At 39.0% G+C, this 121,896-nt stretch overlaps 4 protein-coding genes across 9 annotated transcripts; 2 read left to right on the top strand and 2 right to left on the bottom strand.

Moving 5' to 3' along the window:
• Positions 1–1,390: 1,390 nt before the first annotated feature.
• On the bottom strand, positions 1,391–13,634 carry sephs1 (selenophosphate synthetase 1). Of its 2 annotated transcripts, none has more exons than XM_036134894.1 (10): positions 13,513–13,634; positions 7,569–7,691; positions 7,388–7,484; positions 7,036–7,139; positions 5,871–5,978; positions 5,341–5,495; positions 5,139–5,229; positions 4,933–5,032; positions 4,126–4,338; positions 1,391–2,696 (listed from the first exon to the last, which is right to left on the bottom strand). In XM_036134894.1, exons 2-10 carry the CDS (start codon positions 7,662–7,664, stop codon positions 2,482–2,484), a joined length of 1,179 nt encoding a protein of 392 aa, XP_035990787.1. In that variant the 5' UTR covers positions 7,665–7,691; positions 13,513–13,634; the 3' UTR covers positions 1,391–2,481. The 2 variants fall into 2 exon arrangements, with proteins under 2 accessions (XP_035990787.1, XP_035990788.1); XM_036134895.1 differs by lacking the exon at positions 13,513–13,634 and adding an exon at positions 12,948–13,289.
• Positions 13,635–16,832: 3,198 nt separating this feature from the next.
• On the bottom strand, positions 16,833–27,553 carry bend7 (BEN domain containing 7). Of its 4 annotated transcripts, none has more exons than XR_004930625.1 (10): positions 27,162–27,553; positions 26,553–26,630; positions 23,331–23,681; positions 21,607–21,726; positions 21,192–21,526; positions 20,801–20,908; positions 19,635–19,752; positions 19,366–19,492; positions 17,437–17,541; positions 16,833–17,040 (listed from the first exon to the last, which is right to left on the bottom strand). XR_004930625.1 is itself a non-coding variant. In XM_036134900.1 (10 exons), exons 1-9 carry the CDS (start codon positions 27,223–27,225, stop codon positions 17,483–17,485), a joined length of 1,344 nt encoding a protein of 447 aa, XP_035990793.1. In that variant the 5' UTR covers positions 27,226–27,552; the 3' UTR covers positions 16,833–17,040; positions 17,437–17,482. The 4 variants fall into 4 exon arrangements, 3 of the variants coding, with proteins under 3 accessions (XP_035990793.1, XP_035990792.1, XP_035990794.1); XM_036134900.1 differs by having other exon boundaries at positions 19,379–19,492; positions 21,607–21,723; positions 27,162–27,552; XM_036134899.1 differs by having other exon boundaries at positions 19,379–19,492; positions 27,162–27,551.
• Positions 27,554–29,393: 1,840 nt separating this feature from the next.
• On the top strand, positions 29,394–45,493 carry prpf18 (PRP18 pre-mRNA processing factor 18 homolog (yeast)). 2 transcript variants are annotated; one of them, XM_036134888.1, is made up of 11 exons: positions 29,394–29,543; positions 30,615–30,692; positions 30,916–30,942; positions 33,773–33,874; positions 33,971–34,084; positions 34,214–34,360; positions 34,559–34,627; positions 38,943–39,083; positions 39,164–39,235; positions 39,312–39,467; positions 44,089–45,493. In XM_036134888.1, the coding sequence occupies exons 1-11, from the start codon at positions 29,478–29,480 to the stop codon at positions 44,167–44,169; spliced, it is 1,053 nt and encodes a 350-aa protein (XP_035990781.1). In that variant the 5' UTR covers positions 29,394–29,477; the 3' UTR covers positions 44,170–45,493. The 2 variants fall into 2 exon arrangements, with proteins under 2 accessions (XP_035990781.1, XP_035990782.1); XM_036134889.1 differs by lacking the exon at positions 30,916–30,942.
• A 4,731-nt stretch (positions 45,494–50,224) lies between these two features.
• On the top strand, positions 50,225–63,580 carry si:dkey-234i14.6. The gene is made up of 5 exons (XM_012879865.3): positions 50,225–50,906; positions 55,982–56,158; positions 59,201–59,410; positions 61,374–61,587; positions 62,597–63,580. The coding sequence occupies exons 1-5, from the start codon at positions 50,421–50,423 to the stop codon at positions 62,773–62,775; spliced, it is 1,266 nt and encodes a 421-aa protein (XP_012735319.2). The 5' UTR covers positions 50,225–50,420; the 3' UTR covers positions 62,776–63,580.
• Positions 63,581–121,896: the final 58,316 nt, after the last annotated feature.

Here is a 121,896-nt window from a genome sequence, read left to right as displayed (position 1 = left end):
CCTGAACATCTCAGCAGAGCAACAGGCCAATCGCCTTACTTCCCCGTTACATTGATGTAATAATTCATGCAAAAAGAGCCCCAACCAGGCATTGAGTACACATAGTAGTATGTTGATATATACTTTTTAGTATAGACATTTCTGAATTAAAGGGCCTATTTACTTGTTTTATGCAGTATTCTGTTTTCAGTAGTGAACCTATAGGAGTGTTAGTATTTGAATTTACTAAAATAAGCTTCTCACTTATAGTCTAAATTATTGAGTTGCACCGGCATATTGAGGTAATTATCCACGCAGGGTTGCAGGGGGCTCCAGCGGTCATTGGGCAATAGGCGGGGTACACCCTGGACAGGTCGCCGGTACATTCCAGGGCTTGATGTAATCAGTTCTAATAAATTGGCAACAGACATGGAGTGCCAGCCTGTTCCCTATCTCTTCTAATTTACAAGCTATATTTTAGCTTGTGAATTATTGACTAACTTTAACTTGTGTCCTACTGCTGTTGGATGGGTCTGAGACTTTCTTGTTGACAGATCACAGTGTGTTAGGGCAAACGGTTCTGTCATTTGAGTTGTTTTCTTCTACTGGTTCCCCTCAGGCCTGTGTTCTTTCTCCCCTGCTGTATGTCTTGTACACTAATGATTGCAGGAGGAAGTAGATAGATAGACACACCCTGAAATTTGCAGATGACACTGTTATCAGCCTGTCACAGATAAGGTTAGTTAGACTCCACTTCCCACGTAAATTAAATAAGTTTGGAGTGTGTAAAAAGTCGATGACCATTTTCTATAATTCTGATTCAATCTGCGCTCACTTTCGCTCTTATCACCCGGTTTGTCAGTCTGTCAGCTGGAGACAAGAACAGGATCAAGCAAATTGTAAGAATTGCTGGCAAAATGATTGGAGTGAGATTACCCAATTCAAAAGCTTTTTTTTTGGTTTTGTTTAAGAAAGAGTCCTACAAAAGGCAGAACACAATTCATTCTTCAAATCAGCCACCCCATAGTGAATTCGAGCTACTACCATCAGGGAGGAGATTCAGGCGTCCTAAATCAAGAACAAACACATGGAAACACCTTTTTGCTAGCCATACCGTCAATCGGAAAAATCTTAAAGGTAATCGGGCTTGACTTGTTTAGCCTCTCTCAATTGATAATTGTACATGGATGTTTACTGATTTTATTGTTGCTAAATTCATTATTGTTTCTGTGTGCGTGGGTATTTGCCTGTTTTCTTCTCCCACCTTATTTCCCTAAGGGGACACAAGAAAGGGATTCTGACTGAACCTGACTCTAGGCTCTGTACCCGTGTAAAAATAGCAAATACTACACTTTTTAAACACGCTAACTTTTGCGTTAATATTTTCAGATTAAAAAGAGAGCAGAAGAGCAAAGTTTTATAAAATGTTTATTGTAAGAGGTGGGATAGAGATTACATCTTGTTCCTAGCATTGTACGACGTCGTCCGGATTCTTCTCATGAATCAGGAGAAAGAAAATCTTCAACCAGCTTCATTGTCAGTTTGCTTTTAGCACGTCACCTGGTATCAACAATGTACCATGCACCATCTACCAAAAATAAACCGTTAAGAGCTCATTTCGTGGATAATTCAAGACACTTATTCGTTTTAAGGTGATTTTCTTAAATTTACAATGGAAAAAAAAAAAGTTCTCATCTTCCTGTAAATATGTTGCTGCACTTGGAATGAAGAATTTTCTCGTCTTAAAAAAATAACCTATAACATATGGAGAAAGCACAGCGGTGCAGCTACAACTCAAACGGCTTGATTTATTGCAGTCGTATGACTGCAGCTCCCGAGTAGCAGAAATCAACAATTATCTGTTCAAGTGTTAATGAGCATACATGGGGATGATCCAAAAGACAAAATACTAAAAAATTAAAATTAAAAAAAAAAACACGTCATTCTGATCGAGCTGTGTTTTCGGAGGCATCAGGTACAGCGATGAACTAAAAACTAGGCTTTTAAACTGTACAAAGCGAATGAACAACAAAAAACAAACAAACAAAAAAAAACACAGTGTGCTTGTTTGATGAGAGCAGTTCTGAGAGACAAAAGAGGCAACGGACTCCAGAACTCCCCAGATTCAAAATGAATCAACAGTATCACATTATTGTCTTCATTATCGCTCTCCTGTCAGAAGCTGCCAGCCAATCAAGCACATTTAACGATACAAAACACAAATGGATTATGAGTACGCTCTAGTTCTTGCCAATTTCTTTTCATGGGGAAGCTGCAGCTTGAGTCCACTGGGTGGCGACATACCCTTGAGAGGCCACTGTGTGGGGCTGTTTCCACGTCGACGCACCAACCCAGTCTTTGTTGGGTGTCTTTTTTTTTTTTTCTTTTACTATCGTGTGTAAATTTGTCAACACTCTACGATGGTTTTGTAGTTTAGAAGTCTAAAAAAAACTCTCAACAGAGGTTTTGGGGGTTCAGGTCTATGAGGCAACAAAACGAGGATTAAGAGGTTGCGCCGGGCGTTGGGTTGACATTCTGCGTGGCCGCTTGCGGTGCCACCTCGATGATCCGAGGCTTGTCGATGATGCGGGCCGTGCGGTTTCCTTTCTCTACGATCCCGATGATCCAAGCTTGGTGGCCCTCGCCGTATTTCGGGGATTTGATCTCGGCGCAGAAGCGGGCGGCCTGCTCCCGGGGCAGACAGATCAGCAGGCCTCCTTAGAGCGGGAAGAACAGCGATCGGTCAGTGTGTTGTCAGAAATGCCTGACTTATTGAGCATGTGATGATACTGGTCCACATCTCTGATCACCACTATGATGATGATGATGAATTTACTCCACTGTCCATAATATATTATATTAAGAATTAACAAACACTTTTCAATATATGAAAAATATATTAAAAACTGGGCGAAAAACATCTGTTGATAGTCTCCCATTACCATTAGAGTGCAACATACATTATGATGAGTGCAAAAATTAAACTACAGAAAGCAACATATCAACTAAAGAGGTTTTTAAAGGCACTACTTTCCTAAAACATGGTTTCTCTCATTTTAAGTTGTTTACTTTATAACAAAGCTGAGCAAAGTTTAACAACCACCAACAACGTTTAGAGCAAAACTTTATCCAAAAAAGGTTAAAAAAATAAAACAACTGGACTTCTATTCTGAAGACGTACTGAAATGTTACACCAGACATTTTGAATGGAGAAAGCTTCCTGGATGGGAAGCGATATTCAATTCAATTAAATTTTATTTATATAGCGCCAATTCATGAAACATGTCATCTCAAGGCACTTTACAAAGTCAAGTTCAATCATATTATACAGATTGGTCAAAAGTTTCATATATAAGGGAACCAGTTGATTGCATCAAAGTCCCAACAAGCAGCATTCACTCCTGGAGAAGCGTAGAGCTACAGGGAGAGTCGTCTGCATTGTACATGGCTTTGCTGCAATCCCTCATACTGAGCAAGCATGAAGCGACAGTGGAAAGAAAAACCACCCATTAGCGGGAAGGAAAAACCTCCAGCAGAATCGGGCTCAGTATGAACGGTCATCCGCCTCGACCGACTGGGGTTACAGTAGACAGAGCAGAGACGCAATAAGACAGACAAAAAAGCACAGAAGCACACATTGATCCAGTAATCTGTTCTATATTAGATGATAATAAAAAGGTCTTCAGCTTCAGAACAGAGTTCCAGTTGTTTCACGTTTTAACTTTTTTTGGATTGATCGTGACCTGGATGACTGAGAATCTTCACCGACATACGGCAAAAATGGCAAATCCAGCATCTGTTTAAATAAATGAAATAACTCGACATGGACGGTTTATTGGTTCCAACGTTTACAAATATATTTTAAAAAATCCTTTTTAAAATTGTAAAAACATTCCCGTATAATGTTCCTGAGGTCTAAAGTTCTTTAAATGAGATGTCAATTTCCTTCTCTAGGGAGCATAATGCAACACAGAGCAGCCCCTAACACACCTGTTGCTGTGCACTGTAGGCCACATGGCTGAAAGAGGACCACTACACTTGCTTTAGCTTATAAGAGGGTGACAAATATTCCCATTTATATTCCAGAAACTTAAAATCTTAACACTAGACAGTGGAAGCCAATGTCAGAACCACATGAACACAGACCTGATGTTTCGGGGCACGTGCCATGCATAAGCCCAAACATGTTCCCACAGGCTTTGGACACGGCGGCCATCTTGGCGAGCACTGGGAGGTTGTGGATGACGAACGAAACCTCGCTCCTCTGCTGCCGCGCCAGAGTCTGAGCGTGGCCGAGGATGCCGAACCCCGTGATGTCAGTGGCTGCGTGTGCGTTGAAGGTGTGCATGAGGCCGGCAGCTGCAGAGGAGGACAGAAAGGAAGCTTGAATATGACTTCTGCTTCTGGGTGAATAATTCTCTGATTGGGAATCATTTATACGCCGGGTTACCTACAACTTTTAGAAGCATCCCTGGACTAACAGAATCGGCTGAATCGAGTGGCCTAATTACCTCTAACATGCAATCAAGTTCTTCAGCGTCCCACTAATGACCAAAGTGTTTGATTCAGGGATGGTTAAGCAGAGATGCATCTAAAAGGCTGCTGTGGACCGCAGTTTGAGCCCCTCTCCTTTATGCTCTCTTGGGTTCATGGTAGACTAGACTAGACTAGGATGTGATATTAAATGCTAATAATTAGGCAAGAAAAATTCTCAATTAATGTGAGTTTTTCTTCTTTCTTTTAACTTATTGTCAACATATTCAGTACAGTATAATTTTCCAACAGATGTATGGTACAACTGAGCCTCAGCAGAGGGCGCTGTTTCCCTATTTGATACTTCTCCACAATAAAATACACAGAAGCAGTGATAAAATCAAATCTAAATTCAAATTTAATGAAAAAAAAACAACAACACTGAATGAAATCCAGCAAACACACGAGTGACGGGTTTACCTGTCCGGTTTAGCCGGGCCATGTTCAGCATAGCTTCATGGTAGGCCAGCTCTACGTCTTCCTGGGTCACCACCAGCTTGATCTTGTTCCACTTCTCGGGCTGAAAGGTGAACAAAACGAAACAAATCCATATTCAATGTGTGTCATAGAATAACACACAGCTTCCTAAATGCATCTTACAATATTTAATAATAAAAAAGACTTACAATATCTAGCCACTGGTGCACTGCGACAGCCACTTGTGTCCCCAACGGTTTGGTCAACACCAACACGTCCCCTGGCACTGCGTTATCTGGCCTAGGAGGCAGCGGACATGAGATTGTTGTGTTTTTTTTTTTTTATATTTTTTTCTCTAATGGTGACAGAAAAGCCAATGAGAATGAACAAGCAGCAGGAGCTTCTACCTACATGATGAACTCATTAGGCTGACACACGGTCGTAGCGACTCCTCCCATCACCACCCAGGGGTTGACCACCGTTTGGCCCCCTGTGACAGACGTGCCGGCCTCCTCCGAAGCGTCCTTGAATCCCTGAATGATCAGTGGCATGACTTTGTCTCTTTCCTGCAAACACGCACGTTTCAGCAAGTGTTTAAAAAAAAAAAACACTCCGTATAGACTGGATGTGTCAAATCACCCAGTTCCATCACATTATCTCCCTTAAAGATCCACAGAGTAGCAGTGCTGAACTTGTAGGGAATAAACTCTTATGTGACTACCGTGACTCATGCAGTCAGCATATACACTTTGTTAACAGATATTCTATGGTTCTTGTAAACGCAGGCACTCACTGTAACGGATTTTATTTCCATCACACACGCCGCGTATCAGAGGAGCAAAATACTCGAACCCATTTACAAAAGCGCTCAAATGTTTATTTTTCTGTATAGTCAGTTATGCTGACAGCCCAAGAAATCCATTAAACGCGACGCATCTTACTTTTTCTGACATCTTGTTGCTGACTCCCAGAAGCATCAACATGTTGTCACACTCCGTCACTCCCATGGCGTACAGGTCACTTAGAACATTGGCACAAGCAATTCGTCCCTACAGAGCAGAAACACTTCAAATTAACCATAGAAGCTGTTTGTTGCGACACAGAGGCTCACGGCGCCTTACAAAAGTATTCACACCCTTTGAAAGTTACAAACGCAAATCTTGATGTGTTTTATGTCACGTGATTTTCTTCATAAATAAAAATATGAAGTCACCAAAATAAGTAGATAGAATCCATCTGGGTATCTTCTAATCTCATCATGATTACAGCTGTCTGTGAAGGTGTTAGAGCGTGGGGGGTGGGTCCAAACTTTTTGTCACGTGGGCCAAGAGAAAATTATTCTTTAACTGAAAGATTTTTTTTACAATAAACTATTCATTAATTATCCTTTAAGCATTCACTATTTGAATTAAACAAATAAAATAGTCAGATTTTATTTTTGTTGGATGTTTAAATCATTGCAGTTCCCAGGTTTACGTAAAAGGTTGCAAATTATTTTGGCCTCGATTGAAAAATATAATTTTATTGTCTATTTGCAGCAATATGAGTAAAAGTCACTGGATAGATGTGGTCCCATCTATGATAAAATTAAAGAAAATGCAAAATATGTGGTTATTATTACAACAACAAAAGAAACTTGGTTTTGTGCCTAACATTTTACTTTGTAGGAAAATTGTATTTTGTTGGGAATATTTTTATTTGGAATAAAAAAAAAAAAAAAACTTCTGTCCTTTTCTTATCTTTACAATTATGCACTACTTTGTTTTAGTCCACCTCAACATCCCTAAGAAAATCCACATAAGTTTGTTCCAATTAGTTATAATACTCTTCAAGGCAACCCAAGAACATAAACAAAAAAAGAAATGTAATGTTTGGATTTCTGCTAATGAAAGGGTTCCCACGCATTGATCATGTCAAATTTGCACAGTTGTCCATCATAATACACACATACAAAAGCTCAACATGTATTTATGGCAGATATTTCTTCTGCGATCATCAGGACAGACAATGGGACAGGGGAAGAAATAGAAATATTTTTCTGCGTAGGAACCCTGTATTAACCACTGCAGACCGAACAGAAAGTCAAGTAAAAAGAAGCACCGTTACCATCATGTAGGGGTCGTCAACGATAGGATAGATGTAATCTGTTGTCTGGACGAGAGAAAGTCCACCATGTCTGAGAGGGATGACGCATGTGTCCATGCCGATGCCTTTAAGACAAACAAAACTCTTAAAGAGCAGAAGCACGCGGGTGCTTCAAATAATGACAAGCAATTGTAAAACATCCAATTCATTGTAAATTGTAAAACAGTAAATTCATTTCACTTGTTAAGTGAGGTATAATACATTCAGCTTATGCTTAAATAAGGATCTTAGCTGTTTGAGCATATTTGTATAATGAGAGACACCCAAAGAACACACTGAAGCTACCGGTGACATGAATGATGATCAGCATTACCTAATCGAGGCATAACGGCCCCCAGGAACTGTTCATCCTCCTGATAGTGGTTCTCCTGTAAGGCCTCGAGCAGCTTCTGTAAAACATCTTGAGGAACCTAAGATCGGGGGGTGAGAGTGGGATTATTGATCAACAATATTTTTAAATCAGAGCATACCAAATTTGGATTTGGACAGCCAACCTTGCAGCCTGTCCCCTTCAGCTCAGCAAAGCGTGTGAGCCTGAAGTTCTTGTCCAGCTCATAGCTTTCGGGGTTAAAAGACTCCCTCACAGACATTTCTGATGGAACTCCGGGTCCTCACCACTGAAACAGAGAGCAAGAAAGAAAAAAAAAAAAAAAGCATGTCACCTGGGTACAAGAACACCAGTCTAAATAATAATCAAAGACGCTGCAATGCTAAAGAGACACACGAGGGTGATCAAACGTAAATGTCAAGATACACTGCATTTGCATCCCCTCTGATATATTAAAGAATTATTTTTGTTCTTTGACAATGTATTTTTGGAAAAACTGGTTAGTTTTAAACTAAGAGCAACATATATGCTCGTGCCTGTTATGTTGCTAACAACATGTGTTATTTTGCTATAACTTGTTTTAACTTGTGGTGGGAACCTATGACAACGTGTTGTGGGAAAGACTGATTCTGCATTCCTTATTTTGTTTGATTTGCTGTATTCTGAGTTTGCAATGTTATTTTGCTTCACACACTGCTGAGATGCTAGGGACGTTTTTTGTTTTGGAAACATGTTTTGGAAACGGGACGAACAGATCAGCTGAGAGAGAGAACTGGCCACTCTCGCTCCCATCTGATACTACCGTGGGTCCGAGTTGGACGCCCGGCCGCATGGATTCTGCTCTTACCGGACTGACCGACTTCCCAGTTCTGTGCCAGGGTAAGGGATGGAACATCACGCTTGTCTTAAAGCAATGTTGCTTTAAGTGTTTGCTACTTTGCGTGTGTGAAGTGCTTGCTGTTTGTTTGCTGTATTCTGTGGGGAATAATAAATATGGGCACTATTATCCTTGTCTGTTTATTTGTGTGTTGCCAATCTCTTCCGAATCTGAATAAAACTTTCATAAAACACCCTCACTGGCTGCTTTTATTGGGCACACATGTTGAATTGGTTAACACTACTAGAGTGAGAAAATAAGATGCTATCGACTCAAGGCATTTCGCTTCTAAATGTGGCGAAGACAACCTGCTGGTGATCAAACTGAGTATCGGAACGGGGAACAAAGCGCATTTAAGTGACGTTGAACATGAATGGGTGTGTTGGTACCAGATGGACTACAGAAACTCCCGGTTTAGTGGATTTTCAAACACAACCACCATTGCGAATGGCTAAACGAGAATGGCTCAAAACGAGACATTATCCATTAAGTGGCAGGGTTTTGGCCTGAATTAAGAGGGCAGACTGGTTTGAGATGATAGAAGGGCAACAGCAGCTCAAACAACCAACTCATTACAACCAAGGCGTGCAGTCTACCACCTCTTAACGCACAACGCGTCGATCCTTGGAGCAGACGGGCCACTGCAAAGGAAGGCCGTGCCAGGTGTTGCCCATCTCAGCGAAGAACAGGAAACAGAGGCAATAAAGGGCCCCTGGGCGCAAGCCGAGCGTTGTTCAAACAACACAGCCTACCTCTGAATTATTATAGCTAGCTGACCATGTGCTTCCCTTCCTGATCACAGAGTTCACATCTTTTAAAGCTAATTCTATCACTCTGAGGAACTACACCAAAAGGCTCAGTTAATCTCACACTAGGGTTAACACAACGCTAAAATTTCAGACTAAATAACAATACGAAGAAAAAAAAAAAAAAAAAAAATTGCAATAAAAATCTAATTATATTATGAGAGTCTTATCTTAGGCTTCCTTTATTAGGGGAAACCCAATCAGAACGGGACAATTCAGCCATCATTTAGAGAAAAATATAATTTACATGTGGTTTCCCGGTTTGGTAACACGGTAGACAACACTAATGGTATAACTGTTAAAGGGGACATATCATGCACTTTAAATTCCTCCTTTTCACATTTATCTCATTCAGACTTGTGGTCAATATAAAGTGGAATTGAAATGCTTTGGCGTTATTGTTGCCCCACAGCCCCTCTTTTGCTCCTGTTCTGAGGCGCGTCTGAGAGCAACTCGTTTTGGTGACGCCTCTTTAAATGCAGATGAGGCACTTTCAGACCCCACCCCTTTTCAACCATTGTTGTAGTACGCTGGGGGACAGTGTCATGAATTGTGTGGGTTAACAAACCCAACACCTGAACATTTTCACTTCAGCTTCCTTGAGCTTGGACTACAAGATTGCAGCGAGGAATAAAAATGGGGGAATTGTGAATTTAGTAACCTGGAAGTCCATGACCTTGTTTAGCAGTTCCACAGCTAATATTTTGATGTAATTGTAGAAAAAAACGTAACAGAGAAAACCGAACAGCTTGAAAAAAATTAAGCATCCACGCAGCATCTGGACAAACTACATTCAACTTTTCGGCACTCTGAGACTTCAAGTACATAACAAAATGCATTTAAGGGCTAAAAAAAAGGAAGATTTTGCATATGTCCAATCTTTATGGAAGTGTGTACTTTTGATTCAGTCAGGCAATTATTTGATTTGATTATATTTGCTTATCTCATTGCATACTTGTATTTGCCTGTCAATTTGATGTTGATACAATTCAATGTGACTACTGAGGAACAAATAAGGGATAATAATAGGGCTGGACGATAATTCAATGATATGTATCAATATACGTATATCAATGAAAAAGGTCAATAAAATAAGTTTTCCTTCCTTATGCATTCTAGCCATGTAGGTTAACATTAGACCATTACATCCTCCCAACCAATCACAAACACAGAGCCAGCAAAACACTCCATTACTAAGCTCCGTCCCCTCTTTTTTTTTTAAACTTGTAGTTTTGGGAAAAAGTTGGTTGAATAAAGGGTTTGTGTGTTCTGTATCTAAAAATAGGTAGCTAAGAAACAGGATAAAATGGCCAGGGCTGCACTTAAAATCTATGTTTTGAACTTGTTGATAATTTATGATATCGATCAATACGATTTCTATTTTATCAATATGTTTTTTTTTCTATATCACCCAGCCCTTGATCATTCTATACCAAAATGAATTGTGTTTCAAACGAACCTGGATCTGGCGCATACAAGGCATATTTGTTTACAGCGTAAACAATGACCTGGTCCATGTACGATTTCTGTTTTTCTGATCATTTTTCATCATCATTTCTTCATCAAATACAGCAGCAGGGAAGGTGGCAAATGGTTTCCGCTCTTTTCAGCTCAGCTTCAGTCTGGCTCCCCCATACACCGTTTCTACTAGCCCACTGGGAAGTCGGCGGATTAATGTATTCCTATTTAGATTCGGACCACAGCACGTAACGGAGAAGCACATCTCGACGGGGGAGCTCAGACTGACACAACCCCATCATTGGGCTGTCTGTGTCCAGGAAGCTAATATTTACAAAGATGACGACAGCATATGTCAGTCTTTCAGGTTTACTGCTCCACTGCTGCAGACACAGGAGCTTTACTGACCTTTTCAAATTCACCTCAATCATCAGTGTCTTAGTGTTAGCTTGTAAGAATAACTTAGCGTGTGGCATTGTTCAGCCCTTTGTTTTTTCATGTCCGTCTGCCATAGGAAACGTTCCTCCCAAGGCTTTTGTGTTTGTCTTGTCGATAAAGGGGGTCGCATATATTCTTCTGGCTGTACTCCACACGTTAGCAGAGGTTAAACTTCCAGCAGCAGATCATTGTTCAGATGAACAAATCAGTTTATATCGACTTTGAAGCAAATGAGTGTCTTTGAATTAGGGATGCACGATATACCAACATCAACATCGGCCAAGGGTAGTCTTTTTTTTTTTACGTATCGGTATCAGTCCAATAAGAAAAATTGGCTGGTTATTAACAACCAATGTTTATTTCCATCTACTGGCCCTCTTGAAACATCTGTTTGAAGAGGGGCAGGGGAGGGGCTGGTCATGCATTCTTGTTTTTTTGGCTATGTGATAGTGACAAAAACGCATAGCAGCCAGGATTCTGGGGGTTTTAAACGAAGCAGAGATGCAAAGTCGGCAGTGTGGTCTTTTCACGTTGTCGAAAGCAGGCATACAAACAATGAGGGACAATAAAGGTTCTTGATTCTTGAAAAGCAGCGTGTAAATCTAGACTTTAACCCACATTCAAAAATTCCATTAGGATAGTTTTCAGCCAGGACAAAATTGTGCAAAATTTGATCATCCCAGAAATATAAATGTGTGTGTTTATGTATATACACACACATTGGTAAATATTGGTTATTGGACATAACAGCAATATTAATATCAGCCCAAATTTTGGTATCGGTGCATCCCTACTTTGAAAAAGTATTTTTTTGTTTTGATTACATGGAAATAATGATGATCTTGACAACCCTGACTGCCGCTATTTCTTTAACCTGACAATAAGTTCACTTCAGTCCATCAGCCTCCAGAACTCAATACACTGGAGTACCATAATGCATGGTGAAACAGCAGATTGGCGTCATGAACTACTGGACGCTATTAAGTCAATAATGACCCAAAATCTCAGAAGGATGTTTGGCAACTTTTCAAATCTATTCAATAAAAAAAAATTTAAGCAGTCCCTCAGGATGTTGCAGTTTTTTTTGCAATTGTTGTCGCCTAAAATGACTGATTCTGCTGCACCCTTATAAAAAAAAAAATGCATTAAAGCTGCAATTTATTTCAAGCTTTATATTTACCATAATATGATCTTTGTTGTACCTTCTTGAAACAGCACCCTAAAAAAAGGCAGTATGCCTAATGAATTGTGCATAAGAAAAAAAAAAAGTTACTTTTACTTAGGAAAGGAGAGAGTGAGTGAGGGGTGTGGTCAAGTGGGAGTAGGGGGGTGGAAAGTATGTGAGACTGGGATGGTATGAAGGGAATTTATTTTACAGCTTCTTCTTAAAGCTACACTTGCGCTTTGTAAACATTATGTGCAATGTTGGAGGGCAACCCGCTGTGTTCCGTCTATCTTGCATGCATCTCCTCTCCACACGCCCCCCACCCCACACACACACACACTTCTTCACCGTCAGATTTATGTCCCTTGACATAAACAAGAACCTCACGATTCTGCCGCTATAACTTCACGTTGACAAGATTTCATCTTAACACATTTTGAACCTCTGCGTTTGCCAAAACAAAACAAAAAACACTCAAATCTTGTAGACCATGTGAATTAGTAGGTAGCCAAACGAAACGCCCCCCCCCCCCCTCATTCCCCAGGTCTTAGCGCGCATCCAATCAAAACAACCCAAAATGACCGTGCGTCTGTATATGCCTCGATTAAAACGGCACAACCTGACACAATCCCAGTTTGTTGCGCAAACTGGAGTTGTGTAGCGCAAGGAGGGGCCACGACAGATTCAATGGAGTAGTGGTCAAGGCACAAAATGATTCCACGTTCATTCAACCCCCCCCCTGAGGCACTGGCAACCGATATATCAGCGCAGTCCTACATAAAAAAAAAACCCTCCATTTACCGCGATGTAAGACACGTGGTAGCCCGTGATCGGCCTTGAAGACACCGGCTGCAGAGGCAACCACAGCCCCAACATCGGCCAGCTTAGCTGAACAAAAAATTTTTAGTTTTGGGGTTTTCTGCTGCTAGCTGTGGCTAGCCGATCCATGCGTGCGGCGATGAGCAGAGGCAGCCCTCCGCAACAAAGAGCCGCTGGAGAGCCGACATGCGAGCCGCGCCGCCACCGGAGACCAACGCCGTTGCACACTTCTGCCCAAATCTGATTCACCGCGGAGAACCATCGCTCCGGCTGCTTGCACATGCGAGTTAAAAAGTTGCGGCAGAGCGCCTAACAAAAATGTCGGCGGCGGAAAAAATTAACCCTTTCCTCTCCCTCGCCATGCGATGTGTGCAACATCTGAGTTAGTATTAGCACTAAATCGCTGAACGGGCTGCTAGTGCAAGCGCCGTGGTGACATTGCGCAATGAAGGCGCACAGAATGAGACTAGGAGCTAGTTTGAGAGCTAAACTGGATAATATTCTAGCTACATTTCCCCTTTAATTGCTCTGAGCAGTTTATCCTTACCAGCTTCAGGTTAGCGGTGGATCCCGACACAAGAGCGGGGACTGCAACAGAACGCATCAGGGCTACAAGCAGGCGCCCTCTGAGAATGCCTGACTAAAAATCACCGATGATTGTCCTTTTACCATTGAATAGATGACGAAATAATTTATATAAATTTTAAATGACCGCAAAAGGATAATGATTACCTAAATTATTTTTGTGCTGATGATTTTAAGTTAAAACTTGCGTATAAATGAAGGTGGAAACTAACTAGATAACAAAGGGTCCTCTGTTTGCACGGCGGCGTCTTTAACATCCCCTTTAATGATCCCAAATGTCTGCCAACAAAATTGTTACAATGGAGTGTACCTTTAATTTGTGTTTTTCCCTCCTTTTACCCCCAACAACACATTTTCTTTAAAAACATCAATTTACATCACAAAAGTAGAGCTCTGTTGACGGCAAATGTCCTTCATGTTTTAGTGAATATATTAGGAATAGATTTGAATTTGTCTAAAAAGGCAGTGCCTTGAAAAATTATTAATATCCTATTATTTTATTCTTTCAGGTTAGTCATTTACTACTGTAGGTATGCTTCAATTATTGGGGGGATTTCATGAGATAGAATTTTTACCAAGTAATGCATAATTGTTAAATTGAAGGAAATAATAAAGGCTTTCCCACTGTCTCGCAAGGGAGAATCTTAGAAGTGTGGAATCCATTTGTATTTATAGAACCACCTTTTGCAACAGTAGAATAACATATGCCAATTCTACTTTGCAAAAAAAAACTTAAGGTCAGTTAGAATGGGTGGTGTCGGTGAAAATTAATGATCAAGTCTTGCCATATCGGCTCTCAGTTGAGGTAGGTCTGGACTTTGGACTTTCATCCAACTCATTTTGTTCTAGGCAGCTATATGTTTAGAGTTGTTCTCTGTGAAGGTGAATTTTCTCCTAGAGCTTTTTCCTGGGTTACTTGCAGTTCATCCCTCCTCTCATCAACTCTGACCACCTTGCATAATTCTGCCAAAGAAAAATAATCACATAGCATTGTGCTGCCAAAAGAATACAAATAAAACATGGTTCAGCATGGGGTGGTGTGTTCAAGGTGTTGATAACAGGTCTCTTGTAAATGAGAACTCATGTCTCAATAATTGAGTCTCAGTTAGACTACACGTATAAAGGTTTAATAACGATAATATTGTGCAGTATTACTTTTCCATAAAACACAGCATCTTGTGTGTAGGCAAACAAACCCTTGGACCCTTCTCAGTAGAGCATCCTTTTCCACGGTTTTGGTCTTAGGAAGTCTCCAGTCCAGAGACTATACAGTAAATGTTGCCAAAGCAACTTAATGAAATAAGGTTTGCTTTTTGAGGTTGATGAACTTTTGTTTTTTCAATCCGTGACTTCCTGTGGCAGATCTGTGTTGAGCTTTATAAATCAGGAAATGGCTACAAGAAACTTTTTTTCAGTTTGCCTGTAGTATCTTTTCAGAGAAAGTTAAAAATCTGTAAAGCTCACTGTTAAAGAACTGCAGCATTTTTTCAGTGGGATACTATTTTACATCAATAGAAATGTATACATTATGATGGATTTATTTTAAGGCTATTTAAAAGCATATGTACTCATATTTAATTGTGAAGGGTGCTGTAAATTGTGTAATTGCATACAATGTAAGTTGATATCATTCAAAATTGAACGACATAACTAAGTTGTTTACTAACTACATCGCCTCACTGCAGGTGAAAGTTTAAATCGATCGTGTCCAGGAAGTGTGTGAGGTCTGCAAGAGATGTAAGTGACCAATTTCCTGACTTGTAGTCCTGGGTGGAGGGAAGGTCAAGATTTACCTTTAGGCCTTTATGATTCAACACCAGTCGCTTAAAGGATTTCATGGATTCAAGGATCTTAATTTGAGATGGTGGGTTTCGACCACGATGACAATGGAGGATTGAACCAGGAGTGAACCTCACACTGTTCAAGAGACTTATTAAAGATTTGAGTGAAGATGAGAGCCAGTTGGTTAGCACAGGATCTCAGGCAGGAGGGGAAACACCATCAGGTCATGGAGCTATCCTGATATTACCTGGCAGAGCCTAGACACTACTGTACCTCTCACAGAGGTCAAAGGGGAGAGAGATGGCTGCTGAAGGCAATGGGAGCTTTACAGCAAATGGAGCTCATTCCTTGGTCTGGCGCAGCTTTCTCAGGTGTGGAGTGTACCATGATTTGTTTTTAATGTGCGAAAAGTGCTGGTCTGCACACAAATGTGACAAAATTGCATGCATGATTTTAGGTTGCATACAGTATTTAAGCATTTCAACCCTCCTGATGGTTCTTTTGGCCTTTTTTGGTGGCGTTCAAGTCCTGATTTAAACATCCCTTTCCCCCTGTAATTTCAACTATTCTGATTACCATAATGAAAGACAAAAAGATAATTTGAGAAAAATGTGTATACTTGTGAGCTGTACATTGCTGCAGCTGGTAGCGCTGATCCCTTGCAACAAGAAGGTCCTGGGTTTGAACCCCGATCTTTGGTCTTTCTGCGTGTTCTCCCCTTGCATATGTGTCCAAAGACATGATTGGTCTCTAAACGGCTCTAAATTGACTGTGCATGGTCGCTTGTCCTGTGTGTTTCTGTGTTGCCCTGTCATCTGTGCAGGGTGTACCCTGCCTCTCGCCCAACGACTGCTGGAGAGTGGCACCAGCCTCCCCGCAACACTGCAAGGATAAGCGGTTATAGATAATGGATGAATGTATTTATTGGCAGATACAGCAATAACCTTCAAATGTACAGTGAAACCTATGTAAAGGAAAAAAAAACAACTTAAGTTCATTACAATATTGAAAAGAGCAGCTTTAATATGCATTACTCAAGGTTAACAGCATTCTGCAATAATAAAATACATAAACAGACCGGGATATATTTTTATTCCTTTAAACAGATCAAGTCCCATTAGTCTATTATTAATTACAAAAAATTACCAAAAATTCATCACTTTTAAATACAATGTTTTCAACACAAGGTGGATGGTGTACTACACATTACACCCACTGAAGTATTGGTCACTTAGAAGGCACAATCCACAATAGAGAATGTCTTGAAACGCCTAAATAAATCCTCCTTTATGCAAACTTTTTCTTTTTAGTGTTTATGCTTTACAGTGCCATCATAAAGACATATGAGAATGCTTTTAATATCTATGGTACCGACCACAAGTTGTTTTTTTATCCTTAAAAATCTCTTCTGCCCAAAGACACACTATACCCGCTCTCGGTGGTTTAGTCTGTGCCCAGATATAAATCTCAGTGGACACGTATGTACAATGCGTAATTTAATGTTAGAAGCAGGTAATTCATTTGGACTTTCTGTTCCCTTTTGGTGTGCAGTTCAAATTGTCGATCACAGATGCAAAGGAAATACAACAAAGTCAGAGAAATAATAGCATAACCAATCTGCTGCAAGGCAATTGTGGCAGCTGATGAAATCAATCAGTCACGTTCAGCAATTTCTGTTCCTCACGTTCAAACCGCTTAAAATCAAAGCCTGTAAAGAAAAGGGGAAAAGAATGTTAATTTACATTATATTACTGAAAAGAAAGCACAGCTAGCAGTTTTAAGTCATTATTAGGACAGCTATGGGTATAATACAGAGGAGAAAAGAGAAAATTAGGCATATTGGGAAGATAATTAGCTGACATTTTAGAAAGCTGCATGAAAATGTCAAATATCATTCGTGGCATAGCATAGCATAGGATAGCATAGCAGGAGACTCCACAATACATGAGCCAATGAAGGCATACTAATTTGTGGGTGTGTTATGTCAATGAATGAGATAAAAGTTAAAGGCATTCTGGGTTGAGAGTGTGTCTGAGCAAACAAATCATGTACATTTATTTAACAATGTTAACACGTATACAGTGGTTGAAATTAGTGACATCACCTGCTGTGATTGTGTGTGTGAAAGCCATGCAGTCATGTGAACAGATTCATGCGAGGTTAGTACTGTTGGATGGTCCATTTGCGCTTTCCTCAGCATCTGCAGCATCTGATGAGACAAAAATGGGAGCTACTGGTAAAGACTATTCCTTGACTTGAATATCGGATTTGGGAACCTGCCATAAATATAATTTTCCTTAAAGCACTGATGAAACAAAAATATTAAATAATCTTCAATATGAATGTGCATTGAGAGTACTATGAAAAAATGTATTTACCCTTACATATTTCAGACGATAACACTAACTTTAAAGCAAAACGCTATCCAAACCAATTTGGCCCTATGTGAGATGTATTTGACCCTTTCTTAAATAAATTCACAGTCTTTTTTTCAGTTGCTGCATTCGTCTCGTGTGTACAGAGCAACATGCTGGATAGGTCCTTTACAGTTTGTGCACCTCATCCTGGGCAGCTTTTCATGGTAGCAACATTGTCCATAAAGTTTGCTTCTCTTTCAGAAGTGCAGTCTGTAATCCACATCAAATGAAGGAATAACATTTTACTACCTAGTCAAACAAGGCTCCTTGGACTATCCTGGTTTAAAAATGGCCTAAGGCTTTGTCTTTCAGCGAACCACAGTAAGTGCCAATTTCAACAAATGAAAAAAACAAGTTCTGAATTTTCCCAGGAGTGGCCAGCACCAGCCTACTAAAGTTACTTTAAAAACACATTAAGGACAAGTCCATGAGGTCATAAAAGAAGCCAGAACACTATTTAAGGCAATGCAGGCTTTGCCTGTCTCAGTTAAGGTAATTGTTAATGATTCAACAATAAGAAAGAAATTGGGCATTAATGGCATTAAAAACAGAAATTCAAGGCAAAAACCACAGCAGACAAAAAAAAAAAAAAAAACATTTTCCAAACACATTGTGATGATCCTCCAAACTTTAGCTGAAAATATTCTTTGGACCGATGAGACAAAAGGAAGGTTTTGGGTCCCATTTGGCATAAAACTAACAACATTTGAGAAAGATAAAATTGAATCGACATTCAAACATCGCAGTTTACTGGATGACTTGGTGTAATTGATGCAGACAGGAACTCTGTTTTTACCAGAAAATCAAGAAAGAGAGCGTCTGACTTTAGGATATTTTTTTAGGATATGCAGAAATACAATGATCCCAACAAGAAGCAAGTTTATCTCTGAATGCCTCAAAATAACCAAACCGAAGCTTTTATAGTTTATTTTTTGTTATAGTTGTTGATGCCCTGCCATGATCACAAACTCTCATGATGTGTTGGAAGTTGTGTAGTGGTTAGCAGTTTGATTTGTGGACTTTTCTGTCCCTCTCAGTCTTCCATATGTTTGGGTCCTTGTCCAGCTGCACTGCATTTCCTGAATTAGTTTCAGATGGTTCCCACGTCACCTATCACCTTCCCATCAGTTTCAATCCAGTCCCTCTGTTGTACCCCCACGCTTCCAGTTCTTCTGAATTTTTCCCTCTGTGTTTTTTCTGCTGCACCGGTATGTTTTTTTAAAACCTTTTTTCATTGAAAACTCCTGTTTGTTAATATTCTACCCGCCTGACTATCTATATTTGGGCCCATAACCTACACAATCTTGACATAAAAATGGGATTCATGCACAAAAACCGTCCAATTTGGCTGAATTAAACAATTCTGTAAAAAACAAACTGAATCAACAAACCTGGACAGCAATGAAAAAAAAACTCAAAAACATGATGGCAATTGCAAACGAATAAATGATAAAATCATCTTTTGCAAACCAAAAGTGTTTTTATTTACTCAGGTTATCTTTGTCTGATACTATCTTTTGTTTTGATCAGAAACCTCCAAGTGTCACAAAAAACTAAATGGGGGTGGGGGGTAAATTTCATGATACTATATTTGAATAAAAAAAGAGATTAAGCACTTAAGCAGAAAACCTCGTTTCAGTCTTCTTCTGGCAAGTTTGATCTGATCTTGAAGGATCTGCACCCAGTCTCGTGGTCCGGGCAGCTTCTCTATTCTGTGTTCAGCGCAGTATTTCTCTGTAAACACTAGACACATATCACACAACAATTTAGGAATTCAATTCAGAAATACTTTATTAATACCAAAGGTAAATTAAAAGTATATTGTCTGTACTGTGGTAAACCCCTAAAACATGGTTTTGGCCCTTTGTATATCGTTGTTCCTCACCTTTAATAGCACCCACGATGTTCTGATCCAAGCCCTTACGGTTATCGTTCAGCCCTCGCTTCCTTTTACCATTTGGCAGCGAGTTAGCCAAAGTAGCATCGTCAAAGAAGGCACACACCTAAAAATACAGCACAAATCTTGGGTAATTAGAATGTTATCACAATAGCTTTTATTCTGTTACATATCATGTTACTCTAATTATGTTATTTCGGGTAATGTACACCAAATCAAAGGGTGTTTTCTTGTATAAATATGATTAATGACCGTACATTTTTATGTTCTGATCATTTATTTGCATGTAAGTAATTGTGTTGGACCTCAGTGAAAAAACAATTCCTTAAACCAATATTTCTAACGTACAGCAAAAATGCAGCGCCCCTCTGAAATAACTTGTCAGTCTCTCTATATATGGCATCCTTACATGTAAAACAAATGTTTTCTAACAATTTTGGAGTAATATAATTGTTTGATATTGATTTTATGACGGGGGAAAATTGCAACTGTTCATCTGTTCATTAAGCTTGACTCACTGGCTGAAATTTGTGCCATTACCTCAACTACTATAGCAGCAGTAAAGGTTTTTGCAGAAAATACTTTTTGTGTATTGGACTAGAAGTTTTTGTAACCAAAACACAATTGTTTTGCTGATTATTTCAATGGTTTGAGTTTGAGTTAATGCATCTTTATGTTGAGGATGAAGAGCAGTGAATGACATAAAGTGCAAGAGATAAAGCAGTGCTACTAATATCTGAGTCAAATGTAATGATGATGCTGGTAACGACCTCTATGAATGTCTCTCAGAAAACAGTGAGACTGAAGCATAAATAGAGAAGAGTCTACAAAAAAATTAGATAAAGTGTTAGCTATTTTCATTACACTGAAAATGAATAGAAAATGGTCATTTAAGTGGTCCCATCAGGTCGATAATGGTATTTTTAATGATTTTCACTTAGTAAAGTTTATTAATTTGCCATGTACATGTTTCAATGTCTAAACACATGTTGTCCACCCCAGAGGAAAACTGCGGTTAGAGTTACAATTAAAAACCAACCAGGATGTTATTTTCACGTTCAAAGATGATTGAAAACACTGTGTTATGTTCTCATAATTCATGAAATGGCTAATATTAAGTTTCTGAATGTTTGTGAGGAACTACAGATGCATACCAGTTTCCGAAAAAGCAGGCTGCCGGAACGTGTATAGTTGACTAAAATTGAGTCCAGCTGGGCCTTTGAGATGAACACATCATAATCCTCCGCGAGACGAACATCCGACTGTGAGAGAGATGGCAACAAAATGTAAATGCATTAATAAATATATCTGTAGCTGAAAATGTCATGGAGATCTTTTAATAGAAAAACATGAGGATGGTATCACTTAAGTAGTTTCATGGCATGCTATACAAGAATATAATATGATGCATTCTCCACTCCTGTAGCTTATAAACAACTTCAAAAACATCTGAGGCTTTAATTTTAGGTTGCATGGAATCAAAGTCAGCAACACGTTTAGAGCAGTAAACACAGAGGAACACATGTTGCTATGTGTGAGTATTACCTCTAACGCCTGATGTCCTCTTAGCTGATTCAGAAGAGGACTGTGTGTGCCAGAGTCTACCGCTGGACCCTTCTGAGGTGGCAGCTCAGAGACATCACAGGAGATCTTAGACGAGTCTAGTTTCTCATGTTCCTCTTTCTTTGCAGCTTCAGTGGGTTTAGCCTTCAGGGGTGAAGCCCCCAGGGAAGATAGCCCAGTTCTTCTAGTGCCGCAGACACTCAGTGGAGCCACCTTATAAATGGGTCTCCTCTTTTGGGACATGCGGCATGGTGCAGAACCCACAGCGATGTGAGGCTGGCATAATGACTTAACATGTTCCCGTCTTTCAAAAGTTCCTAAAACAACAATAACACGTTATGTTTTTTTTTTTTCTTTGTCTTTCTGTCCTGGTCCATTTGTATTCTTATGTTCTGACCTTTCTGGGTCTGCATCAGCCTCCTCATTGCACGCAGCTCATGCAATATTGCCTGCAAGGTTCCCTTACAGTTACACATGCAGCAGGGGATTTCTGACACAGTGGGATGGAGCCCATCTGCTGGAAAATCAAGAGTGCTTTCAGTACATTTGTTATTTTTCACTTGAACACACACACTTTAACACAATTTGCTTCCATGCATCTGTAACTACAAAGAGTTAAGAAAAAGTTAGATTTCTATTGGATCTTGAAGTGTCTGATTATGTTGGACCGTTTACGTTTCTTTTAAATAAAGTTGCATGGCTTTGAAAAAGCTTCATGACTTAAGGTCTCTACTTTTGTGACATTACAACCATAGATTTTGTATTTGATGTGTTTGTCTAACATAAATTGTACATAAAAGTGAGGTGAAGGGTGGACAATACCTATACAGTAGTTTTTACGTGGTGCGAGTGCGCCCCACTTTCTAATACGGCCCTGTGCAACTGCCCATTTGGCGGCATAAGAAATACCACCTCATTGTTTTCAATAGTTTTTCCAAACTAAATAAATGAAAAGTGTGGAATGTGTTTGTATTCAGTTCCCTTTACTCTGATATCCCTTAATGTAATACAATAGACAGTGTGGCAGTCTGTGTGAATGGAACATTGGAACCTGCAGCCTCTCAAGGATGCAAGCACCCTGCTCTATCTACTAGGCCTGTGGTTCTCAATCCTGGTCCCCGGGACCAACTGTCCTACATGTTTTAGATGTGTTTCTTCTCCACCATATCTGAATCAAATGATTGCATTACCTCCGCAGGAGCCACCAAGAGCTGCAGAGCTCTCTTCCTCACCAATTGAAGTCAGGTGTGTGGTGGACAGTGGGTCCTGAGGACCAGGAATGAAAACCCCTGTGCTAGGCTACCACCCACATGCTAGTGTCAACTGGCTGTAATTTAATGTTATTATAGCAACATCTGTTGTTTCAAAATGGTTTGTTATCAGATATTGGTGAACAAACAGCATCAAGAAACACAGCACACAGGTTTTTGAAGAACTCAAGAGCAGGGGTGGATTACAAAGAACAATATCTTAAGCTTTGGACACTTTATGGAGTGGTGGTCAATCCATCATCAAGAAATGGAAAGAGTATGGCTTAAATGCAAACCTGACAAAACATAGGCATCCGCCTAAAACGAGTTAAGAAAGGAAAGCATTATTCAGAGATTAAACAAAACAACGCTAAAGGGTAAACTGAATTTATATGGCACTTTTCCAGTAATCCGGAGCGCTCTAAGTACTTTATACTATAGCCTCATTCACCCAGTGGCACTCCTATTCATACCCCGATAGGTAGGAAACTGGGCACATCGACATGTGACACGAGGGATAATCTGTGAAATTTATGCTGCACTCTGCAAATATGGCCTTTATGGAAAGTAGCAAGAAATAAACCATTGTTGAAAGAAAGGCATAAAAATTGGAGAATTGCCCTCCAGAAACCTTCAGCTGTAATAGCAGCAATGGTTGGTGCTAGTGTTGACTTAGGGTTTCTGAATACAAATGCATGCCACACTTTTCATCCTTTTTCTTTTCACTTCACAATTATGAGCTACTTTCCGTTGTTCTGTCACACCATACCAATAAGCAACATTGAAGTTTGTGGTTTCAATATAAATCGATGTGAAAAAGTGCGAATACCTTTTTTTAAAGCATGACATGTTCAGTGGTTTGGTGCCATACCTTTTGTTTCACTGTTTTGTGCTGAATCCTTTGTACTGTTGACAGTCCTGAGCACTCTGGAGCGTGTACTGTACTGGCCACAGCCTGGACCATTAGAGACTGATGTTGATGCAGACGAGGGTGGAGGCTCTGGGTCTCTGGAACTCCAGCTTTGGAAATGGGGGTCTTCTGACTCAAGAGATAAAACTGGAGGCGTGTGCAAACAGTTCATTAGCCCCTCCTGGTGTTCTTTTGTTGAGCTGCTCTGCTCTGCCCCCAGACGCTGATAGACGCTGCCAGTCTTATCACTCAGGAGCCTCATCATTCCAGTGATTTGCTTCTTGATTTCCATGCTCTCGTCACCCATCCAAACTAAATAAAGAGAATATGGGGATGATTAATGATATCTGCCAGGACCAGGTTACTTACCTAGAAATTTTCCATTTCAAAATTCTGTACTTAATTTAGTAAATTTGGATGAAAATAGAATAATCAGAATCATATTTGGAATCTACAATTCAATGAAATATAGAGCAATATCTACAATATACTGCCACCTATTGGAGAGAAGAGGGATATAAACCTCATATGTGATATTGAAATGGGAGAGGGAGCTGGGCTGAAGTTTTTCTGTTGATGATTGGTCACATACACTGCCTGGCCAAAAAAAAAAAAAAAGTCAACACCTGGATTTTACTAAGCAAAGGTACGAGCCCCCCATTGGAGTATTACTGCATGGGTGATCATGTTTCAGCTAGCTACAAGTTATTTAACACTAACTGATGCAACAAGCTGCTTCTCATTTCTTAAACAACCATGTTGAACGACACGTCTCGTGATCGTGAAAAAAATGTCAGTCTGTTTCAGAAGGGTCAAAATCATTGGCAAGCATCAAGCAGAGAAAACATCTGAGGAGATTGCAGAAACTACCAGAAATGGGTTAAGAACTGTCCAACGCATTATTAAAAACTGGAAGGATAGAGGCCAGGAAAAAAATCCTGAATGATCATGATTAGCAATCACTTAAACGTTTGTTGAAATCAAATCGCAGAAAAACATCAGTAGAACTCTGGGCTATGTTTAATAGTGAAAGTAAGAGCATTTCCCCGTGCACAATGTGAAGGGAACTCAAGGAATTGGGACTGAACAGCTGTGTAGCCTTAAGAAAACCACTAATCAGTGAGGCTAACTGGTGAAAAAGGCTTCAGTTTGCTAGGAAGCATACAGATTGGACTCTGGAGCAACGAAAGAAGGTCATGTGGTCTGATGAGTCCAGATTTACCCTGTTGCAGAGTGATGGGCACATCAGGGTAAGAAGAGAGGCAGGTGAAGAGATGCACCCATCATGCCTAGTGCCTACTGTACAAGCCTGTGGAGGCAGTGCTATGATCTGGGGTTGCTGCGGTTGGTCAGGTCTAGCTTCAGCAACAGTATGAAGCTCAAAGAATGAGGTCAGCTGACTACCTGAAGATACTGAATGACCAGATTATTCCATCAATGGATTTTTTCTTCCCTGATGGCACGGGCATATTCCAAGATGACAATGCCAGGGTTCATCGGGGTCTAATTGTGAAAGAGTGGTTCAGGGAGCATGAAACATGATTTTCACACATGGATTGGCCACCACAGAGTCCACACCTTAACCCCGTTAAGAATCTTTGGGATGTGCTGGAGAAGGCTTTGCGCAGAGGGAAGACTCTCCAGCTTCAATGCAAGATCTTGGTGAAACATTAATGCAACACTGGGTGGAAATAAATTTTGTGACATTGCAGAAGCCTATGGAAACAATGCCACAGCGAATGGGTGCCATAATCAGTGTGTGGCCTTTTTTTTTGGCCAGGTGGTGTATTTGGAGAATGCTGCAGTCAACCTAATGTTTGGAGATTACACTGTTGGAAGAATTTAGTTTGATTCTTTGTCACTCCCAAAATTAGGAGTAAATACTTATCTGTACCACAGACATGCTGGAGAAAATGTGGAGCCTTAAATGTTGACCAGCCTCATGTTTTTTTTTGGCTTTGCCTCAACATTAGAAAATTTTGGGAAGATGTTCACCTTTCTATTGTCAGAATTCTGGGCTATGATAGATCCAAGTCATGTATGCTTCTGTATTTTGAATACAAGAAATAAGTAATTGTGCCAAAACAAAACGGATATTTACTGAAAAAGTTTTTGGCAGCTTGTAAAGAAGTAATCAGAAGAAAATTGAATAAGTCAGATTCACCAACACAAGACCACTGGCTGAAGATAGTGAACAAAATATATTTGATAGAACTGTTGACTCCTAAGTTAAGGACTCATGAAGACAAGTGCCGAACAAAGTGGGAGAAGCTGATTAACTACTCATCAATGACAGGCAAAGGAATACTGTACTCATAAACTATAAACAATTTTGAGATGCATGGCAATCCAACATGTTTGTTTTTGTTCTTTGTAGATATTTTTTCCATCTATTTCTCTGAGAGACATTTGTTATTCTATCCAAAATAAAGAAAAAGTATTTTTTTATTCTGTGCTTTTCCAGAATCTGTTTTTCCATAAATAACCAGGTTATTTATGGTCCCTTCAGCTCAAAATATTCTCCCAGTAGGGTTTTTATCTTCTTTTTCCCCCCACAAATCATGAAACGGTAAGATACTAAGGTGAGGGTCTATTCACCTTTTTTTTCTTGACTGAGAAAATTCTCCGCTGGATTGTCCAAGGTTGAATACAGAACCTTTAAAAGGTAAATTTTGATCAGCGACACCTTTATTGGCCAAACTCTATTTCAATTCCTTGTTTGGTATTTTAACTGAAATCAGTTATAGAACCTTGAGTCCAATTTTACTCAGCAGTAATAGGATGCTAAAAATAGAGCTGCACCAATCAGGCCTTTCCTGAGGAATACCAATTTCTCGTTTTCTTTTAAGTCTGAAGCGTAGCCTTTAATAAAAATGGGAAAACGGTGATTGAGGAAAAACAGGCCTGATCTCTGACTGGTTGTTTGGTGCATGGCATACAGTGAATTAAACGTGGTGGAACAGCCCGTTCCTTTATTTTTGAATGGCTGTGTTTATCAGTAACTGAAATGCTGGAAGCAGTCCCCATTTTCAGATTTTATCTTTTACATGATTGAATCTGAACCAAAGTCTGGAGACTTATTGTCCACTTATTTTTCATACTTAAATGATATAATCAAATTTCCTACTTTTGCAGGCTTTTTAATTATTACATTATGTCAAGAGCCCTCAGAATGACCCAAACCTTGAGGCACAGCAGAGTCCTTACTTTGACCATTGACATCTCTGCAGCTAGAATTTGTCCCATATGAAGAGTCCGAACCTATAGACATGACAAAAAAGAGAATGTTGGTATAAAAAGCCAGTTATTGGGGGGGAAATGCAAGGAAAAAAAATACATAATAGTAGTTTAATTAATACAATAAAGCTCTGCAGATTGATGGGATCTGAGGAGCAGAACACTCCCCCCTCCCATCCCATGCAGGAACCACCACCTGTGGGAAGCATAAAGTAGTTCTCCATTGAGATGTTCTGGAGCTTACATCTTCAACAAAAAGTGAACGGTTTAAGCTGCTTTTTACAAAATTCTCCTGTGCAACAGATAATCATATTTTGTAGGTATTTGATGTAAAATTCTTTAAACCACAGTGACGGTAAGGTGTTTTTTTTTTTTAACTAGTTTTCCTTAAATCTCAATTGATTAGATATTAACGCTCGGGTGCGTGTGGAAACCGAGCGACAGACGCCGCATTGTCGTCGTGGCCATCGCTTTTGTCTGCGGATGGTCTCTGCTGGCACTCGGCGCCAGACGAGCAGCCAGACACGCCGCACAGGAGCGCGTCTCGCAGCCTACCTTCATCCGTGACCAGTTTGAAGCTCTGCGACTTTCTTCTCCTCTTCCTTTCTCCAAACTCCATCTTCAAGAAAATGATTCAGAAACTCGAGCGGTGGGGGAAAAAAATCGCTCGCCAGAACGCCGAATCAGCGACTCCAGCCTATAGGACGCACTCAGCGTAAAATCACTGTCCGTCTGCTTTATTAATCAATTATTTTTCCTCCTCTGGCTGCGCTTCGGATCTTGACATCGGATGATTCTCGCCGTTTTCGACTCAAATTCACCCGAAAAACGCTATTGTCGAAAGTGATCTCCTTTCCCAGCATGACGCTGCCCTTTTCCTTTCGCCATGTAAATACATTAATGACTTTAATATTAAAAATTCGTCACATATCCCTTTGCGCCACCTGATGGTATGTTTCATTTAAGGTCGAGAAACACGTTCCCCATTTATAGTGTGGTGACTGCAGACTGGGATTTAAACAACAGACAGCTATAACAACAACAACTTTGGTATTATTTGATGATGATGATGATAATAATAATAATAATAATAATAATAATAATAATAATAATAATAATAATAATAATAATAATAATAATAATAATAATAATAATAATAACTAAATTGGGTAGTGCATAAACTGAGGAGTTGAACAATAAATAAAGTGTGTATTACATCTTTCTGTGCACCTGAGTTCACTTTTAAAACGTGTTTTTTTTTACTCAAATTGTATCATGTCCAATCTAATAGGATAACAACAAGCTGACAATAAATTGAAAATCTAATAGAAAGCAGCCCCTACAGAAAGAATGCATCCCAACACCAATGTTAGGATGCCATTTTTGGACTTCAGCTCAGCCTTCCAGACATGCTGGCCCCGAAGCTCTAGAACCTGGGGTAATCTACACAGTTCTGCTCCTGGATCAGTTACTTCCTCACCAACAGGCCCCAGGTGGTGAGGATCTGCCCTGCTTATCCTCAACACTGGCACGCCGCAAGGCTGTGTCCTCAGCCCTGTTCTCTTCACCCTCTTCACCCACGGCTGCTCTGCTATCCATCCCACAAACATCCCATAGTGGATGCAAGTACCCGGTTCGATCCCCAGTGCTGGTACTCTGGGTCCCTGAGCAAGACCCTTGACCCCAGATTGCTCCCCAGGCGCCGCACATGGCAGCCCACTGCTCCCCAAGGATGATGGGTTAAAAGCAGAGAACAAATTTTGTTTGCAATGTATGTTTCAATGACAATAAAGATGATATTACTATTACTAACATGGTTGTGAAGTTTGAAGACAGCACCACTCATATCCGACAATGACAAGACCCGCTACAGCGAGGAGATCAACAATCTGACACCGTGGTGCTCCAGGAACAACCTGTGACTACTTTCCAGGACGAGATGTCTTTGTGTACAAACGAAACTTAAATGCAAAGAAAAGATTGAATCCAGCTGTAAGTATGTCATTACAATCAAACAATGGAGATAAGTACTTTTATAAGATCAATTTACCAGTTTTTTTCAAATTGTAAATAGTAAATAATTCATAATATTGTAATTATTCCGTGCTAAAATTGTCGATTACATTTTAATTGTATTCTCCTTCTCGATAAACAAATATAAACATTTCAGATCTATGGTCACTGTTCATAGTATCAAGCATTTATGGTAAAGCCCTGATGATTTGGGGGCCCCAAGCAGTGACTCAGTTTTGCTTTGGGTCAGCTCTGCTCTGGCTGTATGTCCTGCTGAAAAGTGAACTTCCACACCAGTCTCACATGTTCTGAAACCTCCAAAAGGTTTTCTTCCAGACTGCCTTGGATTTAGTATCACCACAGCATGATACTGCTTCCACCATTTTTCACAGCGGGGATGTTAATGTGCAAGGTGAAGTGCAGTGCCTTTTGCCACTTAGCATCCGAGGTAAAAAGGTTTTGGTCCAACTTGGACAGAGCAGCTTCGACCACATTTGCTATGTCTCACAACCTCTTATGATTTTTTTTAGGAGTCACAAGTGAAACATTTTAAAATTTAAAAAAAAAATAGTAAAACAACATATCCTTTTAATTCAGCTTCACATTTGCGAACTACTTTGTGCTTGAGTACGTAATAAAATCCTAATAAAATATATTAAAGGGTGTGACTGTAATGTGAAAAAAATGTGAAGTTACTCACGCAGCGTTTTTTTTAAAACATTTTATTTTGAAATAATCAGATAAACCGACGCTGACTCTTATGTCGAAAAGGTCAGGTTAACTTCCGGTTCAGCCCGTCGACAGCTCCAGTTTAGCTCTCCATAACAGAAAAGCCATAACAGACAACATCTTTACGAAATGGATATACTAAAAGCCGAGATTGCAAGGAAAAGGAAACTTATCGAAGAAAAAGAGCTGGTTAACGTGAGTATTTGAAGATAGTACTATTTTCTAAGCCTAATTTTGCTTTAGTTTAGCTCAGTTAGCTATACCGCGGTCCAAGCTAGTTGTTTTCTAGAAAGATCTTTTTTGTCACGTAACTCCTATTGAAAGATATACATACAGCAGAACTTATACGTTTAAAGAAAATCACTCTAAAGGTATATGTTTGAACATAAACCTGTGACCGAGTTCTGTCACTGTTTTCGTAACTTTATAATATTGAAACAAAACCACATCCGGTGGAGATACGACGATCAGCTTAACGTTTATGCCATATTTGCTATTCTACTAAAATTACAAATAACATTTGATGATTTTTGTGGAAATAAACAGTTATGGGAGCTATAAACTGAACATTGTTTGGTGACAGTATGTCACTATTATAGTTTTTGCAGGTGTCCGCTACGCCAGTGACAGAAATCCATTTTATTCTGTGGAATTTTATTGTAAAGGTGCTGCGTCTGTGATTTATTTATTTTTGTATTATTTATTGGCTGCTCTTATATCTGCTCTATTGTGGATTTAATTTTCTTATTGGGCTCCTGTTATTTTTCTTGTCACGGTGTATATCGCATGCTGTTTAGTCCATTGTATTGTTGTCTTTCTGATTTGTCTGTTGCATTTATCTAGAGTCTGCACAAAGCAACATGGTGTGTAATAATAATAATAATAATAATAATAATAATAATAATAATAATAATAATAGAATAATTGAACTTTATTGATCTCACAATGGAGAGACTCAGCTATGTTGTAAAGACAACAAGGCTGAGTTGAGATGCATTGTGGTGGGATATTTTCATCATGACCTATATAGGGTCCACTTAATAATAATAATAATAATAATAATAATAATAATAATAATTGTTATTTGGCATTGCAACTTTGTACATTCCAATGAAATGTGCCCTCTGGATTTAAGCCATCTAGTAGCAAACTGTGCGCTGCCTGGGAGCATTCTGGAGCAGGGGTCTTTCTCTTGGTAGTCTCTGGGATTCGACCACTTGGTGACCACTCCCCCAGTAACACTTCCAATGATCTGTCTCTTTCCAGGAATCCAAAAAATGCTTTAAAAGGTCTGATCTTGCACGCAAGGAAAAAGAAGAATACTTTAAACGATGCGGATACAAGGTAAACACGTCACTTTTCTCCCCCCACTGTTTTACTTCTTATCTAACACATGCTGACATGTCTGAATAATTTAATTTTGTCTCTAGCTTTTTAGTAAGATACCACATCATTTACATTCTCTAGAAAACAACATAAGGCCAGGAACCTATGTTAAGGTCTACATAAGTGTCTGTGTTTACTGTGCTGTTTTTGTGCAAACTACCTCTGCTGCCTGCACCTGTAGGTTCAGACAGAGACTCCTAAGAACCAGGTATGGGATTGCTCAATGAAAGTAGCAAACACAAGATGCATGATGAAAGGATAAAAGCACTGTGTCCCAAAAGCTTTTACTTCCTTGGCATCTTCTCTGGTTGCTCTAGAAATGGTTTATTCGTAAATGTTGACTGGATGTTTAATTCAAGACATGGAATTGCGTCTTAAATTTTTAAAACCAACCTCTGTTCTGCTAGTTGAAGCCCTAAAGTTACTTGTTTGAAGGCAAGTAGATAAGTGAGGGAAGAAACAAAGCTTAAATGGGACACAGCTGGATTTTGAATCTGAATTTTGCATATTAATTAAAAAAAACAAAAACAAAGAATGTATTTGTGAAGCCTAATTGTGCAAATTAATTTCTGAAATAAAAGGAAGAATTTTTAGACCAACTACAAGTGGCCTATGAATTTTCAATATATTTATTTATTTATTGTTATTATTATATATTGTTGCAATTCAGTCAAAGTTCTTTTGCCAAACTTTAAAACTCAAATCTCATATGTTTTTTTTATTATTGTATCCCTAAATTATGCTTAGATAGTTGTTGTTTTTTCGGTAAAGCTTCTTGTTACCATTTTATAGTTGGTCTTTTAGAGTGTGCACCTGAAACCAAAATCTGAAAGGCTGCGATGCATGTGTACATTATCGCATGATTTGGTATGTTTTTTTTTTTTTAATTATTATTATTTTGGTTGCCTTTTTTCCCCAATTTATAATTAATACGCTTTATCTTTAATTCAGCTTTTGAGTGTGCAAACAATGTTGATAAACAGTGCCTTGCAAAAGTTTTCATAGCTCTTGAACTTTTTTTCATTAGAAGAACCACAAGTTTCAATGTGTCTTTCTTGGATTTTATGTGATGCTCAACACAAAATAGAATTATTACTGGAGAGTTTTTCTTCCCACTGTCGCTTCATGCTTGCTCAGTATGAGGGATTGCTGCAAAGCCATGGACAATGCAGACAACTCTCCCTGTAGCTCTACGCTTCTCCAGGAGTGAATGCTGCTTGTCAAGATTTTGATGCAATCAACTGGGTTCCCTTATATAGGACATTTTTGACCAATCTGTATAATCTGACCGAATTTGTATAATATGATTGAATTTGAGTTTTTAAAGTGCCTTGAGATGACATGTTTCATGAATTGGCGCTATATAAATAAAATTGAATTGAATTGAATTGGTGGAAAAGGAAGAAAGTTTTTCAGAAATAAAAATCTGAAAGATTTGGCATCTCCACTCCCAGTATTAAATCTTTTCTAGCTTCTAAAACAGGACCCGGGAACCTTTTCTCTCCCAGGGGCTGTTTAAATTTTTAGAAAGTCCACTGAGGGCCACACTCAGTTTGTAAAACCTTATGATAAAAAATGATAAATTCGTAAAACCACGGTGGCGTCACTTGTTGCATATTTATGCTTGTAAACATCTGTATCTTTCTGTCTCTAGTTTTGTTTTAATTTGGTGTGTTTCAAAACACAAAGCGGTGTAGCAAACTAAAACTGTATCAGGCATGTAACGTTGATTGCACATAATGCAAATACATTTTTTTCAGTTTTACATTATTATTTGGGACTCAAGAAGTAAATCTTTTTCTTTTGAATATGAACAGTTGAGGTATTTTCAAAGCAATAAAATAAATATAATCGTCTTTACACCAATTTCAGCTAATGTGATGGTTGGAGCGGCTTCTCCGCTCATGCGCTGTTCATTGACCCTGATCCTGGCTCGGATATATGCATTTCTAATAATTTAATTGCAGAAATACCTTGTGTATCTTTTTGTTTCCCACCAAGCTTTTATTTATTTTCTTTAAATTGCATGGCTGACCGGACAAAAGGGCTACGAGGGTCTTATACATGCCGGAGGCCATCAACTCTGACCAGCTTCCCCGGCCCTGCTGATGAACAACATCCCCATAGCAAGACGCTGCCACCGCCATGTTTCTCCATGGGGATGGTGTGTTCTTAGTAGGGTTGTCAAAAATAATCAATATCTTGATAGATTTCATAAAAAAAAAAAAAAAAAAGTAAATTAATTTGTGTCAAAATCGATATAAACCGAGCACAGCTCTGGAATAACAGACACTCTGCTTGTCCCCTCGCCTGTTTGCTGTTGCGATGACACGGATAACTGAGAATTTTCTCAGGCATATGGATGTAACGATTTATAGTTTCATTCAAAAGTGGCTTTGTTGAGGTCACTCTTGGAAAAAGGTCGGTTTAGCTGATGGCTAACTGTCGTGTTGTCAGATTTTCCCACCTGAGCTGTGGATCTCTACAGCTTCCACTAAGCTATCTCGGCTGCTTCTCTCATCAGTGCTCTCCTTGGCTGTCCTGATGACACTTCATAGCATTTGATTTATTTAGGGCTATCAGGATAAAAAGGAGTTAAAAAAATGGTACAAATACCACACTTTTCAGATTTTTTTGTTTTTGTACAGAATTTATATAATTTTACTTTCTCTTCATAATCACGCTCTACCTTGTGTTGGTCTATGACATAAAATCTCACTAAAACACATTGAACTTTGCAAGTGTCATGTGACTGTTATGAAACGCTCTGGAGTACTTCTGCAAGGACCTGTGTTTACTGTGGTGTGAAGTTAAGAAACAGATGGGAATCTGAATTTATTTTAGGACATCCTCATTTGAGTTGACTGCTGACATAAAAAAAAACAAAAAACACTTTTTGCACATATTTTCCGATTATTATTTTTTAATTTGCATCTGTTGCAAGAGAATAATCTTTCCACGTGATCGATCTGTCCTAGTTTTTCCCAGCGTTCATTCAGTAATCAGTACGTTTTCTGTTCATCCACGCTGTCTGGTAGATTGATAATACCGAGGAAAATGAGCCGTCCACGTCAGCCAATCCGGTGTTGGAGCTTGAATTAACGGAGGAGAAGCTGCCAATGACTCTGTCACGACAGGAGGTCAGTCAGTGTACAGCATCATTTACCGCCTGCCTCTCAGTACTTGTTCCTTTGCATGCAGCCATATAAATTCTGTTCATTGCTCTCTTTGTGCAGGTAATCCGACGGCTTCGAGAGCGAGGGGAACCGATCAGATTGTTTGGAGAATCTGATTACGACGCCTTCCAGAGACTCAGAAAAATTGAGATCTTGACCCCAGAAGTAAACAAGGTAAAATGAATCTAGGAGCTGGTATGACTCTGAGGATCTAGAAGGCTCTAAAACATCCCCACTCAGGGCCGAGTATTGCATTTAATTTAGATTTGGTCTCCACTCTAACATGTTTTTTGCCACATCCAGGGTTTGAGGAATGACCTGAAAGCAGCCATGGACAAGATCGACCAGCAGTACCTGAATGAGATCGTTGGAGGAACAGAGGCAGGGGAACCTGACACGCAGCACGACCTGAAAGTTCACGAAGAGAACACCACCATAGAAGAGCTCGAGGTATAATTCTCAGTAAAGTAGCAGGGAGGGATAGAATCGCCCCGGTTTCTACTAGTTTTCTTTCAGTTAGATTGTATTTTATGAAAGCTTTTCTATTGATGTGTTCTTATTTATGCATCAATAAAGTTTTTCATTTTAGATAGCTTTATTGATCAAACTTGTAAATATTTGTATGCTATTTTCCAAAATTTTCCCTAGGCTCTCGGAAAAACCTTGGGTACAGGGGATGATAGTGGAGATCAGGATGTCATCGCCAAATTTCTAAAGGTATAACAAAACGACTCCCCTCTTTGTCTAGAGGGAGCTGTTGGATAACATTTCCACAGTTTTATTCACGGCTATTAATATCTTTTTCATCCACTTCCTTTGTTCATACCGGGATTGATATCAGACTTTTTGGACTCTGTACGAGTCTTATCAGACCCTAAAGACTGTTTGCATGGTCTAAGCCTCTCAGGAAGTGTGTTTGATCACTGCAATCACGTTTTTCTTTTAATCAGAGAAGTTTTCAATTGTACTTTACTCAAAAGGCCATATTAGGTGTGATTCTATGCTTATTCATTTAAAGCTGCAGAACCATTATTATCTCAGTTCTCCAGTTTCTTACAAGGAAACATATTTTCCTTAGTTTTGCTTTGAGTTATACAAGGCCATGATTTTTATTGTGAAGTTTTATCTTGGAATTTTTTTTTTTTTTTTTTTACTACTACCACTTAGCTAAATCTCAGTATTTTCTCATTGCATATCCATTTGAGAAATCTTGTTTCTGTTTTACATTACCCATGTCGTATTAAAATCTAACAGCTAATACTGCCTTGATGAGAAGCGGTAACCCTTGCCAGGGTGGCCGCGGGTCCTTAGAAAGTCTTAAAAAGTCGTAAATCAATTTTCCTCAAAATAAGGCCTTGAAAAGTATTAAATTGTCTTAAATTAATTTTGCATGGGTCTTAAATATTGGTGTGTCACGTCACCGTGAAAATACGGGCAATCTGTTCTGCTAGGTCGAATATTTTTCTCTGGTAGCCTATGCGCTGCGTTGTCGATGGCCGTTTCTCAATATGCGTTCTTGAGCAGGCTCGTGTACTCGTGACACGTCATCAGCCACAGACCGAGCACTGTTGGCGCGGTACGCACGTGACGTCACCATCTTATGAGCAACGCTCCTTATGGCAAGCCGTTTTAACATAAATTCGGTTTTACCGCCCTTACGTTCGAGATATCTCAAATTGTTTTATGACTAGACGTTTTAGCAATTTAAGATATCTCTAATTGTATTTTGACTAGTCAAAATACCTATTCGAGATATCTCTAATTACATTCTGACTAGTCGAAATGACATCAGATTTTCCATTGAGTTGTATGGAGACGTCAATTCAAGATATCTCGAATGAATTACTGACTATCTGAAATACCCATTTCAGATATCTACAATTAAATTACGACTAGTCAAAATTACAATTCAAGATATCTTAAATTGAGTTTTGACTAGTCATAATTCTAATTAAAGATATCTCAAATGCCACCATAATTCAAGATATCTTAAATGTATTTTTGGATAGGCGAAATGCAGTTTTGACTAGTAAAAAATAAATTTAAGATATCTTGAATTGTAATTTTGACTAGTCAAAATTACAATTCAAGATATCTTGAATTGTAATTTTGACTAGTCAAAATTCCTTTTAAGATATCTCTAAATGAATTAGAGATATCTTGAATTATTCAGCTTTTCCATTTAAGATATCTTAAATTGACATTCTGACTAGTCAAAATGACGTTACTGATATCTTGAATTACGAAACGGCTTGCCATATGTCATCACACAGGAACCGGAGGCGTGCGCTTTTGTTTTCAGAGAAGCTAAAGGAGGGTGCTGTAATGCTTTGTGCCGTCTCGCATGTGAAAATCAAGAGCTAGCTGGCTTTACCATAATTCCCAAGAGGCAGATGCTTTACCACAGTATAAAAACTGCATCTGGTTATTAACAGAACTGGTCCGGGCTGAGGAATATTCCTTATTTCCAGCTTGGACATGAGTCGACAGTAGCGCTTTCAGCTAGCCGTTTTTCAGTGCATTGTGTGCGTCGGCAGCAAGTAAATCCGAAATTCTTTGCAAATTTCTTAAGCATTCTTCAAGTATACTATTTTCGCCCTCTCTGCATATCCCATACTTAAAAAGCTCTTTCTATATTGTGGCATTTTCTTACAATTTTGTCGAAAACAGCCAGCGCCATTGAATGTTCAGGCAGCTTTGGGCAGCTTACAGCCAATAAGGGGCTTACACGCAATGTCTTATTTCAGATATCTTAAATTGTAATTCTGACTAGTCATAATTACGTTCGAGATATCTTAAATTACGTCTACGGATGTGTGACGCTTTCAATGACGAATCCGGTGACGTAATTTGAGATATCTTGAAAGGGATTTTGACTAGTCAAAATGTAATTGAAGATATCTTGAATTATTATTCTTCCTAGTCAGAATGTAAATAAAGATATCTTAAATTACCATTCCGGATAGTCAAAATGTAGTTTTGTCTAGTCAAAATGCATTTTAAGATATCTGTAATTTATTACGGATAGTCAGACGAAACCGAATTTATGTTAAAACGGCTTGCCATACGCTCCTTGCCTCTAAGGTAGGACAAGTGGTGTGAGAGCGCACGTAGCAACCAGCCGTTACACATGCAACAGAAACAACGATATGACCGACTTTTCAGCTGTTAAACTATCGCAAGAGGATGTCCAGGCGCCCATTTTACTGGTAGAACTGTGGAACAACATACGCCAAACGCGTTTGTGTGAATCGCCCGGTGGACGGGCCGGGAAAATGGGTGACATCAACCGCAGCGGTGCGCGAACCCCGCCGGCCGGCCGGCGTCGCGGGAGCGCGCCTCGCTCTATACAGCTGAATATCGACGAAGAAAACGTATTAAAATGTGACCAACGGAGTTAGTTGTTCTTATATTAGTGATATCAAAACGTTTGAATATACCTCTTGTGTGAAAAAAACGGTGTTTATTTGGCAGATTCGTTTACAAAAGTACGGGTTTAATGAACACCATTAAATCCAAAGTTTTTATCTGAGGTACGGCTGATTTATTTGTTGTGGTCTCTCGTCATTCACATACAACAATAAACCGTGAGAGCCGACGTGAGTTTTGAAACTGCAAAGCTTTGTCTTAAGCGGAAGATCAGACTGCATCTACAGTAAACAGCACAGCGTTCATAGACCAGTTTGATGCATTCGCTACTGTTAGAAAGCTATGGTGCTTTCAGGGGCATGGGACATTTCAAACTTACAAAGAAAGAGACATAAAACGGAAAAGAACTTAACTCATACAATAATGTATTTTTCCAGAAAATAGCGTGACCTTTCTAACAATACTTAATGCTCTATACTTGTATTTATTAAATTGTTTTTGATTCTGCACATCTGCTAGGTTTTTATTCTGAAAATTCTATAATATTACAACAGCAAATTATCAAAGTTCTTCAAAAGCCTGTTTAAAAGTTCCAAATGGGGCTGCAGATCAAACAGCAACAATTGCCCTGTCATTGTTTTAACGGGCAGAATATGCATTTGCTGACCCTTATCCTTTAACTACAGATGGATATACAGGAATAAAGTCATACAAGTGCCAACCCCTCATAGATAGCAGGGGGTGCATTTTTTGGCAAATGGCTGCCGAAAAATGCACCCCCTATGTTTTTAATCTAAAAATTGTCCCAGACTCATGAAATTCATACTGGTAGCTTAGAACACATTTGTAAACATGTAGGAAATGTTTAATCAGCTACAACTGTATATTTCAGTAAAATAGCAGGGGTGCGTTTTTTGGCAAATGTACATGTAAATGTATAACACCGGCACCGCAGCGGTGGCCTATAGGGTAGTTCATTGTTATTGTTTTGATGCGGGTTTTTCGCGCATGCAAGCCGGACTGGTTGGCAAAAGGCGAACACAATGGCGGATGCAAACAGAGAAACTGACGAGTTCTCCACGTATTTTTCTTCTTCAGATAACGTATCACAAGATCGTTTTAAGAGTAAGTTGATGGTTGATGGTATCAGATTGCCAGATCCACACGGCAAAAGCCTGAAGGGACGGAGGGAGTCTGGGAAATGCTGACAAGTGTTCCGTACCGCAACATACAGCTGCCTTATAAACACGGCAGGCCAGTACAGACGAGAGAGCACGAAAGCCCCTGAAACCACTGGACGGCTACAATTATTTTATATCGGGAAAAAGGCTCCAGCAACCCCTGTTTTATTTATTTTTGTTCTGAAGGAACAGTATTTTATATATTTACTTGATTTTATAAGCATTTGTTCATGGGACTGTAATGACATGTTTGTCTTTTCGCATTACACACATTTAGTCGATGTTCTTAAACTCAACAGTCATTTTGATTTGTATTTCCATCGTACGTTTGGTCTTAAATTTCATTTAGAAGTGGTATTAAAAGGTCTTAAAAAGTATTAAATTTAACTTGTTTATACTTGTAGACACCCTGCTTGCGTTCTTAGCAATGTTTGCAGGTTGTTTGCAGGTTGTCAAAGCCATTAATCTGCTTGGTTTCGTAGTTCCTTCTGGGCGTTTGGGCCAAAGATCTGAACAGCCGAGAGGACCACGTGAAGCGCAGCGTTCAGGGAAAGGTAGCCAGTGCAACGCATAAGCAGACGGAGTCTTACCTTGAGCCCCTCTTTAAAAAGCTCAGGAAGAAGGTAACGCTTTTTAAAACAGAACATTAAAAGCTGACTCTTACATGCGCCTATATCACTGCATTATTTTCTTTATATTTCAGAATTTACCACCTGACATCAAAGAGTCAATCACAGACATCATTAAATTCATGTTGGAGAGGGAATATGTTCAGGTATGTTATTCGTGGACAGCTCCTTTGACTCCTGCGATGCACCGCCACATGATTTAACGACCGGTTTCCATTCCAGGCAAATGACGCGTACCTACAGATGGCTATCGGCAATGCTCCCTGGCCCATCGGTGTCACCATGGTGGGCATCCACGCTCGTACTGGACGTGAAAAGATCTTCTCCAAACACGTGGCCCACGTTCTTAATGACGAGACACAGAGAAAGTATATTCAGGTAAGTCACCTCTTATTTGGATGCTATCCTCCTAACAAGGTCCTGTCAAAACAAGGCACAGAAAACCGATCCACGCCTTTATTTACAGTAGGTTAGATTACAGCGGTAGTGTCTTTACTGGCCTCTGTTAAAAAAAAAAATGCAGCTGTAGTTCATCCAAAATGCTGCTGCCAGAGTCCTGACCAACACCAGAAAAATAGCTCAAACCACTCCAGTTCTTAAATTACTGCACTAAATGTTATTGTGGAAAAGGCAATAAAGATTCTTGATGGGCTCGGGCTGAAACACGTTTCTGAGTTGCTTCAGGTCGTCAGAAACCTGTTTACTCTCCATCCCCAAGACCAGAACAAGCAAGGTGAGGCTGCTTTTACTGTCCGTGTTCCTCAGCTCTGGAACAAACAACCTGAAAACCTGAGATGTGCAGAAACTGATGGTTCCTTTCAACTCAGCACTGAGAACGTTTGTTTACAGCCGCTTTTCATCAAGGAATCTCGCTGTTTATGCTTTTTAACATTTAAATTTGAACATCTTTTTCTTTTATGCAACATTTTATGCTTATGCTTTGTGTTTTTGTCCATTTTTCCTTTGATGTGCCGTAAAGCTCTTCGGATTGCCTCGTGTTTGAACGGTGCTATATAAATAAACTTGCCTCGCCTGTCAATCTCTAAATACAGGCTCTTCAGAAAAGAAAAACAACTACTGTACCAGAAATTCATTCTTTATAATAATCAATGATTCAGCAATGATTTTTTTTTCTTCACGTTATCAACGTGATAGCTCAAACTGTGGTAAAGAACACACAGCATGTATTGAACATGTTTTTCTCAGTTGATATATTTCTATTTGTCCACAACTACCAAAGTGATCCGCACATAAAAAAAATCAAAAGAAGATTTGTCCACAACTGAAGTTAAAAGAATTAAACACGCTTACAGAATTGCATTAAATACTTTGTTAAAAAGCCTTTCTTGGTAATGACAACTTCAAGACAATTATATAAAGTTTATCAGTACCATATGCTGTAGGACTGCAGGGCGTTTTCAGGGTGATGTCCAGAACCGCCCTTCCATCAAACATGGTGTGTGTTATGATGACCAAAGAGTTCATCGTTGGCCTTTTCTGACCTGACTCTATGTTCCTAGTATTTCACAGTTTTTTCTGCAGCAAAAACATGTTTTCTTTGTAGTAAGTGTCTGTAGAGGCCATTACTTATTTCATTGGTTTCATGGGAATAACCGTAGCTGCTACTTGCAGGTCTTTCTGAAGCTCTCAGCTCAGAAGGTCCTTGGCTCTTGGACAACTCTTTTGATTATTTTGATTCTTTTTAGATGAATTTTATAAAAAGCACCTAGCTGTGGTGAGCCTCGTGAGACCATCCTGATCTCGCGAGCTTTCAAGGTTTCACTCGCAGATCAGTCTGGCTACTCTCCGTTAAAGAAAATTTGGAGCCGTTCACCAAACGAAAGTCCAATCAGCGTTGGCTTTGAGGCGGGTTGAGGTGTGGCGCAACGGGAAGCGCGTCAGTTCAGTCTAAACAACATGGCGGTTTCAGCCGATGAAACTAGCGTTAGCGTGGCTATCGAGCAAGTTTTATCGGAATTACAGAGTATTTCTTTGCTGAGCTAACAAGCCTTTACCTGCAGCAGCAAGAGTAGCTTGGCTTGTGGTTGTGTTTTCGTCGTCGCTCGTAACAGACGAATCTGATTGGTTTATTTGGCCCGTCTATCACCAACATAGGCCAATCAGCTAACCAGTATTTTCGCCCCTTCCCAAAATTACTTCAACGGAAGGTTTCCAGATGGATATGCGGAGCAAATCTATCTGGCGGAGTCAGGTAAAGCTGTGGTTGCTTCATAGTGAAATTATGTTCTTTTCCTCTTTAGTGAATAGCTGCAACAACTATGGAACAAGCAAAAGTTTGTAAATGTAGCCATAACCGTTTTACCTTTTAGACTAAAGCCCTATTTGCACGGGATTAGCATTATCTGTGGAGTCCATGTAATAAATAAGGTACCAACACCCCCCCCCCCAACCCCCCACCCCCACCCCCCTCCTCTATACACCCGAAGCCTGGGATATGATGAAATTTACGGACATCCCTGCTGTGTGTCGTATGTGAGCGGCTGTGTAACAGGCAGTGCTTGCAACTCCGCTCATACGTGACTTTGGGCTTGCTTTTCTTTTTTCTAAAGTTGTTTGTAAATTTCGTAAGTCGCGGGTTTACAGCTTGTTTTTGAACGTGCAGTCGCTTATTTTTCAAACAGAAGACTTTCTACCGTCTATCGCACTGTGCAACCTGGCGCTCCTGCTGCGTACAGACCGTGCAAGCTGGTCAAAATATCTGTCGGCTCACACACACGCACCCAACAATTTCACTGATAGAAAGGAAATCTCAGTGGGTAGAAATGCAACACTAAATGCACGCGTTTACACCGCATTGAAGCGGCCTCTGTATTACAGTGTGGTGGTGCGGCTTGCTGGGCTTCTTTTGGGCTGGTTTTCCAATAGGGTTCTGCTGGCCCGGGACCCAAGTTTTCTAAACACGATGATGCATCCTCCATTATTCACCAAAAGCAAATAAAAACACTCCCAGGACAAAGAATCCACGCATCTGATCCCACCCATTCCTGTCCAAATCACAGAGATACCTATTTGCATTGGATTAGTATTATCACAGGACTTCAGTGTTAAGCAAAATATAGTAGGTAATTTGTGGGGGAATTTTTACTTTACAAATTACTGACATGGCCGATTCGTACAGGATTAACAACACAGAGAATCCCTGCAATTATTACAAGTCGCCTAGGTAAAACTAATCCTGTCAGAATAGGGCTTATGTAACGTATTCTTATAGCTAATATACTCACCTAATACATAAAGTAAGAATCTAAGAGGATATTGGCAATTTAAGATCTGTTGATATCTTTATGAAACATCTCAGATGTCTTTTTATCAGACGTGAATTCATGGCTCACTTAAAAGCAGTAAGTGAGCAATGTGAGCAACTCCACTCTTACTCTCCATATGGTCTAACTCAAAGCACTCAACACTTTGTGTGCTTTATTTCTGTGTGCAGGAGCATAAAGTAAAGAGCAGGAATCAAACTGATTGTTTAACCGACAGTATTAGTCCCAGAAAGATACTTGCACACCTCTGCAAGGTTACCCTGAGGTCAAACGTTTTGGTCAGACAGGTTTTGAAACACTTAAATCTACATTTCAGATCATTAAAACTCTTCAAGGGCACCAGGTAGTAGTTAACATGCTAAACATTAATATTATTACCTGTGGTGAGAAATGCGAGGATTCGGTGATTGATCCCAACAAGGTGACATTTAAAAGATTGTTGCTGCTAAAGGTGATTTAAGGGCTCCTGAATCAATGGGTTACTCACAGCAGCTACGTTTTAGCTTAGGGTTTTGTTAAATAATTCAGAATAGTATGAATATGAATAGAAACAGTTTTTTGTAGGAATCTCCTTCAGTGATTGCTTTTCAGTGTGCCTGAAGTTGAATTCCCAATACCTGTTGGTGGCTACTGCCTTTTAGCATTTATAGTCAGATTTATTTTTTATGAATCTTAATTTTCCTCTCACAGTCCAAGTGTTTTCCCCTTTTAACAATGAACGATCACAGTGAAAACAGCGACTGCTTCAGCTCCTTGTAGTTCTGTGTCATGTGACCTGTTCACTCTGTTGCAACAGACAACTCTCAGTGCAAGAGGGAGGGCTGTGAAGAGGCGTTTCCAACAGTCAAAGCAAAGCTGAAAGTTTTAAAAGCTGGAGAGCTATTATGAGCCAATTTATCACTGAGTCTTATCAAACCTAAAACTAAAACTTGTTGTTAGCCTCTTTAGCTGAATTAGCCCCATATTTTAGCAGCATATTTAGCCACAAGGTCTCCAAGCGTAAATACCGCAGTCCTTTTATCACCTTTTAATGTGGTGTCACATAGTGACCCTGTACTGGCAAAATAACTCAGATCTGCATCAGAGGAAAATATAAAATCTAGATTGAGACATCCCTCGCTGTGATTGTGTTTAATTAAAGGTGACAGTTTGCTGTTATCAGCAAAGAAAAACACATTAGCAACACCATTTGACTTCCTGGTTACAGGGTACTCGACTGGAGCACGAGTCTAAACTGGCTTCAGGCGTGGATAAAGATGAATAAATCCGACCTTCAGCAAACCTGAAGGGCCGAGTGTACAACGTGTTTTTTAGTGCAAGGCTTCAGCAACCAAGGTGTGAAGTGGCAATGCCTTCAGATATTAAAATAAATCTTCTGAAGCTCAGGAGTGATTTATTTTAAAATATGTCTTGCTTTATAATAAAATGCAATCAGCTGCTTACTGCATGCTCATACATGATGGGGGATTGCTGTAAAGTCGGTCACTCGATGCACTCTGCTGAGTTTCCTTAGATATAACCATTTACCTATTAACATAATCAACTAAACATGACAGTATTGTTTTATAACTAGGATTGATTCTGAATGTAAGTAACTGAACTGACTATATTTTAGTATGCAAACTTGAACTACTTGTGTTGTTAGACTGCATTTGCTCTTAGTCGGTGATACATAAATAAACAGAGTTGTATATCTTTCTATTTCTTTTCTACAGGGTCTGAAGAGGCTAATGACTATCTGCCAGAAACACTTCACAACGGTTCCTTCTAAGTGTGTGGAGTACAACGCTCTTTAACGTGGAAATTTTCTCTGGCCCACTCGGCCAAACATTTTGAGTTCTTTTCACAGCAGCTCGTTCGTTTTTGTCATGACTGAATATCAGTGGATTCAGGAAATTTTTCTGAAACATGTTTCCTACTTTTATGGAAAATACACCAGTTAAAACATGATTTGAGCGAGAAGAGGTCAACAATATATGGGCAAAATTTATACGTTTTGAAATGTAACACACAACACATTTTGACTTTTGCATTTTTTTTTTCTTTTGGAATGGGAAGATAACATTTGAATTTAGTGCAGCATATGTTTTCAGTGAGTTATGTTGATTTGGTGTTACAGGAAAAGTACATTTGTAAAGCTTAGTGGGAGTAGTGTAAGTTTTATTACACTTGAGATATTAAATGAATGTGTAACATTTTCTACTGGTTAATCTCTATGTACATTTTGAACAAATACAAAATCTCGCCAGTGTATAACGACCTTCTCAATTAGAGAATAAAGTTTAGTTATTTGACATCATCCATCAGTGCTTTATTTCCTTTTTGAGATAAATTCTGAGAGAAAAGACTCAGTTGTCTTCTACAGCAGAGCTGCTGAATGGGATTATTTTTAGCCACGAACATGTGTTTAGTCAATATGAATCATGTGACTGTAAACACAACCAAAGACTCCACCTCAAGTTGCTCTACTACCTGGGAATTTAGGAGTAATACTTTTAACCAGATTTGATTAAAGTAAAGAAAATCAGTATTCTTTTGTTTTGTTTTCAGGATGACTCGATAAAAATTCTAAGACTCATTCAGGCAGAAAGTAACAATTTGCAACGACTGATTGCTAATAGAAGGCCTTTTAGTAGTTTTTGTTCAGACGGTAGCATCCAACGTCATACGCTGACCTTATTACTCTGTAACCATGGCGATGTGATCTGCTCCTTGTGGTGATAGTATGTTCTTGGCTGCCTCAGACCACGTCATCGCAGTTACAGTCTGTCGGCTCTGGACACGTAACCAGAGGCTCATCTGGGCAGGTTGACAGCTGGCATTGCAGATATAAGAAGCTGGTGTTGGATTTTTCTCTCAACTCCCCCTCCCTTTCTTCCAGTCAAACCACAACTGGGACCGCATTTCCTCTTTTGCAGTCACAGTGGATGGGCATTTGACGTAAATAAACTGCCTTATCTGAGGTCAGCTCATTGAGCTGTGAAGGCTTTCACCCACCTGTCCTTGGGTTAGCGTAAGCTGAATATTTTGGCTTCTTTCCAGTGTAATCTGATGTGTCAGTGTTTATTCATGATGTTTGTTAATGCCTTGAAATGTCCAATAAAAAGTTGTTCACTGGAACGTAGAGGCCATCTTTATTTCCTTTCTTATCTTGGGCAAAGTTGTACATTGCAGACTTGTGTAACAAACAGTGAAGGTGCTTTATCCCAGTAGGACGCTAGAAAAAAACAAAATACATCAAACGAGGAAATCCAAATGTCTAGATGGGTAAAACCACCACTACAACTTACAATTTATGTGTGGAGATTAACACAAAAGTTGCAAAAGTTTTCACCCCCTTTGCTTTGTATCTGTTTTGTTACATTCCAACATGTAAGTGGAAGTGTTTTAAAACCATGTTTTGGATCTGCACAAAATAGTTTTAAGGTGGTGAGGTGAAATGAGACAATATATTTAAAAAACGAAAATTGGCAGGTGCATACATATCTGAATCCCTCTTGCATAAAGCCTCCTAAAAGTTCTGGTGCAACCTCCTACCGTCAAAAATCGCATAGTGAAATGAAGTCCACCTTTATGAAATCTTAAGTGTCATGAGATCTGTCAGTGTAAACGCCTTTTCTGAAAGTCCCCAGTGGGGAAAGTCACCACCAAGCAAGAGGCATCACACCATGAAGACCAAGGAGCTCTCTAAACAAGTCAGGGACAGAGTTGGTGAGAAGTACAAGTCAGGGTGGATTCTTAAAAAAACATATTTGATGCGTAGAAGCAACAGCTCTTGTCAGATGAGGATAGAACTTAACTTTTTAGAAACCAGGTAAAACGTCTGGAGCAAACCTAACACATCCCATCCCCCCAAGAGCACCATCTCCACAGTGAAATATGGTGGTGGCAGCATCATGCTGTGGGGATGTTTTTCAGCCGAAGACAACTAGGAAACTGGTCTGAGTCGAGGGCAAGATGGATGGTGATAAATACAGTCAGTCTGCCTGTGATCTGACACTGAGACGGATGTTTGCCTTCCAGCAGGACAATGACCTGAAGCATACTGCTGAAGCAGCAGTTTAAGGAGGAAACATTAGAAGGTTGGAATGGCCTAGTCAAAGTCCAGACCTCAACCAAATAGAAAATCTGTGCTTAGATTTGAAGATCGCTGTTTGCAAGAAAAAAACACCCAACATGAAGGAGGTGGAACAGTTTTTGTCTTGATGTATGGACAAAAATCCCAGTGGCAACATGTGGCGAGCTCATGGAGAGACTGATCCATAACAACTTGCTCTACAATTTACTGACTTTAGGGGGAGGAAACAGTTATGCTCAGTGATGTTTTTTTCTTATTTTCTCCTATTTGTTTTTTGCTTCAGAATGGGAAAAAAATTATTCTTCAAAGTTGTGGGCATGTTCTGTAAATGAAATGGTGTAAACTCTCAAACAATTTTAATATCAGGTTGTAAGGCAACAAAACATGAAAAAGGCCAAGGAGGGGGAATACTTTTGCAAGGCACTAAATAACGCCATAGATTTTTATTTAATTTTTTATACCGTTGCACAATTACATTTTGTCTGTTGTAACCTCTTTGCAAGCTATGGTTTTAGCAAAAGGATACAAATCATCAAATCTCATAAATATCCTACTAGGACAGCCGAAGTTTGTTTGGATTAATCGGATTTACTGTATTTGACAGCAGGCGTGATCTCTAGAAGACTGAATTCTCAAACTGATTCAAAAGATTTTCAACAAAGTGTTTGTTTAGGGAGTGTGCACCTGTATGCACCCAGGTTATGGAAGCATTTGTCTTTTTGTTTTATCAAAGTTTAATTCTTTCACATCAGATACAAACTGGGTTGTGCACAGTTTTTAAAGTGACTGTGATAGGCATAGGGGGGATTTTTATAATAAAAATGTCATTTTTCTAAATGTATTTAGAGTATCTCCACATTCATTCTCTGGATTTCATTGTTTTGCCTCCCTGTCTTTATGACCATGATCTTGATTTTAGTTAAATTATTGAAACATAAAAATAAAAAACCTGCTAAACTAATTGGTCACCTCACCCTAGTCTGTTGCCTATGACCTCAGGCCTATACTGAACCCCATTACTGGCCAAGGGATGTGGGCATTTATGATTTTTTTTTTTATTTATTTAATTTTTTTTATTTTTTGAGGATCTTCTCAGTGCACTTAATAAATTCAGCTTGTGGAGTTATCACCATGATTCCTGTGCATATATTATAATAACTGTGAGAATCAGAGCAGAAACTGTTTTTTTTTTTGGTCTGTCATGTAGTTTGCGCACGGCGTCACGGAAAATCAATGAGATGCTGTACAGCTTTAATCTACTTGCTCTTAATGTGTGTTATCTCTCGTGCTGCGTGTTAAATTAAGTAAACATCCGTCTGATTTGTTTTTTTCTGTTTGTCTGAACTGAAAACAGTTTATGTAAATGAGGGGGTCATCAGTAGTGTTAATAAATCCTTTAACAATATTTTACATTGTGATTTCATTTATCACAATTTTCTGAAAAAAAAAAAAAAACCTTTAGTCTGTCTGCTTGCAGAGGTTTTCTTTTTTTTTTTTAACTGCATTTACAGCTTCGCTGCTCTTTTCACGTCAAATGACCAGACAGTGTGATAGTTGCCAGGCATCTGAGTGGAGGTGAAAAGCAATTACTGGTGGAGGTGTAGTGTGTCACACCAGCATGCCTCCCTCCCTCCCTCCCCCCTCTTTGTTTGTCTATCTCCACCTTGCTTCCTATTCAGATTATTGAATTTGTAAAAACAAGCCCTTTATACTCAGAAATAAATACACTTGTAAAAAAAAAAATGCTTTGACTTGTATTCAGGCCCCTGGCCACCTTGAAAATTTTCAATTTATTAGCAGGACCTAAATGTCAGGGAAATAGTTAAAATGCCAAAATCTATAAAAGTCACTGAGAAAAGGAAAGATTAATTGAAATGACAGCCAGACTTTATATTTTCACATGTTAATTTGGGTCATTTTTCCTAAAGAGGCCCCCACAAAAAGGATTATGGTCATCCACGTGGATGGTCTTTTGCATGAAGACAAAAATAAAGAAAGTAAAGTAAAAAATGACATTGATCACACCGGAAATGCAGTGTGTCACTATCCTCCTACATAACAGCCACACCTCAAGGAAAAATATATTTGGCCTTGTCTTTTGAGGGGCTATCACCATGGTGACATGTCTTCATTGTTGCAGCTTCCTGAAAGAAGAGGAGATGAAAGTGAAGGTAAATGAAGAGGGAAAACAGGGCTAGGGCTGTTAGCTGCTGACAATGATTAACAGAGATCAAATAAAATGGAAATATATATGAAGCAGATGGATCTAGAAGAAATGAAAGGAGAGTGAGATGGTTGTTCAACCATGTGACTATAATAATCGAAATCTCCTTTTTTATTCTTCCAGTGATGTCAGACAGAATCAGAGAAAGTAAAAAATTCATAAATGCACAAATACTGTAATATGGCTGGGTACTCATTGTGATACCAATTGTGTTATTGTATTAAATTAACAGAGGATATCAGAAGTTTACACACTCCCGTTAAGATACAAGGTATTGTTGACAACAAGGAGAAATAAGACAGATAAAACATTTAAAAGCTTAACAAGAAAGATATCCTGCACAATACAGCTGGAAAATAAACAAAGACTTGAGTATGAGACGACTTGAGAATGAGTACACCCTTAAACTATAATTTGACTGATTAAACATTTGATTCACTTTCAGCATTTAGTCCCGTTGGGTTCAGCTATCCAAGCTGGATGTTCCTGACATTTGTTTAATTGTATGCTTTAGCCAAAGCCATTGTTGAAGGAAGTTGATCTAAATTATTGTAAGATAAAAAACTATTGGTCAGGTGCCTCCATATATCTGAGCTGAGAGCAAGGGTTGCAAGACAGAATCTATTTCCTCCAAAGAAAACGTCCAGTCCCGGGTAAACTCTCCCAGGAACTGTGTGGGAGAATGTATTATGTTGTGACAGAACCAACAATTTGTGGGGCCACATTTTCAAAAGGTATGTCTGCCACTAAAACAACTGTAAAAAAAAAAAAAAAAAAACTTGTCCAGAGTAAAAATTTGGTGGTGACAACTTTATGTTCTGGGATTGGATTTCTTCAGATGGAGCTGGGTTAAGAGTTTGACATAATAGTGTATCAGGTGAGACCAAGCATGCACCTAAAGGTTTTGGAATGGCCTACATGCATGTCCTTAACTAAAACAAGAGATGTTCCTCACAATCCGATAGATTTCAAGAACTTTCACAAGATAGAGAGGGCAGATGTTCACTGTTATCTGTCACGTGATCTACAACAAATGCTGGAATAATATTAAAAGGTGCTTCAACAACCAAATAGTTTAAGGGTATACAAACGTACACCGCAGCTTGCTTTTATTAGGATATTACTTCTAGAATATATTTTTGCTGTTTTGTGTAACTCCACACAGGTTATATGTATCATTACAGATGGAAAAGATTTGGAAATCATATGTGGTCTCATTGTGTAAGGCAAACGTTTAAGGTACTTAACTTTTTTTTTTTTTTACGTCTACTGTAAGAGCTTGGATCTGTTTTGAAAGAAAGAAAGAAAGAAAGAAAGAAAGAAAGAAAGAAAGAAAGAAAGAAAGAAAGAAAGAAAGAAAGAAAGAAAGAAAGAAAGACTGTCAATAGTTTCCCACATAGTAAAATCAGAGCACACTGTTATGTACATGTACGTTATGTACACGCCTAAGGCTATAGGTTTAAACTGCCTTCCTGAAGTCAGGGCACCTTCAGGGAAAAAAAGAGGACATTTTCTGCTGACGCTCCCTGGACACACACCTTACTGCCTGGGAGAGAGAGAGGCGGACGGAGGGAGTCATGCTGCACAGCTGAGGGAGCCGAGAGGACGCCTGCTGCTCGGGCGGTGTGTGCACGGATGCAAAGTCACCTCCTCCCTTGCGATGAATGCTTTAGCGTGGACGGCTGGTTAGTCATCTGAGAATACCTGGAAACCCCTCCGGGCTCCCGTTCCTCCCTCCCTGCGGTATGGAGGGGTTGCAGCCAGATAACGCCGGAGTTGGCGGAACCGGGGAATCCGCCGAGGAAAAGTACGGAGCTCTCGCCTTCGACACGGCTCTCAGCACTTTGGTGGTAGTGGCCCTGTACGTGATGGTGAAAGTCAGCCTGGACGGCTTCAGGCAATGGCGTGCCAGGATCTCGGTGCTCGTCGTGGGCTCGGGTCCCGTGGGGCTGACGGCGGCTCTGGTCGCTGTCCGCTCCGGGAAGGTGCTGAAGCTGACCGTGCTGGACGAGAGGTACCGGACCGCGCTGCTCTGCCGGCCCCAGCAGATCGCCCTGGATCCTCGCAGTGTGAAGTTTCTACTGGGACTCGGGGTGGACTTTGACAACATGGAAGGCTGCTGGCACAACGAGCACTTCTTCACCAGAATCGGCGTGTTTCAGGAGTATCTGCTCAGCATCCTGGAGCAGAAGAAGCAGAGGGTGGAGGTCAAGGTACAGCTGGGAACTAAGGTAGTATTTTGTTTTTAAGTTGGACTGTAAGAATGCGCAAGTCAGTGTGACTAAAAATGCGTCTTGAGAAAACTTCTCAAGCATGTTCGTTTGTTCATTTATTGTTATTTTCTAAGAAAATGCTTTATTATGGTCCATATTCTACCTAAAGATACAGATTCATGGCTATCCTCATTCATCATCAGTGGCTTCCAGAATATATATATATATATATATATATATATATATATATATATATATATATATATATATATATATATATATATATATATATATATATGCTTATTTCCTGCTGGACTTTTTTGATACAGTGCAAATTTAAATTTTTAACTAGTTTATCGACAGCACTACTGCTGAGGCTGTTTTTTTCCCAGTAAAGTTTTATGGTAAAATCAGAAGCTAATTATTCTTATTATTTTTTGCTTCTTTTTCTCATGGCAAGACAAATCAGTTGAGCAACATTATAATTAAAATTTAAGTAAAGTAATTACATTCAATTAGTTGGAATTTAACTAATGGGGTCTTACACTGTCAAACATGCAATAAATAATACACCTACATATTGAATAAAAGGGAACCAAAATAAAATGTAAACAAAGACATCAGTTTCACTGACTAAATTCTACATAATGCAATATTTTAGCAGCGTGTTAGTGTATATTAAAACTTACCAATATAGTTCTCCGGTAAATATGCACTAATGCAACTGTGATTTACTCTGTGGGTAACAAAGTAGAGGTCTCAAAACCTGAGCGGTGAAGTGAACTTCTCCCTCCAGAAGGGCTCTCTCTATGGAAACAGCATCCTTCAGGCTCTTGGTCCAGTCAGGACTAAACGGATATTGACCTAAATCCTTCTACAACTCTGGCAATTTTTCCCCACCAAAAACTCCTTTATAGTTGTTTGCGAGTTATCAGCTTACTCTTTATTATCCTATTGATCAATTTGCTAAATTCACATTGAAAGAACTAAGCCCTGTGTAAATCTCTTTCTTGCTCTGCACTGTAATCCTAAACTTGAAAGAATCTACTGAGCTGAAATCACATGTTACATAAACTGACCTAGAAGCACCTCTTTTCAACAGTTTTTAGGTCAGGAGAAGGTAAATGACAGCATTAGCGTGAACAAATGCCCACCCAGACACTTTACAGCATCAAAAAAGTGGATTTTGAATGTAATCCCATTTTGCTGCCAAAGGATTTATTTATCTACAGCCGGTTATTTTCTCACGGATACCCAAACCAAATAGCCTTGCATATGCTGGCTCCTGATTTTACAACACATTAACCCTGCTGAAGGTTTCAATACAGTATAATGACAAAATAGCAAACCACTTACTGCTACAGCTCAGGTAGCAGCCAACTGAGATGGAAAAACTGTTAGAGAAGCTGTTAGGTCTCAAAGTCTGCAACAAATGTTACATGCTCAGTGACTATTTTTGTCATGGCTTAAAATAACCTACACTTATTACAGTGTACAAAAAAAGTATGCAAACCCTTTGAATGTTTCCACATAAGTCTTACACCAGATGTATGGTAGGCACTGTAATCTTAGGATGAATACAGATGTTTTGCGAATATCTCAGAAGTTTGTTGGAGAAACTTAAAAACAGCATCATAAAAAAAAGGATACACCAGATATTATGTTCTAGAACAATGGACTATTGTTCTAGAACATCTGAACATTACACAGAGTATAATTAAGAAAATTAACCTTCTAAGATATGGCCATTCGCCTGTGCTGACTGGCCAAGGAAGGAAAGCACTGTTCCGAGACCCTGGTAACGCTGATAGAGCTGCAGAGATAATTGACAGAACATTTATTAGGTGTGCTCTCCATAAGTCAGCCTTGCCACAAGTCATGTGTGACATGTGGAAGAAGGTGCTCTGACCACACGAGACATTTATGGCCAGAATCCAGAACTGACTCTGCACATTACTCTGAACACATCATCCCCACCATCATGTAACAAGAAGGTGGCAGCATCATGCTGTGGATATGCTTTTCAATGGGAAAGTAGTAAATACAGTAGTAAATACAGGACAATCCTGCACCAAAACCTGTCAACAGCTGCCAAATATCTGGGACTGTGAGCGGAGGTTCACCTTCCAGCAGAACGTGCGGTCTGAGCTACACATAAATACTTTAGATCAAATCATATTGTTGTGTTAGACTGGCCCAGTTAAAGTCTTGACCTAAATCCAGATTCTGTAGCAAGACTTGAAAATTCATATTCAGAAGCTCACTCCTTCCATTCTCACTTAGCTTAAGCTATTTTTCAAAGAGAATTGGACCATAAAAATAGTCTTGAGCTGTACAAGGCTGGTAGAGCCACACTTTTAAATAACATGCAGATGTAATGGCAATGAAGCGTCACTCTAGAGATTACTTCAAGCCATATATTATTTTCCTTCACCTTCACAGTTATCCATTACTCTTTGCTGGTCTCACATATTCCAACAAGCAACACTGCAGTTTGTGGTTTTAACATGACTAAACGTGAAAAGGCTGAAGGGGTATGAATACTTTGGCAGGCATTGTGTTTGTGCATTAAATTTATGTAATTCATTCTGCTCCTTGTTTTAACTTTACTTTTACTACTTTTTCTTTTACCTTCTTAACTTTCGATGCAACAGAAAAAGCATTATTCAGCCAACCATCTTTGTTTTGTCTCTGTCGTTGGCCTGTAGACTTTCTTTTTTTTCTTTCAGCTGTTGCTCTTTTCCCTTGCTAGTGACTCAGTAACCTTTGGAAGATGGAAGACGAGGTCAGCGGGGCTTTTGGTCACAGCGATCTGCTGCTTCTTTCAGAGCCGATGCCAACCCAGCCATTTCGTCTTGATTTGACAAGACAGTGGGCTTGATGACAGATACTTTTGTCCTTCCAACCAGCCAGTGCTTCAAAGATCTGAGATGAGAAAGGGGTGGAAGGGGGGGGGGGGGTCTTTTAAATTACCTGTTCAATGTGGTTTAATTAGATTAGACATGGATCTCTTTGGATGTAGGCCATCAAAGCCCCTCCACAACATTTTCGTTCTCTCTCCCAGCCTTCCTGGCTGTCCTCCAACTTGATTTGTCCGCTTCCTTTTCCTCCTTAACGCAGGCAAGGAGCTGGTGAGAGGCTGCAAACATTGACCAGAGAAAAGTAATAAAACTCGCCGTCCAGAGGATGTTCTGTTTTTAGGACAAGCTCCGCCAATATATCTCATATAAATAGCTCACGTTGATATATTAAATTAAAATCCACTTGCTTCCTCCTGCGGATGAACAGATAGTGGAAGTCATATCCGTTAGACAAGCTGCAGGAGAGAAAATGTAAACAAAATGCTCGGTAAAGTATAAATACCAAACGTAATTAATAGAAATGAGAATAAAAGAGTAATTTTAGTCAGTGAAATATTGACTCTCCATATATAATTTTGACATGTTGAATAAAAAACTGTAGATTTTTCTCAGTGTAACTTAATATTTTCCCACAAATAGCTGACATCATCTAGCATTTTGGGATTAGTAGCTTATCATCTAACTGGTTTCTGTCTGAGAAAACAAGCACTTCCTTTTTATTTTTTTGTTATACTTACGTTTTAATATCATCAAAGAAATGTCAATAAAAGACGATGATAGGCTGAGGAATACAAAATGTAGTTTTCAAAGTATGATTTAATTTATGAAGGCAAAAAAGTATTCCTAACCAATCTTGCTCTTTGTAATTGCCCCTAAACTTTATAAATGGCTGTGCCACCCTTGGCGGCACACAAGCTATTGGGGAGGACATCAAGCATTCCCAGTAATTGTCAATTGCCAATGAGTCTTTTACATCCCTGTAGAGAAAATGTGTCAAATTAGTCTGCCAAAATTGGCTTAATTCAGCCTCACTGGATTGTTTTTCAGTATGAATAGTTTGTTTAACATCATGCCACTGCACTCTGTCAGATTTAAGTACAGAGTTTGACTAGGCCACCCCAAAACCTTTATTTTGATTTTATTAGGCCACTCAGAGGTGGACTTGCTGCTCTGCTTTGAGCTATTGTCCTCCTCTGAATAGTTAAAGTGCCCTAGACCTTAAGGTCACAAACAGGTGGATATTATCATTCAAGGTTTTCTGTTCAATTAGAGAAAGTCGTCCAGGTCCTGAAGCAGCAGAGCCACAGCTAAATTATCCCACAACCATCACCATGTTTAACTGTAGGTATGATGTTATTTTTCTGAAACTGTGTTATTTTTACTCCTGATGTAACAGGATGCACACAGTTTCAGTTGTGTTTTTTCACCTTAACTGATGCAAGCAAAGTTGCAGTGCTCGGTTTCTTTGTTTGTCATTTGTTCTTGAATTTCTTTAGACTGGAGACTGATGTGATCGTTTTTGGATTTTTTAACCTTTGCCGTCTTGCCAGAAAGGTTTACTTTTAGCGACGTCTTGATTCTACTCGTCTTGTAGAAATCAGGCCTACTTTTAGCAATTGAAATGGAGCAAAAAAAACCTTAATTCATTCATGATTTAACAAATTGTCATTTCAGCACAGTATCTTGTGTTTGCTCAGGTTTTGTTTCTGATATTAAAATTAGTTTGATGTTATGTGATCAGAATATGTAAATGTGGTCTACTGGTGGTTCCTAGAGTTTCTAAACGCATAATAGGAAGCAGATCTTTTAGTTATCGGGCTCCTCTCCTGTGTAATGAACTCTCACTTTTACTCTGTCTACTTTTGAGACTAGGCTTTAAACTTTCCTTCTTGTTTCAGGTTATAGTTCGAGTGGCTTAGGTTATCTCTGTAGTTATGCTGCTGTGGGCTTAGGCTGCTGTAGGACATATTGACCGCTGTCCCTCACTCTGCTACATCCTCCTAAATCTGCTGGGTTTCCTTAAATAGAAACATTTTCACCAATCTGTCTGTAGGATTTGATAGAATTCAATTTGGAAATTGCTGTAAGATTATATGGGTGGTGAATTACTGCTATATACATAAACTGAATTAAATTTGATAAAAAAAGCTAAATCAGAAGAAACATTTAATTGGGCAAATATGCTTTCACTGCATTTAATCAACTATGTATATCTTTCTTTTTGTGTTTTAGTTTACGGAAGAATACCTGCGGCGGATTCCGCACAATGACTGGCCTCGAGTGATCGTGGTGGCTGACGGGTCATGCGGAGACTCTTGCTCCGTTTTAGGAATCAGCTCGGACTACATTGTGGAGTCCTGCCACGCCTACGGAGCTAATGCTACCATAGAGAGATCAGACCAGAGACAGGTCAGGAACCACACTCTGACTTTTGTTTGTCGTCAACATTCGTCAATTAATCCGTTCACTGATTTTTTTGCATTTCCAAGATCGGGTCTTGGCGGTCACAGATCTGTTGTGGAAACCCAGATATACATCCAGAAAAGTAGCTCAGTAGTAATAATCAGTCCCATAGACATGCCAGTGTTTACAAATTGGTCAAATGTTTGAACCGTTATCAGAACCGTTATCAAAGCTTTACGCTAGGGTGACCAAACATACTTTTTTTTATTTCCACCTTTTTCCTTCTGTCGGGGGTATCTGAAGGGATTTGTAGATGAATGCAGATGTCCTGTTGTTATGGGTTTTCAATGGACCAATAGGCAAGTTCTTAAACTGACATGTGCAATGCATGGATTAAGACAGCCTCTTTTGTGTCATTCCCAAGCTGCTGCCTTGTGGGTGGTTCTTCTGCGCTCACAAACTGAACAGCAGGGCAGTGCCGATAATACCGCTGCTGTTTACAGGATGCCACAGCACACGTGTAGCTTTACAGACAAACCAAAAAAATTCCTTCATACCATCCCGGCCGGGACAAATGGGTGGAGTTGTGCTCAAGTTAACTGCAAGTTAACTGACTTTGTTATTATCCATTAGAATAGAATAGAATAGAATTGCTTTGTTCCACAATGGGGAAATTTGTGACAGTGGCAAAAACACGCGGAGAGAAAACACCAGATTTACACACTAGATTATATGAATAAAAAGCTCATTTTAAATTAAACCTGTAACGCAAAAGAGAACAAACTTCTTAGCACGTCCCTCACACAGCGCAAATGTTTAGAGGGTTTTCTCGCTGATGCAGTGCATAAGAGGTGAAAGGAGAGGAACCAGCTTCCTGTTGAGTCACTGAAGAGGATTCTTCTTGTGGAATATCATTTCAGAGATGCTTTTTGCAATCATGCTTATTTGCTGAGTGACCAAAAACTGATGAGTCGGATAGACTAGAAATGTCCTTTACTGTCCCACAGCCGAGAAATTCAGGTGTACGAGCAGCAAAGTGAAACACAAATAGAAGCCTGCAGGTATGCACAGAAATGTAAATTATGTTGCAAATTTGCAACATAAGAAACAAAAATATTGGACAGTTTTCATTTCTTTAAAAGCATAGTAAAAAAATAAACTAATAAACAAATATGTGTGCAACCGAGTAGGGTAACCTATAAAAATATGCAAATAAGCATTTATGTTTATTCATAAAAAAAACACAAACAGACTATTTACAAGAATGAAAAAGACTTTGCAAAGTAAGATCAGCTCTACAGCAAAATATGATTGAGAAGACAAGGAGGATGAAGGAATAAATTAGGATGAAGAAGAAAATGAAGAAGTCTACACATTTTTGTTTGTTAGATAAATATCTTTGTGAGACTGCTACAATCTATTTGTATTATCACATAGAAAAGAAAATAATAGAATCCTTGTTTTCTCCTCAAAATATTATTTCACATTTTTCCAGTATGACTCAAAATGTGAACTATTATTGTTAAAGGCTAATTTTCTAACACAATAGTAATTCTATCAATTCCAAATATTTTACAGTAATTTTTGTACCTGTTTACTTATGAGAGGCTATCTGAAGTTTATTATTTTACTATTCTTTCTAACCACACAGAGAAGACACTTTAAATATTTTAAAATCACAAGTCTTTAAGTAAAAAGTGTTTCATGACTGGGTCAAGTGTCATCTTTTTGCAAATCAAAATATGGTCATCTTTAAAAACCTACTTCAGTTAGAGCTAGTATAGGAAACAATGAAAAGATATGTATTATCTTTAAACTAAAAGCAATGTAAAACATAAGGTAAGCAGTAAATACCTTAAAATTGTAACAAGATCTTAATGAAAGTAGTTAAATTCTCATAAAATCCCCATAATCAGAAAGATGAAGTGAGATGCAATGCATACACATAATGCATATAAACACATCCTGATGCATTTTGCCACACACACTTGTAAGCCTGAATAAAGAACCCTGCTACATAGAAGATGGCATTATTTACCTGCGTTGTGTGGATAATCTGAGACAACAGCAACCCGGACCTTCTGAAAGCACGCTTAGTTTTATTTGGGGGCATCAAAGTAAAGGAGGCTGAACACATAAGCAAACCACACTTTTAACATATTTAGTAGGGAAAAACTTTTGAAATCCCTGCATCCTTTTTCTTCCACTTCACAACTCTGCACTAACTGTGTAAGTCATCTTAAAATATGATATGGAGAAAGTAATGTGAACGGTATGAGTATTGCAAAGACAGTCCAACAACCAAACACCACGTGTCTGTAGGGGAGAAGGCATTTAAGGTGCGAGCAGAAAACGTTATCTTAGCTCAGTTGGTAGTCCGGAGACTTTAACCGTCCCTGATAACTGTGTGATACATATCAGTGGACTGATTATTCTTCAAATAATATTACAGTTAATAGATGATCTACAGTGACAACAAGGGATGAAGGTTATTTTCATTGACAAAATAAACAGGTTGAGGTGAAAGGCTCCAGGCTTAAAATCTGACTTACACGCAAACACGGGCACAGTGTCTCTTGTTGTTTTTATGTAACCATAGCCATTCATATCACGTCCTCTTTAGTGGCTGTGTGGCTGCCTTTTATTGGCCACTGTTCTCTCTGGCTGCTTCCTGTAGTGATTGAATTTTCCTCCCAGGATATGACCTGATCCTCCTTACTGTCCATTCCCCAATTGCCACCCAGTCACTGCTTTCCTTCCTCTCCATCTCCCCTGACTGCTCTAAAAGCTGCTTTACGCCTCTCTGCTGTTTTATGCCGGCGAAAAGAAAATTGATCAATTTTCTCTTGAGGGAAAATGATGAGTGGCTACAAGGTTGAACTGCCGAATAAAAATTGAGCTATTTTTAATTTCCTCTCAAGTGACAGCAGGCCCGCAGACGGAGGTGATGATTTTTCAAATGCATCTGTCTTGCTCGGACTGCGATTTATGGGCTCGAAATATATGACGGGGACGAGATTAATTTATGGCCTGTATCGCTTCCTCCAGGTGCCCACGCCTGAGATCCGTGCACACAGCCTCTACTTTGACCTGTCGGCCTACGGAGTGGAGGCCCTGCGGGAGCACAGGAACCCGACAGCCAAGTCTGGCTTCCACCTGAAAATCTATGGCACCTTCAGAAACCGCTACATGGCCCTCGCCTGCCCCGCTTCTGACACCAAGATGGTCCGCTACCTCAGACACACGGCAAACTCCTCTGTAAGACTTCTGCTGTTTCTGTGCGCTGCTGTAGAGATGCCGTGCTGGATTTGAGACCTCACTCCTGACTTTTCCTTAGAGGAAATGGACTTTGATTCACTCGTGTGTGTTTGAGGTTTCTGTTTTTGCATGGGTTCTTGTTTGTGTTTAGGCCTGTGGGAATACTGAAATATGTGCATTCATGAAACAATAAAAACAGCATACAGGGCGATAAGACAAGCACCTCAGACTCTTTCAGTGCTCACCAGCATACCTTCAGAGCTGGCGCGCCTACTTTGCCGTGTTGTTTTTTTTGTTTTTTTTTTATTAGAAGTCGCTTGATTGTCAACTCAAGTGCCTCTGATCATGCATAGCCTGCAGCCACGGCGCGCACAGAGCAGTTGTAGTTCACACAGGTACGTAGAAAGACCGACCACGGAGCGTTCGTTGCTATGTGGGTGGCCATTCAAATGCGGCGTTACTTAGTAACAGTTGGCTTTGTAAGTAAGGGTCGAAGAAGAGCAGAGTTGAAGCGAGAGAGAAAACAGAGAGAGGAGAAATGTGTCATTCAAAACCCCGCAGATGCTGTGGAGCTGATTGAAAGGCACAGTCATTAGTAGACTCATTTCGTTTTTTGTTTTTTTTCTATAGAAATTAAGAGGGTGAGTAACAACCAGATTGGCTGCACATTAACACCTGGTCGTCTTACATGTGTTGGTGGCTTTTCAACGGCAAAGGGTTTTGGCTATTTAGTGATCTGCAACTCTGGGATGCCAAGCAGACATCAGCAAAAGTCTCAGAGAAGAAGCCATTTTTATCCATCAGCTAAGTGATAGTTGCATGCATGTTTTCCCCCAAAATATTGAGCCCGCCACTTGGCAGTGAAGCAATCAGTGGAAAATATTAGATATATCTGAAAACTGTGCCAGAAATTTACATTGCAGCAAGTTTACTTTGAGAGTTGAGAACAAAATGCTACAAACGTTACATCTACCATATACGCATGCGTCAGCGACCACGTTACATGTTAGACATTAATGGCGGTTTGGTAGGAAAACAAAGTTTGAAGCATAAATCAACGCTATTATTATTTATATTTTTTACCTTCTGTTTTCATTTTACGTTTTCCAAAAAATGCCTCTTAGCATAACATGAATTAAAACAGCAACAAATAATCATATGTAATACATCAACTTCAAACATTTAGTGTGCAGTTTTCGTGAAATAATTTTAAAATCCTAACTTGCCATTTTTATTGGCAGTTTCCTAGCTTTTAAGAATATTTTGCATCATCAGATTTATTTACTTATTGAAAGCAAGGAGAGTGCATATTGATGAACAGAAACACTGTATTTGTAAATACTAAGGTGCTATTTGCAGATGCAGAGTCACAAAGTGCTGCACAGTAATAAAATAAATTTAAAACAATAACAATAGAACAATACAGAAAGTGACAATATTGAGTCAACCAGAACTGGAATGCTTGTCTAAAAAAGTAGGTTTTTAGGAGCTTTTTAAACACATCACCCCTAGTTTTAAGGCAGGTTTCTTCGAACCATTAATAGGTTCTGTCCAAACGTCCTCAGACTCTGAGTTGAGCTGCAGGGCTTAATTAGGTCTCAGATGTAGGGGCTAATTTCAATCATGCAAATTTACAATGCCATCAGACGTTATTTTTACCTTTTTGTTAGAAAACGAAAAGAGTTTTAATTACCACCTCAGATGCTCTGTAGCCATAGTCTAAAAGATGTAATCAGGCTTTTACAATTCTGGCCTGGGGACCCCAAGCCCCCTTAAAAATTATACAACACAGGTTGAAACGTGCTGGTTTTAAAAACACAATTAAACATTACAGCAAGTATGTTTAATGAAATTACGTTCTGCTTTAAAATGTTTAACTTGAGTCAAAAGATTTTCCCTTTTCTGAAGGATATATATATTTTTTAACCATACATCTTAACTTTACATTTGTTTTGTTTGTCAGATCATGAAGAACATTTTCCATGAATCCTTCAATGCCTACAAGACGGACATTGAACCTCGTCTCAACGACGTGACGCTGCACCACATGCAGTGCAGCCGCCGACTCTTTGAGGTCCAGTTGTCCCACAGACGCATCAGCGCCGCCTACATAGAGGGGGAAAACGTTGCCGTCATTGTGGAGGGTGAGGCGGCACGCGTCCTCAACTTTGACACAGGTAACAAGATGCCAATGTTTCCTATAGTGGTTCCGTCCATGCCGTCCATCGCGTAGTATGAAGAACAGATCTAAGGTGACTGCTGTGCACGTAAGCGGCTGTGTCACTCCAAACCGGACAAAATCAAGAATAAATGCACAAATAAAAAAAAACTAAATAAAATAAGTATTAGATAAATAAAATATGTGATAAATTCATGTCAACATTTTCATTTATTATGAGAATTTTGCCTAGCTTCAATATGGATATGTATTTAATATAGCTTTTTATTTTAAATGATATTTGATCATGTTTATTATCTGTCCTTCATGTTTTTATGCTCCAGTAGTCATTCTTTTAATGTTTTCTTTTCTTCTTTTTACAGTTTTATTTTACTAAAATGTATGTCCATAAACATATCAGAAATAAATAATTATTCTCCAAAATATATTTATTAAAATTTATAGGTATATCTTCCTCCTTAATATTTAGTCTTTGCATCTTTTACTCTGGTTGATTTCTAAATGTACTTTTATTTCCATGTTTGCCTTTTAGGGTTTTGTGTTTGAATTTTAACTTCCTATTTTTTCATGCACTTAGCAAATAACAAAAGAAGAGAAAGGATGAGGTAAAATAACGGACCGTACAGATGAGGGACAGAAATAGACAAGGAAGGAAATAATATAGAACTAAAGAGATTATTAAACAAATCCTTTTGAAAATTAAAGAGTAAATTAAATAAATGCTTGTTTAAAAAAGGTATTTTCCTATAGAGATTTAAACAGTGCCATTAGTTTATTTTGTCAATTTGTTCTAACTTACATTTTTGCCTTAGCAGATGTTTTTCCAGCCCTAAGCTCAATGTGCTTCTGTATTTATTGTTGATAATTTGAGATTTGCTCCTCGATATCTCATAACATTGAAGTATATCTCTGTCAGATGACAATTTCTTAGCCCAAACTTGTATGTCAATAAATCGGATGTCTTGTGTGTAATCTATATTCTCACATCTTTCTCATTCATCCTCCAGGGTTCGGGGTTAATCTGGGCATGCGAGGCCTTGAGTCAGTGGGGACCTTCATTTACCGGACTGCCACCGCTGTGGACCAGAACGATATTTTAGAGGCGCTGTCAGCTAAGATGCAACACTCCAAACAGGTGGCAGAGACCTTCAAGCAGACAGGTCTGGCTGACTCAATGTATGAATGAGGAAGTGGAACGTCCCGCTGTGCACTAAGTGCCACCCAGTGGACAGAAGTGAATCTTAACATGAAGAATGGACCCTGATGCCTAAACAGCATTATTAATAATTTCATATCAGCCTAATCTTAAAAGCAGTGATCGGATGAATAACTAAGAAAATCTTTTGTTTTTTGTTGCGCACGACATGCAATGAAAGTGGTGACGACAAGAAATGCTAAAGTTGCAATCAGGAAACCAAGGACAATCACATAACTGCAACAAAACAAAATATTTTCCAAGGTCTCGGCACAGAAAAGGTGTTTGGCTCTAAGACAGCTGGAATTAACTGAAACTGCGAGACTGTGTTTTATTTCTCTCACTCTCTTCCTCCGTTAATTAGACAATCCATTGACTTGATTCCCGGTTAATTGCCACTTGTTTTATAGAAGGTGACAAGTGCTGCTGGAGAATAACCGACTGTGTTGAAGCATCTTCGGCTCAGAGTGAGAAATGTTAGGGCTATTATAATTAACTCATTTCTCAGAAAAAACAAACAAAGAAAAAAAAAAATCAAACGATGTAGTGCAGCAGCTGTTCCACACAGGGTTTTAACTGCCTCCTTTGTATCTGTGTTTTTGGCTGCTGACAAGGTGATAATAACGGTGATAGTGATTTCTTCTTTTCCCATAATGCCTTGTAAAAACGTTTTTATATGTACAAAGGGACACAGTGGCGATATTGTGTTTTTTGCATATTTTCATCCAGGTGGTGTAAAAAGCCTCATTGATGACGATGTAGTTGAAGTGCCAATAAAAGTGACGATGAACTCATTCAGTGAGAGTGGACCAAGTGCTGTTCCCGTTGATCTATTTTATCCTTAAAATAGAAATCAGCTGGATCTATGGTGCATGCATGGTTATGAGGCGTAACATTATGATCCCCTGCCTAAGAGTGTGTTGGTCCTATTTTTGCTGGAAAAACAGTGCTGACCCGTTAAGGCAGGGGTGTCCAAAGTGGCCATTTGCAGCCACGTGACTGATTTTGTGAGGCCCCCAATGGAAATTTAGTAACAGTCCAAGTTTTGCCCCCCACCACAAGTGGTGGATGTAGATATAAACTTGTTTATTCATAATTAGGGCAAAATTATTCCCAACATATCAAAATATTCTTGCAGTGTAAAATTGTAGGTACAAAACAAAGTATTTGTGTATTAATAACCACACTTTTTGCATTATCTTTAATTTTATCGTAGATAGGACCACGTCTATCCAGTGACTTTTACTTTTATCGTGAGGGTAGACAAAAATTTCTTCTCTTTTTTTTCAATCGGGGCCAAAATTATTTGCAAAGTTGATGCTATTAATCCAATGAGGCATATGTGCTGTGAATTCTGAGATCTACAATGTTTTACATATTATATTGTAACAAACAAAATCATACTTTTTCAACTGTTTAATTAAAAATACTGAATACTTAAAAATAGTGAATGCTTAGTTTATTGTGAAGTGGTTATAAAAGGTTTTAGTTTAAAAAAATATATATTTTTCTTTTTCTTAGTAAGTACTTTCAACTTGATGACTTTGACTCACATAAAAACTTTGTACACTCCTACATTTAGGCATGGACTCCACCAGACGCCCAAAACTACATCACGATATTTGGCACCAAGATTTTAGCCGTAGATCCTTTAAGTGATCCAAGTTGTGAGGTGGAGCATCCATGGATCGGACTTGTCTGGTCCATCCAAGGGATGCTCAATTGTGTCGAATTCTGAAGAATTTAGAGACTAAGTAATCACTTAAATCCCATTGTTGTGCTCCACAGATTATTCCAGGGATTAGGGAATATCATGTTCATGAGAGAGTATACATGATCTGCAGGGACGCTTATGTAGCCGGTACCTGTCAAGGGGCCCATGATCTCTGTGGATCAAATTGTGTGATTTGAAAGGACAAAGTGATACATAATGGATCACTTTATGGACAAAAAGAACCATAATAGATTTGTTTGTACCAAAATCTACATAACGGATCATTGTATAACTTCAATCTGAGAAAAAGAAGCTCCAGAATGTAAAGACTCCCTTTAAAATGTAAATTGCAGCTTCTTGCAATGACGGAGAAACTCAGATAAGATGTTCTTCATCAAAGTAAAAAACAACTTAAACTAAAAAAATATTAATTTTTTAAAACTGGTTCAGTCATATATTTTATATATATGACTGAACACAACATTTACTTTTACTCAAAACTCCCCTAATTGCAGATTCTTATGATCAGACTATGATTCGATGGGAAGAGTAGTTGTCTAGCAATCTGAAAATTATGGTTTTAATTCCAGCGTCAACCTGCCGCATGTCGACGTGCTGCTGGGCAAGGCACCTAACTCTATATTGCCTACTGATCTGCATACAGGTTTGTGAACTTTGCTGTGGTGTACAGCGTTTTAATTCCCAGTTTGACTAAAATGTGTTATATAAATTAAGTCCATTTAAATTAGATTATTATCCAAAGGAGACTAAAGTGTTCATACTGTTTTTTGTAACACATTTTTACCAACCACTGTGTGGATTTTGTTTTGGGCCTGTGAGTTCTTGCATAACAACTTACTACCCTCTAGTGGTGTAAGTGTCACATTGGATCTGTTCAGTCTTCAAATGAGATATTAAAAAAAAACTAAATTAGGTGTTTTTATCTTGTATAACCCACACACCAGTATCTGGCTTAAAAACAAATAAAAGGTTTCTTATGTATTTCTTTATGTTATGAAAAGTAGCAGAACTAATAAAATGAATAAGAGGGTCCTCAAGTGTAGCCGTGTATTCCACTTTCTTCTGTTTTTACAGCAAATGTGTAAATATGGATGAACAAATATTTTTTTGTTATCTTTATGGAAGTTTTTGAGAAAGCAGTGGGTTGATAAGGTTTATGGATTATTATGGATGGATTGTTAAGGCTTTGTATGTGAGAAAAATAATTTTAAAATCGATCTTGGATTTAACACAGAGCCAATGAAGGGACGGCAAAATTGGAGAAATGTGATCTCTCTTTTTAATTTTCATCAGAACTCTTGCTGCAGTATTTTGGACCAGTTTAAGGCTTTAACTGTATTTTATGGACTTCCTGGTAGCAAAGAATTACAATAGTCCAGCCTTAATGTAACAAATGCGTGGACTAGTTTTTCAACATCACTCCTAGACAGGTTGTTTTTAATTTCAGCAAAATTCCGAAGGTGAAAGAAGAAAATTCATGACATGACCTAGGCATAAATAACACCATAGTGTTTTACTATATCACCAGATGATAATTTAATGCTATCCAGATTAAGTGATTGAATGGACACATTGTTTTTCAAAGAACTTTGTCTAAAGATGACAACTTCTGTCTAGTCTTAATTTAAAAGCAGAAATTCTAAAGTTATTCAGGTTTTTATGCCTCCAAGATATGCCTGTGGTCTATCTAACTGACTGGATTACTCTAAATGGTTGTTAGTGAATAAACCTGGCAACAGAATATGCTCTGATACTGGCAAATCCACTTTTTGTGTTTTCTCTCAGTACATAATGTTTGCTGATTTCGACAAATTATCTTATTACATACCGAAACAATATCCACTTCATTTAAATAATCCTCCTAAATGTTTACCCAGAATAATTTGCAGCAGGAGCAACTCGTCTTCATCACCAACCAGTATTTAAGATTATCTTCAAACCACCACAGGTGCTGCATTAGTTTTACAAAAGACGACAGAGATTGAGTTTTTTATCAGACATTGTCCTCATCATAATGTTTACAACTTTACTGGTGCAGTTAAACCGTCAAAAAAAGTAAATAAAAAAAATACTCACAAGTATAAAAATGGCTATTCTGGTGACAGTCATTAGGAAGAAAGGGGGGGGGGGTGCCTCACCATGTGCATCAGAGTAACAGTTCTGGTCAGGTCTGCAGCAGTAATTAGAGCTTCCACCTAAATGCTGCTACAATTTTAGTTTTTCTTTTTTTTTTTTTTTTTTTTTTATTAGTTATTACCATGGATAATTTTCCACTGTAGTATACCAGCAGATTTTTCTCACAACATTCTTAAATTTCTTTGCAGGGTACTAGTTTATTAAGCCTTTCCAGCTCCTGCTCTGAGACAACATTTCTCCTGACTCCTTCATCCCATCTATAGTTGGAGATTTTGGTTCCAAAAATCTCCAACTGTAAATGGGACTATAGATGAAATAAATTGGCTGGTCAATTTGTTATTTATTAGGGCCTGTGTTTGGTCTTTGATACTTACTATGATTTTATCACTCTTAGGCAACCTTTGGCTGTATTTTAAACTTCAAATCCAAATTTTATTGTAAATATAAAAAAAAAAAAAAACGTTTAAATACTGGTGACAAATGCCCTTTAACATGTGGAACCATTTAGATGATAAAATAATTTCAAATCTATGAAAGCTAACAGATGGTTGTAAAAGGCAGTACAGAAAACTATATTTATGCTTTTATTATTGTATGATTTAATTTGACAAAGTCCAAATACATGTATTGCACCCACTTATTGAGTACATTCCAATAAAAATAAAATGTATAATATTAACAGCAGAATAAATGGTGCACAAATAAACATTAGTTGAGTATGGAAATGCAAAATCTAAAATAAAAGTGAAATAATTTCCATCGCTGATATTTCTGCAGCACACCAAATGTTCACAAGTTTTGATCTGTAATCAATAGAGGTTTAAGGAGGGAGACCTGCTGAGATCCATTAAACTCTGTCAATGTGTTTAACCCACAAACCCAACAGACAACTTCAGACCTCTGTCTAATTAAAAACATTTCTCCTCTGGCTTTGCCTGCCCAAGGTCAATAGTGTGGACCTCTGAACTCGGCCCCGCTGTAGTGCGAGGCCCTTCATTAGATTAAACACAATAATGAGAAAATCTTTTGTCTTTGCATATAATTAAAGCTGGGATGAAGGACAACTCAATCAATGATGTGGAGCGACAAGTTCGTAAATGAATTAGATCTGCCAATGAGGGACTTGGCTCCGATCAATTACAAATGTTAAGCAGGAAGCGGTTGTGGAGAAGAAAAAGTAATAAGCAAAAATTATACTTTATAGGCCTATTAGAGATTTAGACCAAGATGGACTAAAGCTTCTTTTATGTGTTTGAACTGTTGAAAAAATGACAAATAAATGTAATAGTTTAATTATTAATTATATTTAAATACGGTGAACAGAAGGCAGAAAATCATAAATAATCGTTCCGTTGTGCCACTCTTGGTTTAATTGCATAAAATAACCACACGGGGGCGGTGTTGCCCTTTTAAAATCGTTAGAGTTCTCCGACAGTCTTGATAAGGGTTTCGCAACCTTTACCAGCCAAAAAGCCATTTGTGGCATCCAGTCCAGTTAAATAGAACATGTTTAGAGCTGCAAATTTTAATGCTGTCAGTAGAACCCCACTTTTAGTTCTACTTCGGGGTTTTAAAGTAAAGGAAACGTCAAAACTTTTGCAGAAAGAAGATGGATACATTTTCTTCTGTGAGATGTTGACATCTTATTGTGGGAATGATATGAAAAAAGCACATAGGTACCAAAAAATAGATCTAAAAATATATAACTTTTAGTTTGATTCTGCTGTGGAAATTCAAGATAATTATTCTATAAAAAAAACTACTAAAACTTGCATTTGTTATATTATACTGTATCTAGTTTTTTTTTTTAAGATATGAGCTGTTTCTTTATAATTTTTATGTCAAAAATATTAAGAGCCACTGTGGACGGTCCAAAGAGCCTCTTGTAGATCTGCAGGTTGCAGATCCCTGGTCTAGATGAAACTTTCAAAAAGCAAAATATATATTTTTTTTCAAATCCAAAAGACAAACAAAAATATACAGGAATAACTTACATTCTCTGAACTTACTGATATCACAATCCCCAGGACAAATACAGTTTTCCCCTCAGTTGACGTAACTTAAGTTTTCCCCCATTCTGTGGGTGATTCTTGGGTTTTGTGAAGGAATAAATAAAAGAAGACACTTTCCTCTTGGAATGGTGCATCTGCTTTAGAGGAGATGGGAAAGGATGCGAGTACAAGTGAGTATTGATAAGCCTTCAGCTGCTTTCTGACATACCGACAGGAAGTCACTGTCACATGACTCAGATATCGGCATCTTGTCCGATTGCACAGAGAACCTCTTATGTTTGCTGCCAGCACAAATACATACCAAGTCATACACACACACACACACACACACACACACACACACACACACACACACACACACACACACACACACACACACACACACACACACACACACACAAAGTATAGACAGTACAAGTTGGCCAAAGTGAAGCTAGGAGAGAAATGTGAAAGAGTACTTTCCTTCTTTATTAAAGAAAAAAAAAAAAACAAATGCACTGAGTGAATTACAAGTCTTTACTCTGTATTTGTTCAGGCTGAATGGAGCGGGCTGAAACTGGGATGTGAACCCGCCTAAATTGTCTGCTGAACAATTATCAGTTCCCCTATCAGCTCTGCTCCTATCTGTCCCATCACACTCACAGCCAATTTCCCCAAACTGTCAAAGCTAATAAGTGTGCCTCTCTGTCAGGAAGGAAATAAGGCCTGCTGTTTTAACTAAAACACACATCCCTTAACCCCCCATTCTTCTACTTTCCAACCCGACCCCCCACCCCCCCCAACCCCACATTCTCCCCTAATACAGTGGAAATCTGTTCTCCTGATAGAACACAGCGACCTCCTCTTCCACCTTGTCTTCATCCCTTCCTCATCAGTCTTGTGTGTTTGCGTGTGCAAGGGGTGTACGCCGTGTGACAGTGGTTGCCTCAGGGCCAGGTTTCTGTTGACAGGGACGAGGATCTCTGATTTGAGGGGAGCCGTCACACCAGCGAGTGCAGCTGCCTCCCCGAGTGACACCTCCCTGTTAGTGGGGGAGATGTGGACACGTGTGTCTGCGCGTGTTTTGGCAGTGTTGATGGCAGGCTTGAAGGACTGACTGGCTGCCTACAGTGTTCAGGACAAACAGGGGAAACTTTCCCTGATGAGCTGACAGGCTCTCATGTTGAACACTGAGCTGGCTCTCTGGCTAGGTGTTTTTTTTTTTTGGAGGGGGGGGGGGCAGGAAAGGTGATGGCAAGACAGAAGAGGAATGAAAACACAAGGCCAAGCAGGTTGGGGGAATGGAGAAAAAAAAAAAAAAAAGGAGCAAAATGGCACGCGAGTGTTAATGTGTCCCGCCTGTGTGCTGCGTGTCTGTGTGCGGTTTGTGTGTCTCCAGAGTCCGGGCTGTGTAGATCACCATTCCACCTTATCTAATTTCATTAATGTGATCCCCTGTCCATCCGCTGACGGCTTAATAGCCATTATTTGTGGGTCCCTTCAAATAAAGGCCTAGTAGTAAATTGCAGTCTGTGGAAATCGAGATATAAACGCCACCCTGCATTACTGTATAATATCTTTCCCTTTAATTAACTGAAAGCCATGCTGACATTTATTGGATTGCAAGTTACTTGTTAATGGCAATAAATTGCGAAACAAAAAAAAGAATCATTGCTTATTTTACATCAATAATTTGTGGACCTTTTGCTAATGATTATTCATTACTCGCCTATGGGGACTTCTGTGTTTGGTGGGCTAAAGTGAATGAAGAATATAAAGATTTAAATGGGCAGTGCTGTGCTCAGTGTTATAGCTTTTGTTTCTGTGTTAAATGCTTTACGCTGTTGTTGTCCCCCTCGTGCTGGATTCTACACGTGGCTTTTAGTTTTAAATGCGTTTGATGGGATTCACGGCTCCAAGATAAATCTCACTGGGCAAAGGAATTGAGCTGATTACATGACGGTATTCTAAATGTTTACCTGATTAAAGGTAAGAAATGTCAACATGAATTCAACATGATGGTGCGAGGCGGAGTCTGTTTTAGTTTTTGTGGGACTTCAGTGCTTCAGTTTCCTCGCTAAATATTCTTCAAATTCAATGTTCAATTCTGAAATAAATTCCTCTCGTGTAATCAAGCTCAAGAGCCTCTCACAGTTTTCGCAAATAATTTCATAAAACTGCGTTAAATAGAGCATGGCTGTGGTGTGAAAGTAAACATATCTGTGTTATTTTCAAAATGTTTTTCAAGTAAAAATGTATTTGATTTCAGCCGCCCCAAGTCAATATTTGTAGCCCCGCCTTTAGCCGCAATTAAAGCTACAAGTCGTTTGGGTCATGTCTCAGTGTTACACATCTATAGATGGAGGTTTGTTGCCCAAAAGGCTCTTTTATTCTTATTACAAAAATGCTCTAGCACAGTCAGATTGGATGGGACATCAACATTCAAATCTTGCCTCAGATTGTCAATGGATTTAGCTCTAGGCTTTGACTAGGACATTATGATACAAAAATATGATTTGGTTCCCCCAGCTCTGTCTTAAGTCCTTTTCTTCCAGGATTGCCTTGTACTACACTCGTTCCGTTTTTCTACCAGCTCTGATCAGCTTCCCTGTCCCTACACGATGTTCCTGCATCCCCACAGCATGATGCTCCCTCTACTGAAAGTCACTGTAGGGGGATGTGCAGTGTTAGTTTTCTGCCTCACAATGTTTAGCATGCACAGCAGGTCGGACAAAAATGTATTCTGGTCTCAGAATCTTTTTCCCAAATTTGCAGTGTTCCCGACATACTGTCATTCATCAACAGCCTTCTTGACACTTTTAAAAGGTTCAGATTTGTAAAGCGCAAAATGAACAACTATCCAGTAAACTTATTCTCCCACCTGAGTTCTGGACCTCTGCAGCTCTTTCAGAGTTACCATAAGCTTTTTATCTGCTTCTCTGATTAATGCTCTTATGCTGAGCTGGGCAGTTTATATGGATGATGATAGCTGGTAAGTTTGCAATCATGCAATATTCTTTCTACTTTTGGCATCGTTTAATAACCTCTTCTAGCTTTAAACTTCTCCACAACGTCACGCTGAGTCGTCTGCGATGTTCCTTGGTCTTCATGATGTTCTTCGCGGATTTTTCCTCTTCATAAACCTCTGAGGCCTTCACAGAACAGCTGTATGCACTGCGTGAAACCGAACGGGACAAATGGCAAACTTTTGAAATGTTCATCGTCACATCTGGAACAAGGTGAAATACCTTGGCAATTTTATTACCAATCACATGAAGGTGATATATGCAAATAGTATTAAATACTCCATGCTCAGGCACACTATTACGTTATACAGAATGAAGTTTAGCTTTCGTTAGGTGTGAATAGATTTGTATATAGCATGTTCCCCACTGCTCTATACCACCCGTCTGTTGTCATCTACAGTTCTAAGTGACAACCCCCCACCAAAAAAAGTAAAATAACAATTGAATAAGAAAGATGTTTGCAAATGCAGGACTTTGCCTGTTAAAAATGCTTTTTCAGACTGTAAGCAACCTGATTTCTTATAATTATGTCTTTTATATAATATTAAATAATATTTTTAATTAAAACTTTAGATTTATTGTATGCATTTTCTTTATTTTTTATATTTTATTGTATTTCAAGCATTCATGGACCTTGTTTGGCCAATAAAGCCTCATTTCTTGACTGATTTTTGGAACGAAAACAACATATTAAAAGGTTTACCAAAAAAAAAAAAAGAATCCGTTGGTATAAGCTTTTAAGAAAAAGCTTAGGACCTAACTTAACATTTTAGGTGTAATTGTTTTATTGAATTTACATCCACAAATAATACATCTTAGATAAGACAGATATTTAACGATTTACAGTGTCCATGTTTATGTGACAGCTTGCTAAAATTCTCTTCACCTGTAGTTTATAGGTATAAATCAATCATCCTTTATCTATATAGCATTTTTTTTACACAATGAGAGCGACACAAATGTTTTGCTTTAGATAAAACAGGGGAAAATGAAAAACAAGTAAATAAACAACAGTGAAAGAAAGAACAAAACTAATGAGTGGAACAACACAAAATGTTTAAAAAAACCACACAGGAGACACTAGAGGCAGCAATATTAATTTCAAGCAGCATAAATTCTAACATTCAGAAAAGAGTTAAAACTAAGATCACATCTACAGCAATAAATACAGGAAAAAAAAAACAGAATACGTTTACTTAAAATATTTCAAACAAATACAAAGTCTAAACTAAAAATGCAACAGGACTTTGCAATAAATAATCAAAAATCAGAGAAAACCAAAAGTCTTAAGACTGCTTGTAAGTTAATGGTGCGGAAAAAAATGACCATTTTCCTTGGGCAGAGCCACTCCGGCCATCCTCCATCACTCTGCAGCGACTAGCTTGCTCTTTGGGGGAACATATTCCCTGTCATGGCGGGCACCTGTCAGAGGGGACTGGTGGCTCTCATCAGGCGCTGCTGCATGCTTAGTGCTGGCGTTGATGTGCCGTAGAGGGAACGGAGATCTGACAGCCCTGCCACAAAAATCAGACCCTTCAGAGGCCAGAAAAAGAGATTTGGACCACAACCCGCCCTCGTCCCCTCTTTGCACACACACACACGCACACACACGCGAAGTTAAAATGAGCAGTCGGTCAGAGCGTATGCATGCAGCTAGGCCCTGTCAGCGCAGATCTAGATGATGAGAGGCCACATGTAGGGAATGATTTGGGAAGAAGGAAATCGGAAGTGGAAGGGTGGGAGGAGGAATTGTTCAGCTTAAGTGACGTTACGCGAGCTGAAGAGCCGGCTCGCGCTCAGCCCAATGACCCTCTGACCCTCTGGGCCTTTTTGCTCGACAGTAACCTCTCTCTCTGCACGGCCATCCTGCCCCTGGGTATTTGGCCCGCGTTCCCTTTCTTCTTCATCTGGTGTCTCCTGGTTGCTGATGTGACCAGAGACAAGCTCTTGGAGAGACATCGCTCTCCGCTGATATCACGCCGTGTCCCTCGCACGGTTGTCTCGAGCGCTTCTTACTCATCCCTTCTGATGTCTCCCATCAACCCGCGAATGAGCGGCTTTGACAGGGGTTAGCCGGAGACAGAGAGGCTGAGGGGAGGGCGGTGAACGAGGGCATTAGAAAGACCTGTTTATTTTGCAAGTCTGACAAAAAAAAAGAAAAAAAAAAAAAAACCTCCCTGAAATGCTGAGTGGGGATCACGTTGAGTAACATAGACTGTGACTTTTTTAGGGGGGGAAACAACCTGCTTTGGTAAACTTGGAGTGACTTTGGAATAAGCTGGGCTCTTCTAGTATTGTGGAATGTCAGAAGAGAAGTGCTCTTCAGCAGTTCATAGCTGCCTTATGAAGCAACACATGAAGTGAGCATCTGAAATGACAGGCCCCTCTCCAAACGTCTGCGGTTCAAAATGTCATCCCTGATACGCTTCGTCGTGTTTTATGCAGGTAGGAAAAAATTGACCTATCGGATGGTTCATCAAAGAATATTCATCAGCAGACCTTTACAGTTTTTGCTGAAGCAAAAATGATGCAAAGTGTTTTGGGGATTTATTTGAATTCTATTGCATTTTGTGTCTCATTATTTTCCTTATTGTGAATATGCACCAGTCATGAGTTTTTTTTTTCCATGTATGTCGTCAAATGCCTCTAAGAAACTGAAGCTTAAAGTTGCTCTGAGGCTCCAATTGTATCTAATTTTGTTTGATTTTAATAGTCGGCATGTTAATTTCACCAATAATAGTTTATGTCTCCCGCTGTGTCCATTCAAACCGAATGCCAGGTTTCCTATAAGAGGGATGTTTTTTTGTATTTTTTATAAATTCTGCATAATTTGAGTACATTTAGATTTTAATGTGGGATTTTCCTTTTGTTATCACAACCTTTTTTTTCTTCATTTTTAAATCAACTGAGACTGATCCCTCCTAACCAAATTTTGCTGAAAGAACAGGACTTTATCTCATCTTAATATGAACGGTAAAAAGATATTCACATAACTCTATAATTGTATACATTTATTCGGTTTTATCACCTGGGCTAACTGAGCGTCACATTAAACATTTATATTTAGGCTAAATTTGGACAGGACAGCAACCAAAATGACAACATATTTTTATGCCTTTCATGGCTAAATAAAGACAAAAAATAGGAATGATAACATTTTAGTGGACTTCCAGTATTGGAGAGATTGATCAAATTGTCCTCAAAATTATTTACATTTTTTTTTTTTTAAAAGTTCCTTGTCTGTGTTTTCACTTATTATAATTTCCAGCCTTTTACTAAAATACCTCCTTGATTTTAAAACCAGAAAGTCTGCAGATTCCGACTTTTACTTTTTCACATTGAAAGGGAAAGTCATGTGTTGAAAGAAAGACCGCAAAGAAAAAAGAATGAGCAGAATTACATCCATGCACGAAAGAAGATCTTTGCTGCACTCAATTTACTTTACAAGCAACTTTTTAAGCACTAAATTCTCCCTGCTGAAGATATTGTTAAAAGTAATTAAATTATTACAGTACATTGTTTGCATTTAAAAAGGTCTCCTGTAGTATATATATATATATATATATATATATATATATATATATATATATATATATATATATTCAATTCAATTCAATTCAATTCAATTCAATTCAATTTTATTTATATAGCGCCAAATCATGAAACATGTCATCTCAAGACACTTTACAAAGTCAAGTTCAATCATATTATACAGATTGGGTCAGATTATACAGATTGGTCAAAAATGTCCTATATAAGGAAACCAGTTGATTGCATCAAGTCTTGACAAGCAGCATTCACTCCTGGGGAAGCGTAGAGCCACAGGTAGAGTCGTCTGCATTGTACATGGCTTTGCTGCAATCCCTCATACTGAGCAAGCATGAAGCGACAGTGGGAAGAAAAACTACCCATTAACGGGAAGGAAAAACCTCCGGCAGAACCGGGCTCAGTATGAACGGTCATCTGCCTCGACCGACTGGGGTTACAGAAGACAGAATAGAGACACAACAAGAGAAACAAAAAAGCACAGAAGCACACATTGATCTAGTAATCTGTTCTACATTAGATGGTATATATATATATGTTGAGCTATTTGCGGGGAAATGGTGGTTACGATTCCTCTTCTACAGTGGATGCAGTCTGTGTGTCAGATGTTTGGAATCTTCAATCAAGTGATATTGTATGTTCCTCAATTTATATCTTTTTAAAGCGTAAGTAACACAAGTATTAATATTGTCATTGATTACTTTTAAAAGTTGCATTTGTCAGTGAACAGCAGGCTTAAATAAAACCCCGCCAGCTTTCAAGCTGGATCGCCAGCTTTCAAGCTGGATCCCCAGCTTGAGTCAGATAGAGCTTTTAAACCTGATTTTTCCTCATGGATCTTTAATTAATCCAGAGTTATCCCAACTCTTTTAACATAACATTAGTTCAGCCTTCCCTAACACAAAGACGTTAAATCTCATCAACCATCTGGTCAGTACATTTACAAAATGCTCAAATGAAATTAGAGTAGAGCTTTGTGCGTTCAACAAACTGGCCTGCATTATCTCTAACCAGGGAGTGACAATGTGTCTGAGCATAATCTCTGCAGTATTAGCAGAGTTTTCAATTTGCAAAATGAAGCTGATACCCCCAGGAAACACGTCGGCAGTGCACGAGGGGAAGGTGTCAGTGTTTACTGTCTGCAGCCACTTTTTTTGTTTTATTTGTCTCTTCTTGCTGCCAGTCTGACATCCTGTGTTGTCAGCTGTCTGCAAGTAGCTCTGCCTTTATTGTCTGTGCATGTCCGTGTTTGCTGCTTGAGCTGAGACGACATACATGTAACATATAAAAACAGGAAATTTGTACAAGTTAATGAAAAGCAATAAACAGACATTTTACCTAAAAAAAATTCAAATAAAAATGTATTTACATATTTCCTTTGGTCACAGCTAAAGAACAAAGTCTGCACTCCCAGGAGGGATGAAGCCCCTGGCCTGGTGCCACTCGCGAGTAGTCAGTGGTGTGTGAGGTTTGTCATCATGGAGTGTGTATGCTTGTCTGAGTGTGTGTACGTTAGCGCATGTGTGAATGAGCGTCTTGGACTCCGACTTCAGCAGCATCACAAAGCCTACCTAAGCTGAAGTCCCCAGGGTCTGTGTCACTGTGTCACTGGACCGGACCCTCTTTGCTTCCTCTTCCAACAAATATCTGTTGCACTCTGGTCACTTGTTCATAAACAATCCTCGCGGGTCCTTACCTCAACTACACATTCAAAGAAACACACACACGTGTCATGCTCGACTTGTACATGCTGTATGTGTCAGACACTTTTTTTTAGCTGGAGACGGCCTCGGACAACACCACCCGAAGGCGTTGAAGAAAAGCAGAAATTTTTTCTAATCATTCAGGAAATGAGTCATTGTATATTTTCAGTTGTCACTGATGCAGAGTTTAAACTCAATAGACAATCTGAAAGCTGAATGATGGGAGATGTCAGGGCCTTAGTTTATAAAATGACTTTAATGCATCCACTATAGAGCATTATCACTGTGTCTCTGGGGAAGGAGGGAAGCGGGAAAACCTGAAGAAAACCCTGGCATGCATGCGCAGAACACCCAAATTTTGGAACAGAAAGCCCGTACAGCCGAGACTTGGCTCTTGTTGCAGTGACAGTCCAACTCCATGTGCAATCACTGTTCAGTCCTTGTAAACCCCTTCACAAAAGTAAAAATCAATTTAACTTAGTCAGTTAAGAACAGGGAGATGCTATTTTGTTTACCTGTTATGCAGCTGGTGTTTTGCATGAATGGTGTCCTGGGTAGGACCTTCTTCAGCTGCCCCATCCAATCAAAATGCCAAAAAACAAACATTTGAGAGGTAGGCAATGCAAAAATGCATCATGGTCCTGTACAAAGCATGTGTTCTTCTTTTCCCAGCAACAAGCAGGGGATGCCACCTGAACACACAGGGGAGCTACCTCTCCATCAACTGCACATATAGAAAGATTGTTTAGGAGGCAGTTCAGAAATAAATAATATTTTTCAGCTTCTGCTTGTACGCCCCCTTTCTCATGTTGCCCAGGGCAACTGCCCATATGGCCCATATGAAACTGGCTGGGGGAACTGGCTCAAGTAAAAAAAAACACAACTCCTAAACAATATTCAAGCTGAAAGATAACACCAAATTCTAATTCCTCACCTTTTCCGAAGCCAAGTCAGAGATATAGGTAAGTGTGTCAAAAAATAAGTATAAGATTAAGTTATTAAAAGTTTAAAAACCTTTTCAGTCTGAAAGCATTGTCTTGCAATTAAAAGAGCATTTTAAATAATCTGCAAGTGGACTGTGGGCATAATCCATGTTTTTTTTTTTTTTTAAGCTGAGAGTCAGATAGTCAAGTCCATTATCACACTTGTTTGGAAGATACTAATTTGTTTGAATCTAAACGTTTTGGAGTTTAAGCAATAAAATCTTAATTGGTCACTATAAATTGTCCTTAGGTATGAGTGTGTTTGCATGCACTTGGGTTACCTGTAGTGGCTGTGTAAAGGGCTATATAAATAAAAAAAATTGATTGACTGCATGGTTGATTGTCCTGTTCGTCTCTGTGTTTCTGTGATAGACTGGGAACCTGTCCGGGGGGGTACCTGGATGACTGCAGGAGATAAGCAGCAGCTCCCTGTGACCCTCTAAGGATAAGCAGGTATAGAAGGTATAGATTCCCTTCATTAGCTTCCCTTCATTGGCTTCCTGTTAAATCAAGAATAGAATTTAAAATTCTTCTTCTAACGTATAAAGCCCTTCATAATCAAACTCCATCATATATCAGAGCTCTGATTACCCCGTATGTTCCTAACAGAGCACTTCGCTCTCAGACCGCAGGTCTGCTGGTGGTTCCTAGAGTCTCTAAAAGTAGAATGGGAGGCAGATCCTTTAGCTATCAGGCTCCTCTCCTGTGGAACCAACTCCCAGTTTTGGTCCGTGAGGCAGACACCCTGTCTACTTTTAAGACTAGGCTTAAAACTTTTCTTTTTGACAAAAACTTTTCTTTTTGACAAAAATTATAACTAGTGACTCATGTTACTCTCAGCTACCTTTATAGTTTTACTGCTATAGGCTTAGGTTACTGGAGTATATCAGGATCTAATTTTCTCACTATATTGAGTTCTACTGTTCTTCAATTATGCATTATGTGTTGTCATTTCTGCTTTAACGTTCTGTTCTCTCTCTTTTCTCTTCATAGTAGGTACACCTGGTCTGGCGTTCTGTTAACTGTGACATCATCCAGAGAAGACGGCTCACCCGCTACTACCATCTAATGTAGAACAGATTACTAGATCAATGTGTGCTTCTGTGCTTTTTTGTTTCTCTTGTTGTGTCTCTGTTCTGTCTTCTGTAACCCCAGTCGGTCGAGGCAGATGACCGTTCATACTGAGCCCGGTTCTGCCGGAGGTTTTTTTTCCCGTTAATGGGTGGTTTTTCTTCCCACTGTCGCTTCATGCTTGCTCAGTATGAGGGATTGCAGCAAAGCCATGTACAATGCAGATGACTCTTCCTGTGGCTCTACGGTTCCCCAGGAGTGAATGCTGCTTGTCGGGACTTTGATGCAATCAACTGGTTTCCTTATATAGGACATTTTTGACCAATCTGTATAATCTGACCCAATCTGTATAATATGATTGAACTTGACTTTGTAAAGTGCCTTGAGATGACATGTTTCATGATTTGGCGCTATATAAATAAAATTGAATTGAATTGAATTGAATTGAATAGATGGATGGAAAGATGGGTGGATACATTTATACTGTAGCTGAATAGATGGATAATTTACTATGAAGTCATTAATTAACAAAGACTTAAGGCCAATACATATTCCACAAGCAAAAGGAATGTGAAAAAATGTGTTAAAAAAAGAAGCATAATTTCAATCTTTTTTCTTGCTTGGAGTCCAAGATATATAACGTTGGTGTGCTGGAGTTCCCAGGAATTCTGCACTTGAGTTTTGGGACCTGTGAACTGTTCTGGCAAAAAGAAAGTTTTGCTTGTTCTTGCCTCCTCGATTAATTATTACCAGGTCAAGCCTCATTAAGAACAAAAATCTCTGGCACGATGGCATGACAGATACCATAAAAAGAACTATTAAAAGAACACATTTCTCTGTTCTCTCTGTTCTTTGGTGATGTATTGCCATTCACTGTTGAAGAGAAACTGTAGATCAAGCATTTGATAAACTACACTTCACTGGTAAGAACCAAAACAATGTGCACCAAGTGGTTTATTCAAAGCTAAAGCAGAAGGTGAATGTGTAGCCTGATTAGAAGCCTGAACTACCGCTGGAAGTTAAGACCCATGCAGATTAAACCATGGGAAGGTAAAATGCATAAAATAGACGGGCATGAAAGTATGACAATGTACTGTATTCGTCTGCTGCAGTAAAATAAAACTGAGATTAGACTGACTAAATAAAACAGTGTTTAAAAGAAAATGTAATGAACAACATTTGGAATTTCTCTATCTGAAAATTAGCATTCGTATTTAAACAGATTTGTAACTAACAGCAGAAAGAGCGTCAAGAAGGGGTTGTGAAGAGGGACAAAAAGGATGAATGGATGAAAAATGGGTTGTAAGAAGGATGATAGGGTGGAGAAGATGGATAGGGATAAGGCAAGAATGAATAGAGGAAGATAAAAAGAGGGAGAGCTGTGAGGCCAGCCACGGGCTGGCCAAATGGTGTTTATTTTCTTTATTTCTGAACATAGGTTAACACAATATTTATTTTTTAGTTATCTCTCACTGCTATGGAAGTGTGAATCTCGTTTTCAATACATTTAAATGAGAATCTAATCCTTGATTGGTTGTTTTTCTTTCTTTCTTTTGGCTATATCAGCTAAGTCAAAATAGGATGCACAAATACGAAATACGGAAATAAAAGCACACTTGCCACTGCTCTGGACTATTAACCCTAATAGGTACTTAAAATCCTCCACTTTCTTCATCTCTGCTCTATACAACCTCCACTTGGACCCCTCTCATTCACAAACATGTATTCTGTGTACAAGATGGTGGAGAGACCAGTGATGTTGAATGTTTTTGAGACAGCGACGCTGAGGACGAGAGCTGGAGGTAACATAGATGAAGATGTTAAGGTTGTCTTTGGGAGTGATGAGGATGGATAGAATCAGGAATGAGTCCAACAGAGGGAGAGCTCATGTTATATTGGAGATAAAGCCAGTGAGGCCAGACTGAAATGGCTTGGATATGTACAGGGGAGGGATAGTGAGTGCATCATCGGTAGAAGGATGTTGAGGCTGGAACTGCCAGGCGGGAGGCCAGGAGGAAGACCAAAGTGGAGATTTATGGATGGATTGCTTAAAACCTTGTGAGGTGAAGTTGAAGCATCGACCTGGGAGGCACACAGATCAAAACACAGGTTTGCAAAAAAGAAATGCAGATTGAAAACTGGGACTAAAGCCCCATTCCCACTGCAAGCAAATGTGGCCCAGATCCGACATTCAGGGGTTCATGTGACCAGGTTATGCTTATCTACTCAGATTTTTTCACGTCTTTTCCACTTCCATATGTGGTCCTGAATCCGACTCGTATCTGATTTTTCGGAATGTGACTCAAGTAGAAACAACTAAGACAGATATGATGTGACTTTGACGTCACTTTCAATCAATGTTTGTCACAACTTTGCACCTGCTGCACGCAGTTAGCATTAGCAAGACAGATGGCAGCCGCCTGCCATAGCACTGCTCAGCAAGATGTCAGACCTCAGTAATATAGGCAGCAAAACCTCTATTCAAGCTGAATATATGAATCATTCGGGAGAGGGACCTAGCACTCAGCCGAGCGAAATGAATGTACAATCCTGCACACGGAAGACTTTGCACTGCAAAAGATGTTGTCACTTGTTGCAATCCATTATATAACGTTTTATCAAGTCTAACAACCTCAACACACTGTACTCCACAGTCGGTCATACACGCTGATGGTGGCAGCTATGTTTGTAGCCACAGCTGCCCTGGAGCAGACTGACAGAAGCGAAGCTGCCATACATTGGCGTCAATGCCAGCAGGCAATGCAGGTCAAGTCTTATGCCCAAGGACACAACGACTGTCACGGACGTAGCAGGGTATCGAACCGGCAACACACCAGTCACAGGATGACCTCCCTTAATCTTGCGCAATCATTGCCCCTGTATTGCATTCACATAGGGACAGCGTGTCGTAGTCTGCTGCTGTTGTAAACCGATACAACAGATTGGGTGTCTTACTTTAGGACTTGAGAGAAGAGGCATTGATATATAATTAAAATTTGCCTTAACTTCCTAAAGTTATGAATTAACTTGGTTTCTGTGAAATTGTTATAATCCCCGCCCCACCATTCCTTGCTACCTCCCCACAGCCAAACTGACCTCTGTGCAGCCAAATCTCTGTGAAATGCCATAACACAGAGCTTCACTCTCTGTTTATTCCCTCTCAGCACCCTCTGACACAATAAATGTCTTCTGTTGGACACTTTAAACCATAAAACCTATTTGTTCTTTGTTTGCAGGACCAAAGAGTGCTGGGCGCAACATCAGTATTTTATTTTGTGTATGCAAGTCACTTTGGAGCACCAAACAGTTCACACTGAAGTCTGATATACACAACATTTTAAAAGTAATGTGAACGACTTTAAAGAAATCTGATTTCAGAAATAAACCTGACTTTGACATAAGTCAAAGTCAGGGGACGTAGCCTAAGTCTAGAGAGTTTTCTCATGCGAGATGTGGCTTGTCTCTACCTGTTAAGGATCATGGATATACTGTATATATATATATATATATATATATATATATATATATATATATATATATATATATATATATATATATATATATACACACATATACATATATACACATATACATATATACACTATATACACATATACACATATACCCATATACCCATACACATATATATATATATATATATATATATATATATATATATATATATATATATATATATATATATATATATATATATATATATATATATATATATATATATATGGGTACTCTGTTTGTGCCTCAGCCCTCACCCAGAGCCAGGCTTTTTCCAACTTTTCCACATTTTAACCCATTTAATACAGCTGAATTCCATTTTTAAATAACTAACCACACTGTCAAAAACTACAGGACAACTCTACATGTCGTGACATAAAAAAACAAACAAACATACGAAGAAACGTTCCCATCAAATATTCTGGCACATCTATGAAAAGTCACCTCACTATAACTACTCAGTGGATTTCCCATGAGAGATCAATTAAAACAGAGTGAAACAGGTGCTAAACTTCCCGCCTCTCATTAATTATTGGTGTTTAATTTCATAGCCTTGGATGTGGTGGTACCACACCCTATTTGCAGCAAACACACACGTGCACACCAACGGTTTGAGCCATAGGCCCCTTTCTGCCAGCGGCTGATGCATAGCACCCCGTTGTCACGCAGTAACAGTGATATATACCACTGGATGAATCTCTAATTAAGCTTTGGCAGGGACTCCACAGTTACTTAGTGCCACACTTCATTATATGCACACACCCCTGCTCCGAAGCTGGAGACTGGTGCTGATTTAAGGTAACCCAGTAAACCCCCTTGAAGCACAGGACTTGTTTTCTCTATTTAAAAGCTTTTCTATTGTTTGTTGACATTGCTTCACTTTTATGGGAGGAAAACAAAAATGTAGGAGTTAATGATACTCTGGTAAAGTAATTATAACATTTTACCTTTTTCCCACTTATTGTGAGGTCCAAACATCAATGTATTAATGATTATTGAAATTTTATGATACAGACCTACACAAAGCAGTGCATAACAGGAAGGACCAAAGAAAATGGTATAGTTTTTATTTTTATACAAACCATAATTTGAAAATTGCTTGTGCATTTTTTATATTCCGCCCCAATTACTATTACAGAACTGAATAAAATGTTATCTATCATCTAAACATTGGAATGAGTAGGACACAACTGCAAACCTGCCAAGACAAGGCTGTCAACCTAAATTAACAGGTCATGCAAGGAGAGCAATTTATCCGTGAAGCAGCCTGAAGGCCCATATTGACTCTGGAGGAGCTGCAAAGATCCACAGCTCAGTTTGGAGAATCTGTTGACAGGGAAACTAACAAATCTAAACAAGAAAAACACTGGGAACTGTACAACTCATATGCTTAATTCTGCCTAAGTGTGAACACACCATCATGCCGTGAAACATGGTAGTGACAACATCATGCTGTGGGAGTGCTTCTCTGTGTGTGGATGCATAGATGAGTGGAGCTTAATATAAGAAAATCATATAATTTTTTTTAAAGGGTGCACAAGATTGAGACTATTTTTGCATTGGTGAATGGACCAAATCATTAGTTATGCAAAGATTGTAGAGACACACCGTAAAAGACTTGAAGCTGTAATAACAGCAAATAATTCGAAAGGCTCTTCAAACTAATGAATCAATAGGGCTGAATTCAAATGCAGGCCACATATTTCTGATCATCATCAGATATTTTATAGTATAGCAACAAAAAAATCCAATAAAATACATTGAAGTTTTGGTGTTAACAAGACAAAAAAATATAAGGCGTATGAATATTTTTGTAAGGAACTTTATTAAACCGTGGTGAAACAGTCAGTCATCGGTAATGTTTTTGTGATGTTTGATAAGATAGAGCAAGGAAAAAGTGCAGAGCAGGCAGAGTGTCGTATTTTAGGCTTCCTCTGGAAGGAAAACCTCGCTTTCCAATTTGCAGCAACTGAGAAATGGCCCAACTGTCTAATAGAATATACACGGAGCAGCGTTATAAAATAGCTTCTGCTCCTGGGTGCCTCGGCCAATCAACGAGCTGTGTTACATCCGATCGCTACATGCGGCGTGACAAGGAGAGGTCAAGAGTCCTGACCTCTGATGATGGCTAAGGTGACAGATGTCATGTCAGGTTTGTAATGGCTTTGTTTTAATGATGGAGTGAGTCACTGCTTGTACGCACACAGTGTCAGTGGTGAGCACGCGCGGGATCGCTGTCACTCAGTTTTCAATTCCCTCTGACGCAATGTGCTGTAACAACTTCTGATCTGTCTGTCACTCAACATAACAATGTCCTGCTTCCCTGGTTGAGATGTAATTGCACAAAGACAAGTGACTTTTTGCAATTAGACAGTAAATATACATCCGATGTGTGAAACCACTGCATCTCGTGACCAGATTAAAAAGGCCTGTATTAATGTTTCTGAGCACTTGTCATTTACCCCTGTCTGTGTCAAAGTTTTTGCAACCTTCAGCATGCGACATTAGCTTCATTTGCACCAGACAACGTGTGTGTCCATGTTATTCTTCTTAATTCTCTTTTTTTTTCTTGCTTCGGGCATTTTTCTCTCCCAACCAAAATCCGTTTTTTACATCATTGTTTGACCAGAGCAGAGGCCTACATGGCTCTACAACACATGAAAAAAAATGAAACAAGTAGTACAAATGAATCACAGGGGGGTGTAAAATTCTTTAAGAAGTGTTAAATGCTGAGTTGTGTTAAATTACAACCAAAGAAAGAGACTCTCCACAGAATTAGTGCTTAATTAGGTCTTAATTAGCATAATTATGCATGCTAACAGAGTCTCAATAGAATAGCAGTTGTCAGGAGGGTTGAACCATCTGTAACAGCTGAGAATTAATACATCATCTTTTATATCCAGCAACACTTTACCTCTTCAATCTCAAAGTGCTTTTCATTAATCAATTTCCCTTTTATTGGACATGAAATTTGGCATTTTTCATTATGTGCCATTATACCACTCCCTTTGCTGCGATAACAGTTCTAATTAGGCCTCAAGTGTACCCTTAAACACAAATATTCGAATAGAAGGACACATAGAAGGGTTCACAACAAACACACATGCCTGATGGCCACAACTGTCGGTGTTTTATGTTGATCGCACTTAACATGCTTAACTTGGACAGTATCTGTTGCAGGTAGGCAGGGGGAAGGGGGAAAGACACCAAAAAGGGTGGGGAGAACTAGTGATTAGAGGAGAAGAGACAGATAGGGAGCTGGAAAAAGAAGGAGGCGGTTGGAAATCAATGAAAAGTCTTGAACTTAGGAGACCCTTTTCATGTTTGGTAATCAGCTAAGAGAACCTGTATAACCTCTTTCAGCTAAAGAGGGATACGGACAGAGAAGAGAAACACAAGGCTGAATAAGGATAAAAGTGTGGTCCACATGGAGAATTATGCATGATAATGCGAGGGTTTACGAATTGTCAGTTAAAGTTTATCCTCATTATCTTGATTTACCCCTTTCTACAAGTTGTTTCTCCAGTGCAGCCTGCAACAATAACCCTTTAGCCTTATATGCATTTTAAACTATTACAATAAACATGCATTATAAAGTTACACTTTTGTCTTTTTTGTTGTTGTTTGTTTGTTTAATTTAGTAGTTTTGACCAGTACATAAGTGGAGGATTAACACCTCTCACTTTGATGTAGCAAATACTTTCTGACATGAATGGTCAGTTATTTTAGCCTTGTCAGTACTAACTAAAATGGTAAATGTATCGCAGTTAGGTCAATAAAAGACAGTTTTGTATGCCTGTTGCACCTGAGCTCCAATTAGTCCTGGGTGTTGAACTGCTTTAAAGGGTAATAATTTTTTTTCCAAGGCACCATTCTTGGTCTCGAAGACTGTTTGAATTTCGCTGAATAGGTTTTTTTTTCCTGATGCTTTTCTTGGCATCCTATCAAAAGCAGAGTCTATCACATTGATTCTAGGGTGTTTCCTATAAATCTGTGTATTTTTCCTTTAAATATGGGAGTTCTTTGCACCCCCACAACTAGGTTCCATCTTGTGTCAAGGAGCAAAGTCCATCTGTATTTTCATCAGTTTATTAGCAGCATGATAGGATGCAGGAGAGGATGTCTTCTGTGTCGCAATGCAGAGTGCACAATTTCTTCCATAAATATTAATTACATAAAGTTCTCTTTGAATGCATGTAGGTGGGCTAATTTATAGGTTTGCAAAATACATTTTGCATTCAAACTGCAGTCTGAAGAGCTCCTTCATCTTATCTTTCACCACTGTGAGCATTTACACAATTTGGATTGTGTCTGCTTCTACCCAGTTTTTTCTTTTACTTTTGTGAGAACATGGCATGGCTACACTACCGATACTGATTTTATACTCCTCCATTTTACACCAAGGATGCAAATGTGCTGCACAGACATTCATGAATGATCACAATCTTTGCACAGAGTTTAGGGAACTCTTATTTTGAAGTGGGATTGTGAAGTTAACTTTTGTCCATATTTGAAAGCTTGTTGTGAGTATTTTAAATAGAAGAGTTTTAAATTAAACATACCTTTAAACTTCATGTTATACATGATATGTACTGCTGTCTGCTTTGTTAACATTCAAATTGGCTAACAAGTAATTCTGATGTCTTTTCTTGTTGTATTTCCACCTCTACCCTCTTCCTGTCCCAGAAATCAATGTCTTGATGGATAACAAGCATGGCACATCTCACCTTCCACTTTAGGGAAGGGTGACAGAATCACTCCCAGTGCTGCCATTTCCATCTACCAGCCCTCCAACACACATTGACACGCACCAAGGTGTGGTCAGGGCACATACACAGCATAGCTCCAATCTATAAGAGCCCTGAGCCTTAGGCGACCTTGAGACACTCCCCTCTTTCTGGCCTTGCCGATAGCCAAGGCAGGAGCCCGTCTTCCTGTCTGTGTTTGGGCTAAGTACATTTATTTCATAAAAGAATATCTGAGGCAACTCCCCCTAAACTCACTGACATTAAACCTGCCTCAGTGATGTACGTGCTAATTCCCTTCATATGGTATTGTGGGAGTAAAATTCTTGAACAAGGTCTATCCCACTCAAACTCTCCTCTCTCCCACCTTCCTCCTTCCTCTCCCAGGCCCACAGGGACATTAGCATTATCGATGAGCTCACCCCGTCACCTCAGACACAGGCTCTTAAAAGAGAATAATTTCATGCAAATGAGATATTGATGAGCTAATGATTAATTGGCTGCCAGACTGTGTTAATATGCAATAGCTGTCGTGTAATATGCATTTCTAATGACTCTGTCTCAGTGTGTTCAAACAAATGGGCGACTTTGATCATTGGGGTACTCAGAGGCTTTCCAGCATGTTAGCTCGGGGATAAAGCTTTGCCTCAGGGGTTTGTGCAAGCTATCATGGGAATGCAACCACAGAGAATGAGGAAGTTTCTCTCTTATGTGTGAGATTATTTTAAACTTTAAAATAGGCTTTGGTGGAAATGTTTTGCTTCAGAAGATGTTTGGCATAAGTACAATGTCGTTCAATGCTGTTCTTGTACATCTGTTAGTATGACTAGCCAAAAAAAAGGCATTAACTTACATACTTCTTCATGAAACCAAAAGTAATTGTTCAAAACTGACCTTTAATTATTTTTATGAGCAGCTAAAAATTTAAAATTGACCTTTCTGATAAAATGAGAGACATGGAAGCTTATCATAAAAGGAGTAATGAAATGTCTGTTTGAACTGCAGAGTGCAACTGTAGGTAAGTTCATTTATTTCACATGGCAACGTCTCAAGATAACAATTAAAAGGTCCTGCACAGCAAAATAATATTTCCCATAGATAAAACATCTCATTAAAACAAAATACAATGTGCTCACACACTTTTAGAGAGAAATGTCCTCTTTCTCTGTGATTGCATTCCCAAGGCAATACTGCAAACAAGTAAAATCAGATAGGTGAGTATGCTATCAAAATGCCAGTCCAAACAGACAACTCTTTAGCTGCCGAAGTGGAGAGACTACAACTGCAAAGACACTTGGAGCATGTTGTCAAAAGTTTAGCAGCTGCAATTTCAACAAGTTGATAATATCAAGAGAGGTTTTACTGAGGCAAGTAAAATTATCTATGCAAGAAGAAATAAAACAGCTCTAATTTTGCCAATATTTTTTAGTGATGTGTTGAAAGCGAGCCCTGGTTTCCAGCATTCTAGTAGACCAAAGTATCTGACATACAGATAAGAACCTCAGTTTTCCTCCTTCATCTGGAAAAAATTATATTATAACCAGGATTTTATGCAGTTCAGAAAAAATATGCAGAACTAAAACATTGGAGACACACCATGATTTAAAAGTTGTAAAACGATTAATATCATCATGTTGAATGATGAAAGGTTTATTCAAATAAAGAAAGCTTACAAGGAAACAAGGATGATAGGAACCAGGATCATGACACAAATGAGACCAGAAGAGGGTAGAATGATGGATCGTAAGACAGAGGACCTAACAATGCGTGTGACAAAACTGGTTGAGTTTATAGGCGAGGAGAAAGAAGGAACAGTAGGTGGATCAGATTATACAGTTGAACAGAGTAAAGACAAGTAGGAAAAGGAGGACAATGAACTGGAAGGGGCAGAAGGATAATAGAATCTAACAGGGAACATAAGAAAGGTCAAATCTGAGGGGAAAACCTAACTGAACTAAGAAAGAGCAAGCAGACAATAAAGATCTAACAGAACTACAGAAAGAAAAGAAGCTAACTAAACAGGAACCAAATCTTACAAATAAAATAATAAGTTATAAAGATAAATACTGAACAGAATGTGATGATTTGCTGAGGTGAATCCAATGTGAGCCAGACACGGAGCTAATGCTTGATGGGTTTATTAAAGAGATGATGGCTCATGCAGGCAAAAAAACAATCCACAGAGGTTATGAGCAGACATCCAGGTAAAAACAGAGCTAGTGCGGACTCAAAAAACAAGACTGGTCAGAACAGGCAACAGACAGGTAAGTTTAACGGGAAAAAACTGAGGCTGGAGTGCTCTTACCATGAGCTTGCGAAACGGGATCAGATGTGACGTTCTGGCACTGGAGACTGATCAGACAGAGTTTAAATGGAGGTGAGAACAGGTGAAAACACTGGGAGTTAATTGCAGGCAGGGTGGAAACTGAACAGGTGTGCTGAGTGGATAATTAGATCAGCTCCAGTGCCAGAAACGTTACACAGAAACTAAATTAATGACAGAAATAAGGATCTCAGGATAAACAATACTAAAGGTGCAGAATATAAACTGCAGGATCCACAGGGAGCTGCAAAAAGTAATGAAACCCCTGGGGAATCATGACTCCATGACTTTAAATTTTTTGCTTTTAAATTCAGCCAAGGCAAAAGTTGTCGTCTCAGTACCCTTTCCTTTGAAAAAGAAACTGCTTAGACAATCACTTAATCTAGATGGCCTTAAATTGGCCTCTGGTGATCAAATATAAAAACAAAACAATCTTAGTGGTATTATTAAATCCCATATTAAACAGATTTCTAGAATTTCCTTCTTTCACCTCCAGAATAGTGCCAAAATTAGAAAAACCCTGTCCAGGGGTGATGCTGAAAAACTAGTCCATGTATTTCTTACTTCATGGCTGGACTATTATTCTTTACTATCAGGAACCCCACAAAACAGTTAGAGAGAAAATGCTCTCAGCTTAATAAAAAGACTACAGCCAGTGTTCAGATGAAAATAAAAAAAGAGATAAAATGTTTTCTTATTTCAGCTTTTCTTCACTGGGTTCCTGGTAAATCTAAAATAGAATTTAAAATGTTCTTTCTCACACACAAAGCCCTTTATAATTGAGCTCCATCATGCATCATAGATCTGGTTATTGTATATGTTCTTAACGGAGCACTTCACTCTCAGACTGCAGGTTCTCTGAATGTTCCTAGAGTTTCTGAAAGTAGAATGGGAGCCAGGTCTTTTAGATATCTGACTCATCTCCCCCTTGGACCCAACTTCTACTTTTAGTCCACGAGGAAGACACCCTGTCTACTTTTAAGACAAGGCTTAAAACTTTCCATTTTAATAAAGCATACAGTTAGAGTGGCTTAGGTTATACTGAGCTATATCTGTAGTTTTGCTGCTGGCTCTGTAGGCTTAAGCTGCTGGAAGACATGGCCACTTTTCCTCACCCTGTTGTATTATTAGCTGTTATTTGAACCTTTAACTTCTTTTAACTTCTCCCTGTTTGCACAATTCATATTGTCTTACATATAACTTTTTTGCATGTACAAAATGTCATTTTTGGTTTGTTGCTACATTCCTAACAAATCTCACAACATGTTTATTAGTTTCTGTTCTATAATGTACAATCTTCATTATTATATGATCTATTCGTTGTTGCAGTTCATCCTGATGATACAAATGCTTGATCAACTCATATGGTATAGCACATAACTTTTCATTACATATAAAATGTCTTTTTTGGTTTGCCGCTACATTCCTGACAAATGATAGATACTTCGGTTTACCGTATTTTTCAGACTATAAGTCACACTTTTTTTCGTAGTTTGGCTGATCCTACAACTTATAGTCAGGTGAGACTTATACATCAATTTTAAATTGGACTTTGATGCAATCAACTGGGTTCCCTTATATAGGACATTTTTGACCAATCTGTTTAAACTGATTGAATTATACTTTGTAAAGTGCCTTTAGATGGCATGATTCATGAATTGGCGGTGTATAAATAAAATTGAATTTAATTGAATTAAATGTCTATTCATTTTGACCAACATGGACCAAGGAGTAAACATTAACATCTACAGCTGCAGGCAGAAGCTCTAGGCTTGTGAAAACTATTTGCTGCTCCTGTACCACTTAAAAATTATTTGAAACATGAACTTATAGACAACAAAGACAGAATACATGTTTGTATGTTGTTTCACGGTTTCAGTATGCATTCACGCAGTGTGACATTGCATGGTGCAGCTCAAAGGGCCCAGACCACAACAAAACGCTGTTATTGGGCTGTCCATGAAGCTAATAACAGCTAGCGCTAGTTTATAGGTCTGATGTCCGGGAGGTTTACAACTTCACTGATGCACGTGAGCTTTATGTAACTCTGAAACATCCGTGTCGTACTGTTAGCTCAGCATGTAGCACCGCAATGCTCACTGTCTAATTTGAGCGTAACTTTGACAACTTTCAGCGTAACGGGCAGTTACGCTGAAATGGGCTGGCAAAAACCTTGCCTGTTGGAGTTGCTGGCTTGTTATCCTAATTTACTCCATTGAACCTCCAAGGTATGTTCCATATTATTCAGCTGGTTTTGTAATTTAATAAGTTGGCTTACCATATTAAATGTCAGTTTTTAGTTTGGGATTGTGTAAAATAAATTTCTAAATAAATGAGTAAAGCCCAGTGTGACTTATATATGTTTTTTTCCTCTTTATGACGCATTTTTTTGACTGATGCAATGTATATTCTGGAGCGACTAATAGTCAGACAAATACAGTATAATGTTTGTCCATTGTCTTGTTTTTTTACTTGCATCCTTGCAACAAAATTTTGCTCAAATGCCCATTGTGAATGAGCAGTTCAGTGACAACAAACCCTGTCTATGTATATGTCTGTTTTTTCCTCTCCAGAGTAGCTATATCTGGCCTGCCGTTCATGTTTAGCTGTGCCACTGTCCTGGAAGAGGGCATCAGCTGACGACTGCCACCAACAACTTCATGTTCTCCTTCAATAGATGACACTCTTTGTCTTCTATTTCAGTTTTTAACCTTGTTTCCTTTCTGGACTATAGGCTGGTCTTTTATTGCAGCTAGCTGTATTTCCTCTCTTTCATCCTCTAGCCTTGAAAGCTAGCTCAGAGCTTATCTGTGTGGCTGTGATTATCTCCTAAATCAAACCCCTTAAGGAGCTAGTGCTTCGATTAACATTACTTTTCTCCAATTCAGAAAGTATTCCTGGATTAGTGCTTCTGTGTTATTTTTGTATGTACCTTCGTTCTTCGCAAACCCCCAGTTGATTTTGGCAGATGAGCGTTCACACTGAGCCTAGTTCTGCCGGAGGATTGTTCCTGTTAAAGGGATATTTTCCTCTCCACTGTCGCTATGTGGATGCTTGGTATGAGGGACTGCTACAAGTCAACGACATGATGCAAGCGACTGTCTACTGTTGCTACATGCTCATCTAGAAGGAGTGAATTCTGCAGGTCAATGACACGAGCGTATCTGCTGGGTCTCCTTAGATAAAGATCTTTTTAACCAATCTGTCTGTATGATTTGATTGAACTGACTTTCTAAAGTACCTTGAGACGACATGTGTTGTGAATTGCTGCTATAGAAATACACTGAATTGAATTGAATTTAAGGGCCTAAACAAGACAGGGAGTTATTATTTCAAATGACTAAGTAGATAATAAAAACAGCATTTATGGTGTTCTGTATGATCAAGGTCAAATCTGTAATAATAGTATTTCTTTTGCATGTATATTAAAGGGTCCAAGTTTAGGAAGTGTGAAACTTTCACTGAATGTGTGAGTTTACTGAATGTTGGAATTGGAGATTTTTAGCTTTCCCATAACAAGTGACATGATGGTTGCTGAGCAAAATTATGCCAGGTCAATTTAGGGTAACTCTCGTTTTGTGTGTGTGTGTGTGTGTGTGTGTGTGTGTGTGTGTGTGTGTGTGTGTGTGTGTGTGTGTGTGTGTGTGTGTGTGTGTGTGGGGCAATGAGTAGGTCTAATCAGACTGACTGCAGTTGCGCTTGGGGGCATGGATCTATCCAATTGCCATTCAGCCGCTCCACCTGTCTGTCCTTCTGTTTGTCTGAGGCATGTGCAGAAATGGTGTGCAGGCAAGTCACCAACGGCATTTACAGCCAGCCGGCATTCGAGATTTGGTAATGTGGTTGATACTGGACCTGCAGACAGGTGGGTGGTGATACAGAAAAGAACAGGTAATGGAGCACGAAGACCTGTGGCCAGAACTGTCAACAGAGATCGTCCTGCTGACACCTGCAAGTGCGTTCGTGTTTGTGTGTGCGTGCAGAGTAACACTTGATGGCTGCCAGTCACACAACTAATCTGCCATCACCAGGGTGGCAAGGGACTATTCTGTTTCCCTGTCCAGTGCTTATTTAATCATAAATTGTCCAATTATGCTACCCACATCATTATCTGTAGACTCTGAATTTTAACCTAAACAGTTTGTGTGTATGTGAGAGTGTTTGTAACAGCCAAGGACATGCTGTGGTAATGGTTTTAGGTTGAGATCATCATGCTCAGACTTGGAGTCTTAACCTGCTGATATACGTATGTTAGAAGACAATTCTGACCATACCCAAGAATTAGTTATTGAGTCTTTCAGCAGCCATGCCATTATAAGAAATGCCATCTTGTGGAAAATGTGTCAGAGTTTTATTTGCATCAATATTTTTTTTTGCATCACTTTTATTGTTTTTCTTTTTTTTTTCCCTGCTAAATGCATTGATACAAATCACAGACACTTGTTTTAAGGTCCTTGTTCTCTTTAATCAAGACCATCTCGTATTGAATTGTGTCATGGTAAAGTCAGAGGCCTAGACATTTTTTTATTGTTTCAATTCCCAGGTTAAATAGTAAAAAAGCTAATTTAATTTTTAATTTGAATGATTTCTCTAATTTCAGTATCACAAATGTACTACACACATAACATTCAAGCTAAATTCATCACACATCAAGCACTCAGAAAAAAATTGTATTTAAGTCTGCTTAATAAAGTTTTAATATTTATAAAACAATATCCTAAATGTATTTTGCAGGATATAAATCATTGTCCAGATAATTCAGTTATACTCGACATGCTGAAACACACATCGAAATGTAATTTGTACAGATGTGCCTTCAGAATTTGTTTTTAACCACGATGTTTGCCATTTTTTTTTTAAGGTAAAAAACGTTATTTACAAGGGGGTCTTGGCAAATATATCAGCTCAGTGTATTGTCAAAATAAAGTAGAATGAAAATTTCACACCTTGGATGTTAATACAAAAAAAGCATTTGTAAATTATTTGCCAAAAGAACAAAGAATTTATGTCAGTGATACATGCATTCCCCCCATCCTCTGCAAGGTAACTAAAAAGAACAACTCATGATGGCTAATAGTTTTAAAGCAGACACTGTAGTCAAAATTGCAAAGCTCTCTTACTTCACATACTATAAAGAATTATTTAAAATAACTCCCAAATACCAAATACTCCACATATGCTTTCTGTGGAACACCCGGTCTATAGCTATTGTTTTTTAAATCATCCCTTTGTGGGTTACCAAAAATTCCAGCTTGTCAATAATTTATCGCTAAATCTCTTTTTTAAAGTGCAATCGTTTTATAATACATACCCTCTGTAAGAATTTTGAATTAACCTTTTGAATTTATGTGTTACATAAAACATACATTTTGTGATGTACTCTTTTCATTTCATGGTAAAGAATTAAACTTTTATTCTTGACAAAATGCAAAACCAAACAAATCCTTAATGAGCTGTGAGTTGGTGATAAAATAAAGAGCAAATATTAGCTGTGATCCTGAACAATAACAGTTGGGCCTACTTTACCCAAACAACCTACAAAGCCCTTAATAGGTTTCACATTCAGTGTAAATGTGTTTTATCGCTGCATTGTTTCATTGGTTAATGGTGTTTCAGTTTTATTAATATTTCTTCCGTTTCACTAGTTTTTTGCAGTTCATTTGGTAATTCCGTGATTAATTGTAATTAAAATTACTGAATTTGTTATTATTTGCCTTTATATATAGTAATACTTGTCCACTTATTAATAGTTAATTGCCAAACCAAACCTATTGTTGCATAACACAGATCATCTCAAAAACTTTCTTTCTATGCATTTTCTAATCCATCCCTACCTTCACACACATTTTTAAAGCAAAATTCACCCTTTAGACTTTATGTCTGAGGGATTGCTCCTTCTTTTTATTTACCAACAAATCGTGACTATATTGGTGTATTAATGGTGTACACACTGTATGCCACTGTTTTATACACAGTTGTTTTTCTATGAGCTGGTCAGATCCGACCAGTGCAATGCTCTGTTGTTCTATGTTAGTATGCAAATGTATGTAAATGAAGGTCATTGGTGAGGGTGTGGGGCCAGTTTTAAGGCTTGATGATGCTGATGAGTGAGGAAGGGACAGTGTGACCTGTCCTCTTCTAACTCAATACAGTGTCACATCACAGTAAACCTCAATCACTTACAAACCTGAGTGGACCAGGTAATAATGTCACTTCCTGTTTTACTGAACAGCTTCTCAACTTTACAGTAACCTTTGCCAACCTGTAACGTAGATGTGCTCCATGTATGCTTGAGGGCTTAGCAAAAGACTTCAGCTAGTTAAACAGCTAGTGGGAGATGTAAGCCGTAATTGTACACAACACGCAGGAGTTTCAGAGAAACTGAGACTGTTATTTTTCTGAACATGACATCCCAGTGGCTTTCAAATCCCAAACCACATTTGGGCAAAGACCGGTTCACCCCAAAGATCCGGTCCCCCGGCACAAACAGAGCAATGATGTGTATGCTGTTAAGTGCCAGGAGGACTGTGACCAATTATACATTGGGGAAACAAAACAGCCACCGGCCAAAAGGAGGGCCCAGCACAGAAGAGCAACATCATCAAGCAGAGGTTCTGCTATTTACACTCATCTGCAGGCCAGCAGTCACTTTTTTAGGGATAAAGATGTTCCTGGACAGAGCGGAACGTTGGTTTGAAAGGGAAGTAAAGGAAAGGATATTTGTGAAGAGAAACCGCCTGTCGTGAAACAAGGTGGTGGCTTCTGGGTCCAATTGTCCCCCTCCTACAATGCTGTTATTACAAGCATAACTCGGCCTTCTGGGAACAATAAGTGGCCATCAGAGAACTACTGATCAATTGGTAGCCTGGTGGTCCTATTTTGCATATGAACACCAGTTTTAATTGTCCCCGTTAAACTCGTTGATAATGGAACGGCACTGTTTAATAATCAGATTTACCTACAACTCTGCAGGCTGAGGATGTCTATCGGAGAAGGTACGAAACATTTGAACAAAGAAGAACCCGTTCACAGGACCTATCCAATTTATTTTATTGTATTTTTGTACCTGGATTATTGAGATACTCAGGGCATGTACTTTTATCTGAAAAGAGAACTTTTGACCATTGAGCAATAGTCCAGTTGTTTTTCTCCTTAGTACGGGTAAGATGCTTTTGACAATGTCTCCAGTTCCGGATAGGATTTATCTGTGTGCAGAGGCTCTTGAGTTGATATTTTTAGAATGTTTCTGTGCTAATCAATTGTAACATGCTTTGGGTGTTTGACTCGGGTATGTCAGTGAAGTCTGACCTCAGTCCTCTCCTTGTAAAGCTGAATGTATTTTATTTGTCAATCCTTGCAAGGCTGTGGTTACCCCTGTTGCTCCTGCTGTCTTTTCCTACCACACTTTTTCCTTCCACTCAACTTTCTATGAAAATGCTTGGATAGAGCACTCTGTGAACAACCAGCTTCTTAAGCAGTTACCTTCTGTGGCTCAACCTCATCGTGTAGATTGTGTCCACAACTGTCTAGTTGAGGATTATTTCAATAATCAATTAATCATGATTAATCCAATTAATTGTTTCAGCCCTAATTTAAACTAAATAAAACCAATGAGAAGGATTTTAACTTTAGACATTTCCCTTTTTCAGATTTCACGGGCAGATCCGGGTTCTAAACACACAATTGTCCGTAGAAAACATAACAATAAGGCGCTGGATAGTTTACACAAACATATACTGGATCTCTGTTGGTATACTTTACCAACAAACATATGCTGTATTCACAAATACTTTCTTGCCTAATGCTAATACTAAGAGAGATTACCAAGATCACAAATCCAGGACTGTAACCAGAGGTTCCTGGTGAGACATAAACTCTCTGAGGACAGTGGAGTCTTACAGTAGCCATTCACACAGTTTGCAAAGTGTGTCAGAATTCATTGAAGATGAGGTTTCTGTGAGTATTTACACATCTATGTGTGCACGTGTGAAGCCATACAATCTGCAATAATGAGCCCTGACGTGTCCCACACCCCTCAGTGCTGTGTGTGTCTATAGGCTCTTTCAGAGTGACAGTGTAGATTAGGGGTGTAATCCTTGTAGAGCTACAGGGAAATCTATCACTACCCAAGGCTCCAAGACACACATACTCACACATGACTCGTGACAGTGGAAATTAATTGAAATGTTAATGGAGATGAGAGTTCAGTTCTTAATTGCTCAGTGCTGGATTAGGAGAAGCTCGTTTATGAAGAGATATTAAATCAGTATTTGATGCGGTCTTCGCTGTAAAGCGATTCCAGGCATGCAGCGCTGATTATCTCGGTGCTCAATCCATGACTGGAACCCTCCAGTTTTTGTTACCAGGTAATGTTAGCATACTGAATCGTGCAACAATTAGTTAACAATATGTACTCAAAGAAAGTTTGCTGTATTTGTCTTTTTTTCGCCCTAAAATGAAACATCTGAGGTGGCAGAAAAAAATAAGAGCGGTGTTTTAGTTTTCCCGGATGTGTCGAGGAAAAACACTTAAAGGGAGGCTTTGATCTTAGTTTTAATTAGCTCCTATTCCCCTCTAGTATTCCTCTTTTCTGTATTTGCAAGAAAGAATATGAACAATGCTAACAACGACACTGCTTCTGCCTATATCAGCATTTTACTTAACTTTCCTTCTTAACTTGTTTTTTTTTCCTCTTTACTTCTCAAAGTGTGCCCTCTTTCCCTTAAAGTGCCACCATGTATAAGAGCAGCAACAAGAGGCTGAAGTTCTGCTTTGTTTTAAATTTAATTTAAAACAGAGTTCTCAAAAAAGCATTTTCTCTTTATACCTTTAATATGTACCAAATATACCAAGTGCATGACAAATTCATCATGTGGATGTCACTGAATCAATATTAATTTCAGGTCTTTCATGATGGAAAATCAATGAAAGCATCACTAAGAGGCTCCTTTGCATGTTGAGCACCTTGTCTCTGCGAGTGAATGGAGATGTGATGAGAGGTGAGGGAGCATCCACGGCGGTGCCAGCAGGGAGGCCCAAACTCACTCATTATCTCCCCTCAATTAGACCTTCTCGCTTCGCCACCCTGGGCCCACACATACTGTGTGTGTGTGTGTGTGTGTGTGTGTGTGTGTGTGTGTGTGTGTGTGTGTGTGTGTGTGTGTGTGTGTGTGTGTGTGTGTGTGTGTGTGTGTGTGTGTGCGCGCTCTCCCCCTTGCTGAGTTTATCATACAAACATCTCGGAAGTGTTTCCTCAGAAAAATCTCTCTCACTGATCACTTTGACATAATTGGACAGCCAGTCTGTTTTAAAACAAGTGTAATGTGCAAATAGTAATAGAAAGATTTAACGGGTGTTCAGGAAATAAAAGGCAGATAGAGCTAAAGTTCGGACCAGGGGGATTTATAGAAATGAATCCTGTTTGTTTTAAGTCTGTTTTTTTTTTTGTTTGTTTGTTTGTTTTGTACAGCAGTGTATGAATTTTACTATTGTTGACAGTGAAGAAAATGAATCAACCAGTTAGAAAAGGGGGTGCACAGTGGTAGTGGTAGTAAATACTGTTGCCTTGCACAACGAAGGTCCTGGATTCAATTCCCAGTCATTGCATTTCTGGGCTGAGTTTGCATGCTCGCCAATGCGCAGGTTTTGATGTGGCTCACCACCTGGGGCAGCATTCTTTCCAAAGCGTGGCATAAATTTACAAAAAAGAAAGAAAAACATATCTATCAGTCACACCCTAAATTAGTGTTTTATGGATTTTATGGAATTGTATTGTATATGTCCACTTTAACAAAGTGGCTGAAGTCGGTATCTGAGTCGAGATTCATGTTCGGTCCTAAATTAGCAGGGTCCTCTTTTTTTCATTATGGAATCTGGAGTGCATTTGATCATCTACTATTCAAAATCTAAAACAATTAAACTTATTTATGATGTTCCCGATGTTTGGATCTGCGATATTGAGTATTCCCGTGACAGTATGTACTGCAGATTCCAGATGTTTCGCCAGCATAAAGAAGCTGGGCAGGAAACGTGATGCTGCAGGTGTTGCTTGAACAAACTTAAAGAAAATCGCTGTTAAATTTTTCTGATATGTTTGCTTTACTTCTGAGCTCCTACCATGTGTATTTACACAGCTAATTGAAATATCTTATTTATTATTTAACAAGCTCTGTGTTTTCCTGGATGGATTTTTATGGGGATGAACCTGGCTGAAAACTGTTCCGTTTACCTTGCGGTTTGAAGATTTTATTTTGTATTTTCACCCAAGCGGATGTCTTTTACTTTGCCAAAGTGTCTTTCTTCCTGTCTGACTCATGGATTTCCCATCAAAATGCTGCATAGCTCCGACCAAGATAGAGCAGGGATCTACCATTGGTCGGAGCTACTGCCCAACCCCATTCATTTGAACCACATCTAATTGCTATGAAGCGTTTTCCGTCAGATCGGATGGATTGGATGGTTTGGTGTGTTTTGGCCTTTACCCAGGGCAAATATGTACACTCCAACTTCCTCCTGCAATCAGAAAACATGCATTTTAGGTTAACTGGCCACTCTTTATTAAGCTGAAGTGTGACTATGTGTGTGCATGCATGGTGGTTTGCCCTGTGTTTGTGTGTGTGTTAGTCTCTGTAATGGACTTTGGGCTGGGCACAGGCTGACTACTGGTGTCAAGGTATTACAAAGTTATAAAAATGACATTTTCAGAATCACCTAGACTTTACATACAGTAGCTCCTGAGAAAGTGCCAACAAACAAATGTGTGAGTGAATACAATAAGAAGATACAGTAGGTTATCCTTCCTGGAGAATCATACCAATCTACACCAAATGAATGTGTTATAATGTTTTTTTTTTTAACATAACGATATTCAACCAAAAATATCAGGAGCTGTTGTGTTATAACTAACTTCTATCACAATCCTTAAGTGTTTGAATTGGGGGTTTAACTTTTGTTCTTTCCTCGCTGTTTTGTTTTATGTTCTCTAGTTGCTGCCATTTTAGTTCATACATTTGTGGAATAGGTTCTTAGTTCATTCTTTGTAGATTTCGTATTCTGTTACATTTCTTCCATGTGTTTTTCTCTGTTAATTATGCTCCTACCCTCAGCTCATCTGTCTTCATTGCTCTCTGTTGTTCCTCATTTCTATCTGATTGTGCTCACCTGTTTCTGCATTACTTTTCTCCATGCGTTCCCTCTGTATTTAAGCATCCTGGTTTTCACTACTCATCGCTGGTTTGTTTAATTGATTTCATGTTTTCCATTGCTCTGCCTTATGACCTTATTGTCTACTTTATGGTTCGTCACTCTACATGTTCCCTATTGTTCTCTCCGTGTCTGTGTAACATTGCTTTTTTGAAGTCTTTTATTAAACCCTTGTTTTCATTAAGCTGCTTTGAAATTCCTGTCTATGTTTTGGTTGTGATAAAGCCTCACAAAACATGACAAGTCCACTTTCAACTTCTCCAAAACTTTCTCCCTGACCTGTTCGTTATGCTTCTTGGTCTTCATAATGGTTTTTGTTCCCCAGTGTTCTTTAACAAACCTCTGGGGACCTTCAGAGAACAGTCGTATTTTTACAGACGTTGAATTACGGTCCGCTTGACTCTATTTATGCTGATTAGGAGACTCATAAAGGCAAGGGTCAACACTGGATTGTGTTTAGAGTAATGGGTACAAAAAAAAAATGCTCACAACACGTTTCAGAAATGTATTTGTAAAAAAAGAATATAATTTTTCTTCCACTTCACACTGTGCTGCTATGTGTTTGTCCATACCTTACAATCCCATAAAATACAACAAAGTTCATCATTGTAAATCAACACATTGTGAAGATGTTCAAAATGTATAGGAAGTTTTGCAAGTCACTGTATTCACCAAAAGAGACTGATAGAAATGCACAATGATGCGGGAAATATTGATGACCCTGAGCTGAGCACTAACGAACATATTCAAGGTCTGGATTCATGTACCACTGTTGTCTGTTGGTGCCAATGCAATACAGTCAAATTAAATAAATTAGAATACACAATTCTGAAAGGCATGTTTGTCAAATTAAAAGAACCTTTTGGAAAAACACCAACATTTAAACCGGTATTAAACATATTTTTCATTAACTCCCCATTCCTGCATGAAACAATTTTCTTTTTTATTGGTCTAATGTAATATTTTACTCTTAAATGCTGTGTTTTTATTAGCTGGAGGTGGAGAAAAATCATAATGAAGTGAAAGAAAGGCTTTAAAACATAATAAGTCTGTGTTAATCTATATAAAATGTGTTTTCCTTGGTGAATTGAGTTACTGAAATGAATAAACTTCAATAATATTCTAATTATCGAATGCGTCTATGTGCCATTATTTGTGGTAGAGCAGGACCCAAGTACAGAGAGTGGCTGTCCAAGGAAATAATTTTTAATAATGAAAAAATAATAAAACTTACAGAATTGGTCAGACAGAACAGGCTATGAAGCCTGGACAGAAAGAGGCAAGGTGAAGACAGGCGAACGGACAAGGTAACGGAAGAATCCAGCGGTGAACAGTGAGAAAACAGGAGCTTAGAGACCGACGCAGGGATGGAAAATGACAAGGGAACCAGATGAGCTAATCAGAGGAAATGCGGAGCGGCTGTGGCAGAAGGAAAGCAGGGAAGTTGACTAATTAACACAAATAGAGCTGAACTGAGAATGCAGAACACAGGGGGAAAAACTAGGAAACTAAACACAAAGGTGAGAAGACTTAAATGAACACGAAACAACAAGGAAACAACAAGGAAACACTGAAAACGAAAAAAAAGAAAGGAATTAAAGAAGGAAGTCAGAAAACACAAAGCAACTTGTTGTGGATATAAGTAAGACAAAAAGAGTGAAAAGTATTCTGAAAAGTTTTGGCTCTGCATTAGTCCAGTTCCCTGTCCCCCGGTGGGACACTCTACCCCCCTGAGGGTCTGTTGTTTAGGGTTGCACAGCCACCTAGGCCTTGATGAATTTCTCCCCCGTCAACAAATTAAGAGCTGCTTTTGTTGCAGTGACAACAAGGCATCTCGGTCGCCATGGGGAGCACCATGAAGACCAGTGACAGAACTCCAGAATCCTCCTAATCATCCCCAGCTGTCAGGAAGCACCTGGCCTGACACCTCTGCTTAAAACCTGTCTCCCAGGCATAAGATAATTACAAGTGCCAGCAGAGGAAGAGAGAGAAGGCAGGGAGAGGGAGAGCCGCTGGAGTGGAGGGATAGAGAGAATTCTTTCTTATAAGTGGCTGTGTGAGGAATGGAGTGCTGGAGCTTTTCCAGACAAGTTGCCATTGAAGTAGAGGAAGTGTTCAAAGGCGGGAGAGGAGTTGAGAGTGGGGAGGTGTCTGGGGTGTCTCCCCTCTTTGCTACAGAGAAGGCTTGGGAGGGGGTCCCTAGATAGCGCTGTGGGGGACAGGTGAGGGACGGAGCTGTCAGTAGGCCCACACTCGGAGACATTTTAGAAGAGAGGGACTTTTTTTGACTGGCCAAGTACAAATGGCTCCACGGATTGCAGCACATCCTGGCGAAGGAAGGGGGAGGCGTTTTGTGGAAAAGTTACATTAAACTTATGCAGACTTGGTTCTGATTTGCAGTACATAGAGTTGCTGGGGTAAATAGAGTAATGTCTTGAAAAAAAAAAAAAAACAACAACAACATATTCACCAGATCCTACAAAAACAAACAGAAAACCCTCCCAGTGCTGACATCCCAAACTGACTCCCTGTTTCTGTGGCACAGCGCTCATGTCACACAGGCCCCTCACCAGAACCGGGCTGATTGCTAAGTGAGAAAATACTTGTTATATCAAAAACACTGAGCTGCTGAGGAAGAGCAGACCTCGCATTTTACCCGCGCTTGCACACACACTCTCTTGCGTTTCATTACAACCTGTCGTTTCTCTGGCGGTAGGGCCTGCCTTCAGAATAACGCTCCTGTCATCCCAGCCACAGGGGGCTAAATTATTCAAATGCTCTAATTCTTCTCTTCTTCCTCCCACCCATCCTTTATCTTTCCAGCACTCTGCCACTCATAATTTGTCTTTTCATTGTTGCCAACTTAGAGGCAATCCCTCCCATTAATGATGCCAACTGTTCTAAACGGCGCTGGAGCTGAGCTGAACGGAGGAGGAGGGAGACGTCAACGGGAGAGACGCTTCCCGCGAGCAGAGAGGACAATGCTCGGGATTTTACAGGCTGCTGTTCAGATATAAATGGATGATATACCGACTTCCACCCATCGCTCGCTCATGCCCTCCCACACGCTCTGATTGTTAAGCAGGTTTTGTTTTATTAACTGTTTTAAATGTACATATGTGGCTTTATTTGCCTGTCACGAGCGAGCATATTTGGGAGATTATGAAATATATCTACATCTGGTTGTTGTGCAGACAGTGTTCAGACGCATAAAACTCATGACTTTATTTTTTTTACGCAGAATCAATTAGATCATATACTTTTATGGTGCCGCCTTTTCCATTGGCAAGTCGTCCGAAAGCCACTTGCTTCTTTGTACTGGCTGAATGAAAAGTAAATAAAGCGGCCTGCGTCAGGAGGAACATTGATGATGCAGCGAAATGGCACTTAAAATATTATTATTGTCCTTTTATGTTTTCCCCAGAGAGCAGCTACACCTGCAGAAATATGCAGGAAATCACATTCGAAGCATCAATGTTGGAGATTGAGAAATATGTATTACATTCGCATCAACCGATGAACAGGAGAAATGAGGTCGATGTTTCATCTTTGTACCCGAAGCTGAATCTGCGTATTTAAAATTAAAATTGTTCACTTAAACCTGCCAGAAAAAAAGAGAAGATGTCTTCTGATTTTGTCAACTTTGATTAGGTTAAAGACTCTGATGCAGTTTATCCATCATGTTTATTTTGCGCATACTTTTTAAGGCTGACTTTCTTCTAAATAAATAACAAATTTCATGAATAAAAAGAAAAATCTGTCTATTGAAACTATGAATCGATAAGGAAATATTCTTATTAAACTGATAAAGTTCCAGCATCAAGCAATAGATTTTTTTAATTGAATACAATTCCCAAATACAATCTTTTTAGTTCATTTTTAGAAGGGTGTGTTATGTGCTAAACATAAATAAATAAATGATCCTCACAGAACGTTACTAGCAGCATTATAGATTGCACTCAGAACCACTCCTAGATACAAGCAGCTGAAATAAGCTTCCTACATAACTTAAGCCGTTCGGAGTCAGAGCCGGAGACAAGGGGAGGAGCTCTATACATCTCCACACATTAATTTGAGGTATCAAGTCTGGATGCCTTTTGGGCACCTTCCTTTGGAGGTGTTTTGGACATTTCCCACTTTGATAAGACCCTGGAGCCCAAACCCAAATCCACGAGAGGGTCGATATATCCCTTACTGTTTGAGTGTCCCTTCTAGACCACAAACTAGTCTCAAATAAGACGACGGGCGGACGGATGAGTGGATTTGTCAAGTCCAGTTTCAGATGTAAAATGTGTCATGTGTTAAATTGAAATTGTGCCCACAGCATGATGTCGCCACCACCGTACAACAAACTTTACCCAATAAAACTAAACGAAGATGTCTAGATGCACATTTAAAGCAGCCCAGGTTTGATCAGAACGAGGTGCAGCATGATTGAGAGACACAAAGACACACAGGGAAGTCCTAGACCGATAGGGAGGGAGGGAGCTGCAGAATAAATATTGATTGGTATGAAAAAGAAGGGTGAGAGACTGTGGGTAAGCTGTGTGATGGAACTGTGCTGCTATCTTAAATGAGGAATCCCTTATGAAGGTCGGGATTAACCAAATTTAATCCCTCATCAAACAGACAATAACAGTGCACCCTAATCCCCTCCCCCAGTTCTCAGATTAGCAGCGCTCCTACTCTGCTCCCATCTTGGCAGCGCAGAAGGGCCCGGCGCTGGCTGGCCCATTGAGCTCTCGTACAGAATGACCTCTGGATGAGACAGAAGGCATGCAAACAGCAAACCTGACTCTAATGCAGCAGATTCTGATCAAGTTTCTCCACATAAGCAGCAGTATGAAACCGTCAGCCAGGACGAGCTGCTAATTTGGGAGTGATTTAATTAGCTAAAATAAAAAAAAATAACAAATAAGGATAGCAGCATTTATAGAGCTATATCATTGATTAAAAAAAGTGTAATAAATAGCTGCAATTAATGTTAAGGAAACTCATAGAAGAAGGTTTCAGTCAAGAAACTTTTAGGAACATGGCTGTACTACAAAACCTGTAATTAGAGGTTGAGATAGTGGGTGTAATTACCTTGAAGATTTAGAACCCTGGAGTAAACAAATATGTTCATCAAGCAAATACAGGATTACTGCGTATATGCTCACTTTACTCCTTAACACGTCCGATTCAGGTGGGGAATGCAAAGCACAACATGAGGCAAGAGGCTGAGTGAGACGGAGGGAAACTGTGAAAATAAGAAGCGCGTCGGAACAAAAACTGCTGATGCGAGCGCTTCTGCGCCCGCTGGATAAGTTGTTTCTTTAGATAAAACATAAATAGGCTAAAGCTCATTTGGAATATACATGTATAGCGGGGAAGTATTTATTTTTTGTTCATGTTTATTTTTAGTTTGGATTTTCTAAAAGCATGACTCAAGATCAATTTTATTCCTGATGTTGATTTATACACGCTGAAGAATCTCGGGGTAATTTTTCAGTTTTATGTGTTCATATAATAATTTAACAAACTGCAACAACACATGATGAAAATAAGACCGCTGTTAACTTGCTTACTTTTGCTGATCAAGCCAGGCTCAAAAAAGTTTTGGAAATACAGCTGAAATTTTGATTGAAACATCTTTTGACTACTCTGGCTTAGTGCAAATGCTGAGTTTAAGCTTCTCTGTTAATTAAGGTAATTGTGATTGAAGTATGGCCTGTTTTAGTGTAGCCTTAAGGCAAACGGGGTTGCATTTTTGCAGCGCTTGCCTGATAGTTGAGTTGGTGGAGGTACAAAAACAACCTGAAATGCTGCAGGCACATGGAGACAGCTCCTGTGATGTCTGCTGACCTGTGGAGACCCTGTGTGTTTAGGTAAAGATGCGCAGAGATGATCAGACATATGTCTTAACAAAGACAGAGGACCTGTGAGACAGTGAAGATGGGACATGGCAGGATGCCTAAAAGTTTGTTTAGAAGCCAGAGAACAAGATTTATATGTCGAAATTAATTGGGAAATTAATTAATTGGGAGAAAGGTCTGTCGCGAACTTTACAGGAAAATTTCAGCTTCACCTTTATCCTACAGGTTATTACACCGGGAACACAACAATTATTAAGGTATAATGTTGAGAAACCAGATAGAGTTAATTTTCTTGGCTATATAATATATATATATATATATATATATATATATATATATATATATATATATATATATATATATATATATATATTTTTTTTTTTTTTTTTATGGAAACATAAAAAAAAATGTTTTTGCTATGACGTATTAAGGTAGAACTTATCAATATGTGTCGCTTATGTAACATGTTTCTTTTTTTTTCTTCCATAGTAAGTGATCAGTCACACAACAAATGCAAAACAGACAAGAGTTGCAAATATGAAAGACACTAAAACAAATGTAAGTCATTTCATTATTTCTCATCATTTATAAATTTTTTTTGTTGTCATTATCATACTGATTATTGTGGACTATTTAAAATAGGTTTTATTATGATAAAGTGTCTCAAATAGATCTCGATATAGTTATAAACATAATTTTCTACATCCTGGAGTTGTTTTCTGAATATCTGATTCTACTCAGTATCAGCCCTGCTTACAAAAAATCAAACAGGACTTTGTTAGAGTTCATAGTTTTGTGTCCATATCTTTAAAAAAAATGATATTCCTTGCAGCATCAGCCATGCTTGCCAAATATATAAACAACAAACTTTCTTTTTTCGCGTTCATGTCAGAATGTGTGTGTGTGTGTGTGTGTGTGTGTGTGTGTGTGTGTGTGTGTGTAATTGACCAATACTTACCAAAATGACCAAATGTTGTACTGCTGCCAAAAACAGTAAAGTGGCCCCCTCTGATATCAGTTATTAATATTTAACTGTCCGCTGTTAAAGTTTAAGGTGGCCGTGACTGAGCTGGAGAAAAAGAGGCTACTGACCTCACAACACCATAAACACTCCCACTAACGTGTGTGACAGCGTTACAGTGGGGATTAAAGTAGTGTGAAGCATGAGGCCATTGTGTGCAGATATAGGGTGTATGATCCGGAGATAGTGGCTTTATTTTTACATAATCTTGAGAGACGGACATTAAACCATAACATGCAGGGGATAATAAATATCTTTGGAGAAACGCTTCAATGTTGTGTTTCAGTGCTGCTGTAAAAAATGTTTTCGCAGCTTGTCCAACCTGTGTTCTCAGGCTGTAAGTCATAACCTCTGATTGTCGCATTTACTGCTGTCAGTCATTATGCAGCGAAACCTACTTGTGCAATTTCCTTTGTGGTAAAACCTCTGTGCATTTGTTTTTATATCTGTGAAATCACAGCAGGAAACAAATAAAAAAATATACAAATAATTGCGGTTGATATTCATTGCACAAGTATTAAAACATGCTTTGATATGAAATTGTGTATGAAAATGTATCATGTTTCTCAAAGTAAAGCTTCCAGAACTGCTGATCTTGATGTGTTTTTTTTTAAGGAATTTTAAATCTATTTTTATATTGAAATAAATAAATTTTAATTAAATAGTTGGTTTAGTCTTTTATTAAGTTCTTTGTGTGTGTTTTTTTTAAAGAGCCTGAAACATGACCTCCTGCAGACATTTTGAGGTAAATGAGTCAAAGCAAGGTGAACACAGGAGTAAACGCAATGTGAAATCCAGTGCTGTTTCGACTCTCCCATGAAGAAGTGCTAAAAAAGAATAGGTTGGTTGGCTAAAAGTGAGCATGAAAAATACCCCACCTCCACGGTGACCCACATCATCCATTATGTGTGGTGATTATGAGAATAGAACAGCCTTATGGGTAGCCTCAGTTCCAGGAAACAATAGCTCACTGTCAGACTGCATTTTAGCTGTAGGATGGTGAGCTTTGTTATGGTTCGATCACTGAGGCCTCACTTTGGCATCTCGGTAGCCATCTTTACTCTGAATGCAAGTGCAGCCATGACCCGTATAAGTTTATATTTGGAGAAATAAAGCAACAACTGTACGCTATTTGGCCATTCTCACAGGGGTAGCTGACAGAGTTTGTAATAGATATGGCCTTCACATGACACCCAGATTGAAAATAAGGTGTGTATTTTATTATGTGTTTTTTTTTTTTTTCCTCCACAGGGATTTTCATGCAGTATGCATTCATGCAAATAACAGTGTTCTTCTTTCAGAAATAATAGGAGAACCTAAATCTTTCCAAAATGACTCTTTATAATCAAATTTTCATGAATACAAATGCAGGCCAGGTTTCAGCGTGATTCTGCCCAGGAATTAAACTAAGTTGGCCCTGTTTATCTTAATAGCTGATCTCAGCCCAGTGGAGCTAGTATTAAGTCCGTCGGTTGGAGCACAGCACTCAATGCAATCACAGCTTTGCCTCCTCTAGCGTAGCTTACTCCGATGACCGGACTAGAATTAACACGTGCGTGGACATGCACGCACAAACACAGACGCAAGCCCCTACACCGGATGCCTCAGTGGATTTCAATATGATGTTTCTGCTTTGATATTATGAATATGATTATAGTGGGCTTATGATTAAGGCAGATTTTGTCTGAGAAAAACCCTTTTAAATCTACAACTATAAAATATATATTACAATAATATTTTTTTTTAAATTTCATATTAAGTGGAAAATGTTCTAATCATGGTTTCTATTTTATTTCAAATTGTACAGAGGGGGTAGGTCATATTTAATTAATTTACAGATTAAATCTTTAAACAAATCTTTAAGAAAAGAATACAAGATATTAAATCACTTTGATAATACATTTATTCTAAAAGATAATGTTATAATGAGGTGTCTGAGTGTGCACACAAAGCACTTTCCTCACTACTTGGTGACAAACAGGCTCGTTAAAACCCAAAGAATGTTCTTCCAAAAAGCATTTGTTTTCAAAAAAAGATTAGGACATTAAAAAAGACGACTTTGAATCACTTTGAATTGTCATTTATTGACTTTAATGTACTTATGGGCTATAACAATGTTACTTGGAAGGGTGTGTTGGGAATATAGGCCTCACCGATCTGAACCTGAGCAGAGTTTTGTTGAACGACTTTTGTGCAAGGCAGGAAATGTCCATTACAAACACCGTGTTCGAGCAAAAGGTGGTTTATTACTGCACTCGGTACCAGGCCACCTTGGGCCAAAGGTTGATGATCGAGTTTGTATTAGTAAGATCACAACTGCTCCGTTACGCCTTGGAAGAGAGGGGCAGAGCTGCCAACCAATCAACACAGAGTAAGTTTGATAAGAGAGGCTGCCTGACAGACCTGGTAAACCCAAATGTGGGATGAGCGTGAGCTGAGTGTCGGAGGAACTTGTCCAAGTGATCTTTAATTTATTTCAGTCTTTGTGTGTTTAGTGGATCTGGAGAAGGCCTACGACCATGTCGAGTATAGGGTATAGGGTATATGGGTGGCCTTTGAGAACTTTCCAGTCCCTGGATGCCCAAAGCAAGATCTGTGTCCACATTTTTGGCACAAAGTCAAGATGGTTCCCAGTACGTTTTAGTAAATAGAGCAAAGTTCATATCCATTTTTCAAATCAAGTCACTCTGATGGCTATTTAACACAACTTTAAGAATTAATTGTCCAAAATGTTACTGATTTTTATCTCTGCAAATTATCTTCGGATAGATGTTTGAACACAAACCTGTTGACGTTCTTTGTTCATTTTAAAGCTAATTTGGCCTCATTCCCAATTCCTTAACAAACCTTGGTTCTTACACATACATACTCACACTGAACTGTGATTGCACTGCGTCGCTTTATTTTCATCTGTTCCTGGTTACCTTTTTTTCTTTAGTTTGCTGGTTTTCCTTTTTTATTTTTACTTAGTGGTTTAGTTAAACATTACTAGACTAGTTAGTAATTCTTGCTTAAAAAAAATTAACTGGAGTTGAGGTATTTTGTTAAAATTTTGGTGAGAAGTTGTTGATGTTTGAATTCCGTATTTGTGTGCAGTACTTGCTGTTTGACAACACAAATTTTTATATTTTTTGAATCATAACAATTAATGAAGGGTGGTATTCATAAAACAACAACTAACAGAGACTAAGAGCTGTTTGGCTGCTAATTCCTGATCATCAGGTTGTGCCTTAACTTGGTAATTTTCATTAAAATTACCAACTTCAATAATAATTGGCCATGGCACTTATCATTAGCTATTCATAGCTCGACCCTCTCATTGTACAACAGCCCTACTGTTTTGTACTGTGCAAGAAAGAAAAAAAAGCAATAATGTGAATATTCAGATCTTGCTCAACAACAGAGAGAGTAATCCACTTAGCTTGGCCGCTACAGTGAAAATGTTCTGACGCACTACACAGTTTGTGTATGCAGGTGTCCACAGTGTCTGCATGATTCATCGAGTCAGTCTTTAGCGCAACCTTTACAGACCTTTAGCCTGTGCCTGTTGTGTGAAGTCCCTTGCTACATTTTGATGATTCATTTCTGATCTAACAGTGGTTATGTTTTCTGAGCTGATGTATCATCATAGGTACTTTTACAGAACCAATTAATTTTTTTGTAGAAATGCACAGAGGAATTGTCTGTTAACTAAAATTGGGCGATTTCACGTGTATGGACGCTGACCGGAAACAATAATTTCCAAACGCACAATGTGCACGTGCTACCAGGCTGTGCTGACAGCAACAGTTTTTGTTTAGAAGATGTTGTTAAGTGAGGAAGACTCAAAGTTAGCCAATAAGTCAGAGGAAGCGCAGAGATAAAGCACATTGTTTAAGAGGAAACTGTTTTCTGTGTATGTGGTTCATTCGGGCTGCCAGAGAGCAAAGACAACAGAACAGCTGAGCAAAGCACAGCAAACTTCCTCTGTTTTATGTTTTTGAGCCTTCAACCTCTCTGTCATGAAACATGGTGATTTTGAAAATACTGGAAAATCTCAGAGTTAACGTGAGGATCTATGTTCTCTTGGAAATGCACGCAAGGAGTCCGCTGTTTTAGCAATGGTAGCAGTGCTGACTATCCTAATCACTAATACGTACAAAATGAAGATAGTTTAAAATTTCTGCACAGTACGGATTTTGTCTTAATTTTAAAATATTAGAAAACCCCTGTTTAATTGTGACTGCTCTCTAACAATATTTATTTGAAAAAAGCTGTTCCAATGTCTTAGTCTATTTTAGCCCTTAAAGTGAAACCAGTCAAAGCTTTGCAAATCTTTGAGTGTAAAGCGTCTTTGAGTGTCCAAAACGCACTATATAAGCTTGATGTATTATTATTATTATTATTATTATTATTATTATTATTATTATTATTATTATTATTATTATTATTATTAAAGACTGGGGATCGTAGATCTGGCACAAAATTGTCATTGGTGCATCTCCTGTGTTTTGTATATAGCTTCCAGTCCTGAAGAGAAAGCACTGGTCCCCTTATTCTATTCTAGCACAAAGTGACTCAAAGTAACTGCCAGTGATAACTAGTAATTACATCCATTTAAAATGTGCATTATTTTACCCCTGCATTGAATAAACTAGTGAGGCAGAAAATTGTCCAGTTTTATCCTCTTCCTTTATAAACACATTTTTTCCCCCTAAAGGCTGCACTTATTTTTGACAGGTTTCATCCTTGAGTGAGGATAAACATTCTTGAGGAGTTTTTATGTTAATTGTTACTGTGACAGATGGACAGAAGAAGCCAAGCAGACAGGGGGGGGGGGGGGGGGGGGGGGATAGACACACATGCAGTCACAGTAAAGTACATCAGGCCAAATTAATCTCTCCAGTTCACCACGGTGGCTCTTACCCCAAGCCACTGAACTTTGACAGAGGATTCATCTTTTGAGCCCAAGACTTTTTGACTAAAAAATATTATTTTCACCACTTCCACAAAGAGAACATGATTTCCTGGTTGGAAATTTATTTGAATGGACTTGTGCTGTCTATTCACGGACAGAGGTTTCTCTTAATACCAGTCTGGCTCTGTCTGTATATGTGTGGACTTATTGTATGCATGTGGCACAAAGAGTGATAGGAGTCTTTAGAAAAGAGTGAAGCTCTCCACAGATTAGACCCCATTAGCATTTAAGGTACTGTCATAAATTCCTCCCAAAGTGGAGGGGAAAGGCAGGACAAATGAAGTAGGATTAATAGAGGAATGAGTCTGACCGATAGTGGGGATTGGGAGGCTGGGTCACCTTGGGATGGGGGGCAGGGTGGTAGATGTGCAATGGGAAGACTGGCAGAAGTAAAGGTAAGATGGACTTTGACTTACAAGGGAGACATTTGAAATGTTCTGAACAACTGAATGTTGATAAAAGAAGAATAAGCATGAAAGGTAATAGGTAAAAGATGAATATGTGACCTTAAAGTGTACAGGAACATGGACACAGTTGGTTAGGCCTCTAACCTTCGCTGCAGCTGACCTCCAGGCTGGTAATGAGGTGAAAGTCAGGAGACAGATAGCTAACTGCGCGCCGGGGGGGGGGAGGTGTCCGGGTTATCCAGTTTAAAAGTACAAATGTTCATGACTTTTATTGTTTAACATGATACACATTCTTATTCAACTCCTTTTCCAGCAACAAGAAGGAAATCTAATTTTAGTCAGTTCTACAAATGTTAAATTATTACAAAAATTGGAATAAATTGTAATACTTTGCGGCTAAAATATGTTATAGTTTTAAAAATCTTTTTGTGATTTATGTGTCCTGATAAACATTGAAGGATTTGAAGGAAAAGGCTACAAATCTATCTAGAGAGAATACTTTATTAAAAGCTTGTTAGACTGATGCTGTGACAGACTTTTGAAATTTACCATCTTGGCTTTAGAAAATCATGTTGAATTTTTTTGTTTAAATTGTCATATGAAATTGTAGATGGCATTTAAAAGAAATTGTTGACAGTAAAATGTACACTATTGCAAAAACAAAATCAACAAAAAACCCAACAAATCAAAAATTATTATTTAAAGGAAAATTGAAAAAAAAAAAAAAAAAATCAAGAAAAACAGTATTTGTAAATTTTGTTTCTCAATTGTAACCAGGCTCAAAATTTACCTTTCAAACATTAACAAAAAAGGACATGGACCAAGAAAAAAATGAAAACAGAATGCAAATTTCTGAAACTGACAGGCTAATCATCAGCTGATCTAAACGTTTAGACCAGAGCCCGAACAAAAACAGAACAAGAACAGTTAAAAAAAGGACTTATTAATGAGTAGCCTTAATAATAATAATAATAATAATAATAATAATAATAAATAATCATAATAAATAATGACATTTATTTCAGCGCCTTTCAAACACTCAAGGCACTGTACATGTAAACAATAAATTGGTAAAAGCAAATGTCGTCATCATTAAAGAACAACACAAACTCCACACAGGAAAGTGATATAACCCTATGAAAAGGCAATCTTGCACCGTGGTTCAGTTTTGTTTGAAACAAGTGTAAAGACCGGTATTGCAGATGTCAGGGGGATGAATTCTAGAGTGTGGGCGCAGAAACAAAACAGCCTCTGCTCCCCATGGGTGCTAAGAACGGGCTGAAGAACAACTAATGATGGTAGAAGAATATGGCGGAGGGAGTAGAAATTTGAAGTAAATCAGAAAGGTATGGAGGGGAGAGATTGTGAATAACTTTAAAAGTAAGTAGGAGGATTTTGAACTGAATTCTGAACTTCACATTGCTCTTGCTAATCACTTAAAAAATTTTAGACAACCTTGGTGTGAGTTTGTTCATATCTGTCATATCACCTGGACTGTGCAGGGTTGTGTGTGTGTGCGTGAGTGCGTGTGTGTGTGCATTACCTGCACTGATTGGAAGATGCGACTGGCAGGTGTGTCTGCGCACCTGTAGCTCGTTCAGGCTAACTAAGAGGAGTATAAAGAGGAATGCGTTCAAATGGCAGAAAATTCTCTCTGCCAGGGTGGTAATCAGGCCAGATTACTGTTTGTGGGTCTGTTGCACTCAGGTACCTTCGCTTACCTCCTGTGTTCTCCTTCCAGGAAGAAGCCGTCCCCCAGTCCAAAGCCTTACCTCTGGTTCGCAGTCGTCTGCCTCCTCACTCTCTGATGAACTTAACTCTGTAATCCAACAACAAATCTCCTTAGCGCTCCTCCACATACCATCCCTCACTCACCTGCCTGTCCACCCTCCGATGATTCATCGCTTCACCATCTCGCTTGTTTCTCTCCTGGAGTAAGAAAACGATTGTCATCAGAAACTGCTCCACACACCTGGAGGTGAGCATATCTGCAGGGGTCAACCCTGACCCCTGCAGATATGCTCACCTCTTCCTCTAGATTCTTGCCATCGCCGACAACAATAAGGCTCTCGCTCATATTGATCCTCCTCCCAGTAAACCAAACCCTGCCTCCTGTAATAACCATTTACCTCTCCTCCTCATTGCAGTCCCGAAAACCCACTCCTGAGTCAAGAAGAAACATTCCCTTTTCTTGCTGTATTAATAAATCATTTAAACCGTCTTCAGTTGCTTGTAGTTGTTGCTAGCACAAGGGTCTCAATAACAAATGCCATGACTTAGATGAGTTGAAACATAGTTACTTGGGCCAAAGGTGGCTACATGAAGTACATCCATAATCTGAAACTGCCATCTGTTTTTGCAAACCTTTGCTGCCATTTATCCTCAAATGCTTTAAGTGGGATTTAGATCAGACAAACATGCAGAATGCATCAACAGAGGACATTTATTGCTGTGGAAGAAATCCTTTCAGGCAGGCGTTCTGAACTGCAGCATTGTCCAGTTGATTTACACAAACACAAACTGGTGGTAGAATCAAGAGGGATGCCCTCTGCAACATCAAACTTTGGGAAATTCAGTGTGACGCTCCTGAACAACCAAAAACACAACTTTTCCATTAAATGAAAACTTGTATAAATCTTGATGGAGCTTCCTCCACTATAGATAAGATCCCCAGTGGGATTTTGTCTTGTAACGATTACTTACCTATTTTTATTCTTCAGGGAATAAGACTTTTCTCCCCCTTTCAGTGCCCCATCTTTGGACTTTTAGTTGCATTGGACAAAATCTGTCTTTGAAGATGTATTTTATTCTTTAAGACTTCACACAGTCGGCCTATTTGTTTATTGATTTATAATCAGGATCATTAAGGGCCTTAACTTGGGTCAAGAATCTTCCTGAATCTTCTGACATTTTGTGGGACCCTACCAATTCTCTACTTTAGAAACTTTTGAGATTTCCCACTTGACCTCTTTGACATCCCAAAACAATCAGAGATAAAAAATAAATAAATAAATAAATTTAACAATCCTGCCATGTTCAAGGACAGCAAGCCTTTTTTGCCTTTGCCATTAAGGGATCATGAAAGAGCAACTGCCTGACTTACTTAAATCAACATTCAACATTTTTAAGGTTAGTCTTATATTTATGACCAGGTGATTAAATGGAGTTTTCAATGCATTTACAACTTTGTTTCCTTTGTCTCTGGCTTCTGTTTCTCATTTTTTGCATTTGAACTTTCACTTTCAGCCTGGTCACTTGAAACTTTTTCTTTACCCTTAAGATTTTATTCAGGAATGTTGCTGAACTGAACTGTGTCGTTTAAAAGAAACAAACAGCAAAAAGATTGTATTTCAGTTAGTAAGGTTACATTAAAGCACAAGTAGTCAGAACTGGAATCGAACTTGGCTCCACATCACTGTGCTCTGTGCCAATTGCCAGCCCGTCTGACCTCCAAAGTGCCAGAAACATGCAGCGCATGACGCCGTGTTTTTGGAAGTCTGCACCACGTCTTTGGCTTGTTCAGTGCTGTTGTTTGTTTATATCAGAATAACACAAAGATGTTAATTTGCATTCCTACATACAAATCTGAAATAATAGTTCAGTCACATTTTGCCTTCTGGGGACTCTGGGGACTCTGGGTTCTATATTTGCTCACTTTTTGAGCCGTGTTAGGTCTCCAGTACAATCACCTTACTAAGGGGACTTTTTGTCCGCAACTGTAAAATTAGGGGTATTTCCAATTCTATTTGCGAGGATATCTATATCATAAAGAGTCATTCTAAGTAATTTTCTCTTTGTTTTAACTTCCAGAAAAGGCAGAAGTGAAATTATTTAAAGCACACAACATATTCATGTTCTGTACAGGGTTTGTCAAGGTAAGTTTAAACTTTATTTAGGTTGTCTCAAGTACTTTGTTTATGCTATTAATGAAGCAAATAGACTAGATGGTGAATCACTGATTTGCAGCATATCTGAGACAAACTTCTCCTCCTTCTCTGATCTGCTGTTTGAATTGACTTTCAACCAGCCAAGGAGGTGAGGGTGAGTGTCTGCCTTTATGCAGCTTAACTTCCAACCCTTACAGTAGCAGAGACAAGGTGACTTACAGGTAATCTATAAGAATAAGGAGCCAGGCAGGCGCCCTGGGCTTTTATTAGATCTCCAATACTTCCCAGCCCAAGTCCCAGCCTTGGCCCCAGATTGGCACTTGCTGGCTCCACCTAGAGGAGGGACTGTGTTGCAAATTACTCCAGTTGCTATGACATCCACCTGAAAACCATCTTTTCCTTAAGCTGGGCACATGTCTGCTTCTTCTCACATTTGCCCGAGGAGAAAGTAGGAATGCGAGAGAGGCTGAGAACAAGCGTGCGGGTCTATCTGTCAGAGCTTAAGGAGTTTTCTAACAGTATATTGACCTTGAGTGCTTGCCATTGATATCCAGTAACGCCTCCCAAACGGCACTGCGAACCCTGCCGAGCACCGCAGGACCCTGATTGGGAACAGATTTCCCAAATTCCGATAGCGTGCCTCCTGCCCAGGATGATGGATAGTCCTCCTGTATCCCATCAATCCTCACCTGCTGCTGAGGAGGTGACACCTGGGCCAGATTTATCATCATATACGACACAATGCTAAGCAGCCAATCAGGAACAGGTATACTAAACTGAGGCCCCTCCTTCCTGGAGGGCTCCATTATGTTTGAAAACAGATTTATTCCTGTGAAGTGACAAGAGGAGGGGAGATGTGTAGGGAAAGGAAGAACAGAGAAGGAAAGGACACGTGAATCTCTAAGATAAATAGAGGGTATGGTGAATAATGCTATAGCAGGTATTGCTGTAATAAATACTATGTATTGCACATCCATAGCGTTTTTAGAGTCACAAAAGACATAACAAGAGAATTGAATGAATTACTTTCATAATATTCAGGCAGGATTTACAATAAAATCCTTTTTAGGAATATATTGACAAAATGGAATTAGAAAATTACCTGAATATCTCTTTAAAGAATAACATACAGCAACCCTTTTATTCTAATGCACCTAAATAAAAAGTGGTAAAATGGCCTTCAGACGTCACCTGACCCGTGGCCCATGGGTACCCTGGGGAGGCTGCAAAGATCCACAGTTTATTAGATTATGATTCCACTGCGGGCCTTAATGCTTTTTTGCTCATGCTTTGTTGTTTTCAGTTTTTTTTTTTTCATTTTGATTACCATTCATGTCTGCTAAAGCACTTTGCATTGCCTTGTGTATGAGTGTCACTGTGCACAAAAGCTTGCATTGCCTCAATGTTTTGTTTTGTTTTGATGCAATACGTTTGTCATAATTTAACGTGATAGTTATTAGGCTCCAGTGTGAATAGTCTGCGGTCCTAAAGTGACCCACATACACTGGTGAAGAACTAATAGCAAGACCATTATTCTACAGGAGGCCTTGTCTGGCATCTGGAAGTAGAATCTGCGATTAGCTTGTAAGTAGGCTACTGATGTAAATGAAGGTGTGAATAAAAAGATGTAGGTAAAACCTATAACACCGACAGAACAACAATTGTTAAACACAGTAGCACTCACAACATCTGCCACGCTAGTCTTGTTGATGGTTTATCTTTGATCTGGCGGAAACATCAGATGAAATACAACATGACTGGGATTGCCTGGTAAGCAGATATTTATACCGTTTGGGACCACATACGAAAGTCTGGTTTGAAAAAAATCGGATTTCAGAAAGAAATTTAATATAGGTGTAAATTAGGCAAATAAGTGCGATTTGGGCCACATTTGCATGCAGTGTGAACATAAGTTTTGTCATTTCAAGAAAGAAATTTAGTTTACAATAAACCATGTGAAGGACACTGCAAAAACTTTGAAGAATGTACTCTTGTCTGTTGAGACTGTCTATATCAAGCTTTTTCAAGCCTTCAAAGTCAATTATAGGCATATATATGATATAATATTACATTTGGCATTGCAGAGTATTCATATGTTATAAAATATTAGGTGTTTTCTGGTGCTTTTTTCCAACCTAGAAGAAAGATGCTTGCCTTCACTGTGACACCGTCTCTCCCCATGTGGAGCTGTCCTAGAGCCCCTGCAGCACAGTATCAAAAAAAGGAGTTGCTGTTACTGTGCAGATTAGGTGCTAAAAGAGCCACTTTGTCTCAGCTTTGAGCAGAAATGCTTGCGCTCTGCCTCCCATCACCACTAGTTGGGCTAGTTGTTTAATGGGCAGGTGCGGCGCAGTCAAGGTAGGTACTTCTTGGCAGGGGCCGGTAATGACCTTTCTATGTAGACAAGTAAAGAACCACTTGTTTTCCAGTCTAGGGAGGGGCAGCTAAACAGAGAGCAGAATTCACAAGGATTACTCAGACATGCATGACTACAACAAAATACCATTTTGGGCATGATGAAGGAATAACATCAAAACATAACTAAAATATTAAAAAGTTGATTTTGCATGATATAGGGATTTTAATTTTTGACCGACATGCTAAATCCTATGTTACTGCTGAATACACCATCCTCACCTGTATGAAACGTGGAAGTGGCAGCAACATGCTGTGAGGATTTATATTTTTTCTGTAGGGACAGGGAAGCTTGTCAAGAAGATTGATTGAACAAGACAATAACCCAGGAAAAAGTCCTGGAAGAAAACCTGTTAGAAGCTTCAAAAGACCAGAGGCTGGTACCATTTGGTCATGCAGCTGGGCGAAAAACTATTTCACATCACACTTTTCAAACTTCATTTGTAAGTAAATGTCAAAGACATGCAGTTTTTTTCCTTCCCCTTCACAACAATGTACTATTTTGTGCTGCTCTAACAATAATTTTACAATAGAACACATTCATTTCAATTTAAAAAAAAGTGTAAAAAAAGAAATCATTAGAAAGTTAAAAGAGTGATTTGTAGGCTAAACACATAATTTAAATTAAATGTTTAAAAACTATTCTGTCAGTATCTCAGTTAGTTCTGTTTTATCTCTTAGATATGATCATGGAAGCAGAAAAAGCGATCACAGGACCATGAATGCGCTAATCCAATTAATATCCCCCTGTTCCTGCTACTGATTTTATGACTGGTTCAAAAGCTTCTGTCGGTTTCATGGCTGTGACAAGCCAAGTGTGAGCAATCCAGTACCTCACTTCGTTTCCTCCTCTCACCAGCTTTGGTGACCCTTAAAAAGTCAGGAGCCTCTTGGTGACAAAGGTTTCAACAGACTAGGAGGTCAACGACCTCCGATCACAAACTCTAAGGACCTTCCCAGAATAAGATCTGACAGATGTGATAATTGTGCTGTGCGGCCAGGAGTTCGCCTTACTTCAATTAACCTACAGTCCCCCACCACCACCCCACCCCCAACCACCCACCCACCCTGTCCCTCTCTTTTTTTTTTTTTGCCTCTTATGCTCCATAAACCCACTCGTCCTTTTCCATCCTTCCCTCCCTTTTACTTGGCGGAGCTGCTGCCGTTTTTCCAAGGCTCACCAGGCACAGTGCTTTAGCCCTGTGTAATCCTGCCAACCCTATTCCATTAGCCACGCGGACTAAAGAGCTTAACGACACAGCCCCATCACAGTAGAGGGGAGAGAGAAGGCAAAAAAAAAAAAACTTGCAAATTCCTCAGAATACATGGTTGATCAGCCAGTATTTACTTTTTCTCTCCACATGCTTTGCCATAGTGTTCCCTCCTCTGCTCCATCTCCATCTTGCTAAGGAGCCCAGAATGGATTAGAGATGGCATCAATGGGATGAAACGTATTACCAATCGATTTTGAGAGAGTCGTGCTTTGTTCTTTTGAGTGGAAAACTTTGGTTCTGGGCGTTGTGCCGATGCCAAATGGGGCTGATTTAGAGATGAAGTTGCATAGAGGAGGGACTCTTTCCATCCCTCGCTGTCTCTTTAGCTTTTTCCTCTGTCATATTATCCAAAACTACTGCTCATGTTTAATCAGTGGAGTCACAAAAAGCTGTTTTGTGGTTTAGCTGTATTGTCTGAGAGAAACATGTTGGATTTAAGAAGCTCTAAAGAAGCTTTGTACTGATCTGGGCAGAGAGGAGGATAAACAAGCAGATTGGGAGAAGCTTGATCAAAGTAAACTGTGATGGTTCAGGCTTGTTTCTTTCTCATTCACCTTGCACGTAATATGCAAAAGCACTATTTTAACAGTATTTAACAGATGTTTCCACAAGGGACCAAAAATCTATGATGCTCTTTCTTTTCCTTCAGTTTTTGCAGACTTAGAGAGTGTTTTGCAAAGATTTTAAACCCTTTGAAATGTTATTTACATTTTGTCAAATTGCATCCACAAACTTAGCACAAATTCATGACAAAGGTTATCTCCAGACACAAAGGAGATGTTCTATGCAGACATTTATAGTCAATTTAATCCAATCATGTGGATGGCTTTAAATAAATAACATACATCCCAATTCGATCCAAGTTCTAAAACAAAGCTCAGTGTGTTATATCCTTCAATAGCTGTGTCCAGAAAAGAGACACGGTTAAACACTGAAAGACATAAACCAATGTATCAACTATGGAAGGAGATCATTAAATTGTTGCCAGCCATAGCTCAGCTGATGCTCCCCTCCAGGGTGAAGTCAAGGCTAAACAGAACGGCAGGTCAGTAACTATTATGAAGACAGCAGACAAAGACAAAACACAAAGTTAGTGGCATCAGAAATGGCAGAAATGTATCTTGTTCTCTCCTTTTCCGCTCCTCTATTTTTTCACCTTTTCTCCCGTTTAGCATTTTGTCTCATCTTTTTGTCTTCTTTTTTTCTCTTCTCCCTTTCCGTTTTTGTGTCCATTGAGCATGAAATAGTCCCAGAATAAAATCTAATAAAGCTTTATGCATATAAATCAAGCAGAGCACTATAGCAAAAGCAATAATGCTCCA

This window comes from Fundulus heteroclitus, unplaced genomic scaffold, assembly GCF_011125445.2.
Source record: "Fundulus heteroclitus isolate FHET01 unplaced genomic scaffold, MU-UCD_Fhet_4.1 scaffold_93, whole genome shotgun sequence".
Lineage (NCBI taxonomy): Eukaryota > Metazoa > Chordata > Actinopteri > Cyprinodontiformes > Fundulidae > Fundulus > Fundulus heteroclitus.
This window is presented reverse-complemented; position numbering and strand designations above follow the sequence as displayed.

Bases quoted from the DNA above. Each gene is read 5' to 3' on its own strand.
- sephs1 (XM_036134894.1), bottom strand. From the start codon at position 7,664: ATGTCTGTGAGGGAGTCTTTTAACCCCGAAAGCTATGAGCTGGACAAG. The intron at 7,485-7,568 runs GTTGGCTGTCCA...CCCCGATCTTAG, and splicing joins TGAAGGGGACAGGCTGCAAG to GTTCCTCAAGATGTTTTACA. The intron at 5,033-5,138 runs GTAAGTCTTTTT...TTCACCTTTCAG, and splicing joins TGCACCAGTGGCTAGATATT to CCCGAGAAGTGGAACAAGAT.
- bend7 (XM_036134899.1), bottom strand. From the start codon at position 27,225: ATGGAGTTTGGAGAAAGGAAGAGGAGAAGAAAGTCGCAGAGCTTCAAA. The intron at 23,682-26,552 runs GTTTGGGTCATT...CTCTTTATTTAG, and splicing joins GGACTCTGCTGTGCCTCAAG to TTTGGATGGGTGACGAGAGC. The intron at 19,753-20,800 runs GTATGCATCTGT...CTGTATTTTTAG, and splicing joins GCCTGCTTTTTCGGAAACTG to GTGTGTGCCTTCTTTGACGA.
- prpf18 (XM_036134888.1), top strand. From the start codon at position 29,478: ATGGATATACTAAAAGCCGAGATTGCAAGGAAAAGGAAACTTATCGAA. The intron at 30,943-33,772 runs GTATGGGATTGC...GCTGTCTGGTAG, and splicing joins CAGAGACTCCTAAGAACCAG to ATTGATAATACCGAGGAAAA. The intron at 39,084-39,163 runs GTAACGCTTTTT...TTTATATTTCAG, and splicing joins TTAAAAAGCTCAGGAAGAAG to AATTTACCACCTGACATCAA.
- si:dkey-234i14.6 (XM_012879865.3), top strand. From the start codon at position 50,421: ATGGAGGGGTTGCAGCCAGATAACGCCGGAGTTGGCGGAACCGGGGAA. The intron at 50,907-55,981 runs GTAGTATTTTGT...TTTGTGTTTTAG, and splicing joins AGGTACAGCTGGGAACTAAG to TTTACGGAAGAATACCTGCG. The intron at 56,159-59,200 runs GTCAGGAACCAC...CGCTTCCTCCAG, and splicing joins AGAGATCAGACCAGAGACAG to GTGCCCACGCCTGAGATCCG.